The sequence below is a fragment of the Hordeum vulgare genome, chromosome 7H (genome assembly GCF_904849725.1).
Source record: "Hordeum vulgare subsp. vulgare chromosome 7H, MorexV3_pseudomolecules_assembly, whole genome shotgun sequence".
Taxonomy (NCBI): domain Eukaryota; kingdom Viridiplantae; phylum Streptophyta; class Magnoliopsida; order Poales; family Poaceae; genus Hordeum; species Hordeum vulgare.
In genome coordinates, this window is record NC_058524.1 from 286,346,744 (window position 1) to 286,490,922 (window position 144,179).

General features: G+C 46.7%; 2 protein-coding genes across 8 annotated transcripts; both read right to left on the reverse strand.

The window, feature by feature from the left end:
* Positions 1-48,691: 48,691 nt before the first annotated feature.
* On the reverse strand, positions 48,692-111,791 carry LOC123412438. Of its 7 annotated transcripts, none has more exons than XR_006613511.1 (13): positions 111,649-111,791; positions 111,469-111,555; positions 111,247-111,380; positions 87,302-87,360; positions 87,164-87,218; positions 86,833-86,880; positions 70,882-70,918; positions 67,863-67,906; positions 67,712-67,783; positions 67,572-67,619; positions 67,366-67,485; positions 67,010-67,140; positions 48,692-49,064 (listed from the first exon to the last, which is right to left on the reverse strand). XR_006613511.1 is itself a non-coding variant. In XM_045105386.1 (12 exons), exons 1-12 carry the CDS (start codon positions 111,695-111,697, stop codon positions 67,060-67,062), a joined length of 834 nt encoding a protein of 277 aa, XP_044961321.1. In that variant the 5' UTR covers positions 111,698-111,790; the 3' UTR covers positions 66,646-67,059. The 7 variants fall into 7 exon arrangements, 1 of the variants encoding a protein (XP_044961321.1); XR_006613515.1 differs by lacking the exon at positions 48,692-49,064 and adding an exon at positions 55,212-55,610; XR_006613514.1 differs by lacking the exon at positions 48,692-49,064 and adding an exon at positions 57,625-57,989.
* Positions 58,005-61,081, reverse strand: LOC123412439. The gene is made up of 2 exons (XM_045105387.1): positions 60,296-61,081; positions 58,005-60,220 (listed from the first exon to the last, which is right to left on the reverse strand). The coding sequence occupies exon 2, from the start codon at positions 59,084-59,086 to the stop codon at positions 58,610-58,612; it is 477 nt and encodes a 158-aa protein (XP_044961322.1). The 5' UTR covers positions 59,087-60,220; positions 60,296-61,081; the 3' UTR covers positions 58,005-58,609.
* Positions 111,792-144,179: the final 32,388 nt, after the last annotated feature.

Sequence of the window (144,179 nt, forward strand, 5' to 3'; positions counted from 1 at the left end):
ATGGAAAGAACTACCAAGAGTAAGCTGCTTAAGTTTTATAAGGTGCTATGGGAACACCATACTCAGGAAGAAGCTACATGGGAGAGAGAAGATTTCTTGAGATCCGCATATCCATACTTGTTCCCTGAGAAACCGAATCTCGAGGACAAGATTCATCCTAAGGGGGGTAGAACACCCTGATTTTTCAAACTTTTTCTTTTTAAAATATTTTTGAAGATCACTTGCAATTTGGTGGATTTTCAAATTCTCACAGCAAGTTGGATTGTGAAGTCTCAGATTTCTTGTCTCCAACAACCCAAAACCTTTTGCTTCTCACTAAAACCTTTCTGAGATTTATTTGCAATATTTTATTCCATCAAATAATTCTCTTTTTCTATTTTGGGAATTATAGCATCACAATGGGTTGTCAAGCAACCTATAGCTTGGATGAGCTTTAAGAACCAAAAAATTTACAACATCTTCTCAATACTATATGATTTCAAAATATTCAAAAATATTTCTTTGTCCAATGGAGAATTGTGGCCAGAATAATTATTTCTTTTCTGACCAGAATTGTCCATTTGTAAAGCAACCCCATGATTCCTGTTTTGGAAAATTCCCAAAAATTTCCTATAGCTGCTAGGGATCATATATGGTTCCAATATGTAAAAACATCCCATGGTCCATTACAAATTTTGAGCAAAAACACTCTACTAAGTTTCTGCTGTAACTGAACCCTTGTGAAGGAAGTGCTAGCTAGGAGTGCACAATGGAGCTACAAATGTTTGGGCATGTGTGCACTACCAAATGACACTTCCCCACCAAATCTCACTGGTAGAAAAGCTTGCAATTGAGTGCTAGGAGCTCATTTGTGTTCTGGACCAGAAGGATGGATTTCAAAGGAACTATATTCATTTGATCTTCAAACCTTGCCAATCTTTGCCAGTTTAGAGTCTTTTCTATGCTGATCCTCCTAGACATCTTATCTTGCTCCAACCCCAATCCAGTTGAGCTCTAAAACCAACCAAAGACTGTAGACAGAAACTGTTGTTGATGTTCCTAGTCGCAGGAGAGAGTGTATGATCAGGCAAGCAGTGGATGGTGACTAAAGGGACGCTGGTCGACGCAATGGACAAGGTCTCCAGGCCTACGTGGCAGCGGGTAGCCACAACCCTGGTGATCATGGTACTTGCATGCCACAGAGCTCGCTCTGCGCAACTCCAGTGATAGTCGAGCCGTCATTCGCTGCCCCATCCTTGTCCTGAGCACCGACGAGGTCCCTGGTAGCCGCGAGGCACCTCCCGAAGCTTGTGGGTCGCCGGAGAGGGCCGTCGCCGCTCCTAGCCAAGCTCCGCCACGGGTAGCACAGTGCGCTTCAGCCACTGTGATCGTCCGCAAGCCATTAATGGCTCCGGACCCGTCCAGTCGCTCCCCTGACCTCCTCCATCACCTCACCTCCACGTCACGACAGCCAGCTCGCCGTCCTTGCTCCAGTGGCATGCCCGAGCCTCTCCACTTCGGGAGAGCTCGGCAGCGCTCGTCGCTGGCCTATATAAGGTGCTGCCCGAACCCCTCCTAGCCATCACCCCTCTCCTCCACCCCTGGATTATCCCTAGAGACCCCCAGCAAGAGCCGGGAGCTCGTCTCCCTCAGCTCCGGCGAAAGGCTCCGCCACCAAATCGCCTCTGTCGCTAGCCACCTCCACCCTTCCCCAGTCAAATCCGAGGCCTCCATCGAGTTCCATTAGTCTCTCTGGTGCTCCTCGAGCCTTCGGTGAGTCAAACCTCTGCCGGAACCATCGCCGTCGACGACCACCGTAGCTCCACCCGCTGGAGAAGAAGGGCTGACGTCGTCCGTCCACCTCCGAAGGAGCTACGGGTATAGGGAGGACCGCCGTCGAGAGCCCGATCCATTCCCGTCATCTCCCAGCCCCGCCCCCGTCTCTATCGCCAGTGAGCCACCTTCCTCTGTTCCACCTCCTCTCTCCGTGTTCCAAAAAGGGCAGGCCCCACCCGTCAGTGTCTGAGGCCCGCGGCCGAAGCGGTAAGTGGAGGCGCCCCTCCACTTTACGCCTTCGACGTGGCCCCTCCCAGGAATTTGTTTTCTTTTATTAATTCCAGATTTAAATAGAAACTTTGACCATTTAAATATTTTTATTTACAAGTCGAAATCACTTGATTCTTTTTGCATTGAGTTGGTATTGAATTTCTTTACAATCTGGTAAATTTTGGTATTTTTCCCACACTCATAGAATTTCTAGTTAATAAAAAAGTATTTAATGATTTTCCTTTTCTTTTGCTATTTCAAACACATTTTCAAAGGGAAACTTTGGAGACCAGGAGTGTTTGAACAACCCCACTGATCAAGGCAAGCCATCATATCCATGTGATGTAGTTTTGCATACCGTCACTCACCTCTTCATGCATTATACTTGCTTAACTTGTTAAGAAATAATCATTTAATAAACAATCATATAGAAATATGTGCTTATGGTTATAAATCACTATGGTTACTATGGCATAGTGGATGATCATGAGTCACCTGACCTGGCATAATCGTACAACCACCTCCTGCCAGTATGGGAAGGCCGTGACTTGGGTTTTCCGCGTGATCTCTCACCGATATCCCCAAAGAGGGAGGGTTATGCACGCGTGCTACCTTGGCCCGGTGGGCGGTGATAACCCTTTGAGCCCAGTTAAGTTGAGTTGGGCCCGTCCCCGGTTGGGACAGTTTTGTTTGGCCACGATGGTGGCAGGTGTCAAGAGGACACAGGGCCACCCAAGGCAGGACTCCGGAAGGGAGTGGTTGCCGGGGATATGATGAGAGAGTCACGGGTCAGGCAAGTTTCGTTGGAGAAATGCTGGTCCACCCGAATGGGATCACGAGGTCAGTGCTCCGGAGTGTGGCTAAAGTGTGCAACCTCTGCAGAGTGTCAAACCTATTCAAATAGCCGTGTCCATGGTAATGGACAGCCCGACCAGACCTCAGTAGATGGTCAACCGTGTGAATGTTAGTAATGATGGAAGAACCCTCCAGTTGAATGGAGATGCTTGATAAGCATTCCGGTGGATGTGAGACAACCCCGGACATGAGTAAGTGGATATTATAAAGCCAAGTGGTATTATTCCTAGTTTGTTGACATGCTATTGTTTGCTGCATTGCTTGGTTATTATGATCTTGCGAGTACATTCCAAGTACTCACCTGGCGGATCATGCCAGATGCCGGAGAAGCCGAGGACGGAGGTCCTGATGATGCGTACTAGGAAGTGTCCACAACAGTGTCCCTGTGTATGGAGTTGCCGCTATGTTCCGCTACACTCTAGAAGTACTTAGTAGTTTCGAGGCCCATCTATGTCTCATAAATAATGTAGATATTGTTGTAGCACCACGGGTGCCTTTGGCCTCACTATCATTGTAAGATGTGTACCTGTCACCTTCTTCTATCAATAAAGTCAGTTCAGTTATGTTCCAAGTTGTTGAGTGTTTCCACAAGACATGATCTCTGGGTTGGAAACACTAGTAATCAGACTCGTTGAATCGGGGTGCCACATTTACCCTTGATGGCAACAACATGATGCGTGCCTCGCTACCCCTTCTGTCACTAGGTGAGGACACCGCACGGTATGAACCCAAATCCAGGCACTTCTCCCATTGCAAGAATTATAGATCAAGTTGGCCAAACGAAACCCATAACTCGAAGAGAATTACAAGGATATGAAATCATGCATATAATAAATCAGAGGAGACTCAAATAATATTCATAGATAATCTGATGATAAATCCACAATTCATCGGATCTCGACAAACACACCGCAAAAGAAAGTTACATTGGATAGATCTCCATGAAGATCATGGAGAACTTTGTATTGAAGATCCAAGAGAGAGAAGAAGCCATCTTGCTACTAGCTAAGGACCCGAAGGTCTGTGGTGAACTACTCACGCATCATCGGAGAGGCAATGGTGTTGATGAAGAAGACCTTCGTGTCTGAATCCCCCTCCAACAGGGCACCAGAACGGTCCCCAGATGGGATCTGGCGGAAACAGAAGCTTGCGGCGGCGGAAAAGTATTTCGTGGCTCTCTCTGTTGGTTTGGGGATTTTAGGGAATTTATAGGCTAAAGAGGTAGTGCAAAGGTGGCACGGGCGGCCCACGAGCCTGCTAGCCCCCCCCCCCCCCCCCCCGGCGCGCCTTGGGGGCTCATGGCCTCCTCCGTGGCCCTCTGCCTTGGTTCTCAAGTCTTCTGGATCCCTTCTGTTATGGAAAAAATCATCCCGAAGGTTTTATTCCGTTTGGACTCCGTTTAATATTTTATGTGAAAAAGGTCAAAAACATGGAAAAACATAAACTAGCAATGGGCACTCAGTTAATAGTTTAGTCCCAAAAATGATATAAAATAGCATATAAATGCATATAAAACATCCCAAGTTGAAAATATAATAGCATGGAACAATCAAAAGTTATAGATACGTTGGAGACGTATCACACCCTGACATGGTGTTACCGATGGCTCCTCCGGAGCACTTGCATTGAGCATGACCTTACCATCTATGGGGGTCACGCTGATAATATGTTGACAAGTAGACAGTAGTGCTACGCATAGTATGAGCATGTGCATAATGATGATAACACAAAGTTGATATCAGAGTTTTACGAAAAACCTAGTCCGGTGCCACTAATGCCCGAGGGCGATGATATTGAGTTGGGTGACCACTTGTTAAAGAAGTGGTGCACCGGGAATATTTTGTGTGAGTGGTTTCGAAAATGGGATTAGATTTATGATGCGTCGACCATCCCAACCTTACATGTGCGACCAGGATACCCCTTTATGGGACGGGGCTTTGTTGATTACTTTGGTCGGTACTAGCAAATAGGGTGATATGTGGTCACTCTCGTGACAAGGTCGTACCAGGTAGGTCGACTATGTCGTTTTTACGTGTTCCGGGCATGGATCATACTCTCCAGAGGTTGAGCTCGTAAGACGTACATCATGTGGGCTGGGTACCAATCGAGTGGACTCTTTGCCTAGTGTCATGAGGGGAAAGGCAATGATCGGGTACTTACCTCAGGTATGTTATATACCGCGAGTCGTGGATGACACAGAAGTTTCTTGGATCTCATGGGTACAGCGTACAACCTCTACAAAGTGTAAAACTATTCGAATAGTCGTGTCCACGGTCGAGGACAATTGGGTGGTGCTGCTTAAACTACGTCGAGTCGTTTCCGCATAAACCAAGTGTGAATGTTTTTAAAGGTGTTATCTGAGAGAGTTGATATGGTCAAGTTTGGTGACTTGGCATATCGGGTGAACCCGAAGTGTTCAACCCTTAGGAGATATGTTGATATATGTAACTTGTTCTTATGATTACCCTCTAGTTTACGATGCATATCCATACAAGAAATTGACCATGCATACTCTTAAGTAGACTTTGCTTTCCACAAAGTCTGCATATTACTTTATTATTGCACCAACTGCATTATCCATATCATGGGTTGTTTGCGAGTACATTCAAAGTACTCACTGGCTTGCCACTGGTTATGTTATTGACCAGACATGGAGGAACTGGAGTTTGGAGAAGAATTCGTCATCGGAGACGGACACACGAACAAGGATGCTTCCCAGTCAGAATGCGTGTTGGTGAAGGCAGATGGCATGGGCTCCCGTTTACTACCAAGATTTCCGCTAGTAGATGTATCGGTGTGATTGTCCTTATAGGCCCTATCCATGAGACTTGACCATGATGGTCATTTGTTGTATTAAACGGTATGTTTGTATGTAAGACTCTTAATATTCAGTATCTGTGTGTTCGGTGAGCATTGATCTCTGGGATCACTGAGCACGTTCATTCAATGATCTCGACTCGTAAGTCACGGTCCCCACAAGGTTGGTTTTTTTAGGCGGGTGGCTGTAATTTTGGCAAGGAGGAACCCTAGACAGTGAAGCGGCTGTCTCCACAAGGTGGGTCATATATAGGGATTGGACTATGGTCGGTCTGATGACGTCCGTCGGATAGCGATCCGATGGCCACGAATGGAGGGAGCGGTTGGGTGGGTCTACTGGGCTGTGAAGATGGGACTGGAAGGAATGAGGGGGAAGTTTGCGGCCCGCCACAAGATTTTCAAACACTGAAATGTCCGACGAATAAATCGGCTAGTGCCGCTATATATTTAACAGCTCGGGTATCAAATGGACTCCGATTGCGATGAAATTTGGCAGGCGGCCTATCTACACTAAAACAAGACAGCACGCCAACTTTCAACCCAATCTGAGAAAGTTTAATACACACTTTTAAAAAAATATTTAAACGATGCCGCGGGCGCGGACGTGTGTGGTTGGTCTCAACATGGTCAATGACAAGAACGAAGAGAACCTGCAACTAATAATGGATGCAAGTTTTGAAAAATGACGACAACGGAGTGTCGATACTATGCAGATGATGGGCATAATGTGATGATGAATGCAACAACCAAATAAATCACACGGCGACAACAGAATAAAATGGGAATCTTCTGGAGCGTCGGCTCCGGTCTGTTACAACTCTCCTCCACTAACAAGAGATCTCGACCCGAGATCTTAGAACGAACGGGGAGAGGAAGAAAAGGAAGAGGTAAAACTTAGTTGCTTATGTCAAGTGTCGTGTGAGCAGCCTAGTCATGATATGTTTCCCCTACTAGCTTGTCGGGAGTAATGTTAATTCGCATTGTATAATTATGTTATTTGCATATTCTCCTTTCCATGAGAATTCCTTTGGTGTTTTATGACCATGCTTTTCCCTTATGGATGTTGCTCATCGATTCGGTACTTTGGAGTGGGAACAATAATTTAGGATGAAAGGAAGTTGTAGTCAAGGTAGCGATGGAACCCCTATCCGTCGATCCGCCAGACAGGCAGGTCAACCACCAAAAGACCTACCACCTCCACCACCCCAGGCACCAAGTACTGAGCAGATCATGAGGATGTTTGAGGAAAAAAGAAATCAGGACCTCATGGAATTCTTGAGAAGCACGCAGGCTATGGTAGGCCAGAATAACCACAACGGGCCACGATCCAAGTTGTCAGATTTTCAGCGTACTAAGCCTCCCAATTTTGGCAAATCTACGGATCCAATTGAAGCCGACGACTGGTTAAGGACTATGGAGAAGAAGCTAGACATAGCCCGTTGTGAGGAAGCAGACAAGGTTCCTTTTGCCACTCACTACCTAGAAGGGCCAGCAGCCATATGGTGGGATAATACTAAGGTAACATGGCCCTGTGGAGAAGAGATTACATGGGAAAGATTCAAGGAAGCATTCCACAAATATCATATTCCTACGGGTATAATGAAGGTGAAGCAAAGAGAATTCATTGCTCTTACACAAGGAGGCATGACTATAGCCGAGTATCTGAACAAGTTTAACAATCTGGCACGATACTCGACTCATGATGTATCCACTGAGGAAAGGAAGATTGACCGCTTCCTAGGCGGTCTAAACCATGCTCTCCGTTGTTAGCTTTGTATGCTGGACTTTCCACACTTACAGACGTTGATAAGCAAAGCCTTCATAGCCGAACGAGAGCTTAAGACTGGATACGATGACCGCAAGAGGAAGTTTGAAACCAAGAAGGACAACAAGGAGCAGATTGCACAAAAGCCACGTACCTGGCAACCAAACACCACGGTCAACAAGCCCACCTGGAACAACAGTAACAACACTAATAAGACAGTGAGCCAGAACAAGGCCTTCGGCAAACAGCCAGTGCTAGAGGATTGTCGCCGCAACAACACCTATTTCACTTGCGGCCAAAGTGAACACTATGCAAAGCAGTGCCCCACCAATAGCGGCAAACCATCCTCCGACATCAAACCGCGGGTCAACACTATTGGACGCCGCCCTAACCCTAAGTTTAATCAGGGACACGTCTACCACATATCTGCCGAAGAAGCATGCGAAGCTCCAGAAGTCGTTATCGGTATGTTCTTTGTTAACAACATACCAGCAATAGTTTTATTTGATTCTGGGGCTTCCCGCTCATTTATTTCGAGGAGTTTTGCCGCCATACACCAATTTTCCCCATCGTTCTTGGATAAAATCATGGTGGTACAATCCCTGGCTCTATGCTCAAAACAAATCTCGTATACCGAGATCTGGAAATACGGATACAAGGAGCTACCTTTCTAGCTGCACTAATCGCCATCGAATCCTCGGGATTAGATGTAATACTGGGGATGGACTGGTTGACACCCCATCAAGTGTGCATAAATTGTGCCACCAGAACTGTGACGCTGGTTAACCCGACCGGTAAAACCGTCCAGTTTATCGCCAACAACATGAAGACAAGGAACGGAATGGCATAACAAGCAGATGTCACGGATATGAACTTGATTCCAGTGGTACTTGAATTTCCAGATGTGTTCCCCGAGGAACTGTCAGGAATGCCACCTGACCGGGAGTTGGAGTTCGCAATCGAATTATTTCCCGGTACTGCCCCAATTTATAAGAAATACTACCGTATGCCAGGACCGGAATTGGCAAAGCTAAAGAAGCAGGTGGACGAATTATTGCAAAAAGAATACATCCGCCCAAGCATCTCACCATGGGGATCACCAGTATTGTTTGTCAAAAAGAAGGATGGAAGTTTGCGAATGTGTATAGACTATCGTCAGCTAAATGAGGTCACTATTAAAAACAAGTACCCACTACCACGTATCGATGACCTATTCGACCAGTTGAGTGGAGCACGAGTGTTCTCCAAAATTGATCTCACGACTGGGTATCATCAGCTAAAAATCAGAAAAGAAGATATACCTAAGACAACGTTCACCACCCGATATGGCATGTATGAGTTTACAGTCATGTCATTTGGACTGACAAATGCTCCATCCTATTTCATGAGCATGATGAACAAGGTCTTCATGGATTTCCTAGACAAGTTCGTGGTAGTGTTCATCAATGATATGCTGATATATGCTAAGGATGAAGAGGATCACAAGCCTCACCTCCGTGTTGTGGAAAGACTGAGATCCCATCAACTGTATGCCAAGTTCAGTAAATGCGAGCTCTGGCTAAAGGAAGTGGGATTTTTGGGACACATCCTATCAGAACAAGGTGTGGCCGTTGACCCTGGTAAGGTAACATCAGTGCTAAACTGGAAAACACCAGTCTCGGTGACAGAAGTTCGTAGCTTCGCGGGATTGGCAGGCTACTACCGACGATTCATAAAACGCTTCTCCAAGATAGCCAAACCACTGACAGAATTGCTCAAGAAAAACCAGAGATCCGTATGGACGACAGCATGCGAAAGCAGTTTCCTGGAATTAGAAACAAGACTAACGACCGCACCTGTTTTAATCCTCCCGGATATTCACAAGAGTTTTGACATATATTGTGATGCTTCCCGACAAGGAATTGGTTGTGTGCTGATGCAGGAAGGGAAGGTTGTAGCATACGCATCCCAACAGCTACGACTGCATGAATAAAACTACCCCACTCATGACTTGGAGCTAGCAGCCGTAGTTCATGCCTTGAAACTTTGGAGACATTACCTCATTGGACAACAGTGTGAGATATATACGGACCACAAAAGTCTTAAGTATATTTTCACCCAGCCCGATCTGAATCTCGAGCAACGACGATGGCTTGAACTAGTCAAGGACTATGACCTTGGGATCAACTATCATCCGGGAAAAGCCAATGTGGTTGCAGACGCTCTTAGTCGGAAGCCAATCACGATAAATGCATTATTGGGAAGTATGCATCCGAGACTGCAAGAAGAATTCATTAGTCTCAACATGATACTATGTGGTCCAATTACCCCAGAGACCCTGGAAATTACCCCCACCCTAATGGAAGAAATCAAGAAAGCTCAAGTATCAGACAAAGGAATCAAGAAGATCAAAGAGTCACTGCCAAAAGGGAAGGACAAATCCTTCCGAGTAGATGACCAAGGCATCCTATGGTTCGAAAAACGGATATGCGTCCCCAACCAAAACAGCCTGAGACAGCAAATACTCAGAGAAGCGCATGATTCCGCATATTCTATTCATCTAGGAGGTACGAAGATGTACCAAGATCCGAGAAAGACATTTTGGTGGTCAGGGATGTGAAAGGATATAGCATATTATGTCGCCTGCTGTGATATATGCAACAAGGTTAAAGCGGGATACCAAAAGCCCACGGCGTTACTCAAGCCTTTACCGGTTCCTGATGACCCACAAGTATAGGGGATCTACCGTAGTCCTTTCGATAAGTAAGAGTGTCGAACCCAACGAGGAGCAGAAGGATCTGACAAGTGGTTTTCAGCAAGGTAATCTGTGCAAGCACTGAAATTATCGGTAACAAGTAGTTGTGTGACAAGATGATTCGCAGCAAGTAGCAAGTAACAAAAGTAACAACGGTGTAGAAAAGTGGCCCAATCCCTTTTGTAGCAAGGGACAAGCCTGGACAAAGTCTTATAGGAGGTAAAGCGCTCCCGAGGACACACATGAATTTCTGTCAAGCTAGTTTTCATCATGTTCATATGATTCGCGTTCGCTACTTTGATAGTTTGATATGTGGGCGGACCGGTGCTTGGGTACTTCCCTTACTTGGACAAGCATCCCACTTATGATTAACCCCTCTCGCAAGCATCCGCAACTACGAAAGAAGAATTAAGACAAAGTCTAACCATAGCATTAAACTAGTGGATCCAAATCAGCCTCTTACGAAGCAACGCATAAACTAGGGTTCAAGCTTCTGTCCCTCTAGCAACCCATCATCTACTTACTACTTCCCAAATCCTTCCTCTAGGCCCAAATAATGGTGAAGTGTTATGTAGTTGATGTTCACATAACACCACTAGAGGAGAAACAACATACAACACATCAAAATATCGAACGAATACCAAATTCACATCACTACTTATAGCAAGACTTATCCCATGTCCTCAGGAACAAAAGTGACTACTCACAAAGCATAATCACATTCATGACCAAAGAGGTAATGAGTAGCATCAAGGATCTGAACATATAATCTTCCACCAAGTAATCCAACTAGCATCAACTACAAAGAGTAATTAACACTACTAGCAACCTTACAAGTACCAATCGGAGTCGCGAGATGGAGATTGGTTACAAGAGATGAACTAGGGTTTGGAGATGAGATGGTGCTGATGAAGATGTTGATGGTGATGAGTCCCCTCCGATGAGAGGAGTGTTGGTGATGACGATGGCGATGATTTTCCCCTCTGGGAGGGAAGTTTCCCCGGCAGGACGACCCTGCCGGAGCTCTAGATTGGTTCTTCTTAAGTTCCGCCTCGTGGCGGCGGCGATTCCTCCCGAAAGCCTCCTCTTGATTTTTTTTCTGGAATGAAACCCTCCTTGTAGCAAAAGAGGGGGGCCACAGGGCCAGCAGGGAGACCACAAGCCCCCTAGGCGCGGCCAGGGGGTAGGCCACGCCTAGCGGGCTTGTGGCCTCCTGCTGGTTCCCCTCTTGTACTTCTTCGACACAGTATTTTTTATAAATTCCAAAATAAATCCTCGTTGATTTTCACGGCTTTTGGAGTTGCGCAGAATAGGTATCTCAAACTTGCTCCTTTTTCATGCCAGAATTCCAGCTGTCGGCATTCTCCCTCTTCATGTAAACCTTGCAAAATAAGAGACAAAAGGCATAAGTATTGTATCGTGAAGTGTAATAACAGCCCATAAAGCGATAAATATCAACATGAAAGCATGATGCAAAATGGACGTATCAAGTCCCCCAAGCTTAGACCTCGCTAGTCCTCAAGCGAAAGCCGAGATCAATAAATATGCCCACATGTTTAGAGAGAGAGAGGTGTTGACAAAACGAGATACAGACATGCAGGCATCATGATCATGAATGGAACAGCAATATCATCATATCATCTCTTATGCTAAAGTGATAATTCCTTCACAAAGTAAAGTATGGATCAACAACCTTATTGAGAATTAACAACCAATAGCCTATACTCATTGAAGCAATTGCAATTTATCATAACATCAGAAAGAGTCAAGTAAGAGCTTGTAAAGCAAATCCACATACTCAATCATCCTTTTATCTTCTACAATTGCTACAACTCACGTGGTACTCATGAGATCAAAGTTTCAGTCGGACACACAGAAAGATAGGGGCTTATAGTTTTGCCTCCCAACCATTTACCTCAAGGGTAATATCAACAATAATAATTCATGAATACTTACCTCCAAGTTGACATATGAATATAGATCTTTCCCTAGCATATGACGTTAGCCAAGAATAAGGCGAAATAAGGAATTGGTGTAGATCACCATGACTCTTTCAAGGGCAAAAAGTAAAGGTACAAGATAGGCCCATCGCAGAGGGAAGCAGAAGTTGTCATGCACTTTTGAGGTTTGGATGTGCGGCCTCTTAGTGTGAACGAACGTCACTTTATATTGCCTCTTGTGATAAAGAACTTTATTATGCAGTCCGTCGCTTTTATGTCTTCCTCATCACAAGTTCGTACAAAGCTTATTTTCCACACACTAATAGATCATACATATTAAGGGAGCAATTTTTATTGCTTGCACCGATGATAACTTACTTGAGGGATCTTATTCAATCCATAGGTAGGTATGGCGGACTCTCATGGCAAAACTGGGTTGAAGGTTTATGGATGCACAAGTAGTATCTCTACTTAGTGCGGAAGTTTTGGCTAATATGAGGTGGAAGCAATCGTCACATGCTGAAGGGATCTCTAATCATATAAACATTGTTCGGAACCAAGCAAACATAATTCATTATGTTGTATTCCTTGTCCAACATCTACTTCTAAGCATGTAATAGTTTAGTGAGTGTCCACAATCATAGATGGTGTTAAAGATGATATATTTATATGTGAACCTCTCCTTCTTTATCACTTCCTATTAATTGCAACAATGACCAAGGTCTACGTTTGTCTACCCTCAACAAGTTTCAATCAACATTCTTTTATATGTGAAGCCATTACTTCCCATAAGATCATTACATGATCTTTCATGCTTTTGTTCTTTTATCATTCTTCTCTTTCAGATCATGGCATGAGGCAAGGCCCTTAACTAAGACACTCTTTATTATAAGGTTCACGAGCTCGAATACATCGGGGGTGACACAAAGCAAAACTCAAGCCTAAAACACTAAGAAATTTATCCTACTAGAGAAAGATAAAACCAAAAAGGATCGAACTAAGAAAAGGTAAAGGCAAAAGATGTGATGGTGATACGATACCGGGGCAACCCCCCAAGCTTGGCACAAGCCAAGGGGATTGACCATACCCATGCTTAGTTGTCTTCCTTCGGAGGTGATGGTGGTGGACTTGTTTTGTCTTTTGATTCCAAGAGGGCCATCAATCTTTGATTTATACCTTGGAGCTCTGTGATATGTTTTTCCAGCAAAACAACTTCATGAGTAACATAAGTATTACGAACACGAGTTATTTCACATAACCTCAAGAGCTCGATCAAGGATGGAGGTAAAAGGTGGAGGTAAGGTTGAAGAAAATCCTCTTCCTCAGCTTCTTCCTTGTTGAGTACAGATTGCCCTTCGTCCAACGCTAGATTCTTCTCCTTACTTTTGCCCTTAGTTTCTTTAGCTAGCCTTTCCTTGGCCTCCATGACCTCCATTCTTTTCAGATCAGCATTTACTTCTTCATAGACTTGAGGGAGATCGTTTTCCCCTCCAGATTCCTGAGACGGCATCTTGCTCTAAATTTACAGCAGAAACAGGCTGGAAACAAAAACAGGGGAAATTTGCGTGATACGAGGGTCAGACCTTTCGGGAGAATATATAATGATTTTTTTCCGACCAGAAGGAGTACTTTGCAAGAAAACGGAGTCCGGGAGGCACACGAGGTGGTCACAAGCCCCCCACGCGCGGCCAGGGGGTGGCTCGCGCCTGGCAGGCTTGTCGCCTCCTCGTGCGCTTTCCGGACTGCTTTAAATTTTTCTATTTTTTCAAAAAAATCCAAAACGGAGAAAAAATCCATAAAGTGGCACTTCTCCCAATTCAAGACAAGGTTAGTGTCTTTACATCTCTGCAAGACTCGATCAAGGTTGCTGAGGCAATCATCAAAAGAAGACCCGTAAACGGAGAAGTCATCCATGAAAACCTCAACAATCTTTTCACAAAAGTCAGAGAAATAGCCATCATACATCTTTGAAAGGTGGCAGGTGCATCACATAAGCTAAAAGGCATACGTCTGTAAGAAAAGGTACCGAAAGGGCAGGTGAAAGTGGTTTTCTCCTGATCAGATTGTGCAACAGGTATTTGGGAGAACCCAGAATAACCATCTAGAAAGCAGAAGTGTGTGTGTTTAGACGGTTTTTCTAGCATTTGATCGATAAAAGGCAAAGGGTAATGATCTTTCCTAGTGGCTTTATTTAATTTTCTAAAATCGATCACCATCCTATAGCCAGTAATAATCCTCTATGGGATCAATTCATCCTTATCATTAGGGACAACGGTAATACCTCCCTTCTCAGGGACGCAATGCACCGGACTCACCCAATCACTATGAGCAACAGGATAGATAATACCTGCTTCCAGGAGCTTTAGTATTTCTTTTCTTACTACCTCTTTCATCTTAGGATGTAATCTCCATTGATGATCAGCGACTGGTTTGGAATCAGGATCGGTTTTAATTTTGTGTTGGCATAGAGTGGGACTAATGCCCTTAAGATTATCAAGAGTATATCCAATAGCAGCACGGTGCTTCCTCGGAGTTTTTAGTAACTTCTTTTCTTCATGCTCTGAGAGGCTAGCACTAATAATAACAGGATATATCTCCTTTTCATGAAGATAAGCATACTTAAGAGTATCTGGCAACTGTTTAAGCTCGAACAAAGGATCACCCTTTGGTGGGGGTGGATCTCCAAGCAGTTCAACAGGCAAATTATTCTTAAGGATAGGATATTGTTCAAAGACAACTCTATCTATCTCATCCCTTTCATCCATATGCATATAATTTTCATGCTCAAGCAAGTATTGCTCTAAGGGATCAGTAGGAGGCACATCAATAGAGGCTAGGGCAATAATTTCATCCTTACTAGGCAACTCTTTTTCATGAGGTTGTCTACCAAACTTGGAGAAATTGAACTCATGTGACACACCTTCAAAGCCAACAGAGACAGTTTGCTTCTCACAGTCAATATGAGCATTGACAGTATTGAGGAAAGGTCTGCCAAATATGATGGGACAAAAGCTATCTTGTGTGGTAGCAAGAACGAGGAAATCAGTAGGATACTTCGTTTTACCACACAAGACTTCAACATCTCTAACAATTCCCACAGGGCACATAGTATCTCTATTGGCAAGTTGAATAGTGACGTCAATAGGTTCCATCTCAACAGCTGCAATTTCGTCTTTAATATCATCATATAAGGATTGAGGTATTGCACTAACACTACCACCATGTCACATAAACCATGATAACAATGATCTCCTATCTTAACAGAAACAACAGGCGTGCCAACAACAGGCCTATGTTTGTCTCTAGCATGTGGTATAGCAATTCTAGCAGCATCTTCACAGAAGTGAATATCATGGCCATCAACATTGTCGTACATGAGATCTTTGATAATAGTAATGCTAGGTTCAACTCTAATTTGCTCAGGGGGTGTAGGCGTTCTAATGTAGCCCCTACGTATCACAGTTGAAGCTTTAGAATGATCCTTTATCCTAACAGGTGGTTTCCCAATATAAGCACTAGGAACAATAGGATGTGATGGTGATATGATACCGGGGCAACCCCCCAAGCTTGGCACAAGCCAAGGGGATTGACCATACCCATGCTTAGTTGTCTTCCTTCGGAGGTGATGGTGGTGGACTTGTTTTGTCTTTTGATTCCAAGAGGGCCATCAATCTTTGATTTATACCTTGGAGCTCTGTGATATGTTTTTCCAGCAAAACAACTTCATGAGTAAGATAAGTATTACGAACACGAGTTATTTCACATAACCTCAAGAGCTCGATCAAGGATGGAGGTAAAAGGTGGAGGTAAGGTTGAAGAAAATCCTCTTCCTCAGCTTCTTCCTTGTTGAGTACAGATTGCCCTTCGTCCAACGCTAGATTCTTCTCCTTACTTTTGCCCTTAGTTTCTTTAGCTAGCCTTTCCTTGGCCTCCATGACCTCCATTCTTTTCAGATCAGCATTTACTTCTTCATAGACTTGAGGGAGATCGTTTTCCCCTCCAGATTCCTGAGACGGCATCTTGCTCTAAATCTACAGCAGAAACAGGCTGGAAACAAAAACAGGGGAAATTTGCGTGATACGAGGGTCAAACCTTTCGGGAGAATATATAATGATTTTTTTCCGACCAGAAGGAGTACTTTGCAAGAAAACGGAGTCCGGGAGGCACACGAGGTGGTCACAAGCCCCCCACGCGCGGCCAGGGGGTGGCCCGCGCCTGGCAGGCTTGTCGCCTCCTCGTGCGCTTTCCGGACTGCTTTAAATTTTTCTATTTTTTCAAAAAAAATCCAAAACGGAGAAAAAATCCTACTGGAAAATTTTTGGAGTCGGTTTACTTACCGAATCACATACCTCTTTGTTTTCGGAGTCTAAAAAAGGCTGATAAATATCCCTTATGTACTCCTCGGGAGTTATGGTATTGATAATATTGCTTTCAACATTTATGGGAGTACCTGAGATATAATGCTTGATTCTGTGCCCATTTACCACTCTCGGAAAATTACCTTCCGTGTTGTTGATCTTGATGGCACCGGAACGATATACTTCCTCAACAATGTAAGGACCTTCCCATTTAGAGAGAAGCTTGCCTGCAAAAAATCTTAAACGAGAATTATATAGCAAGACATAATCACCTACATTGAACTCACGTTTCTATATCCTTTTATCATGCCACCTCTTAACCTTTTCTTTGAACAACTTGGCATTCTCATATGCCTGAGTTCTCCATTCATCAAGTGAGCTAATATCAAATAACCTCTTCTCACCAGCAAGTTTGAAATCAAAATTGAGCTCTTTGATTGCCCAATAAGCCTTATGCTCTACCTCAAGAGGTAAATGATATGCTTTGCTGTAAACCATTTTGTACGGAGACATGCCCATGGGATTCTTATAGGCAGTTCTATAAGCCCACAGTGCATCATCGAGCTTCTTAGACCAATTCTTTCCAGACCTATTGACAGTCTTTTGCAGAATTAGTTTAATCTCTCTATTACTTAGCTCTACTTGACCACTGGACTGAGGGTGACAGGGAGATGCAATTCTATGGTTGACATCATACTTGTCAAGCGTTTTACGGAAAGCACCATGAATGAAATGTGAACCACCATCGGTCATTAGATATCTAGGGACTCCAAATCTGGGGGAAATAACTTATTTAAGCATCCTGATAGAAGTGTTGTGATCAACACTACTAGTTGGGATAGCTTCTACCCACTTAGTAACGTAATCAACAGCAACTAGGATATGAGTATACCCGTTGGATTTTGGCAAAGGTCCCATATAATCAAAACCCCAAACATCAAATGGTTCAATGACAAGTGAATAATTCATAGGCATTCATATAAGGATTGAGGTATTGCACTAACACTACCACCATGTCACATAAACCATGATAACAATGATCTCCTATCTTAACAGAAACAACAGGCGTGCCAACAACAGGCCTATGTTTGTCTCTAGCATGTGGTTTAGCAATTCTAGCAGCATCTTCACAGAAGTGAATATCATGGCCATCAACATTGTCGTACATGAGATCTTTGATAATAGCAATGCTAGGTTCAACTCTAATTTGCTCAAGGGGTGTAGGTGTTCTAATGTAGCCCCTACGTATCACAGTTGAAGCTTTAGAATGATCCTTTATCCTAACACGTGGTTTCTCAATATAAGCACTAGGAACAATAGGATCATTATAGGCAGTGACTTTATCTTCAACTGGATTGGGTTTAACTACATTGACTTCTAAGGGAGGATGATATTTAAATCACTTCTCTTTTGGGAGATCGATATGAGCAGCAAATAATTCACACAATGAAGCTACTATCTGAGAGTCAAGTCCATATTTAGCGCTAAAATCACAAAAAGTATTTGTTTCGACAAAGGATTTAACGCAATCAAACTTGAAATTCATACCTGACTCCTTACCTTCATCAAGCTCCCAATCTTCAGAGTTGCATTTAATTCTTTCCAATAAATTCCATTTGAAGTCAATATCTCTCTTCATAAAAGAATCAATACAAGAAGTGTCCAGCATGGTGCGATCATCATGAGAAAGCCGAGCATAGAAGTTCTGAATGATAATTTCACTCGAGAGCTCATGGTTGGGGCATGAATATATCATTGATTTAAGGCTCCCCCAAGCTTGAGAGGTGCTTTCTCTGTCACGAGGCCAAAAATTATAAATATAATTCCGATCACGATGTACTATATGCATAGGATAAAACTTTTGATGAAATTCCAATATCAACCGGTTGTAGTTCCTTGATCCAGTATCATCACATAGCCTATACCATGTCAATACTTTATCCCTCAAAGATAAGGGAAAGACCTTCTTCTTGACCTCATCCTCGGGCAAACCTGCAAGCTTAAATAAACCACAAACTTCATCTACATAGTTTAGATGCAAGTCTGGATGTGATGTTTCATCTCCTGTAAAAGGATTAGCCAACAGTTTCTCAAGCATACCTGAAGGAAATTCATAGCAAATATTTTCAGTAGGTGCGGCAGGTTGAGGAGCAACTCCTTGTGCTTCCGTTCGAGGTGAAGATACCACGAAAAAGCTCCTCAAAGGATTAGTTTCCATACTGACAAGTGACAATAAATTTCGGCACAATATATAAATGTTTCCTTACCAATTTCCACTTACCAAAGGCGCTTCACTCCCCGGCAACGGCGCCAGAAAAGAGTCTTGATGACCCATAAGTATAGGAGATCTATCGTAGTCCTTTCAATAAGTAAGAGTGTCGAACCCAACGAGGAGAAGAAGGATCTGACAAGTGGTTTTCAGCAAGGTAATCTCTGCAAGCTCTGAAATTATTGGCAACAAGTAGTTGTGTGACAAGATGATTTGCAGCAAGTAGCAACTAACAAAAGTAACAACGGTGCAGCAAAGTGGCCCAATCCCTTTTGTAGCAAGGGACAAGCCTAGACAAAGTCTTATAGGAGGTAAAGCGGTCCCGAGGACACACGGGAATTTCTGTCAAGCTAGTTTTCATCATAGTCATATGATTCGCGTTCGCTACTTTGATAGTTTGATATGTGGGTGGACCGGTGCTTGGGTACTACCCTTACTTGGACAAGCATCCCACTTTTGATTAACCCCTCTCGCAAGCATCCACAACTACGAAAGAAGAATTAAGACAAAGTCTAACCATAGCATTAAACTAGTGGATCCAAATCAGCCCCTTACGAAGCAACGCATAAACTAGGCTTTAAGCTTCTGTTACTCTAGCAACCCATCATCTACTTACTACTTCCCAATGCCTACCTCTAGGCCCAAATAATGGTGAAGTGTTATGTAGTCTACATTCACATAACACCACTAGAGGAGAAACAACATACAACACATCAAAATATCGAACGAATACCAAATTCACATGACTACTTATAGCCAGACTTATCCCATGTCCTCAGGAACAAAAGTGACTACTCACAAAGCATAATCATATTCATGACCAGAGAGGTAATGAGTAGCATCAAGGACCTGAACATATAATCTTCCACCAAGTAATCCAACTAGCATCAACTACAAAGAGTAATTAACACTACTAGCAACCTTACAAGTACCAATCGGAGTCGCGAGATGGAGATTGGTTACAAGAGATGAACTAGGGTTTGGAGATGAGATGGTGCTGATGAAGATGTTGATGGTGATGAGTCCCCTCCGACGAGAGGAGTGTTGGTGATGACGATGGCGACGATTTCCCCCTCTAGGAGGGAAGTTTCCCCGGTAGGACGACCCTGCCGGAGCTCTAGATTGGTTCTGCTCAAGTTCCGCCTCGTGGCGGCGGCGATTCCTCCCGAAAGCCTCCTCTTGATATTTTTTCTGGAACGGAACCCTCCTTATAGAAAAAGAGGGGGGCCAGAGGGCCAGCAGGGAGCCCACAAGCCCCCTAGGCGCGGCCAGGGGGGTAGGCCGCGCCTAGCAGGCTTGTGGCCTCCTGCTGGCTCCCCTCTGGTACTTCTTCGGCCGAGTATTTTTTATAAATTCCAAAATAAATCGTTGATTTTCACGGCTTTTGGAGTTGCGCGGAATAGGTATCTCAAACTTGCTCCTTTTTCAGGCTAGAATCCCAGCTGCCGGCATTCTCCATCTTCATGTAAACCTTGCAAAATAAGAGATAAATGGCATAAGTATTGTACCGTGAAGTGTAATAACAGCCCATAAAGCGATAAATATCAACATGAAAGCATGATGCAAAATGGACTTATCAGTTCCCCAATGGAAGTGGGACGACATATGCATGGACTTCATTGTGAGACTACCCAAGTCAACAAGAGGCAATGATGCTATCTGGGTCATTATGGATATGCTCACGAAAGTAGCCCACTTTATCCTAGTAAAGACTACTTTCAACGCCAACCAACTGCCACAGTTATACATGTCCCGGATAGTAAGCCTACATGGAGTACCCAAGTCGATCACCTCAGACAGAGGCTCTCTATTCACCTCAGCATTCTGGCTATGACTACACCAAGCCTTGGGAACCATGCTAAAACACAGCACCGCATACCACCCTCAGACGGATGGACAAACAGAAAGAGTGAATCAAATACTAGAGGACATGCTTCGGTCATGTGCCCTCACCCATGGGCCCAAATGGAAGATAGTCTACCCTATGTAGAATTTTCCTACAACAACAGTTATCACACAAGCCTGAAGATGTCACCCTTTGAGGCATTGTATGGCAGAAAGTGTCGAACCCCGTTGAATTGGTCACAAACAGGAGACAGTCACATCTTTGGAACCGATTTAATGCTGGAGGCAGAGAAACAGGTCAAGGATATTCAGGAACGCCTTCAGGCAGCAAAGTCCCATCAGAAAAGCTACTATGATCCAAAGCACCGAGAAGTGACCTTTGAACCAGCAGAATATGCCTATCTCCGAGTAACCCCCATGAAAGGAGTGAGAATGTTTCGCACACGAGAAAAGCTCGCACTGAGATATATCGGTCCCTTTCCAGTAATCGCAAGAAGAGGCAGAGTCGCCTATCAGTTAGAGCTACCACCCGAATTGTCAGATGTGCACGATGTCTTTCATATCTCACAGCTAAGAAGGTGTATTGCACCTCCAATTAAGCAGGCAGATATGAGTGAGCTAGAATTGGCTAAGGATCTGACCTGTGAGGAGAAACCAGTCAGAATTTTGGATGAGATGGAAAGAACTACCAAGAGTAAGCTGCTTAAGTTTTATAAGGTGATATGGGAACACCATACTCAGGAAGAAGCTACATGGGAGAGAGAAGATTTCTTGAGATCCGCATGTCCATACTTGTTCCCTGAGAAACCGAATCTCGAGGACAAGATTCATCCTAAGGGGAGTAGAACACCCTGATTTTTCAAACTTTTTCTTTTTAAAATATTTTTGAAGATCACTTGCAATTTGGTGGATTTTCAAATTCTCAAAGCAAGTTGGATTGTGAAGTCTCAGATTTCTTGTCTCCAACAACCCAAAACCTTTTTCTTCTCACTAAAACCTTTCTGAGATTTATTTGCAATATTTTATTCCATCAAATAATTCTCTTTTTCTATTTTGGGAATTATAGCATCACAATGGGTTGTCAAGCAACCTATAGCTTGGATGAGCTTTAAGAACCAAAAAATTTACAACATCTTCTCAATACTATATGATTTCAAAATATTCAAAAATATTTCTTTGTCCAATGGAGAATTGTGGCCAGAATAATTATTTCTTTTCTGACCAGAATTGTCCATTTGTAAAGCAACCCCATGATTCCTGTTTTGGAAAATTCCCAAAAATTTCCTATAGCTGCTAGGGATCATATATGGTTCCAATATGTAAAAACATCCCATGGTCCATTACAAATTTTGAGCAAAAACACTCTACTAAGTTTCTGCTGTAACTGAACCCTTGTGAAGGAAGTGCTAGCTAGGAGTGCACAATGGAGCTACAAATGTTTGGGCATGTGTGCACTACCAAATGACACTTCCCCACCAAATCTCACTGGTAGAAAAGCTTGCAATTGAGTGCTAGGAGCTCATTTGTGTTCTGGACCAGAAGGATGGATTTCAAAGGAACTATATTCATTTGATCTTCAAACCTTGCCAATCTTTGCCAGTTTAGAGTCTTTTCTATGCTGATCCTCCTAGACATCTTATCTTGCTCCAACCCCAATCCAGTTGAGCTCTAAAACCAACCAAAGACTGTAGACAGAAACTGTTGTTGATGTTCCTAGTCGCAGGAGAGAGTGTATGATCAGGCAAGCAGTGGATGGTGACTAAAGGGACGCTGGTCGACGCAATGGACAAGGTCTCCAGGCCTACGTGGCAGCGGGTAGCCACAACCCTGGTGATCATGGTACTTGCATGCCACAGAGCTCGCTCTGCGCAACTCCAGTGATAGTCGAGCCGTCATTCGCTGCCCCATCCTTGTCCTGAGCACCGACGAGGTCCCTGGTAGCCGCGAGGCACCTCCCGAAGCTTGTGGGTCGCCGGAGAGGGCCGTCGCCGCTCCTAGCCAAGCTCCGCCACGGGTAGCACAGTGCGCTTCAGCCACTGTGATCGTCCGCAAGCCATTAATGGCTCCGGACCCGTCCAGTCGCTCCCCTGACCTCCTCCATCACCTCACCTCCACGTCACGACAGCCAGCTCGCCGTCCTTGCTCCAGTGGCATGCCCGAGCCTCTCCACTTCGGGAGAGCTCGGCAGCGCTCGTCGCTGGCCTATATAAGGTGCTGCCCGAACCCCTCCTAGCCATCACCCCTCTCCTCCACCCCTGGATTATCCCTAGAGACCCCCAGCAAGAGCCGGGAGCTCGTCTCCCTCAGCTCCGGCGAAAGGCTCCGCCACCAAATCGCCTCTGTCGCTAGCCACCTCCACCCTTCCCCAGTCAAATCCGAGGCCTCCATCGAGTTCCATTAGTCTCTCTGGTGCTCCTCGAGCCTTCGGTGAGTCAAACCTCTGCCGGAACCATCGCCGTCGACGACCACCGTAGCTCCACCCGCTGGAGAAGAAGGGCTGACGTCGTCCGTCCACCTCCGAAGGAGCTACGGGTATAGGGAGGACCGCCGTCGAGAGCCCGATCCATTCCCGTCATCTCCCAGCCCCGCCCCCGTCTCTATCGCCAGTGAGCCACCTTCCTCTGTTCCACCTCCTCTCTCCGTGTTCCAAAAAGGGCAGGCCCCACCCGTCAGTGTCTGAGGCCCGCGGCCGAAGCGGTAAGTGGAGGCGCCCCTCCACTTTACGCCTTCGACGTGGCCCCTCCCAGGAATTTGTTTTCTTTTATTAATTCCAGATTTAAATAGAAACTTTGACCATTTAAATATTTTTATTTACAAGTCGAAATCACTTGATTCTTTTTGCATTGAGTTGGTATTGAATTTCTTTACAATCTGGTAAATTTTGGTATTTTTCCCACACTCATAGAATTTCTAGTTAATAAAAAAGTATTTAATGATTTTCCTTTTCTTTTGCTATTTCAAACACATTTTCAAAGGGAAACTTTGGAGACCAGGAGTGTTTGAACAACCCCACTGATCAAGGCAAGCCATCATATCCATGTGATGTAGTTTTGCATACCGTCACTCACCTCTTCATGCATTATACTTGCTTAACTTGTTAAGAAATAATCATTTAATAAACAATCATATAGAAATATGTGCTTATGGTTATAAATCACTATGGTTACTATGGCATAGTGGATGATCATGAGTCACCTGACCTGGCATAATCGTACAACCACCTCCTGCCAGTATGGGAAGGCCGTGACTTGGGTTTTCCGCGTGATCTCTCACCGATATCCCCAAAGAGGGAGGGTTATGCACGCGTGCTACCTTGGCCCGGTGGGCGGTGATAACCCTTTGAGCCCAGTTAAGTTGAGTTGGGCCCGTCCCCGGTTGGGACAGTTTTGTTTGGCCACGATGGTGGCAGGTGTCAAGAGGACACAGGGCCACCCAGGGCAGGACTCCGGAAGGGAGTGGTTGCCGGGGATATGATGAGAGAGTCACGGGTCAGGCAAGTTTCGTTGGAGAAATGCTGGTCCACCCGAATGGGATCACGAGGTCAGTGCTCCGGAGTGTGGCTAAAGTGTGCAACCTCTGCAGAGTGTCAAACCTATTCAAATAGCCGTGTCCATGGTAATGGACAGCCCGACCAGACCTCAGTAGATGGTCAACCGTGTGAATGTTAGTAATGATGGAAGAACCCTCCAGTTGAATGGAGATGCTTGATAAGCATTCCGGTGGATGTGAGACAACCCCGGACATGAGTAAGTGGATATTATAAAGCCAAGTGGTATTATTCCTAGTTTGTTGACATACTATTGTTTGCTGCATTGCTTGGTTATTATGATCTTGCGAGTACATTCCAAGTACTCACCTGGCGGATCATGCCAGATGCCGGAGAAGCCGAGGACGGAGGTCCTGATGATGCGTACTAGGAAGTGTCCACAACAGTGTCCCTGTGTATGGAGTTGCCGCTATGTTCCGCTACACTCTAGAAGTACTTAGTAGTTTCGAGGCCCATCTATGTCTCATAAATAATGTAGATATTGTTGTAGCACCACGGGTGCCTTTGGCCTCACTATCATTGTAAGATGTGTACCTGTCACCTTCTTCTATCAATAAAGTCAGTTCAGTTATGTTCCAAGTTGTTGAGTGTTTCCACAAGACATGATCTCTGGGTTGGAAACACTAGTAATCAGACTCGTTGAATCGGGGTGCCACATTTACCCTTGATGGCAACAACATGATGCGTGCCTCGCTACCCCTTCTGTCACTAGGTGAGGACACCGCACGGTATGAACCCAAATCCAGGCACTTCTCCCATTGCAAGAATTATAGATCAAGTTGGCCAAACGAAACCCATAACTCGAAGAGAATTACAAGGATATGAAATCATGCATATAATAAATCAGAGGAGACTCAAATAATATTCATAGATAATCTGATGATAAATCCACAATTCATCGGATCTCGACAAACACACCGCAAAAGAAAGTTACATTGGATAGATCTCCATGAAGATCATGGAGAACTTTGTATTGAAGATCCAAGAGAGAGAAGAAGCCATCTTGCTACTAGCTAAGGACCCGAAGGTCTGTGGTGAACTACTCACGCATCATCGGAGAGGCAATGGTGTTGATGAAGAAGACCTTCGTGTCTGAATCCCCCTCCAACAGGGCACCAGAACGGTCCCCAGATGGGATCTGGCGGAAACAGAAGCTTGCGGCGGCGGAAAAGTATTTCGTGGCTCTCTCTGTTGGTTTGGGGATTTTAGGGAATTTATAGGCTAAAGAGGTAGTGCAAAGGTGGCACGGGCGGCCCACGAGCCTGCTAGCCCCCCCCCCCCCCCCCGGCGCGCCTTGGGGGCTCATGGCCTCCTCCGTGGCCCTCTGCCTTGGTTCTCAAGTCTTCTGGATCCCTTCTGTTATGGAAAAAATCATCCCGAAGGTTTTATTCCGTTTGGACTCCGTTTAATATTTTATGTGAAAAAGGTCAAAAACATGGAAAAACATAAACTAGCAATGGGCACTCAGTTAATAGTTTAGTCCCAAAAATGATATAAAATAGCATATAAATGCATATAAAACATCCCAAGTTGAAAATATAATAGCATGGAACAATCAAAAGTTATAGATACATTGGAGACGTATCACACCCTGACATGGTGTTACCGATGGCTCCTCCGGAGCACTTGCATTGAGCATGACCTTACCATCTATGGGGGTCACGCTGATAATATGTTGACAAGTAGACAGTAGTGCTACGCATAGTATGAGCATGTGCATAATGATGATAACACAAAGTTGATATCAGAGTTTTACGAAAACCTAGTCCGGTGCCACTAATGCCCGAGGGCGATGATATTGAGTTGGGTGACCACTTGTTAAAGAAGTGGTGCACCGGGAATATTTTGTGTGAGTGGTTTCGAAAATGGGATTAGATTTATGATGCGTCGACCATCCCAACCTTACATGTGCGACCAGGATACCCCTTTATGGGACGGGGCTTTGTTGATTACTTTGGTCGGTACTAGCAAATAGGGTGATATGTGGTCACTCTCGTGACAAGGTCGTACCAGGTAGGTCGACTATGTCGTTTTTACGTGTTCCGGGCATGGATCATACTCTCCAGAGGTTGAGCTCGTAAGACGTACATCATGTGGGCTGGGTACCAATCGAGTGGACTCTTTGCCTAGTGTCATGAGGGGAAAGGCAATGATCGGGTACTTACCTCAGGTATGTTATATACCGCGAGTCGTGGATGACACAGAAGTTTCTTGGATCTCATGGGTACAGCGTACAACCTCTACAAAGTGTAAAACTATTCGAATAGTCGTGTCCACGGTCGAGGACAATTGGGTGGTGCTGCTTAAACTACGTCGAGTCGTTTCCGCATAAACCAAGTGTGAATGTTTTTAAAGGTGTTATCTGAGAGAGTTGATATGGTCAAGTTTGGTGACTTGGCATATCGGGTGAACCCGAAGTGTTCAACCCTTAGGAGATATGTTGATATATGTAACTTGTTCTTATGATTACCCTCTAGTTTATGATGCATATCCATACAAGAAATTGACCATGCATACTCTTAAGTAGACTTTGCTTTCCACAAAGTCTGCATATTACTTTATTATTGCACCAACTGCATTATCCATATCATGGGTTGTTTGCGAGTACATTCAAAGTACTCACTGGCTTGCCACTGGTTATGTTATTGACCAGACATGGAGGAACTGGAGTTTGGAGAAGAATTCGTCATCGGAGACGGACACACGAACAAGGATGCTTCCCAGTCAGAATGCGTGTTGGTGAAGGCAGATGGCATGGGCTCCCGTTTACTACCAAGATTTCCGCTAGTAGATGTATCGGTGTGATTGTCCTTATAGGCCCTATCCATGAGACTTGACCATGATGGTCATTTGTTGTATTAAACGGTATGTTTGTATGTAAGACTCTTAATATTCAGTATCTGTGTGTTCGGTGAGCATTGATCTCTGGGATCACTGAGCACGTTCATTCAATGATCTCGACTCGTAAGTCACGGTCCCCACAAGGTTGGTTTTTTTAGGCGGGTGGCTGTAATTTTGGCAAGGAGGAACCCTAGACAGTGAAGCGGCTGTCTCCACAAGGTGGGTCATATATAGGGATTGGACTATGGTCGGTCTGATGACGTCCGTCGGATAGCGATCCGATGGCCACGAATGGAGGGAGCGGTTGGGTGGGTCTACTGGGCTGTGAAGATGGGACTGGAAGGAATGAGGGGGAAGTTTGCGGCCCGCCACAAGATTTTCAAACACTGAAATGTCCGACGAATAAATCGGCTAGTGCCGCTATATATTTAACAGCTCGGGTATCAAATGGACTCCGATTGCGATGAAATTTGGCAGGCGGCCTATCTACACTAAAACAAGACAGCACGCCAACTTCAACCCAATCTGAGAAAGTTTAATACACACTTTTAAAAAAATATTTAAACGATGCCGCGGGCGCGGACGTGTGTGGTTGGTCTCAACATGGTCAATGACAAGAACGAAGAGAACCTGCAACTAATAATGGATGCAAGTTTTGAAAAATGACGACAACGGAGTGTCGATACTATGCAGATGATGGGCATAATGTGATGATGAATGCAACAACCAAATAAATCACACGGCGACAACAGAATAAAATGGGAATCTTCTGGAGCGTCGGCTCCGGTCTGTTACAACTCTCCTCCACTAACAAGAGATCTCGACCCGAGATCTTAGAACGAACGGGGAGAGGAAGAAAAGGAAGAGGTAAAACTTAGTTGCTTATTTGACAAACGAGTGAAACCAATGATCCTTGAAGGTTGCAAAGAGATGAAGAATGACATGAGGAACAAGCAAGAATTCAAAATAAATTTCGACAGCACTTCGGTAGGAAATAGAGGCAAAACTTGATAAAATGGATAGAACTTGAAAAGATTTCACAACACTCTGGTTGAATGGACAAGCAAGGGAAGAACATGATCTTGGGAAAACAAAATGATGGTTGAAGAGAGCAACATCACAATGCTTCCAGAAGAAACTAATAAAAACTAGATCATTTGAGGGAGAAGAAAAATGATGACTTGTACCACAAGTGAATTTGATAAGCAGCCTTACAAGAAGAATTGGACGGAGTTGTTGGAAATCAACAACAAAAAGAACAAACTTGTTGTGGACTTATGAAAACCATCTCAAATAACGAGGTGACAACCAGACACTAACAGAAACAGTGGATTGCTTGGGACCAACAAGAGATGTAGAACTTCTTTCACCAAGATGATATATTGATAACTTGGGTCAACAATAATCACCATAATAACAACAATCCTTATAAAAGGGTTTAGGTGAAATCCAATCCAAAATAGCTTCAATGAAGAAATCATGGGTTAAAAATATCTCATGATCAAAGAATCGGTGTGTTTAAATATGTCATTCTTGAAACAAATTCTCTTCAAAACTCCTCATAAAACAAGAATGATATAACACCACCTCAAAGGAAAATGCACGAAGAATTGCATTTTCAAATGCGAGAGAAACAATACTTGAGGTTCTCCAACAACAATCTTGAACAACACTTTGAAAATAAAATAAATTCTTAAAGAACCACCATCACGAACCACCAGGAATTAAATTCTTAAAGAACCACTAGGATGATAGCAAAGAATTGAAGGTTGAAAAGAATAAGATTTAAGTCCGTGCAATGATTTACATCAAGCTTCACGAAGAGATACTTGACAAGACTTGGAACTCCGGAAAAGTTAAGATAAACAATTAGATCCAACAATTTAATATCATGAACAACTCTGGAAGAGGAATTGAAAACACCTTGATGGACAAGAATAAGAATTATGTTATGCATATCCGTCATCAAATTAAATTGATGTCAAGCAACGGATTTAGCATACCACTTATTCTTCTTGAAAGATTGAAGAGATAGAGATAGAGCACAAACTTGAAGACGTCTTGAAAGAACCACCGGTGATAATTCACAAATGAATGAGGATACCAAGAATGAATGGAGATACAGGAGAAGGAAGAGATCATGATCCGCCTGGGAGAACACTTGAATGAGGCACTAGAATAATGGACACACGAATGAAGAGACAACAATCGAGAAGAATTTGAGAATGAAAGTTGAAAGCTAAGAACGATGAAATCTTCTGAAATGATGGCCTTTCGAGGATTGAGAAATAACCACAACTCTTAAATGCTTCACATAGATAAGAAAAGAATTACTCATGATCGAAAACAATTTGAGAGGATAGCATCAAGCCGAAACCATGAATCTTCAAGAGAATGGACCATGATTTAAGAGAAACACTTCTTTGGTATTCAGTGCTGAGAATGATGACGAGAAACAACGACATGAATTACTGAGACACTCTGGAAGAAATGAGTAAGGAAACGGTTGAGCCAACAATAAAAATAATTCAGATCGATCTTGGAGAAGGAATATGACTAATGGAATCCATAATTATGTCACACTTGAAAGAATTAGAGATCTCTGAAAAGATTTGAAGAGCCACGTAACATCGTGGGAAAATATGTGGGTCATGGGCCCACTCAAAGAGAACACCATTGAACTAATTGCTTAGAATGAGATATTGCACTAGTACACATGAAAGCTTGATGAGGTGAGAACCTCGAAATAATTGAAAGGATTGAATGAAACACCAATCTTCTGAGATATCTTCAGCACTCCGAATAGATTCGAGAGGGATGGAAACACAAGAGAGGCTTGGCTAAGAATTTCCTACATGGCAAAGCACTAGCGAATCAAATGGATATGATGAACATCTACAGCTTTAATTGAATCCACCGTACAAATAAACTAGAAAGAAGAAATGAAGAACTTAATACTCAGCATCTTCAGAATGAATCACCGGAAACAATATGGAAGAAAAGAGAGAATAAGAATTAATGAAAAGAAGGCCACTTGGATGATAATTAAATCATTAAAGAAAAGGGTGGGAGGGTGGGGAAAACAAAGACAACTTGGGACAGATGAGACGAACTCTGGAAAGAAATATGAGGATGGATCTTGCAAATATTGGAAAGGATTGAATTTACTTGAAGAGAACCACACCGGTTGGAAAGAATTGACATGATGACTCTCGTTGATCAAAATGATTAGCATTCTCGTAGGAATACGAGAACACTGCTTAGCACAAATATGAAATCATCACGTGACATCGAAGAAACTCAAATTACCATATTCCAGCAAAACAAAGGGTGAGGCTTACGAAACAAGCCGGAAACAAATATATGACATTGATTTCGCTCGATATTTTTATGGTAAGGCTTGCACGGGCTCGAGCGTACATTGGATTGTCCAATTAAAATGAAGCTCGAATATGCTTCCTAGGTGTAGCGAACTACAAGGCTTGACGGAGCATATGTGATGATGCATATCGAGACTTTCTCGTGTAAGAAAGACCGTGAACAAACAAATCCACTAGATGTCGAACCCCAACCTCACATCATGCATCTGTTGGAAGATAATCCTAGGTAACTACTTGAATTCCCACAAGAGAACTTCTCAAAAAAATTGGTTATGCGATCGGGTCCACGGATACAAGGAGTAAAATCCATCACTCAACTCCTAGCAATAACCCTACCCGTCCAGTCTATCATATCCGTTAACAAATAACCAGTGATCTAGGAAGCTCATCCACCTCAGACCCTCATAATCACAACGATAACAATTATGGTAGTACATCTCGACGCTCTCTCGGGTACTAGGTGACACCAAACTCCTCTCTCCAGAAAGATTATTGAAGCAATTTCGAACATCCTCTATCCTAAGATACTAAGGAAACTAAACGATACTGGGTGTGACAAGAATCCCCTGGAGCTCAACTCCCTGGGACACTTCTACCCCAAATTCACACGAGGCGTAAGAAACAAAATTTTGGTCACAACTACATCATATAGTTTCCAAAATACTTGCTGATACGTCCCATCTTGGTCACAACTACATCATATAGCATGTCACCATAGAAATTATTTGTGTTATCATTTACCTACTCGAGGACGAGCAGGAATTAAGCTTGGGGATGTTGATACGTCCCAAACGTATCTATAATTTCTGTTTGTTCCATGCTCTTTTGGGTGACATATGTGTTTTGCTACACTTTCATACCTTTTTACACATATTTGGACTAACCTGCTAACTCAGTGCACCAAGTGCAAGTTTCTGTGTGCTGGTGTCTTTTAATTGCACGGATTTAACCCCAATTTCCAAAGCCCGAAAAATCCCAAGAAAAATATATAAAAAACAGCATGACGGAATCTTCAAGAAGCACCAAGGTGGGCCAGAGAGGAGGCAGGCCTCGCCCAGGCAGCCACCAGGCGCGGGCCCCCTCCTCGCCGCGCCACCAGGTCTCCTGGGTGGCAGATCCGGCCACTGGCGCCCTCCTTTGGCCTATGTTTACTTCCCGAAGCGAAACCCTAAAGATATATCCCGCATCACGAATTTCACCACCGTTCCGCCGTCGTAGCGCTTCCGAGATCGGGAGCGCCAGGAGACCTCTTGTCGGCACCCTACCGGAGGGAGGATTGACCTTCTGGAGCTTCTCCACCACCATGGACGCTTCCCGGACGTGCCGTGGGTAGTCTTCCTTGGACCATGGGTCCATGAACAGTAGCTATGTGATGTATTCTCTCCAATCTTGTGCTTTAATGCTTAGCCCTTGTGAGCTGCCCTACATGATCAAGGCATCTGTGTAATTTACCTGTTGTTGCTATGCTGAGTTTGCTGGGATCCGATAGATTATGAGACTATGTTTAGATTGTGCTGATTTATATATTTGGTTATCCTTTTATATTTTGTTCTTGAGCAATTCATGCATGTTCTCTTTTGCTTTTTATTGCTTTGGCCAAGTAGTAGATTGTAACTCCAAGAGGGAGCGCTATGCATGATTGTGGGTTCATGCCCCATGATGTCTAGCTTGAGTGACAAAAACATGAGACTAGAGGATGTGTTGTTGCCACGAGGGAGTAAACAACGGTGCTTGTAACCACGGTTGCAAGGATTGTTTAGCTTACACAAAGTTTGTTAATGCAGTTGTCCGTTGCTTTGAGTTTACACTTTGGGTGGGGCTCGCAACTTAATACCAGCGAGATGTTCTGGATATATATCTCAAGGTGGATGATTAGTGAGTAGATGTTGATGGATAAACGATCTACTTGTCTTGGCGTACTACCCATACTTATGAGCCTCTAACTCTCTTGTAGCATGATTAGCATTGCGGTGCGTTTATAATTCTGTCAAATGCCCAGCTGTAATTTGTTTACCCAGCATAGTTGTTTACCGTCTTTTGGGAGAGAGACATCACTAGTGAACATCATGGGACTCTGGTCCATATTTCCACCATTGTTTACACCTCCACCATTTACTGCTTTTATTTCCTTTTCCGTTGCAATCACCATCGCTATTCCATCTTGTGTTTCATCCTTTGCAAACGACAAGGCCGAAGAGATTGACAACCTCTCTGAACTCCTTGGGAGCAAAGTTATTTGTTTTCTGTGCAGGTCTACGTCTTCTTCTAGCGCCAAATAAGAAAACACCTACTTGTTCATCCTTGGAGTCCTCCTGGTTCGATAAACCTTACAGCCCCCGTGTAAGGGAAATCTGGTGATGACTACATCTCAACCTTCCGACTGGGGTAACCAAAGAGGGGCGAGGAGTATAGTTCCATCAACTCGTCAGCAAGAAAATTTCTAGCGCCGTTGCCGGGGACTCCAATCTTCAAGATAGGGGAGTTGCACATTATCTTTTACCTTTGCTTTTTAGTCTTGTTAGTTTTCTTTCTAGTTTTTGCTTTAAAGTCTTATACTACAAACCAAAAAAATAGTTGATTTGTTCTTGCTTGTTGCTACTGCTATGGGTTCCACTAAGAACACCAAGTTGTGTGACTTCACTAGTCACAACAACAATGACTGTATCTGCACTCCTATTGCCGCTCCCGGCACTGAGGTGACTTCCTATGAAATTAAACCTGCTTTACTGAACCTTGTTATGAAAGATCAATTCTTGGGTGCTGGAGATGATGCTGCTTTGCACTTGAATAATTTTGTTGAGCTTTGTGATATGCAAAAGTACAAAGAAGTAGATGGTGATATTGTTAAACTTAAGCTTTTTCCTTTCTCCTTGAGAGGAGGAGCTAAAGTGTGGCTTCAATCTTTGCCTAGGAATAGCATAGATTCTTGGTATAAGTGCAAGGATGCTTTTATTGGGAAGTATTGCTAGTCTGCTAAGATTATCCAGTTGAGAAGTAACATTATGAATTTTAGGCAGCTGGATAATGAACATGTTGCCCAAGCTTGGGAACGTATGAAATCTCCTGTTAAGAATTGCCCTACACATGGTTTGACTACTTGGATGGTTATCCAGACTTTCCATGCAGGATTGAACTTTACCTCCCGGAATCTGTTGGACTCGGCCGCGGGAGGAACCTATATGTCAACTACACTTGGTGCTGCCACGAAGCTATTGCACGAGATGATGACAAATTATTCTCAATGGCACACTGAGAGAGCTCCAATAGGTAGGAAGGTAAACTCTGTTGAGGAGATCTCCTCCCTTAATGATAAGGTTGACATGATCATGTCTTTACTTACTAAGCAAGCTCCTATTAATCCTCATGATGTTCCTTTAAATTATTTGGTTTGTCAAGAAAGAGAGCAAGTTGATGTTAATTTTATATCTAGGAACAATTTTAATAATAATGCTTATAGGAGTAATTTTGGTAGCAATCATATACCGTTCCTATCCAACAACTATGGGAACAACAACATTTATCCTAGCACCCAAAAACTCCACTTCTGAATTAAAGAGCATGTTTAAGGACATTATCACTTATCAAAAAGCCTTCAACAAGAGTGTAGAAGAGAAATTAGAAAAATTATATAGTCTCTCTTTGAAGGTAGATAACATAGCTCATGATGTAGAGATGCTTAAAATTAGAACTTCCCCCTTCAGGAAAGGAAAACCACACCCATGAATGCTATCCAAGTCCAAATTAATGAGAACATTAGAATGCTATCCAAACTTAAGGATAGATGGGCTAGAGAAAAAGAAGAGGAAGATAGGATTAAGATCCTTCCTACACACACTACCCTTGCTACTATACAAGTTGTTGAGGATCTCAAAACTTTTAGCACCCATCGCATCCCTAGTCCCAATGGACCTATTAATGGTGATGCTAATACCTCAACTTTAGGACAAGAAGGTCCTTTGAACTTAGAGACTACCAAAATAATGAGCTTAGATGACATCACCACCACTTTACTTAATGGTAGTAATCTTGATTTTGATAATTGTAGTCTTTCTGAAGTTATCACTTTTTTGCAAATAATGGCTAAAGACCCCCACACTAGTACACTCAATATTGCCTTCACCGAGCATATTACCAATGCTCTTATCAAAGATAGGGAGGAGAAGCTCAATCTATAGACTTCTATTCCTAGAAAATTATAAGATGGTTGGGATCCTATGGTCAAGATTAAATTGAATAATTTCTCTTTCTTTGCTTTATGTGATGTTGGAGCTAGTGCCTCCATTATGCCCAAAAGAATGTATGATATGCTTGGTTTGAAACCTTTTGATCAATGTTCTTTCGGTGTTCATCTTGTTGATTCTTCCATAAAGAAACCTTTAGGGAGGATTGATTATGTTCTTATTGTTGTCAATGATAATTATGTTCCCGTTGATTTTCTTGTTATGGACATTGAGTGTGATCCCTCATGTCCAATTATTTTGGGACATCCTTTTCTCCGCACCGTTGGTGCTATCATTGACATGAAAGAAGGAACCATTAGATTCCAATTTCCCCTTAAAAAGGGAATGGGACACTTCCCTCGAAAGAAGATTAAGTTACCTTATGAGTCCCTTACTCGGGCAAGTTATTCTTTTGGAGTTGATAATACTTGATCTTTTTGCGTCATGCCTAGCTCAAAGGCATAAAAGAAAGCGCTTGTTGGGAGGCAACCCAATTTGTTTTTACTTTGAATTTTAGTGGTCTTGATGTTTGTTACTACTGTAGCAACATCATTGTATCTTTATTTTCAAGCTTTGTGCCAAGTTTTAGCCTCTGAATGCAAGAAAGTTCAAAAGTTGTGACATGCTGTCCAGAAACAGACTTTGTTTGCTTGACGGACAAATTAGCAAAAAATCACCAGATCATCTTTTTTATCTGAATTATTTTGAAAAATATGATCTATATAATTGACTTTTTGACGTCTGTTCTGATTTTTTTGATTTGAGTTGCAGAAGTGCCCCGAAAAAATTATTTAGTACCTGCTGGTCTGTTTTTCATAGATTCTGCCCTGTTTTGCGTTTTCATTGTTTTGCAAATCTTAATCTTTCTTTTTCTTTGCAAAAACCATTTGGCAATCTTGAGAAACAGTAGCTCTTTCTGAAAATCTTTATTTCCAGTAGAGAAAAAATTATTTTATTATGGGCACTAACCACTCTAATTAGCTTATGATGAGTTTCGTATGAAGGGAGTTTTTAAGTATGTGATGGAAGATGATAAAAAAAAGATCCAGGAGTGTCAAGCGCTCAAGCTTGGGGATGCCCCCATGCACCCCCAAGAAATATTCAAGGAGACTCAAGCGTCTAAGCTTGGGGATGCCCCCGTGCATCCCCTTCTCCATCAACAATCATCAGTTCGTCCTTCTCCAAGCTATATTTTTATCACTTCATATGTTATGTGCTATGCTTGGAGCGTCCCACTCTTTAATTTTTTAGTTTGCTTTAGTTTTGCTTGTTGTTCAAAACAAGTTGTACCCTAGCCTTCTTTGTTTGGGAGAGAAACACGCTCCACTCCACCCTAGAACACAACATAGGTTTTCATGCTTATGTTTTTGTGTGTTCTTTATCTTTTCATAGCTACTCTCATGCTTAGCTCTTAGTTTTCATACTTTATATTTTTAAGAGCTTTTATTTAGGTTGCTTTTGGAACTCTCTTGAGTTATCATGCTTATCTTGTTTAGAGAGTTGTCTTGTTGCACTGAGTTGTGTGTCTTGCATGAGTAGGTAATTGAGGTTGCTATTTAAGTATACTAGTAACTTGCAATAGTTTTGAGGTATTGATTTGAGTAATGTTTGGAAATTTGGTGTCAAGAGCTTGAGCCTATTAGTGATAGGTTTCATATTTTGGGCAATCCGTGTGTCTTTTCAAAACTAAAAAAATAAGTTCAGAACTCTAGCTACTAGATGGATTGCTAACCTCTAGAGGGGTTGGAATATATAGAGTACCCTCACGTTATCATGGGTTGAGGATGCGCAAGGATAACCAAACCCCCAAACACTCCTCCTTGGGGTACTTGTCTCTTTGTGAATCTCCTGACTAGATAGAGAGTTACCGATAATAAGTGCATGAGTTCTTCGGACTAATGCGAGTATTCGATTGTTGGCACTTCCACCATCCATATTTTTCTAGCCTCTTTGGTACCGTGCATTGCCCTTTCTAATCATGAGAGTTGGTGCATACTTCGCCGGTGCATCCAAAACCTTGGCATGATACGCTCTGTCATCATAAACCTCATTATATCCTGCCTCAAAACAGCCACGATACCAACCTATTAAGGCATTTCCATAGCCTTTCCAAGATACATTGACATGCAACATCTACCATCTCATGACTTGATCTTCATGTCATACATGTTTTTGCTTGATCGAGGACCCGCATGCTAGTTGGGCTTTGCCCTTATTATTGCTACATGACACGCTAGTATTATTGCATATCCTGCTACACTAGCAGAGGCATACATTTGCATACATCATGATAGTTTTCATTTATCTTTATGTTGAGTACTTCTTATAAAGTGTGAAGATCTTCTTTTTATTTCTTGTAAAATATAGAGTATTTCCCTTAAGTGAGGAAAAGATCCCAAAGAGGACAAATTAAAAGATCCCAAAAGAGGACACATGAAAAGATCCCAAAGAGGACAAATGAGAGATAAATAGAAAGAGCCAAAGAGGCCACAAAAATAAAAATAAAAGGAAAGAAAAAAGAAATAAAAAGAAATAAGAAGAGAGAAGGGGGAAACACTGCTATTCCTTTTGAAAGATCCACACTTGTACTCCATTGTTATATTTGTACTCCATAGAGATTATCATTCATGCATAACTATGTGGGGACCCTTACACTATAGAACTTGGCTTGTATATTCCAATGATGAGACTCCTCAAATGAGCTCTAGGTCTTCATGATCAAGCAAGTTGGATGCACCCCTAATAGTTCCATTGGAGAGCTTACCTTAGCTCATATGTGCATATGTTGCATGGCAATCCCTACTCCTCACATCATATCTATCATTTGGCTTTCTCTTGCCTATAATTGTCCTCATTGATGTGAGCCTTTCACACCTTTTTTGTATTCCTTCCCAATCATTATTCTCTTTGCCATCCTAAGTGCCAATATATCTTGCTCGCGCCCATCCATTGCATGAGTGCTCAAAATCGAAAGGCAGAGGATCATTTTGACTTGTGCATGGCTAGTGGTCTTGGGATGAGTCAAAATAAGATTCCGAAGGAATCCAAGTGTGAAGTTTTAGTAGATTGAGTTTCTCAATTAAACTATACAGTATTTTTATGCTCTAAACCCATCTCCCACTTCTTGCATGCAAACACCATTTGGAGACATTTGAGTCACGGACAGCGAGAGCTCTTGCACCTTTATGTTCTTACTTTGCTAATTTCAATACTAGATATAGACTCTTGCTTGTTATTGTATTGACTTGAATTGCATATCTTAATTGCTTTACTTTGAAGTTCTTATATGTGTGTTAGCATGTCACCATAGAAATTATTTGTGTTATCATTTACCTACTCGAGGACGAGCAGGAACTAAGCTTGGGGATGTTGATACGTCCCAAACATATCTATAATTTCTGTTTGTTCCATGCTCTTTTGGGTGACATTGTTATGTGTTTTGCTACACTTTCATACCTTTTTACACATATTTGGACTAACCTACTAACTCAGTGCAACCAATGCCAGTTGATGTCTTTTAATTGCACGGACTTTACCCCAATTTTCAGAGCCCGAAAAGTCCCAAGAAAAATATATAAAAATCAGCGTGACGGAATCTTCAGGAAGCACCAAGGTGGGCCAGAGGGGAGCCATGCCTCGCCCCGGCGGCCACCTGGCACAGGCCCCCTCCTGGCCGCGCCACCAGGTCGCCTGGGTGGCGGGTCCACCCCCTGGCACCCTCCTTTGGTCTATATTTACTTTTCGAAGCGAAAACCATACAGATATATCCCGCATCGCGAATTTTAGCACCGTTCCACCGCCGTAGCGCTTCCGATCTCGGAAGCGCGAGGAGACCTCTTCCCGGCACCCTGTCGGAGGGAGGATTGACCTCGGGGAGCTTCTCCACCACCATGGATGCTTCCAGGACGTGTCGTGAGTAGTCCTCCTTGGACCATGGGTCCATGACAAGTAGCTATGTGATGTCTTCTCTCCAATCTTGTGCTTAAATGCTTATCCCTTGTGAGCTTCCCTACATGATCAAGGCATCTATGTAATTTACCTGTTGTTGCTATGCTGAGTTTGCTGGGCTCTGATGGATTACGAGATTATGTTCAAATTGTGATGAGATGTATATTTGGTTCTCCTTTTATATTTTGTTCTTGATAAATTCATGCATGTTAACCATTGCTTTTTATTGCTTTGGCCAAGTAGTAGATTGTAACTCCAAGAGGGAGCGTTATGCATGATTGTGGGTTCATGCCCCCTAATGTCTAGCTTGAATGACAGAAACATGAGACTAGGGGATGTGTTGTTGCCACCAGGGAGAAAACAACGGTGCTTGTAACCACAGTTGGAAGGATTGTTTACGTTATGCAAAGTTTGTTAATGAAGTTGTCCGTTGCTTTGAGTTTACACTTTGGGTGAGGCTCGCAACTTAACACCAGGGAGATGTTCTGGATAGATATCTCAAGGTGGAAGATTAGTGAGTATATGCTAATGGATAAACGGCTTACTTGTCTTAGCGTACTGCCCTTACTTATGAGCATCTAACTTTCTTGTAGCATGATTAGCATTGCGGTGCGTTTATAATTCTGTCAATTGCCCAGCTATAATTTGTTTACCCAGCATAGTTGTTTATCGTCTTTTGAGAGAGAGACATCACTAGTGAACATCATGGGACTCTGGTCCATATTTCCACCATTGTTTACACCTCCACCATTTACTTCTTTTACTTCCTTTTCGGTTGCAAGCACCATCGCTATTCCTGCTTGTATTTGATTATTTGCAAACGACAAGGCCGGAGAGATTGACAACCTCTCTGAACTCGTTGGGAGCAAAGTTACTTGTTGTGTGTGCATGTCCATGTCTTCTGCTAGCGACAGAGCAGAAAACACCTACTTGTTGATCCTTGGAGTCCTCCTGGTTCGATAAACCTTACAGTCCCCGTGTAAGGGAAATCTGTTGGTAACTACATCTCAACCTTCCACTTGGGGTAACCAACAAGGGGCGAGGAGTATAGTTCCATCAACTTGTCATCACTTACGTGATCCTAAAAAAATTGAGTGAGAAGAGGGGTAGAATTACATTCCTATGTCAAGATTCCTCACTAGACCATAGAAGAGGAGTATAAAGAATCCCAGTGTATGATATATAACAAGACTCAAAGTAGTTCTTACTAGACTCAACTCGGACAAGTTCGATCAATCAAGGGGGCTCCTAGGTCGGTACTGCTGTGATACCAACTTGTAATGCCCAAGATACGATCCTATGCTCATTTTAGCTCAAGGGCCTTGACAGGGATAGAAGCGCATCTAGTCGTTTTGCAAGAATGGATATCATTACAAGTACATGTATAGAAGAGATGAGTATATGGAATTGGCTTACACTCGCCCCAACCTACAGCATGAGATCCTCAATACAACAATAAATTCCAACATCATATAGAAGAGTGATACGTCTCCATCGTATCTATAATTTTTTATTGTTCCATGCCAATATTCTACAACTTTCATATGCTTTTGGCAACTTTTTATACTATTTTTGGGACTAACATATTGATCCAGTGCCCAGTGCTAGTTCCTGTTTGTTGCATGTTTTTTGTTTCGCAGAATATCCATACCAAACGAAGTCCAAACGCAATAAAAAAACCTACGGGGATTTGTTTTTGGAATATTTATGATTTTTGGGAAGAAGAATCAACGCGAAACGATGCCCGAGGAGGTCACGAGCCCAGGAGGCGCGCCCTACCCCAGGCGCGCCTGGCAGGCTCGTGACCAACCCCTAAGGCGGTTGGGGACCTTCTTTCACCGCAAGAAAGCTAATATCCGGAAGAAAATCATGTTAAAAGGTCACCTCAATCGGAGTTACGGATCTCTGGGGATTTAAGGAACGATGAAAGGCCAGAATCGGGGAGCGCAGAAACAGAAGGACACAGAGAGAGATATCCAATCTCGGAGGGGCTCTCACCCCTCCACCGCCATGGAGACCATGGACCAGAGGGTAAACCCTTCTCCCATCTAGGGAGGAGATCAAGGAAGAATAATAAGAAGGGGGCTCTCTCCCCCTCTCTCCCGGCGGCGCCGGAACGCCGCCCGGGACATCATCGTGTGATGGCGATCTACACCAACACCTCTGTCATCTTCACCAACACCTCCATCACCTTCCCCCATATATATTCAGCGGTCCACTCTCCCGCAACCCGCTATACCCTCTACTTGAACATGGTGCTTTATGCTTCATATTATTATCCAATGATGTGTTGCCATCCTATGATGTCTGAGTAGATTTTCGTTGTCCTATCGGTGATTGATGAATTGCTATGATTGGTTTAATTTGCTTGTGGTTATGTTGCTGTCCTTTTGTGCCCATCTTATGAGAACGCGCGTGGATCACACCATAGGGTTAGTAGTATATTGATAGGACTATGTATTGGAGGGCAAGGGTGACAGAAGCTTCAACCTAGCATAGAAATTGATGCATACGGGATTGAAGGGGGACCAATATATCTTATTGCTATGGTTGGGTTTTACCTTAATGAACGTTAGTAGTTGCGGATGCTTGCTAATAGCTCCAATCATAAGTGCATAGAATTCCAAGCAAGGGATGGCATGCTAGCAGTATCCTCTCCCACATAAAACTTGCTATTGGTCTAGTAACATAGTCAATTACTTAGGGACAATTCCGCAACTCGTACCACCACTTTTCCACACTGGTTAAACTAACGTAATTGTTTCTTTATCTAAACAGCCCCTAGTTTTTATTTATGTGTTCTTTATTATCTTGCAAACCTATCCTATCACACCTCCAAAGTACTTCTAGTTTCAGACTTGTTCTAGGTAAAATGAACGTAAAGTGTGCGTAGAGTTGTATCGGTGGTCTATAGAACTTGAGGGAATATTTGTCCTACCTTTAGCTCCTCCTTGGGTTCGACACTCTTACTTATCGAGAAAGGCTACAATTGATCCCCTATAATTGTGGGTTATCAAGACCTTTTTCTGGCGCCGTTGCCAGGGAGCAATAGTGTGGGGTGAATATTCTCGTGTGTGCTTGTTTGCTTTTTCACTAAGTAGGTTTATTTGTTGTTTTAAGTTGTTCTCTATCTTTAGTTGTGTACATGGAACATGAAATACCAAAAAAATTAGGTGTACTTGCTACTCGTGGAGATGGGGAACCTCCTAAAACCCTCGATGCTCGTTATGTGGAAAATATTATGCACTTCTTTAATAATCCTGAGAAAACCCCATTCAATTATATAATGGGAGACACGTTGGATCAACGTGAATACTTTAGGGATTATCGCTTGACTCAAAAAGGGAAACTATTATGGGATCGAATTCATATGTTGAAATGGTATGCTTGGGATCTATGCTTGAGATATGATATTACTTGTTGCTCTAGGATGAAGGCTAAACACCTTCCCTTTTCTTGTAAATTTAATGCTAATGAAACCTTGTCTTCTTATGCTAATGGTATATATGATTACTATGATGTGGAACAAATAGAAGAGTTTGTTGCTTTTATGCGTGCTTATGAAATTGAAGCTATGTTAAAAAAGTGTCATGATAATGATGATGTTGTTTACCGATCTAAAAATTTGGTTATGCTTCGTCATTGTTATACTAATTATGAATATAATGCCCATATTTATCAATTTATGGATAAATTCTCCGCTGCCCAAGAAGAGACTAATATTTTGCATGAAACTATGAAAGAAGAAAATGCTGAAACTGTGAGCTCATTAGATGAAACAGATGACGAGGAGAGCGAAGAACAAAAGGAGGAAGAGCGGACTAGCTACCCGTGCCCACCTTCTAATGAGAGTAACTCTTCAACTCATACATTGTTTAATTTCCCTTTGTTCTTTCCGAAGGATGAATGCTATGTTGATTGCTATGGTCCCTTGGATTCGTTTGAAATATCCCTTTTTGATGAACTTGATGCTTGCTATGCTTGTGGCCATGATGCCAATATGAATGATGCTTATGAAGATGAACTTGCTATACTTTCTTATGTTAAACATGAAATTGTTGCTATCGCACCCACTTATGATAGTCCTATTGTCTTTTTGAACTCTCCCAACTACACTATATCGGAGAAGTTTGCTCTTATTAGGGATTACATAGATGGGTCGCCTTCTACTATTACACATGATGATTTTGACGAATATAATATGCATGTGCTTGCTGCTCCTACTTGCAATTATTATGAGAGAGGAACTACATCTCCACCTCTTTATGTTTCAAATACGATAAAATTGCAAGAAACTGCTTATGCTATGTATTGGCCTTTACTTGATGTGCATGAATTGTTATTTTATGACATGCCAATGCATAGGAAGAGAGTTAGACTTCGTCATTGCATGATATATGTTACCTTGTGCTCACTACTAAATTACAAATCATTGTTAATTAAAATTGGCTTTGATATACCTTGGGATCCGGGTGGATCCATTACTTGAGCACTTTATGCATAGCTTAATGGCTTTAAAGAAAGCGCTGCCTGGGAGACAACCCAGAAGTTTTAGAGAGTCGTTTATTTCTGTTGAGTGCTTTTATATAGTTTAAAAATAAAACATTATAGAGGGAACTTAAAACTTTTTCAAAGAGAGAAGCGATTGAAAGGTGATGCATTGCGGAAGTGAGGGTCGACCTTGAACACTTGTGTTCATGCTCATGGAAACAATGTAGAATTTTTCATGGAAGTTTCTCGCAAAAATAATTATCCCCTTGTACAATTACATTGTATTATAAAAATAATGTGCCAATTAAAGCCTTTATGATTAGTTTGGGTGATAGTTGTTTGATCATGCTGAAAAAGACAGAAACTTTGCACTCACGAAATCATTTCTTATTTCTATACAGAGAGCGCTATTGAGTTGATTCTTTTTTATGTTGATTCATATACAAATTGCCTTAATTATCATGATTGTTTAAGAATTGTTGGAGTATCAGAAGTATGGTATATGCTCAGATTACTACAGACTGTTCTGTTTTTGACAGATTCTGTTTTCTATGCATTGTTCTCTTATTTTGATGAATCTATGGGTAGTATCGGGGGGTAAGAACCATGGTGAAGTTGGATTATAGTAGATATAATGCTAATATGAATTTGGAATGAGTTCACAACAGTACTTAAAGTGGTGATTTACTTTATTATATTAATGGATCTCACGAAGGTTTTGTTGAGTTTTGTGTGATTGAAGTTTGCAAGTTTTGGGTGAGACCATGATGGATGAAGGAATAAGGAGAGGCAAGAGCCTAAGCTTGGGGATGCCCGAGGCACCCCGAGATAATTCTCAAGGAAGACTCAAGCGTCTAAGCTTGGGGATGCCCCGGAAGGCATCCCCTCTTCCGTCTACAATCTATCGATATTTTTACTCGGAGCTATATTTTTATTCGTCACATGATATGTGCAAATGCTTGGAGCGTCTTTTGTGTTTATTTTTCCTTTCTGTTTTATGCACCATGCTGGTATGAGATAGTCCTTGGTTGATTTATAGAATTCTCTTTGCACTTCACTTATATCTTTTGAGTATGGCTTTATAGAATACTTCATGTGCTTCACTTATATCATTTGAAGTTTGGATCGCCTGTTTCCCTACACATAGAAAACCGCCATTTGTAGAATTCTCTTTTGCTTCACTTATATTTGTTAGAGCGGGGCATATCTTTTGTAGACAAAATTAAACTCTCATGCTTCACTTATACCTATTTAGAGAGTTAACAGGAGTTGGTCATTCACATGGTTAGTCATAAAATCCTAGATAAAACTTGTAGATCATTGAATATGATATGTTTGATTCCTTGCAATAGTTTGGCGACATGAAGATGTGATATTAGAGTCATGCTAGTGAGTAATTGTGTATTCGTAGAAATACTTGTGTTAAGGTTTGTGATTCCCGTAGCATGCATGTATGGTGAACCGTTATGTGACGAGGTCGGAGCATGATTTATTTATTGATTGTCATCCTTTGTGTGGAGGTCGGGATCGCGCGATGGTTAACTCCTACCAACCCTTTCCCTAGGAGCATGCGTGTAGTACCTTGTTTCGATGACTAATAAACTTTTGCAATAAGTATGTTAGTTCTTCATGACTAATGTTGAGTCCATGGATTATACGCACTCTCACCCTTCCACCATTGCTAGCCTCACTAGTACCGCGCAACTTTCACCGGTGCATTACACCCACCATATACCCTTTCTCAAAACAGCCACCATACCTACCTATTATGGCATTTCCATAGCCATTCCGAGATATATTGCCATGCAACTTCCATCGTTCCGTTTATTATGACACGTACCATCATTGTCATATTGCTTTGCATGATCGTAAGATAGCTAGCATGATGTTTTCATGGCTTTTCCGTTTTTTGATGTCATTGCTACGCTAGATCATTGCACATCCCGGTACACCGCCGGATGCATTCATATAGAGTCATATTTTGTTCTAAATATCGAGTTGTAAGTAAATAAAAGTGTGATGATCATCATTATTAGAGCATTGTCCCCTGTGAGGAAGTAATAAAAGAGGCCAATGAAGCCCAAATAAAAAAAGAAGAGGCCAAACAAGCCCACCAAAAAAAGAAAAAAAATGAGAGAAAAGAGAGAAGGGACAATGCTACTATCCCTTACCGCACTTGTGCTTCAAAGTAGCACCATGATCTTCATGATAGAGAGTCTCCTATGTTGCCACTTTCATATACTAGTGGAAATTTTCATTATAGAACTTGGCTTCTATATTCCAATGATGGGCTTCCTCAAATTTCCCTAGGTCTTCGTGAGCAAGCGAGTTGGATGCACACCCACTAGTTTCTCTTTGAACTTTCATACACTTATAGCTCTTGTCCATCTGTTGCATGGCAATCCCTACTCACTCACATTGATATCTATTGATGGGCATCTCCATAGCCCGTTGATACGCCTAGTTGATGTGAGACTATCTCCTCCTTTTTGTCTTCTCCACAACCACCATATTCTATTCCACCTATAGTGTTATGTCCATGGCTCACGCTCATGTATTGCGTGAAAGTTGAAAAAAATTGTGAACACTAAAGTATGAAACAATTGCTTGGCTAAAACCGGGGTTGCGCATGATTTAAATACGTTGTGTGGGGAAGATTGAGCATAGCCAGACTATATGATTTTGTAGGGATAACTTTCTTTGGCCATGATATTTTGAGAAGACATGATTGCTTTGTCAGTATGCTTGAAATATTATTGTCTTTATGTCAAATGATAGACTATTTCTTCGAATCACTCATGTTTTAGTATTCATGCCATGATTAGATTATATGATCAAGATTATTAGGTAGCATTCCACATCAAACATTATCTATTTTATCATTTACCTACTCGAGGACGAGCAGGAATTAAGCTTGGGGATGCTGATACGTCTCCGTCATATCTATAACTTTTTATTGTTTCATGCCAATATTCTACAACTTTCATATGCTTTTGGCAACTTTTTATACTATTTTTGGGACTAACATATTGATCCAGTGCCCAGTGCCAGTTCCTGTTTGTTGCATGTTTTTTGTTTCGCAGAATATCCATACCAAACGAAGTCCAAACTCAAAAAAAACCTAAGGGGATTTTTTTTGGAATATTTATGATTTTTGGTAAGAAGAATCAACGCGAAACGATGCCCAAGGGGGTCACGAGCTCAGGAGGCACGCCCTACCACCCCCCAAGCGCACCTCGCAGGCTCGTGACCAACCCCTAAGGCGATTGGGGCCCTTCTTTCGCCGCAAGAAAGCTAATATCCGGAAGAAAATAGTGTTAAAAGGACACCTCAATCAGAGTTATGGATCTCCAGGAATTCAAGGAACGGTGAAAGGCCAGAATCGGGGAGCGCAGAAACAGAAGGACACAGAGAGAGATATCCAATCTCGGAGGGGCTCTCACCCCTCCGCCGCCATGGAGACCGTGGACCAGAGGGGAAACCCTTCTCCCATCTAGGGAGGAGGTCAAGGAAGAAGAAGAAGAAGAAGGGGGGCTCTCTCCCCCTCTCTCCCGGCGGCGCCGGAACGCCACCCGGGACATCAACGTGTGACGGTGATCTACACCAACACCTCCGTCATCTTCACCAACACCCCCATCACCTTCCCCCATCTATATTCAGCGGTCCACTCTCCCGCAACCTGCTGTACCCTCTACTTGAACATGGTGCTTTATGCTTCATATTATTATCCAATGATGTGTTGCCATCCTATGATGTCTGAGTAGATTTTCGTTGTCCTATCGGTGATTGATGAATTGCTATGATTGGTTTAATTTGCTTGTGGTTATGTTGCTGTCCTTTGGTGCCCATAATATGAGCGCGCGCGTGGATCACACCATAGGGTTAGTAGTATGTTGATAGGACTATGTATTGGAGGGCAAGGGTGACAGAAGCTTTAGCCTAGCATAGAAATTGATGCATACGGGATTGAAGGGGGCCAATATATCTTATTGCTATGGTTGGGTTTTACCTTAATGAACGTTAGTAGTTGCGGATGCTTGCTAATAGTTCCAATCATAAGTGCATAGAATCCCAAGTAAGGGATAACATGCTAGAAGTGGCCTCTCCCACATAAAACTTGCTATCGGTCTAGTAATGTAGTCAATTGCTTAGGCACAATTCCGCAACTCCTACCACCACTTTTCCACACTCGTTAAACTAACGTAATTGTTTCTTTATCGAAACAGCCCCTAGTTTTTATTTACGTGTTCTTTATTACATTGCAAACCTATCCTATCACACCTACAAAGTACTTCTAGTTTCATACTTGTTCTAGGTAAAGCGAACGTAAAGTGTGCGTAGAGTTGTATCGGTGGTCGATAGAACTTGAGCGAATATTTGTCCTACCTTTAGCTCCTCATTGGGTTCGACACTCTTACTTATCGAGAAATGCTACAATTGATCCCCTATACTTGTGGGTTATCAAAGAGCTGGGTCCGACTACGGACGTAATCAAATTATAAAGGAACAACGTCCATCCTTGCTATCCGAGGTTGCCGATGTGGAACCCATCCTATGACTGATGAAGAAGAAGAAGAAGAAGAAGAAACTCCAAATAGAACAATCATCACGCTCACGTAAAAGTATCCCTTTACCTGTACCTGCAACTATTGTTGTAGTAATCTGTGAGCCACAGGGACTCAGAAATCTCATTTCCAAAGGTATCAAGACTAGCAAAGCTTAATGGATGAGGTATGGTTAAGTGGTGAGGATGCAGCAAGCAACTAAGCATTTATTTGAGTGGCTAACTTACGAGTACAAGAATAAAAGTGCGGGTCATCTACACAAAAACAAACGTGAAGTAATAATGATCTCGAAGTGATCTTGAACACCTACTTAGGTCAAACATAACCCTACCCTGTCCTCTCTTGGATCAGAAACTCACGAGAAGAGACAGTCACAGTTACGCACACCATTGGCAAGTTTTAATTGAGTTTACTTCAAGTTTGATATGACCGGGTGTTAAATAAGTTCCCAAGTTGCCACATAACCGCGAGCATGGCTTTTTGAAAGATTTAACCCTACAGGGTTGCTCCAACTAGCCCATCACAAACTACCACAAGCTGCAACGTAAACCTCGAGCACGAAAAATATGTGATCTCCTCGGCTTCCTGGTGGAAAACTTCAACCTCGAGATAACACAAAGTATCCTCGGAATTCCTCGCCCAAGACGTTCGAGAAGGCTAAAACAAAATCCATCAAGGCCGCCCGACGTGCCGACGATCTCGATAGGAGCCACGTATCTTGTTCTCGGAGCACAATGGATGAGCTATGGTCACCACGCCAAAACAACGAGTAGCCCCGGGGAGCATTAATAAGTTGCTCTGGGTTGGACCAACACTCATGAGGAGAACTGGCCTGGGGGTTGATTAACTATCCATGGGTTAATTACTCCCTATGCGGTTCATTAGTTATTAGGCACATGTAGTGCCAATGTTGGACCTTGCTAGACGAGTTTATCCCAAAACGAAAATCAAGGGGGTCCCAATAACAACCCCAAACTTGTTAGGAGCGCTCAATTATGGAACATAACACTGGAACACAAGTAACTAGGGCGGAAATTATGGAACAAAACACCAAGCTAGAAGGACAAGCCTTCCACCTTTTACCAAGTATATAGGTGCATTAAATTAAATATCAATAATATGGTGATATTCAAAATAATCCATGTTATCACATGGAATAAGCTACACATACAACTAGCATAGCTATAAGAAGGTTGAGCAAGAGGTAACATAGCCAAACAAAGGTTTGCTAGGATGTGGAGGGGGTTAGAGGCTTTCATGACAATTTTGGGAGGCTTGACATAACAGTTGGTAGGAAGCGATACATAGCGATAGAATCGAGACAACTAGCATAGCCATGATAGTAGTGATATCTAGGGAAATGATCATCTTGCATGTGCTCCCGCTTGGAAGAAGAACGACTCCGTGAAGTAGACAAACCAACGTAGTCGACCAAATCCTCACACTTTGAAGTGGTTCGAAACTCTATCGAGAAGAAACAATCCAGAAACAAACAATCAACACACGATGAACACCACAACATATGCATGACATGATGTGCAAGAAAATATGATGCATGTTCATTTCATTATGCAAGACACTATAAAGCACAACAATCATCTTCTACACATTGAGTGAAGCTCAACATGCAACGTGTTGCATATTGATGAAACTCCATATTTGAATTACTCAGTTCACTCCCGTTTAGGTACACGGCAATGATAAATGTTGTTAAACATGACAAGAGGTGAAGCATAATTAAGCTACACTATCTACGCATTTTAAATGAGGTCGGAATCAACATATAGGATTTCCGAAGTGAGCACATATTTTAATTTCGAAATTGGTACAGATCTGCACTAATCATCTTTTACATTTATTTAACATCAAAATAAAGTGGACCATGTGATTCTACACGTCATTCTAGTCGATTTACATATATAGATCATTTAAAACGGAGCTACGGTCTAAAAGATATGACCAACACAAGATAATATGACATGGATGCAAAACGTATGCAAATGACAGCCACAAGCATGTTAAAATATAGATGCAAAAAGATATTACGAAACTAAATAACATTCTAGCCAAGTTTAAATGAGGCCAGAACAACTAATAATAATTCTGAAAAGTCCCCAGATGCAAAATAAAGTTTCGATACTATTCTTCCCATAACACAAATTTAGAGTTGTTAAACAGCAAAATAAATGCCATCATGTTTTTCTACACATTTTTCTAGTCAAGTTACATACGTGGATCATTTTAATTGAAGCTACGGTTAATTAGTTATAAAATAAATCATTATAACATGGCATCTACACAAATTAAATGCAAACAACAGGTTAAACATTTTTATCATGGATGCAACTGGGATATTGTAAAACTACACAAAATTCTAATCATTTTACATGTTCAAATCATGTTAATCTGATGCATGGTTAACTATTTATAGGCATTTTAAAAACATGCATTTTTGTGGAATTCTTAGATTCCTCGGATAATAGACAAATTCGTCGTGACACAAAAAATACAACAGGCCACACAGGTGAGCGTTGGATACTAAGTTGTGCCCATGGCGGCTAATAGAGCAAAGGGACTGGGCTAGGGGTCCTCACGTTGGGCCAAGGCCCGGTCAGTGGAGCTGGCTGGGCTGGGGCGCGACCCATGCGAGGCGCGCTCGGTCTAGCCCAGGGCAGGCCAACAGGGACGAGGCCGGCCTACGGGGCACTGCGGCATGGCCAATGCGGGAGGTCAAGGACATCATCCCCATGCTCGAACTGGCGATGAGAGGTGGCCGCCGGCGGCGGTCTCCGGGGCGGCGACGGGGCAAGGCCGGGGATAGCGACAGCGGCGGTTCCTCGGGCGACCGGATTCGGCGAGGAGGAGGCGGGGCCGGTGACCGGCGGCTGGATCCGCATGGGGCAAGGCGGCGTGCGGTTTGGGCAGCGGCGACGGGGCACCAGCTGACGGCAACTTGTCGGCGGCGGTGCAGACGAGGTGGAGGCGGTGAGGGGAACTGTCATCTCGGGCTGGAGGCGACGGGGCTCTGAGAGCGAATGACGGGAGCGGCACGGAGGCGCGAGGGAGCTCGGCTCCATGTGGGGAGGAGCGCGGGTGCGTGCGCTGCGGGCTGCGGCTGGTGTGGTCGCCCGACACGTGCGAGGATGAAATCTGAGCCCAGATTTTAGATCCGAGGGCCAGATTTGGCTGGGGCGGCTAGAGTTGCGGGATAGGGAGGAGGTGGATCTAGCATGTGGGGTTTTTGGAGGAGGGTGGGTGCAATTTTGGCAAGGGTGAACCCTAGAGAGCGAGGGGGCTCTCTTCACAAGGTGGGTTATATATAGGGATTGGACTATGGTGGGTCGGATGACGTCCGTCCAATCGTGATTCGGCGACCGCGAATGGATGGTGCGGCTAGGTGGGTCTAGTGGGTTGTATAGATGGGCTAGGAAGGGATGAGAGGGAGATTTGCGGTCTGGCACAAGATTTTTGAACACTCAAATGTCCGATGAATAAAATGGCTAGTGTCGCTAGTAAGCTGGTGCAGTTCCAAGAAAAGCGTCGTAGCAGATTCTACATGTGAGGCGGAGTACATGGCTGCCTCGGAGGCAGCTAAGGAGGGTGTTTGGATGAAGCAATTCATGACGGATCTTGGAGTTGTGCCGAGCGCACTAAATCCAATAACTCTGTTATGTGACAACACTGTGCCATTGCTTTAGCAAAGGAACCAAGGTTTCACAAGAAGACCAGACACATCAAACGACGCTTCAAGCTTATCCGTGACTACGTCGAAGGAGAGGGCGTAAATATTTGCAAAGTGCACACTGATCTGAATGTAGCAGATCCGCTGACTAAACCTCTTCCACAAGCAAAGCATGATCAACACGAGAACTGTATGGGTGTTAGATTCATTCCAATGTAAATCGCATAGCGATGTGAGACTAGATTATTGACTCTAGTGCAAGTGGGAGACTGTTGGAAATATGCCCTAGAGGCGATGTTATTATTATATTTCCTGTTTCAAGATAATCGTTTATTATCCATGCTATAATTGTATTGAATGAAAGCATAGATACATGTGTGGATATATAGACAAAACAATGTCCCTAGCAAGCCTCTAGTTGGCTAGCCAGTTGATCAAGGATGGTTAAGGTTTTCTGACCATATGCAAGTGTTGTCTCTTGTAACTGGATCACATCATTAGGAGAATCATGTGATGGACTAGACCCAAACTATGAACGTAGCATGTGATCGTGTCACTTTGTTGCTATTGTTTTCTGCGTGTCAAGTGTTCATTCCTATGACCATGAGATCATGTAACTCGCTGACATCGGAGGAATACCTTATGTGTATCAAACGTCACAACGTTACTATGTGACTATAAAGATGCTCTACAGGTATCTCCGAAGGTGTCCGTTGAGTTAGCATGGATCAAGACTGGGATTTGTCACTCCGTGTGATGGAGAGGTATCTCGGGGCCCACTCGGTAATACAACATCATATACAAGCCTTGCAAGCAATGTGACTCGAGTGTAAGTCACGGGATCTTGTATTACGGAACGAGTAAAGAGACTTGCCGGTAACGAGATTGAAATAGGTACAGGGATACCGGCGATAAAATCTAGGGCAAGTAATATACTGAAGGACAAAAGGAATGATATACGGGATTATATGAATCCTTGGCACAGAGGTTCAACCGATAAGATCTTCGTAGAATATGTAGGATCCAATATGGAAATCCAGGTCCCGCTATTGGATATTGACCAAGGAGTGTCTCGGGTCATATCTGCATAGTTCTCGAACCCGCAGGGTCTGCACACTTAAGGTTCGATGATGTTTTAGTATAGTTGTCGCGTTGTGACGTTGACTATAAAGGTGTTCTACATGTATCTCCGAAGGTGTCCGTTGAGTTAGCATAGTTCTCGAACTCGCAGGGTCTGCACACTTAAGAGAGAGAGAGCGAGAGAGAGAGGGGGAGGGAGAGGGAGAGGGAGAGGAAGAGGGAGAGAGAGAAAGAGAGAGAGAGAGAGGGAGGGAGGGAGGGAGGGGAGGGGAGAGAGGGAGAGGGAGAGAGGAAGGGGACGGGGAGGGGGAGGGAGGGAGTATTCAATTATTTTTTTGAATAATTTTCAACAATTTAAAAATGTGTTTTTGAAGAGTTTATTTTGTATATATATGTCAAACATTTTAAAGTATAAATAAAAAAAGGAAAAAAATCACGGCCTACCGCATGATTGGGCCGGCCCATCTCGGCTCCCTCTGACATGAGGCTTGCCCCGTGCTCGTTGAAAGCGAGACATAGGGGCGGTCCGGACTGCAAACCCGCATGCCGCAACCGAACCAGCCTGACATGGCCGAGGACACCGACAAGTAGGTTCTGCCATTACATCATGCGTTAGACGGAAAATGCTATTTGTCGCTCTTTGCATCAAGATGTCGGGGCTTCGTACAAGGATAAAGAGGAATCGACGCGATCTAGGCTGGACCATTACCGGCTGCAGGGATCCCGGGAACCTTCTAGACATTCCCACACGATTTTTTCCTTGAACCGGTTTTACATTTTTCATTTCCTTTTTCATTTATACTTTCCTGTTTCTTTTTTTATGTTTCTGTTTATAAAATGTTGGGTCTTTTCAAAAAATGATATGGATTTCTCAAAAAATGGTTGGGTTTTTCAAAAAGTGTTCTTCAAATTCAAAAAAATATATTAGTTTAAAAAAATGTTCTCGGTTTTCAAAAAATGTTCTTCAAATTCTGTTTCTACTTTTTTTTCAAAAAATTGTTCTGGATTTTCAATACAAAATCTGAATTTTCACACAATTATCCGGATTTTCAAAAAATGTTCTTCAAATTCGGAACATAATCCTTCCTTTCTTCAAAAAAATCTTCGGGAATTTCAAAAAATATTCTGAATTTTCAAAAAATGTTTGGGTTTTCCAAAAATTGTTCTTCAGATTCTAAAAATGTTTTTGCGTTTTAGAAAAATGTTCTAGATTTTAGAAAAATGTTCTAGAATTACAAAAAATGTTTTAAAATTTCGAAAAAACTTCTGGATTCAAAATAAATGTTCCATATTTTTAAAAATAATTCTTAAAATTTGGAAAATGCTTTTGCTAATTAGAAAAATGTTTTTCGATTTTCAAAAAATGTACTGGGTTTTCGATAAATGTTCTTCAAATTTTGTTTCTGCTTTTCTTTAAAAAAAATAATAAATGTTCGGGATTTTTAAAAAATGTACTGGTTTTTCAGAAAATGTTATTCAAATTCGGAAAGTGTTTCTGCTCTTTTTCAAAAAAAAATGTGGATTTCAAAAAATGTTCAGGATTTTCCAAAATTAATTTTCAAATTCTAAAATGGTTTTTTTCTTTTCAGAAAATTGGTCTGGTTTTTTAGAAAACGTTCTATAATTTCAAAAAATGTTCAGGATTTTTAAAATTTTCTTCAAATTCGAAAAGTGTTTATTTTATTTGAAAATGTTCTCGATTTAGAAAAATCAAAAAATGTTCTTCAAATTCTATTTCTCCTTTTCTTCCAAAAAATGTTCTTGATTTTCAAAAAAAGTTCTTGATTTTGGTAAAGTGTTCTTGATTTTCAAAAAGATATTGGGATTTTAAAAAATGTTCTCGATTATCAAAAAATGTACTGGGTTTTCAAAAAATGTTCTTAAAATTATATTTTCATCTTTTTTCAGAAAAATGTTCTGAGTTTTCAAAAAATGTTCTGTATTTTAAAAAAATGTTTGAGATTTTCAGAAAAAAAATTATATTTTCAAAATATGTACTAGGCTTTTTAAAAATGTTATTATATTTCTGCTTTTTTCAAAAAAGTGATTTTAATTTTCAAAAAATGATCGGGATTTTCAAAAAATGTATTGGGCTTTCAAAAAATTCAACGTTTATTCTTTTTGATAAAAGAGAAAAAAAGAAAAATTGAAAGAAAAACGTCCCAAAAATAAAAAAGAAATAAGCAGAAAAAAAGAAGCTACAATTGTCGTGTGCCTACTCGGCCGGCCCAGTCGGGGGTCGCCGTGTGTGTGGGAGGGACTCCCTGCTGCAGCGAGCGGCATGTAGGAGTTTTCGCATTAGGCCTTACACACAAACGTGCCGAAAAACAGCACATGACATAGGCTCGTGCATACCCGCGGTCCATCCATCATGAACTTCCAAGGCATCATCATCCTTGCAAATCAGTTGACGGGAAAAGCCCTTTTAAGGCGCTCGTGGCACCCGCACTGCGTAACTGACAAAGCAAAGGCTCTCCTCGAATGCTAAGGCTCCTAGGAGGCGGTACTCCAGCATCTTTTATATAAGGGAAACGTTTCTACCCGACGCGTCACCCGAACCGTTTGGGTCGGACGCATCGCATGCGTCCGATCCCCGCGGATCGCGCGTTCCCCTTGCGCACGCACTGCCATCGCCCCCTCGCGTACTTCCCCTGCGCAGGCACTGACGCACGCCCCTCGCACCTTCGCTGGCGCTGCTGCAAATCACCATTACCGGATGGAAGGCCATCGCCGGTGCTGGGGCCGAGTCAAGGGAGATATCATTGATGCCTCCTGCTATGGACGCATCCATGTGTATGTATATATTAAAAAAAAAGCTACAAGCGTGTGCGAAAAAGCTTCAACCGGTATTAAAAAAGCTTCAACCGTCATGAAAAAAAAGCTACGAACATTGACTGAAATTTTGCTACAAGCGTTGGCATGGCCGAGCTGCATCAATGATAAAAAAATGCTACAACCATTATACAAATTTGCTACATCCCTCATTCTGTTTTGTTGCAACCGTATTATTTTTTGCTACAAGCGTTGGCATGACGAGTTGCAACCATGATGAAAAAATGCTACAACCATTATACAAATTTGCTACATCCTTCATTCTATTTTGTTACAATTGTATTGTTTTTTGCTACGAGGAACTACAACTTCCTGCCACACCGAGGGGCGAGTACGGAGCTGCAACGACGACCGGCAGCGAGGAGGATGGCGACCGACGGCGACGGGGACGAAGAGTGTATCCTAGCGGCATGGGACTGCAGGGGAGGAGGTCCAAGTGAGGGGGTGGCCGGCGACAAGGGCGGTCGGGGTGGGCGCGCGGAAGAAGAAGGCAAAGAAGTCAACGCGGGGGGAAAAGGGGAGAGGAGAGGGGGATCAGGCGGTTGGAAATTGTTGCATCAGGCGGCTCGGGCGCGACAGGCCGAAACTGATGGGCCGGCGCGCCAGCGCCTAGCACTCCCCTTTATATAATAAGTGGTACATCATACTCATTGCTCAACGACATGAATCACAAAGCTATGTGAGAGCATCACTAGCAAATACTTATAGCCTCGTACCGCCCGCTCGCCGCCCACACGCAGCTATATAAGTCGCCCCTCCCTCGTTAGTGGGCGCACATCTCCCGCCACAACCCTTCTCTCTCTCTCGCGCGCCGTCGACGCTCCTCTTTCCCCTTTCATCGCCGATGCTCCTCTCTTTCCACCGATGACCATGGCCAAGCGCTACCCCGCGACGGAGCGGCAAACGGCTTCGGTCGCCGCCACCTGCACGTGTCCGAGGCCCGCCTCCTTTACGAGACGGGCTACCCGACGCCACCGGACATGCGGGTGTCGGGCTTGTGGAGGCTAAGCGCCGGCGGAGTCCCGGTGCCATTGCCGCCCTCTCGAGCTGACCGGCACGCAGACATCTCGCGCAACCGATCATCGCTGCTGGAGAGGTCGCGGAACCAGTCGAGTTACACCCACCGACAGCAACACCCTATGGACGACGTACTTCAAACGACACCAAACCGAACAGCTCGCCGCCACCAAGGGCGCTGAACCCCGCAGCCGCTTCAACTCCGAGGGGCGACGCCTACGGTGAGGGGTCGCTGGCCGCACGTTGGACGTCATCCTCGAGCACGTCGAGGATGACAACTCGCCGCGGTTGGAGTACCCGACGCCCCTCTCCTCCTCCCACCGCTGTGGTAGTTCATGGACGCCGAGGCGCATGGTTACATTGTCCTCCTCCTCGTCCGGCTCCCGCTCCCGCTCCTCCGGGTCGCCGGCGCTCCTCCCCGTCAAGCCGAAGCCGCGAGAGACGCCGCTCGGGCGGCGCACGCGCAGCGACGGCCTCGTCATCAATGAGGCCTCCTTCTCCCGCCTCGTCAAGCCGAAGACTGAGCCGTCATTGGAGTTTGTTCTTCATCGAGTCATTAGCATCATCAATTGGGTCACCCGCCAAATAATGTAGTTGAGTCCCTCGTTCAGTCAAATAAACTCTTGTTCATCGAGTAATGACACTTTCATTTGTGATGCATGTCAACGTGTTAAGAGTCATCAATTACCTTATAATAATTATTCCCATGTTTCTTCAAAACCACTTGAGCTCATTCATATTGATGTGTAGGGCCTGCCCTCGCCTCCTCCGGAGGTTTTAAATTTTATGTTGGCTTTGTTGATGACTTTAGCCGCTTTACATGGATTTATCTCCTTAAGAATAAATATGATGTTGAACAAGTTTTCTATAATTTTCAAGCTCATGTCGGACAACTCCTCAACACAAAAATCCAGGTCGTACAGTCTAATTTGGGAGGGGGGGGGGGGTACCATCGCTTACATAACTTTTTTCAACGTGTAGGTATTTCCCATCGTGTGTCATGTCCACACACCTCTCAACAAAATGGTATCGCTGAACAGAAGCATCGTCACTTGGTTGAAACCAGGCTTGCTCTCCTCGCACACTCCAATCTTCCTCTCCGTTATTGGGATGACATGCCTAGCCGGACCCTCAAAAATATGACACCTCTGACTCGCCTTCTTGACATCAATCACGATTATCTGTTTCGCCTTACCATTTTGAGGTGATGTGTGAGGACAAGAGAACTGGTACACAATGTCATTGGATGAGAAGAAAGAGCGAAGTGACGTGTTGATAAATTCACCGCCATTATCACATTGCATACTTTTGATAATCACGTGAAATTGGGTGTGAACAAATGTGAAGAAGCGTTGTAGAACGGTGGATGTCTCGGATTTGTTGCGTAGGGGGAATGTCCATGGGAAGTGGGTGTAGTCGTCCAAAATGACAAGATAATATTGATAGCCTGAAAAACTTACAATTGGTGACGTCCACAAGTCACAATAGATTAAATCAACAGGAGCAAATGTTTTGCTATGAGAAGAAGGGAATGGGGGGCGTGGTTGGCGCCCTAGTTGGCAAGCACTACATGGAACATGAGGAGCCTTATTACAATCACTAAGAAAGTCGTGAGAGAGTGAAGAGAGGGTGTGAGCACTAGGGTGGCCGAGGCGGCGGTGCCATAGATCCGAGGTGGTGGTGAGGAGTGCGGACGCCCGGGCCGGAGGGTTGGCAATGAAGGGGTAGAGATCGTCGGTGCTAGCGGAGATCATGAGTACTTGTCGAGTGTGAAGATCCTTCACAAGAAAACCACAGGGAAAAAATTCAACAGAACATGAGTTATCTTTTGTAAACTTTCGGACGGAGATAAGGTTGGTAATAACATTGGGAGAAACAAGAATATCGGTGAGACGAAAATCGTGAGGGGGAGAGTGGCAGAGCCAGTGGCCGTGACGGGGAGGTGTTGGCCATTGCCAACAAGTATGATAGATGGAACATGCCGTAACGAATGTCTAGACGAGGTCAAGTTACCTTGGCTGCCGGTCACATGCGAAGAGGCGCCACTGTCCAAGTACCACTCGGGGGTTAGTTGGGTGTTGATGCCGGAGTTGCTGAAGGCGGCGTTGAGCATGGCGAGGTGTTCCCATGACGGCGGAGGATATGGTGAGGGTGGCGGTGCCGGCAAGTACATGGGGTATGCATGTGCGTGGGCGCCGGGCCGGGGTCCCAAAACACCAGCTGCATTGGGAGGGACCCAGCCGAGGTGTGGCGATGGCAAGGCCATGCCATAGGGCGCGAAGTAGCCAGTGAAGGGTGAGAACGCCGGTTGGGAGGGGTGGCCTCCACGAGAGGAGTCACCGCGCCCGCGACCACGTCCACGGCCGCGATCACCATCACCGCGACCACGTCCAAAGGGCTATTGTGGAGGATGTGGAGGACACTGGGTGCGATAACCACCGCGGTCAGAGGGGGTGCGATCGATGGAGACAGTGCCAGAGCCACGGTCACCGCCAGGCAGGGCAAAGGCCGAGGCACTCTCCTCGGCGACGCGTTGCGCCTGCGATTCCTTGGCGAGGACGAGGCAGGAGAGGACGGTATTGAAGGGCAGCTCCTGGTCGCCGAAGACGACGCGAATGGTGTCGAGGCGCTTGTCAAGGCCATGGAGGAACTGGGTGGTGAGGTCGGTTTCACTGACGGCGTGGTCGATGTCAGTGAGGCACTCGGTGAGGAGCTTCATGCGGCGAGCGTACTCGGAGACGGAGAGATCGCCCTGCTTCAAGTTTCGGTACTGCCGGTTGAGAACCATGAATCGGGCGACGCGATTGGCACGGAAGAACTCGCGGATTTTCTTCCGGATGGAGTATGTGGTGGCGCCGACGACATGATCGATCATGGGATCCGCAAGAGTGGCATAGATCCAGAGGGGGCGACGTGGGCATCGAGCTCAAGGTAGGCGGCATTGGCGTTGGGAGGCGGCGGGTGTTCGATGAGGTAGAGGACATCGTAGGGGACCAAGACCATGAGAAAGAAGGATTTCCACTTATGGTAATTGTGATCGGAGGGGTTGAGAAGAAACTTGATGTGGTTGGTGATATGATCGAAGAAGATGGGGTGGCGGGGTGTGGATGGCGTCGGCGTGGATGGCGGCGGAGGTGAGATGAAAAGGGGGGTGAACTGAGATCCAGGGACGGGAGAAGAACCTTGAAAGAGGAAGGGCGGCGTAGGCGCCACGGGGGAGGCCGAGGTAGCGTGGGCGGCGTTGGACGCCTTGGAGGAGGCGGCGGCCGGCGTGGAGCCGGAGCTCAGGGCAGCGAAAGAGGAGGAGGAGGAGGCGGCATGCTCGGCCATGGGATTTCTGGAAAACTGATACCAAGTTGGAGATGATCATGAAAGATTACATGAATGGGTTAATATAGGGAGATAGTCACCGGAAATGCAATTTGGCTCTCAGGTCCAGATGCTCCTGCAATCTCGACCGCGCAGGCACCTCGTGATGCTCGCCTCTGCAAGTATTTCCTAGCGTATTCGTCTTAAATAAATGGACCCCTGGCCCACGTCCTAGACGGTGGAAATGTCCTGGCTCGTTAACACCACATCGGTACAGACGGACTTGGACGGTCTAGTACCAACAGTTTCCATCATGTGCAGGGTGGGTGTCGGGATCGTGCTCTGCCACAAGCTCGACGCCGTAGTCAGCTTTGTCTTCCCCGTCTGCCGCAGGCTTCACGTCGGCGTCGGACAGATCGAACTCCGGCGACACCACATCCCACGACACCTATACTAAGTCTTGCCCAGCTTCGTCTTCCCCGTCTGCCGCAGGCTTCGGACAGATCGAACTCCGGTGTCACCACATCCCGCAGCACCTGTACTAAGTTTTGCTCCTCCACGACGACCACTTCATGGTTTCCTTGCAGATCTGGTACGCGGACAGCGCTCGTTCTCTCCAGGCCATGGCTCATGCCACCATCAGCCGACCCCTCCCACTAATTTGCCGCAAATCGAAAATTATCATTTGTCGCAAACTTCGCTGCAAAGATGAATTGACATTGCTGCATAAGAAAGCTTCGTACAACCAATAACGTCAACCACCAGCAGAACTTACAGAAGGGCGTGTCAAGCTTCAACGCCATGATTAGAACAGCTGCGATGCATGACTCCTCCACGAAGATGGACAGCCTGCCATTGATTCTACAACTCCTCGCGCGGTTGTCTCTCGGATCAAAAAGGAAATCAAGTTTTGACCAACGGGGGAATAACCCTCACCTGTCGCCATTAGGAGGTGCGCCAGCACCGCCCGCGCCCGCTGCAACCAGTTTTTGATGTCAAAAACTATGGATCCTGGAGGCGCCGCCGCCGCCGCCCACTCACAGCTCGCTCATCTCTCCAGTCCATGTTTTCTTTTTTTCGAACCGCAGCGGAGCTGGTCTCCATCAATTATTTTTCCATCCGACACGTGGGGCAGACTAACGGTGAGAATAGTCCAATCAACAATCTGTAGGTGTCCAGGTACAGATGCGTCCCCCCATGACCGAGACGTAACGCCGCTGCCCGCGTCGCTTTCCACCGTACGTACGCACAAACGGAGGTAGAATAGTATTTCAAGTTTTATATTCGTATTTGACAACGCAATGATGACTAGTACAGATCCCAATGCATAGCTGTGTGGTGGGGATATCGGGATCAACTGGACCAAAACGCCCCTCCCGAGCGTCCTATACATGTGGCAAAGGGCCGACGTGCTCTCTCCCGTGATCCTATACACGTGGTACACAACAATTACAATAAACTTTGTCTAACAAGTAGTTCACGATGCTAATACTCCCTCCATTTCGGGTTTCAGTTTATAAGGCTTGCACGTGTATCTAGGTCGTCAATTTGATCAACTTAATAAAAGACATATATTACAAAAAATATATCATTAGAAACTTTAGATGTTCAATTTTTTAATGATATAATTTTTGTGTTAAACAATATATTTTATATAAGTTAAATTGATGACCTAGATACACGTGCACGCCTTATAAACTGTGATGGAGGGAGTATGAGAAACTGGGCAAAATTAACAAAAATGACCCCTGAGGGAAAGAACTCACGGAGTGACCCCTCGCGGGAAATATTCCACCCGCCTGACCCTTTTGTGTGGCGCCCGACACCTAGGCGCCACACTACACTGTGTGACGCCTAGCCGTTCGGCGCCACACCCCCCGACCACCTGGCAGGGAGGGCCCACCCCCCAGGCCGTGTGACGCCTAAGCCTCAGGCGTCACACATTGTAATGTGTGGCGCCGAACGCTTAGGCGCCACACATTGACTTAACTGGCCACGGGCCAGCCCCCCTCCCCACCCCCTCCCCATTCCCCTCCCTCATTCAAACAGAAACTACAACGGCGACGGCTGGCTCTCCTCGAATCCCTAATCCCCTCCCCCATCTCCTTCAGATCTGATGATTTCTTCCTTGGATTGATCCCCCAAGGTAATCTCCTCCCCCATCCCTTCCGTTTCCCATCCTTCTATCCAAGTGTATTAGGTTTTTGTTGAGTAGATTTGTTGGCCGGGAATGACAATGTCAACCGCGTTAAGTATGCCTTGATGGCGATCCGATATGACACATATTTCCCTCTCAAACGGTAATACTTTGGTTCTCAAAATATACAAGAACCATTCCCAGTTAACATTGTTCTCTGCCTCAACCAAAGCAAAAGCCAAAGGCATCAACCGGTTATTGGCATCACTTGCTATTGCAACCAACAAAGTGCCCTTGAATTGTCCGGTCAAAAACGTGCCATCGATGGAGATGACAGGACGACAGTGCTGGAAAGCCCTCACACATTGCTCAAATGCCCAAAATGCACGGCCAAATACGCGGACCCTATTTCCATTGAGAATCCTTGTTTTCTCCCCATACGGCTCGACCACATGAACCATGCCCGGGTTAGTGTGGGCAATAGCTCCCAACAACCTAGGTATGCGGTTGTATGCTTTCTCCCAATCACCATACAACATCTTGAATGCGGCTTGCTTTGCTTTCCATGCCTCATCATATTTCACCTCGTAGTGAAAGAGGGCTTTCACAAGGTCTTGTACGCTTTTTATGCTCATTGTAGGAAGAGAAGAGATGGAGTTGGAAAGCCTATAAGCGATAAACTCGGAGGTGAGTTGTCTATGGCTTTGCGACGAAAGGGCACCATCAACCCTCTTGCCTCGACACATGTGAGGCATACAACTGACAATGTTCCATCCTGGCCCTCCTTTCCATGGTCTTGCACGGACAATCCAAGGACATCCTCTATCCTCACGTGCAACCGTGTAACGCAGCTTCATGTTTGAATGAACAACTTTGTGTGGCCTATAATGCGTAACAGAATATTTATCCAACCACATCATCAGTTCAAAGAATGTTTCGAACTTTGACCCCGGCAAAATAATATTCTTCCCATGTGTGTCCCGATGAGAAGGTGGCCTAACTCCAAACAATATGCCTTCGCCTCCGTCAACCACGGCTTCATCCGCAAGGCTAAGATCCTCGAACAATGGTGTCCGGTGATCACGCTTTAATACCTTCGTGAAAGCTTCAGCCTCCTTTGTCGTGAACCATTCCTAATCAACTTCTTCATCGGGACCATCATCGTCAGACTCGGAGGCATAGACACGTGAGTACGGAATAGAATGGTCCATTGTCTCTTGCAAATTATATTTGTCCAAATCACCAAGATTGTTGTCATGAAGAACATTACCATCATTCTCATCATCATCATGCTCATCATTAGCCTATACCAATGGTTCATGTTCAATGTTGACCTCTTCGTTGGCCTCATCGACACAAGAAAGAGGTTCAATGTTGGCCTCTTCGTTGATGGGTGCAGGAATAGCTTCAACAATCGAAGAGGCAACCCGGTTCAAATCCAACAAGTTAGGAACATTTGTTTTGATGGCAAATAACTCTAGAGCCTTGTCTAGTGATTCGGCCACCGTATCCTTGTATGCAAGCCAACGTTCCTCCAAGTTGACACGCATGGTCTTCCAACGAATGTGCATTCCGAATCCCACATTATGCCTACCATCAAACTCAACTACATCACTAGGGTCCATCCAATTCAAATCCTTTCGGACTTGTTCCAACAATTCACCATAGCTAGGACACAAATCGAACACCATGTCAAGCTCATCCGGGTCCGGATCAATATTGCCTTTTAAAAAGGCATCCTTGTCCACGTGATGAACATAAACACATGTTCTTCCCATACCTAAACAACAAAACATAGAACCTTTTTTATAAGCAATTATACAATTACAATAACCCTAGCCTAACTTCCAAATAACCCTAACCCCATCATAACCCTAACACAACCAAACATCCCTAACCCTAGCCTAACCATAGCCTAACCCTAGCCTAACCCTAAAACAACCATAATGCAAACATCCAAACAACCCAAATCCTAACCCCATCATACCCCTTATCCTAACATACAAACAAATACAACAATATCATATACATCCCACATTTCATGAAAAACTAGGGTTTCCTCAAATTTGCAAAAAAAAGACCACAAAAGATTTTTCTTTGGATGAGAATGAGGGGAGAGGTGAGGATTACCTTAGTGGAGTGATTGGACAACAAATGTCCGGTCCAAACCTTCAGATTTGGTGATTTAGAAAAGGATTTGAGGGAGGGGCAATGGCTGGGAGAGTTTGCTGGGGGAGGGGAATGAGGAGGGGTGGGGAGGGGGGCTAGCCCGTGGCCAGTTAAGCCAATGTGTGGCGCCTAAGCGTTCGGCGCCGCACATTACAATGTGTGACGCCTGAGGCTTAGGCGTCACACGGCCTGGGGGGTGGGCCCTCCCTGCCAGGTGGTCGGGAGGTGTGGCGCCGAACGGCTAGGCGTCACACAGTGTAGTGTGACGTCTAGGTGTCGGGCGCCACACAAAAGGGTCAGGCGGGTGAAATATTTTCCCCGAGGGGTCACTCCGTGAGTTCTTTCCCCAGGGGGTCATTTTTGTCAATTTTGCCGAGAAACTGCAATCTGTCATTTTTGTTTCCTGAAGCTTGTCCTGCAGGTGCAGGTTCCAAGGAGCAACGTCCATCTACAATTGACGTTCTACTCCCTCCGTTCTTAAATATAAGACCTTTTAGAGATTGTACTATAAACTACATACGGATGTACTTAGACATATTTTAGAGTGTAGATTCATTCATTTTGCTCCGTATGTAGTCTCCTAGTGAAATTTCTAAAAAGTCTTATATTTTGAAACGGAGGGAGTAGAAGACACGTCCCACGTGCATGCTACAGCGCCATGCATCCAGCCGGCGTGTAGCACGTCTGATCGCACAAAATCAAGCTCCAGCTCCAGGAAATCCTTCTCAGCTTGGGCTTGACACTCCCATGAGCGCGTCAGGGCCCCGTGTTGCAGTAGCTGCACCGGCCGCTCCTCCATCGCCGCCGGCTCCTCCGATGGCCGCACCGCCGGCCTCTTTGATGCCCCCGGCCGCACCGCCGGCTCCTTCGAAAACCCCTACCATCGAGCGCATGCACAACAATGTCTGCTGCCCGAAGATCCGCACTAACGGCACTATCCGGTACAATCCGTACCGCCGCAGTTTCAATGTTGTCGTATCCGCTTCGTCTAGGCACCGACAGGCTACGTAGGGCAAAATTAATAAATTTAACCTACGGACGAAAGTATTTCACAAACTAAATCATGTTTAAAAAAATCACGCAACTAACCCTATTGTATGGCGCCCGACAATCAGGCGTCACATTACATTGTGTTGTGTCTTTGTCTTAGACGTCACATAGTGTAATATGACGACTATACCTTAGACGTCAGACTAGGTTTCGGACGCCACATAACATAGTATCGAACATCACACAGTATAGTGTGACGGCTAAAACAAAGACGTCATAAAAAAGGATTAGACGGGTGAATATTTTACAAAGAATTTATTTTGTGAAATAGTTTCGTTCTTGGATCAATTTTTTTCATTTTCCCTCAACGTACTGCAACGTGGTCACTCGTCCCACGTCCCTTCGGCACCAACATTATCAGTTGCAAGTGAATTTTCAAAGTAAAGCAACACCCTGATGGCTCTCTTGACAAATATACAAGGCTCGACTGGTTGCTCGTGGGTTTACTCAGGAATATGGTATTGATTACCTTGACACATTTATTAGCCCAGTTGTTAAACCGTACCGTCTTGTGCTCTAGCTTGCTGTTTCACAGGGACGGTGTCTGCGGCAAATTGATGTCAGCAATGCATTCTTTCATGGTGTGCTTCATGAGGATGTGTATATGCAGCAGCCACCTGGCTAAGGACACTCATTACCCTCATCATGTTTGCAAACTTCGGAAGTCTATTTACAGGTTGAAACACTCTCATAGCATGTAAATGACCACTGCAATCTGTTATTTCGGTTGCCATCAAAGACCTTGGCCGTCTTGCTTACTTCCTTGGATTGAAGCCACCTACAATTTCAGGGGAATGGTGCTCTCTCAGCAAAAATATGCTAATGACTTTCTTCATCATGCACATATGAAGAATTGCATGGAGGTTTCTGCTCCCATGTCAGACACAAACAAGTTGGCAGCACAACTTGGCACGATGACGCCTTCAGGAGTATGGTTGGAGGGTTACAGTATCTCACACTCACTCGTCCTACGGTATCTCACACTCACTCGTCCTGATATTTCATTTGTTGTAAACAAGGTGTGTTAATATCTGCCCAAGCCCACGGATATGCATTGGGAAGTGTCAAGCGCATACTAAGGTATATCAAGGATACTGTGGCGACTGGACTTCACATTCGTCGATCAAGCTCCACACTTCTGAGTGTCTTCACGGATGCTGATTGGGCCGGATGACTTGATGACAGACGCTTCACTGGCGGTTTTGTGGTCTTCTTTGGACCTAACCTAATTTCATGGAGTGCTCGAAAACAGCCCACAGTGTTACGATCTAGTACCGAAGAAGAATACAATGCCCTTGCAGCTACTTGGGTGCAATTTTTGCTTAGGAAACTGGGAGTACCCACCTCAGTGCAAATCCTGTATTTCATGCAAGGACAAAGCATATCGAGGTGAATTTCCACTTCATCGGACAAAAAGTGGCGCAAAGAGCATTGGATCGGACAAAAAGTGGCGCAAAGAGCATTGGATGTCCGTTTTGTGTCCTCCGATGATCAAGTGGCAGATGCTTTCACTAAACCTGCTACAAAGATAATGTTGGAGAAATTACGATGTAATCTCAACCTTGTGGCTGATTGAGATTGAGGGGGAATGTTAGCGACAATATCTCCTAGTATATGATATGATGTATCAGTAGTTGCCGTGTATAGAAGATCCTAGGATCACTTGTATCAATCAGAGATTCATCTGATTATTGTGTACGTGTTGTACAAGCCTATATACGTAATGTACAATGCAGCTCCTATATAAATAGATGGGAGGCCGGCTGGTGTTAACCACCGCAAAACATATCTTTATATTTCCAACTGTCTGCACCTCCAATGAGAATAGTAAGTGTGAAAAAGAAAACGAAATGTGTTGTCCGATGAAGCTCCTACAAGGAGTTTCAACTTCCTACATTATAAATCTCGCTTTCACAAACTATGGAATAGTACTTGGCTTTTCTTCTTATACTTCTTCCTTGTTGGTTTGTCATTTCATTGGTAAATGCTACGAACGCTCTCCTACAAGGAGTTTCAACTTCCTACATTATAAATCTCGCTTTCACAAACTATGGAATAGTACTTGGCTTTTCTTTCTTACTTCTTCCTTGTTGGTTTGTTATTTCATTGGTAAATGCTACGAACGCTTAATACCTTAATATGGAGTTGTCACCCTCTGGACCTGTGGTCATCTACATATGAGTTTATCTTACACCCATGGTCTCCCCGCCTAGTTTGACATTGTACTCCAGTCCGCAACAGCATTTAATAGGATCAGGAACTACCTGCAGAGAAAGATGTTCAGCTTCTTAAGATTGCACATGGCATCACTGAAAGTACCGTACTCCCTCCGATCCAAACTAATTGACACAACTTTGGTACAACTTTGTAAGCTGCGTCAATTAATTTGGATCGGATGGAGTAATGTATTTCTCCATGAGAAGAAGAAAAAGGAAATCAATTAGCTTTTAATCATGGAGCAACCAAACTGAAAAGTATCGGTAAAACACCTTCATTTTAATGATCCGTTCTTCAAGAGACTGGAAGTACTGAGCTTCTCCAGCTCTATCACCTTGTAGAGCCTTGTATTCCTCCTCCAAGGACTTTGTATCCATCTCCTGTACTGCAGCCTGCAGGCACCAGGATGAAATAACACACATTGAGAATGACTTGATAACGGAATGATGTTTACCGTTAAGAAGAACACTGAACTTACAGGGAAGCTAGCAGTTATGTTGCTCTCCTGCTCAAGGGTCTGCTTACACTGCAAAGTTAATAATTCTTTAGTTTGACTAAAACAGCAATTGCGACTTCTTGGAAGATCTAGGGCCATAAGAGTCTCTAGAATTAGAATACTTCGCTGATTTCCAAGAGGAGCCGTGATCCTTTTGCTCTGATATCCAGTTGCTTCTTTCCAGCGTCAGATTCCTGTTTATTAGTTAGTGAGCGACACATGACAGGTTGCATGTTCCTTTGCTACAGGAGGAGAATGGGAACCGTGGAATACCTTGTCTATGCTCCTTCCTAAGTTGAGCACTTCATACCTCTTCCCTGCAATAACACAACAGATCAATATTCAGGTGAAGCTATTAATTACAGTTTCACAATTTGACAAAATTCCTATTTATGTTATCCTATGTCACAGTTTCACAAGTTAAAAGTCAAGACGATATCTAGAATGGTGCAGTCCTAATAGTAAGCTAATAGTTTAATCTCAAAATTTCAAGCAAATTAACATCACTCAAACAGAAACTGGGTAATATAAACAGAGCCTGGTGAGTGCACCCATGTGGTCCACTAACTGCGTCAATCAATAGTTATTTTTACTAAAATAATTGCAGAAAACCAAGAAGCTAGTACGGACAGGGGCGGAGCTCCCAGTAGGGCGAGGCAGGTCGCCCGCCCTACCTTGATTTTATGCAAATATATTCATACATGTACGCATACATCGGCTAGTTCTACATGCGTGCACACACACGACACAAGGAGAACCCTAGCGGCTAGCCAGCGGCAACAGCCGGCAGTTGGAAATCGTTCAGCGGGAGGGACATCTTACACATCACAGTAATCGTCATACGCACTCAGCATGCGGGAGGGACAGGGCAGAACTTAGCAGCACGTCCACGTTGCTGATTGCTGGTGGCACCGGTGAAGGCAAAAAGTAATGGTGACTGTCAGAAAGGAGAAACAACTTTTGAAATCAAAGTGGAGAGCTATACATTTCTACATTTTTCTTTTTGTGAATTATGATGCAAATTTTCAGATAATGGCCTGGCAATCTCGATGGCATTAAAGCCTCATTACCTTTATGGTTTTAGGTCGAATATACTTGCTTTATCATTGTATTTGATGATTCAGCTTAGAATCATGTAAAATTATTAATGTGTACACGATATATATTTTGATATTGCACCAAATCATTTTTAGGCTTTAGCGTTCGCCCCACCTTAAATTATTTTTGTCCTCCGCCACTGAGTACGGAGCACATGAGATGGGGCCATTATGCTTCCATGAAGTTTGCTCCTGGCAGCCTGGCAGCATCCAAGATTGGAAGACTGACATTGACAGGTGGGAGCATGATTACCTCGCCCAACATTTGACAGGTGCAGCGTAGTGCAACACAGTATCATCCTCACGTACCTTCAGGGCTGCCAAGTTTGAGGAGTCCATGCACAAAGTGTTTGTAGCTACCCCTTGTGACCTAGCTCTGCCGCTCTATGTGCACACTTGGACAACAACTCAATTGCACCATGCTGACTCGCTGCCCCTGTGGCATCTACCTCCTGTGTATGACAATGACAAGACCATCACCCACTCCATCCCACGCACCTCGTCCAATCAAACCAAGTTGCCCCACGACCACCCTGTGAGGCGCCACTCTGAGAAACTGAGCCAAGCTTGTGTTATTTATCACCTATAGTATCAGAGCAACTTAGACTCCTTGGTGCATGCTTATGGTTAGCATTGCATAGTAGTCAGTTAAAAGTGATAAAAACTTTAACACAAGTCTAAGGGGCTGTTCTTAAAAAAACATGTCTAGTGATGTTGGTTAGCCCTGAAAACTAGCAATTCGCTTATAGAGCAAAAGACATGTTTCAGCCTTAACGGTAGACTAGCAAAAGAGACCATGCATTGCAACGGGTGAAAAAAAAATGCACTCCCCTAACCCAATAACCATGACTCCAGACTCCAATAGGTCCACGGCCTTTATTTCAACACATGACATCCCTTTTGAGTTGCCATTATCCTCCTTCCCACACTCACCGACGGTGGCCTCAGTGTTCACAAAAACACAACACGTTTGAATGTTGTCAATTATAAGACGTCTCTTTCGGCATAAGATGATAAATTTGTCTTTCCTGTGAGGTTTTGACGAGGCGTGCATGTGGTGTTATAGATTATTTTTTCGTCTTCCATTTTGATTTTGCTGAGGTGTTTATTTTCAATCCAGATCGGTACCAGTATGAATGAAAGAAAGATGGATCATGCGCTATTGATTAAGGTTACACCCTAAATAACATATTTGAAATGGTTAACAGATAAAATAACATCATATTCAGATTCTACACTTCTTTCTTATCAATTTCCATATATAACATGTTAAATTTGGAGTTAGGTTTAAAAAATATGGATATTTTTAAAAAGTATTTGTTATGTACGGCAGATTGATTAACCTAAATATCGGCCTGCGCATTGATTTCCAGAAACATCAGGGTTTTAAAAAAAAAACTGAATTAAAAGTGGACTGCAGGTTGATAACAGAAACATGAGGGAGTTTTCTGCAAAATAGCATGACGGACCAAGAATACCTATCTCTTCTATTAGTAGGTATAGATATTGGCGAGTGGTAAACAAGATACTGGTGCAGTGACGCATAGGCATGGTGGGGCGATGGAATGTGCAAATCGAAAGCACGAGGCACGGCTAGCTTAGGCCAGAATTATAAGAGATGGTACAGTTAGGATGTTGCAACTTTGATTATCAGGAAATGATGGCTAGTGGTGAAAGAGAGAAAAGATGGATAAGTTAAGCTACTCCCACGAGCCATGTCAAAGTGTCATGCTGGTGAAACCACCTCCTAAAGCTCCCCGGTGGGTTTTTAATAGCTTCGCAATGGTTTGGTAGCTAGTTTATAAACCTTAGCGGTAATGCAGTCGGACCCCAAACGACATGGCTGTGTCAAACTTCATGGTGTTAAGTAGACTTTTCCAACTTGCAGAATTCATCGACTCGTTGTGTAAAGCATTCGTCTTAAAGGCATGTATGTCTGTTTTTAAAACCATTAAAATGTTATGTTGGAACCTTTGTTTGCCATGTGCATGAATAGTACGAATAGGTGTGGAACACAAGTTTTTTCCTCAACTAGTGAAGATGAGCGCAGTTGGGTCTTGAGGAAAAACTAACCCCATGCCAGGGTAAGCTAATTAACATGCATACAACAAGCATGTGAATTGACTGATGTCCAAAGATGAAAAGAATAATTAAAATCCACTATTATTTGACTTTTTGTTTAGCAGAACCCTTACCTCCAAAAAAGTTTTGCTTGCTCATAGATGCTTCAACCTGCATGAGTGCATATATTACAACAATGATCGAAACAATATATTGCCTCACTTAACAAGAGCGTGAAACAACAAAGAGTGAGTGAACTAATAAAAATCTTTATGGTCCAACTGGCATAGTAGATGTTGACCATCAACTTATTCAATTCAAAGTGGCCTAATAATTTTTTCCAGAAAACGCAAAAAGCTTTTGCGTTTCATTGTATTAAAAAGAGAGGGTTTGGTACAATCCTCCTAGGAGGCAAATTACAGTGCAATTACAGGGGTATTAGTGCACATCCCAGGTCTGCGGCAATAGAACGCGGAGGCCCAAAGCTCCGGCTTTGGCCCAAAGAACAGCTTCATCCTTAATCTTGGCGATCACGGTAGTGATGGAAGGGCGCGCACCCTCGAAGACACAGTCATTGTGATGCTTCCAAATCATCCATGGGACGAGCAGTGCAGTGAACGCGAGGCCCTTATGCATGGGCTTGGGGGTGCTCTGCCTTGCATAGTGCCACCAATCATGGAGAGCGGCGTCGTTGTCTGGCAGCAAACATGGGAGGCGCAACCAAGATAGGATTGCATGCCACACCTGTCAGGCGAAGGGGCACGCGAGGAGCAGGTGTTGTATAGTCTTCGGCGCCTGGCCACAGAGCGGACATCGCTGTGCGTGCGGCAGGTTGCGGCGCTCAAGGCGGACGGCAGTCCAGCAGCGGTCAAGGTTGGCAAGCGAGTGGAAGAAGCGCACCCGTGGTGGCGCCCAACACTTCCATGTTAGCCTCCATGCTTGACAAAAAGTGGCCTAATAATTGCCAAACATTCATGTACAACTTATGCAAGAGTTGAATCACCATGAACAAACGCACCATATAAGATGATTCTCATGCTTAAATTACTTTTACTTCGGTTAGAGATAAGTGGTTGTCTCTAAGTTATTAGGGATAAAAAGTTTTTTGTTACACGGAGATACATTGAGACATGACATTTAACAACCATCACCACGACCTAACCAAAAGCACCTGAAAGAGGTTGTAATGGCACCCGAAAGGAAATGGGTTGTTAAGCACCACCCATCTACTTCGACTACTTCCACTACACCAACCGTATCCAAACCCCTTGTTGCTAAAAGTACCAAGATGGTGTGGGTACCCAAGAAGAAATGAAGATCAACATGTTAGGGAAGCTCCTCCCATGATCAAAGTCTAGATGTTTCATTCCCACTCCAATCTTTAGAAACATCACTTGGAGCATACCCTAATGGTGTGGTAAGGGACATGGTAAAATATTCTTATCCATAAGATATTTATGTCGTGTGCTACTCCCCTAGCTTCTTGGACATGCTTTGTGTGTCCCTTGGTATACTAATCTTTTAGACACAAATGGATTGCACTCAAAGTTTTCATCGTGAACATTGAAACCGTATCCAACAAGACATGTGTTTCAATCCCAAGTGTGATCAATTATTCAAGTCTTCACCGACATGAAACACAATGAGGCCGCCATCAACAATAACAATCAATCAATCAAGTGTAGGTGTGATTCCTATCCTATCCCTATGAAACAAACTAAGAGTATGGAATTGTTCAATCAAGGAATAAATACCATCAAGAGTGTGAATACATTAATATTTGGGCATATCTTCTCTTCAAGCTAAGATTAAATGACGAACTTGACATATAGGATCCAATGTCATTACTTGACTAAACGGTCCTAGGTCAGCATGTTCATATAAGGTGACAAGGTCACCGACGAACTCTCTAGCTTGTGGTGTGTGTGTTTTTGTTTCTTTTTCTTTTAGCTGTTATGCATGTATTTGTTCAAGTCCATTTGATTGTTGCTTTGGCTTGTCTTTGTCTTTGCCAATTGGAAGTGACAAGAACATATAGGATTCTCTATTCTCTATCTATGCTCATCTTACCTAAATTCTACTCCATCTATACACTTGATCATTTGTTCTGCAACCCCTGGAAAACCGTACTATGTTCCAAGAACTAGCGACCAAGTTTCCACCTTCAAAAATTCTCTGAGGTGTTTGAAACCTCCTGTGAAATCTCTATCGGAGTTATCAAATATTGATCTTTTTTTTGTGGATTTTAATCTTTCATCCCTAGAGGATGGACTTGACCGCCGCGACCAATGGTTAAGCATGGATTCAAAACTTGCTCCATGGATATCCAATGGAGACCTATTAGACAAGTGTCACACATGGCAATTGTTAGGAAAGCAACTTATCTCTATTGAAGGCCCAAGGGGGGGGGGCATATATATATTACACAAGACTTGAGGTGCAAGGAGAGTAAACATAGACTAATAGGACTCCTACACCAATACTAATACTTCCTAACACCCCCCTCAAATGCAAAGCGTATGCAATAGCATTACATTTAAAGAAGTGTAATACTAAAAAAAATGATAATCCAAATCCGCGTCTTGGGAGTGTCGTCGTAGCATGAAGAGTCTTCAAAACCTGTCGAGTCAAGCCAAAGGGGATAACGAAGAGATGGCACATCAAAGGAAGACACCGCATCACTTGAAGACACAACATAAGTACCAAGAGAAGATGGGTTGTCAAAAGAAGATGGCACATCAAAGAAAGACACCGCATCACTTGAAGACACAACATGAGTATCAAGAGAAGATGGGTTGTCAAAAGAAGATGGCACATCAAGAGAATAAAGCATTGCGCAGAAAATCATAGTCCACGACAACCGGCGGCGAAAGAAGCTCGACGGTTAAGGCGCGATGGGCGTAGATCGACAATGCAAAAGGAGTCAAGAAAATCATACAGAAAACAACAAGGACAAGTAGGCCACAAAAGTTTTGTAGAAAGGATCAGGACCGAAGAAAGGCCGACGGACAAAGGTATGGTGGACTCACATGACGTGAGAAACACAAAATATCAACGGATTCGATGGACGCAGCGTAAAACAAGGAAGCTAAAAGCTAGGAAGCATACACGACACAGAGATGCAAAATCCATCATGTATGCAGAAGACATTGTACTTTTTTTTATTGTTGTTGAAATCAAAATAGGAACAGAACAGAAGCTAGCACGCCGCCAGCCACGTACGTGACGGAAAGGCAGCAGCTAGCATGCATGAGCGAACGCAGCACCACGCAGCAAGAGGAACCACGTAGCAGCAGGTACACCGGACGAAGATCGCGAACGCAACACCACACAGCAAGAGGAACTAGGTAGCATCAGGTACACCGGACGAAGATCATCAAGCAGCAGCGACCAAACCCAGACAGACCAACACAGCAGCGAAGAACAGCCGGGTAGCATGTTATAGTGTCACCAAATTCTGAGCAGCAGGTGCCCACGCGCCACGAGCGAAGCAGCTGGGTGGCAGGCGGCCACGCAGCTTGATGGATCTCGCGAGGAGCAGTCAATGTGCATGCAACTTGGTGGGTGATGCCGTGGAGCAGCAGCGGTCAGCCAGACGAGAACGACGGCGGAAGACGAGATCGACCCAGAGAAACAAATAGGTTGAGAGGGAGACCAAAAATAATTGGATCGTAAGGACGAGTTGCGGCGTCCGGAGACCTAAACCTAGGCTCTAATACCATGTTAGGAAAGCAGCTTGTCTCTATTGAAGGCCCAAGGGACATATATATATTACACAAGACTTGAGGTGCAAGGAAAGTAAACATAGACTAATAGGACTCCTAGGCCAATACTAATACTTCCTAAGAGCAATGACACATGTTGATGTCATATAACTTGTTCTTATTTCATGTCAACCATTAAGTATTGAGAATATTGTTGTATGTGATTTATAGTCTCATGTATGCAAAACTGTTAATTTGCATTTTCTATCGTGTTACATGACCTTTTATATGTGAACATGTACATATTATTATGGTTCTTGATAACATGGATATGGATATCCGTCTATGACCCATGTATACTTTCATGTGTGGGCAATGGATGGGCTCATGGATATGGGTATGGATCTGGTTTAGTTCGATGTGACAGCCCGAGACCGACGCTCCAGAAGATTCCCCTTTATTTCCGTTTCCATCGTCTGGTTATTTTATCTTGTTGCATCATCATTTAGTTTGCATCGTCGCATCATGCATGGCATCTGCATCGTCTGTCACGTGTGGTGTTTTGAGTGTGTGCTTCGAGTGATCACCGAGTCGCAGTGCGATAGTAGCTCCCCCTCTCCCCTCTGATTTCGTTTTTGCGGTTTGCTAAAGTTTCCGTTTTAACCCTTCAAAAGATTCGTCTTCTTTTAAAAAAATATCATTTTATTAAATGTGGGGCAACCCTTGGGTGTTTATTTCTTTTTCTCCTTGTGTGTTATTTTAAAACCCTCTCATTTTCTTATCCTCTTTTAAAGGGCTTTTATTTTATTCTTTAAATAAAGAGGTTTTATTTAATTCTTCAAAGGGGTTTGATTTTTTATTCTTTTGTAAACGGGTTTTACTTTTAATCCTTCAAAGGTTTTATTTTATTTCTTTTAAAAATGCCCAACTATTTATTATAGCTGGGAGTATTTTTTTTTCAAAGGAGTCAAAAGCCTGTATTTTTATTTTATCTTTGTTAAAAGCTTTCTTTGTTTAAAAAATTTCTGATTTAAAGGTTTTTAAAAGAAAAAAATCAAAAGAGGGAGAGGCCCACTTCGGCCAAGGCCCAGCAGACCCCTGCCCTACCGCCAGGGAGAGCCAGGCTCGATCCCTCTCCCCCCCCCCGACAGCGCCGTCACCCCTCGAGCCCCTCGTCCCGTGCCTTCGCCTCCCCTCTGCTCGATCCCCTTTCTTCCTCCTCGCCTCCCAACGCCAGCAGCCCCGCCGCCGGCCCCATGCTCCCCCCGCGCGCCCGTCGCCCCCGTTGCCCTCGCCGCGCTGCGCCCTCTCGGCCTCGCCTCGGTTCGCAGCCCCCTGCACCCGCGCTGCCGCAGCTGCGCACCGCCCGCGCCATGGCCTCGAGCTGCCCCGCCGCCGGCTTCCTCCCGGTTCCCCTCGCCCCGCCATGGCTCACCACCGTTCGCCGTGCCCCCGTGCTGGCCCGTCCCCGCGTGGTCGTCGAGCCGCCCGCCCAGGTCGCCGCGCCCTGCCGGCCTCGCCTCCAGGCCGCCCCTCGCCCTCGCCTCGCCTCTCCCCGCAGGTGCTCGCCGCGCCGCCAGGAGCTGCTGCCGCCCCTATGCTGCGTTGCCTTGCTGTAGCTGCTCCTCCTGCTGGCTGCCTCTTGCTGCCGACGCTTTTGCCGTTCCTGTGTCGCCGTTGTTAGTGCTGCTGCTTAGTTGCTGGCCGTGCTTGCTAGGTAGTTGTGCCGATGTTGCCTGATGCATGTTTGCCTGCTAATGCTTGCCGTTGTTAGCTTGCGTGCATTGTGCTGTTGCTGTTTTGTACTGCTGCTCGCCCCGCCGCTGCTGCTGATTGCCTGCTGCTGCCGATGCCTGTAGCGGCTTGCTGCTAGATGTATGTGCTATAGTTGTTGCTGTGCTTGCTTGCCGCTGCTTGCTGCCTGCTTGTGCCGTGCTTAGCTTGCCTCCTGCCTGATTGCTATAGCTGCCGATGCATGTTGTTCTTGCTGCTGTAGCTTGCGTGCTAGCGTGCTGCCTGCTTGCTGCTTGGTTGTCGTAGCTTAGTTGTTGTTGCTCTTGCTGTAGGTAGCTAGCCCCTATAGCTAGTCTTAGTTGCTTTTGCTGTTAGATGCTAGGTTGCTTAGTTGCTGTTGCTGCTAGCCGATGCTAGGTGCGATAGCTTCGTGCCGTCGCCGCTTGCGTGAGGCTTGCATTTTGATACTTGTGCTGCCGCTTAGACCGTCCCCGCCGCGTGGGATGGCCAAGTTCACGGGTACCACGACGTCCTCGACGACCCCCGGACGTCTTCGGAAAACGAGTTCGACTACTGTCGCCGAGCGAACGACTACCGTCGACGAGACCGGAGTACCCCGACTTCCACTACTTCCACGACGACCACGAGGACAACTACTTCCACGACGTCCACGACGACCGTTGTTCCCTTCACCGAACCGAACCCCTCCGAATTGCACGCGTCGAAGGTATACCGATGAGATGTGTCGTGAACCGAATGCATGTTGTATGAGATGTATCATTTGTTTGCGCCTATAGTTGTTGCCCGTTGCACGTTGTCCCTCTTATGTTGTGCCTCGACACATGGGAACCCGGTAACCGGGATCACCCCATCTTTATTTAACGTTCCCGCACACGCTTCCTATACGTTGGCACGATTGCTCGTCGAGTTATCGGGATAGGTACGTTGCCGTGGCATCGTTTCCGATTTGCCGCCATGGTTCCCTCTCGCTCGCCGTGGCGACACCTGTTTCTTTCTCTTCTTGCGCGTGATGTTTGAACTAGCATGCATGTCGCATTCATGGCATGATATATTGTGTTGCATGCCTCTTGTGCCGTAGCTCCGATCTATGCTCCGCGTGTTAACCGACTAGGATGTCAGGTAGAATCACTCGCTACACCCTTGCCATGTTAACAACAATTTAATCTTGCCGGTAATTTAACGGGAGTGAACTAATAATTAAACGTGGAGTTTCGTCGATATGCAACTCGTTGCATATCGAGCTTCATTTAATGTGTAGTGTTTGCGTGAGGTGAATTGCCATGCCATCCCTTGCATTTTGATCTGATCATGCATCATATTAGGGTTTGCATCATGTCTTGCTTTTGCCGTGGTGAATATTTGTGTTGATGTTTGTTTCTGGTTTGCTCCGTCTCGATAGATTTCCGCAAGCGTGTCGGAATGTGAGGACCCGTTCGACTACGTTGGTTCACCGACTTCTCGGAGTTGTTCTTCTTCCAAGCGGGATCTCAGGCAAGATGACCATTTCCCCAGATACCATTACTATCATTGCCATGCTAGTTATTTCGCTTCTATCGATTATGTCTCGTTGCCTACCACATGTTAAATTCAGCCTCTCAACAATGCCATGATAACCTTCAACCTGTTCGACCTAGCAAACCACTGATTGGCTATGTTACCGCTTGCTTATCCATGTTGTTAGCATTGCTAGTTGCAGGTGCAGTTGCTTCCATGTGATAACATGGGTTCCTTGTCTTATCACCATATTAATTGCTATTTAATTTAATGCACTTATATACTTGGTAAAAGGTGGAAGGCTCGGCCTTTCTAGCCTGGTGTTTTGTTCCACCTTTGCCCCCTTAGTTTCGGCTACCGGTGTTATGTTCCATAAATGAGCGCTCCTAACACGATCGGGGTTGTTACGGGGACCCCCTTGATAATTCGTTTTAGATTAAAGCTGGTCTGGCAAGGCCCAACTTTGGTACTACATTTGCCTAATAACTGCATAGGGAGTAATTAACCCGAGGATAATTTAATCAACCCCCGGGCCAGTGCTCCTCATGAGTGTTGGCCCCACCTGAGCGATGTCCGGCGCCCCTCTGGTCACCCGGAGGTTTAGCGATCCCGACCTCTAGCTCATCCGTCGTTTCCTGAGAACGAGGTACGCGACTCCTATCGGGATCGTCGACACGTCGGGCGGCCTTGCTGGATTAGTTTTACCTTTGACGAAATATCTTGTGCATCGGGATTCCGGTGATGCTTTGGGTAATCTCAGAGTTGAGGTTTTCCACTAGGGAATCCGACGAGATCGCGAGCTTCGTGATTGAGGAAATCTATGCGGCTTGTGGTAATTTGTGATGGACTAGGTGGAGCACCCCTGCAGGGTTAAATCTTTTCAGAAAGCCGTGTCCGCGGTTATGTGGCAACGTGGAAGCTTTGTTTAACACTGGTTCTAGATAACTTGAAGTTAACTTAATTAAAACTTGCCAACTGTGTGCGTAACCGTGACTGTCTCTTTCGTGAGTTCCTTCTCCGATCGAGGACACGATGGGGTTATGTCTGACGTAGGTAGGTGTTCAGGATCATTCTTTTGATCATCAGTAGTTCACGTCCGCTATGCGTAGATCTTCCCCCTCGTATTTCTTGTACTCGTAAGTTAGCCACCAAATATATGCTTAGCCGCTGCTGCAACCTCACCACTTAACCTTACCTCACCCATTAAGCTTTGCTAGTCTTGATACCTTTGGAAATGAGATTGCTGAGTCCCCTGTGGCTCACAGATTACTACAACACCAGTTGCAAGTACAGGTAAAGGTTACTTGACGCGAGCGCGTTGGTTGTTCATTTGGAGTTGCTTCTTCTTCTTCTTCATCGATCTAGGATGGGTTCCAGGCCGGCAGCCTGGGATAGCAAGGATGGACGTCGTTCTTCTTTTGTCGTTTGTTTTCGTCCGTAGTCGGACCCTGCTCTTACTCTTGATGAATATGTAATGTACTGATGTGACTCTGATGTAGCTTGTGGCGAGTGTAAGCCAATTCTATATATATATCTCTTCTTTTCAGTACATGTACTTGTAACGATATCCATTCTTGCGACACAACGAGATGCGCTTCTATCCCTGACGAGGCCTTCGTGCCAAATTGAGGATAGGATCGCATCTTGGGCGTGACATTCGACCCGTCCAAACCCACTCCATTGCCATCCATAGAGCTCGACGATTTGGCAACCCAAGAGTTGGACAACAGGTGCTACCACACCGGTGTTGCAATGGAGGAGGTTGGCGGAGCTCTTGGCAAAGTTGAAGCGAAGCCTGAAGGCGCGGCCAAATAGCTAGAGGATCTCCTTTACCGCGATGACCTCGGCCGGCGATGGGTGACAAAACAGCACGACATCGACAACATATACTGAGATTGTCGGGGTGGAGCTTTGTGCTTGTAGTTGATACCAAGGGAGATGACACGACTGATCAAATGCTCGAGCACGTCTACGGCGAGGACGAAAAGTTGTGGGGACAGCAGGTCGCTTTGTCAAAGGTCGTGGCGATGCCAAATTGGCGGCCTAGGGACTCCATTGAGGAGGATTCACGTGCTCGTTGAAGATAGCAGGATTGCAAGCCTTTCCAAGAAGCGATCCCGGAGGCCATAGCAATGCAGCACCTCAAAAAGGAACGGCCATGAAATGGAATCGAAGGCCTTCGTGAGGTTGAGCTTGAGAAGGACCCTAGGGGCCTTAGGGCTGGTGGAGCAAGCATGCCCTTGACCAGGACAAAGTTATTATGGAGGTTGTGCCCTAGAATGAAAGGGTTCTGGTTCGAGCTGATGAGGCCAACCAACTCAGAGGCAAGGCGTAGCGAGATTGTTTTCGCGAACACCTTGGCGACAAGATGGATCAGACTAATAGACATGTAGTCACCAAACCCAGCAGCGTCGTTACGCTTGGGCAGCAGGGTAAGGAGCGCTTGGTCGAGGCAGCTAAATCCTCGTATGGGCATCTCGTAGAGCTTCTGGAAGACATCCACAAAGTCCTGCTTAACCGTGTGCCAGGAGGCACGAAGGAATTCGAAAGTAAAGCCATCAGAGCCCAATGCCTTGCGCGCGGGAAGCCACTTTATTGCGTTCTAAATCTCCTCCATGCTAAAGGGCACCTCGAGGTCGAGCAGGTCATCAAAAGGCACGATGAGCTCCTCGAGCTTCATCGTGAAGTCGCGATTGACAGAGGTGACCAACAGGTCATCAAAGTGTAAGAAAGTCGCTTCCTCCATGTCGGTGTGCTCGGTGAGGACGCGATCAGTGGAGGTGATGTTGTAGATCTTGTTCTTCTGTCGATGGTAGGTGCTCTGGAGGTGAAAGAAGGATGTGTTTGCATCCCCGTCCTTCAACGACGCAATCCACGCTCGTTGGCGGACGATGGTGCGGTCAAGAGAGGCAAGCCTAACACAAATTGAGAATAGTTCTCTAGAAAAGGTAGCCAAGCTTAGGGCTTCTCCTAAGTCGTGAATCAAATCAAACACATCAAGCATCCGCAGACAGGGAATTGGTGGCATCCATCCAACCAAGTGCACCAAATGTCCGCCTTTTTTTCCTATATCCGGAGCACCCAACTTAATTAAAGATAAATATAATACTTTGTACATAATTATGTTGTGTAAATATTCCAATGCAACAATAATTCAAATATAAATACTACAATCCAAACATGAAGTTCTCTAGTAAAATGGTTCAAATTTGAATTCAACTTATCCGAACACATTTTTTAGTTCTCCCCTCGAAGAGCCCACAAATGCTTAACCAGGTCATTCTGAAGCTGCTTAAGAGTTGCTCAATGGCGAACCTGTTGAAATATAGCGGGCACCCGTGGTCAACCCACATGACTCGCAACAGGCTCGCATAATCACTCACGTTCATATCCATCGTGCATGGCGCGTTCGGCTCAGACTTTTCACTTTTGGTTTGCAACTAGACACCTGCACAAGTTCATGGCTCAATTGATTCATCCATGTTTGTCGCTAGCTTATGGTGCATGTAGCACCAAGCCGAAGCAACACAAGAACCAAATTGATTAGAATAATCAACCAACTTTGTACAGGTTTTGCTCACGGCGAGAAGTGTCGACCAAAGACAATAATCTATCAACCGACTCCCTTGTGTGTATATGTACCAAGTTGCCCTCGCCGAAGAAAGTAATCAGCAAGTCAGCATTCATGTGTTGTGGTAAGGCAGAGCATCACCTCAGGCGGCACGAGCAAAGTTCAGCGTATTCAGAGCACATGCAGGCTTGCGGCGCCCATGGGTCCCGCATAAAAGCTTGGTATTCTACCGCATTGCGCATATAACTTTTCTGGGCAAGTATCAGCGACCGCGAGGAGCTCGCAACCCATCCCACTTGCATCATGAGTAATGACCGTTGATGGTATAGTTGCACGAAGGAGCTTCTCTCGCACACAATCTGGCAAACAATGGAGACCGCCACAACACGTTGATGTCAGTGTGAGACCCGAACAACCCAAAGAAAGAGTGCCAAACCCAGAGGTCTTCTAATGCAATTGCTTTAAGAATAGTGGGCTTCTTACAATGAGCCTGATCCAACGTATTGCCCTCGTAGAGCATATGGGCAATTCTTCCATCACCAATGCATGCAATCCAGAGATCCGAGCATACCTAACCACCCTTTTGCTCCCGACAGCGCTAAGTACTCCGATCCAAATACCTTGACCACCGTAGTAGCAAACATGATCATGGCTTCAAGACATTTGCTTTCGGACATCCGAAGGTACTCGCCCCACGAATCTGCCGCCATGCCATAGGCAAGCATCCTTAATGAGCCATGCACTTCTCGTAACCAGAGAATCCAATGTTTCCAACGGCGTCCTTCTTCAAGATGAAGCATTCGTCATAGACCCGGACACTATTGTAGAGGCTATTGAACACGGTTCGCCACATCTAAATCGAGAGTGGAAATAGGGCTTGAATAGCACATCCCAGACAAAGTAGTAGTCCATCGACATCATATGCCCCGTGCCCTATTCTGATTCATCACTAGATGTCCCTTGAACGATCCCTTGAAATTGAGAGCATGCTCCTCCGCACGTCAAGCATAGTCAATAACCGCAAACATCATTGTTGTTTCATCCACGTATTCGTCCTCATCTGACATGGATGTATAAATGAACTCAGCTTAGAATTACTCATCATCCGAATTCATTGTGTTTGCTTCAAAGTAAACAACACAAAGTCAATAAATTTGGCTATGGCATTTAGCCAAACACTTGTCGGGCGTGGTGTCCGCCATGGACACAAATGTGCAGGGACGGAGGGTCCCTGCCGGCGGCCGAACCAAGGATGGAACGGAGACGTAGGCATCCAAGTGGAGCGGTGAGGTCCGGCACGACCTGGGCGGTGGAGTGGGTGGTACATCGACGGCGGCGGTCTCAGACTACGAGAAAAGCGGGGCTCTGGGTGGGGTTTTTGGGGTGGGCAAGGGTGTCAGAGGGCTACAAGCTGGAGGTCTGGACGCCCGCAAAGCTCCCCCAACTTTGCTTCCAGTTTGTGGGATTTCAGACGTCCGGACCATGCCATGGACGTTTGGTGCATGGCATTGGCCTAACATGTCCAAACATTTGCGAGCGTTTTGATGCATGGTGTTGGAGATGCCCTTAGGGCTACCAGAAAGAGAACCAAGATAGTTGTTGTTGCCTGTTGATGCCCCTCAAGTAGCTCAAGCCAAAGAAGATGTAGATTTGGCAAATCTAGTGACTTGAGACTCCATTGTATGTTGTGCCTCCATAACACTTATTTGGTAGTCTAAGGACTAAGATGGTTGCTTCTTCTGTTAATGCTACTATAGGAACATGTGACCGCCCGAGACCGGTTCTCCAGATTCTTTGCGTAATATAATTATTATATCGCGGTAGTTGTTTATTCGTTGCATTTATCATGGCATCACACGCATTGCATCGGCAGTCCCTTGTCATCGTGTCGGGATTATCCGTGTGTTTTTATAAAACTTGTAGCTGTTCGTCATTACCGCTTCTCCCTAGGTCTTCATCGACCTCCTCTCAGACCTCTTTGCATCATGGATTTCGAGTCGCGCAACTACTCGTTGACTAGTCGATGAATCGCAAAAAAATTGTTGACTCAACTTAGTGTCGACTTGAGTTGCAAGTCGCGACTAGTCGCAACTACAGGCTTGACTTTTTCTGAGTCGCTACCCCAAAGCGACTCGCACGAGTCGCAACTCGAAAACCATGCTTTGTATCTGTTGACCTTTCTCAGACCCTCTTGCAACCTAGCCCGAAAACTTCCCCGAACCTGAAACGCCCGTTCCTGACCTGCAGGTCCGAATCAGACCCAAACTACACCAAACATCTTCTGTTTCTCCATTGGACTCCCCAAGCCTATAATCTCGACCGTCCGATCTAAATCAGAGGATCAAAGTTCATCCACAAAACCCCTCTATTTTTGGCCCTGCCTATAAATAGAAGTGCATTTAGACCAAATCGGGACAAAACCCAAGACCTAGCCTTCCTGTCCCATCGCCGCCGCCACTCTCTCGAGATCCCCAGCGACCCAACCTGCTTCCTCCACCCACCAATCAGTGAGCCGCCTGCCCGATCCAACCTCTTTGCTAGTCCACGCGACCGAGGAGAGCCGCAGCTCCCGCATGCCGCCGCCCAAATCCCATAGGAGGCCAAGCTCCTCACAGTTGCCATGATAAAGCCTCTAACCTCCATTATCCTAGCAAACCGTTGTATGGCTATGTTAGCGCTTGCTCAGCCCCTCTTATAGAGCTGCTAGTTGCAGGTGCAGTTTGTTCCATGTTGGGACATGAATATCATGGGATATCACTATATCATGCTTATCTAATTAATCTATCTATACACTTGGTAAAGGGTGGAAGGCTCGGCCTTTTGCTTTGTGTTTTATTCCACTCTTGTCGCCCTAGTTTCCATAATACCGGTGTTATGTTCCTTGATGGGCACTCCTAACACATGTGGGGTTTATGGGCCCCCCTTGATCTCTAGTCTTTGTGTTGAATTTTTCCGGCGACGCATCAACTTTGGTTCTAAAATTTGCCCAACATAATAATACTAATATCTAATAAATGCATAGAGAGTTGGTGCTACCGCGGATTTTAATTTCACATAATACAGGTGGGCCAGTGTTGATGGTGTTGGTCCAAATAGGGCGATGTCTGGCGCCCCCTGGAAACCGTGGATTCAGCTAACCCGATGTCTTTGCCCATCCGGTCGTGTCCTAACTACGAGATGCAGCTTCAATTAGGATTGTCAACCCGCCGGGAGGTCTTGGACTAGTTTTACCTTAGATGAAGGACTTGTGCACCGGATTCTGACGATGTTTCGGGCTATCCCCTTGTTGAGGTTTTCAACATTGCATGTGGTTAATTTTGTAATTGGACAAACTTGAGCACCCCTTAGAGAACTTCAAACTAAAACTTGCCAACTGCATGTGTAACTGTGGTCGTCTTTCCTTGTGAAGTTGGGATCAAGAAGAGAACATGGTGGTGTTATGATTGACTCGTAAGTAGGTGTTCAGGGTTACTTCTTGATCATACTAGATTGCGTCTGCTTATGCTTAGGATTTATCTCATCTTGTTCTAGTACTCGTAAGCTAGTTGATACAAATGCTTAGTGTTTGCTGCAACCTCACCACTTAACCATTCCATGCCCATTAATACCCATGGTAATGAGATTGCTTAGTCCCAAAAGGCTCACAGATTACTACATTAACAGGTGCAGGTAGAAGTATAATGATGCTTTGACGTAAGGGCGATGCATGTTTTCTATTTGGAGTTCTTCAACAATCATAGGATGGGTTCCCGGTTGGGAGCCCGGTGGACGTTGCTTTCTTTTATTTAAGGCCTTTTAGGCCGATTCGCTTCTTGTATGTACTCGAACCCTGTCTTATGGTATGATGATTGTGATGTATTGGTGGACTGTATTACTTATGCTGTAATTACCTTTATTGCGACGAGTGTAGGCCAACTTAAATGCTCATATCTCATCTCTGCTTGTATGGTATTATGTTGTGATGTCCACCTTGTTACCGACATGTGACACGTCACATGTTGGGGTGACTCCTATATGTGCTTCTATCCTTAGCAAGGGCCGCAAATCTTCGTGAGGCTAGGACCGCATATTGGGCGTTACAAAACAGGAAGAGGAAGATCATGAAGGAGTGCTGGTCTAGCAAAACGCAAAATATAAAGAACAGCTTGTTGAAGAAACTAAAGAAAGACAAAGGCTAGCAGCTATTCAAGATGCCTTGCTTCAAGGTCAACCCATAACTGCCGGTGCTCAAAAATTCATAGAGAATGTACTTGTTGAACCAAGCTCAAGTCACTCAGTTCAAGATACAATGCCTACAGAAGCTCAGGTAGAGGGATGTGGCACAAAGTGTTCCAATCACTGCCACTGCTTTAGATAGTTTGATTGCGCAAGATGCAAGTGAGACCACTGCTCAAGATGATGTACATGAGCCAAGTGCTCAAGAGCATGTGGAGGACCAAGAAATTCAAGGTGATACTCAGGGTGTTTTGTTTCTTCAAGCCCCTGTCTCTGAAGAGGTTCCTAGTTTTCAAGCCACTGCATCTGAGCCTAGTGTTCGAGATGCTCCTCAAGTTTCTATTGATGAGGAAGCAACAGCATGTGGAGAACCTAGTGTTCAAGATGCTCCTCAAGTTTCTATTGATGAAGAAGCAACAGCACCAGCTAAGGAATCTGAAGACTTGATGTCTGCTACTTTGGAGGAAATTCTTAACCAACATTCACTCTCAACTCAAACTCAGATTGGTGCCGATGAAGAGCTTGCCAGAAAACTTTCAGAAGATATGAAAGTTAGACACTTTCAGATATTTAGGACTTCAGAATGTCCTAAAACCATAAGCCCGAGCCCCCTTTGCCTCTGTTTTGGCCTCAATTTGGTTTTCTCCCGCCCGCCACTCTACTCACCCAACCGCTTTTTCTTTTACCTAGCGCTGTCACAGCATAAACACTTGCCTAGCCCCTTAGGCGTCCTCCTGCTTATTTCAGCATGAATGGCAGAAGCAAGGCGTTCGGCTACCATGCAACGCTTAGGCATGCTTACGCATAGGTTTATTAATGCCTAATTTTCCCATGGTTAGAATTGAAAGTGTTGAGGAAAGGTTGACTAAATGTATGTTGTGACAACAAATCAGCTATTAGCACAACAAATAATCAAGTCGAACATGACAGAACCAAGCATGTGGAGATAGATCACTTCATTAAGGAGAAATCTGTTGATGGTACAAAGAGGGTAAGTCATGTAAGGTTGTAAACTCGAGACGAAAAATAGCAAATTATTTAACTAAAGGTATCGGAGTTAAGGAGTGTAGTTCGCCTTGTGACAAGATGGGAATGATAGACATCTATCATGAATCTTGAGGGGTTGTGTTGGGCGTATGTGGGTGTGAGAGTCCCCCCAAGGGGTCGATGTGTGCTTGCATGTATCTATGTGTACCAAAGGAAAGGAGTGAGGACTCCAGATATTTCCCGAATATACAACACATAAACTAGAATAACAAGGACATGGATTTTTCATTTTTTTTACATGAAAATAGTAATCATGGTAAGAAAAGAAAACAAATTCACTATGAGAATTTAAGACTTACAAATGGTTCTGTTGCAACCAACTTATTCTTATCGGAATCAAGCCATCCCTACAAAGTAAAAAATGCACGAATGTTCAGTTCAGATGAAACAAATCTCAAATTTTGGTACCAAAAAAACACAAAACCAGACGACTTATAGGGCATAAATTTCAATAAAAGCGATCCAATAGGAACAATTGCATTTCGTTGCAATAATCAGCAGATATTTATATGCCATGGCAATAAAATGCACGGTTTCAAGGAAATACCATTCATAACTAGATAATTTTACTCATGAAACATATAATTACGGTCCGAAAATATCAACATAGGAACAAACTAAAATATTAACCTGATGCTCTTGTAGTTTGACACTCAAAGTTTCCATTGTCTTTGTGTAAAATAATCTGCCATTAGAAAGTAATCGATTAGTCTATCTTACAATTCAGAATTCACAGCATGATCCTTTTCAGAGGTCACACAGATGTACCTTTTGTGGCCAAGTTTTGCAAATGTACTTGTGATTTCCAGCTGGAGGAGGTCTAACGTCTATATAGGATGGCAAAAAAGTCAGAATTACAAACTTACAGGAGGTGATGTATGCCGCTGTGTTGTTTGGATTGTAATTGAAAGCATGCAAGCTGGAAAAAGCATCTAGGATGAACTATGATGTTGCAACTTGCAAGATTAACTAAACTCTTGACTATATATCTCTGGACACCACGAACAAAGGGTGGGAACTGAACATTCGTGGAAAAGGAAGACAACGCAAGAATATAACATTCCACGTAATACAAGGATGGTCAAATATTCTGATTAACAAAGGCTCTTCAAAGAACACCTTTATAAAGTAAGACATGTTTAATATACAGTTTATGTTCAGTTCAGATGAAACAAATCTTAATTTTGGTACCAAAAAAACACAAAACCAGACGACTCCTTGAGATGAAATGGGCATGGATTTCAATAAAAGCGATTCAATAGGAACAGTTGCATTTCGTTGCAATAATCAGCAGATATTTATATGTCATGGCAATGCTTTGTTACCATAGCAGTTCAACACTCATAACAAATATTAGCATATGCCAACAGACTCCTTGAGATGAAATGGAGCATGGACCGCATCGAATAAAATGTGGCAAGTATTTTTTTAAAGAACAAGAAAATTAACTTGTCAACAAATACCAAAGGGAAGTAACATCTTCAAGTATACGCTCATTTGTATTGAGATAAAGAACAGCAACAAATCCTTCCGGTCCCAAACAAGTTGGGGTAGGCTAGAGTTGAAACCCATAAGATCTTGAATCCTAGTCATGGTTCTGGCACGTGGATACCTAACTTCCACATTTTAGAACGGGATTGAACTGTGCGTAGTTATCATATTGTGTAGGGGCTTCTTTGCTTATTTCCCTCACATTTATATGTACAGTTGGCATGTCGGCCCTGTTTAATAGAAGCTCACTTCACAACATGGTATAAGAGCTAGGGTTAGGTCCTCGCCGCCGCCCTCTCTCCATCAAGCCTCTCCCCTATTTTTCCTGGCAGACCTGAGCTGATCCTGCTGTTGGTAGCCACCACCATTCTAGGCCGCTGCTATCACTCTCCTTCCCAGCCGGCGCCTCCATCGCCAAACCGCCAGCCTCCCTGGCCGCCGGCCTCCTGGTTCTTCTTCCCCACCTTGCTGCTTCCCAGGACCAAAAAATGCCCCGCACCAGACAAGAAAACTGGGTGTTTGATCCTCTGCACCCCCTTGCTGCCGATCTTCTCCTCCTGGTCTGCTGCCGCCATCAAGGCCCTGCTGAAATGGCGTCCTCCACCACCACCGGTGCTGTCCCAGTCCCCCAATGTCCTGTTAATCTTGATGCACTGAACTACAGGGACTGGGAGCGGCACATCAAGCTGCACATGAGGGGCCAGCTGGTCTGGGAGCACCTCACAGGTGCTGTGGCCTGTCCTCTGCTGCCCACTCCTTCGGCTAAGGTGGCCTTTCCTAGTGTCATCCACAACTTGTTAGACCTTTCAGCCTGAGCATTGATAGTTGTGGATGACACTAGGAGAGTTGGGACAATTTTCGTTGGTTTATTTCTCACACAATGCCATGCCAACCTGAGGGGTTGGGGATACATATTTATAGACTGCTAGCCAGCCAAGCATATGCTAAGATGCTGCTAAGATGCTAGTCCAAGATGCTATCCTAACTGCCAGTCCTTGATGGTCAATGATTCTATCCTAACAGCCACAAGGACCATGTGCTGCAGCCCCACAAAGACCATAGTACATAGACTTATCCATCATTCTCCCCCTAAGTCTTGTACGTCGTCTTGTGGGAGAGTCGAATCATCCCAATCCTGGAGCAGAGTTCGAGGAACTTGATCCTCCCAAGAGGCTTGGTGAGCAGGTCTGCGAGCTGGTCCGTGGTGTTGATGTAGCTCGCCTCGATGCTCCCTTCTTCCAAGCAGCTGCAGATGAAGTGATACCTCAATCGGATGTGCTTGCTTCGTTCATGAAAAACGGGGTTCTTTGCCAGGGCCAGGGCGGACTTGCTGTCCACTAGGAGCTGCACCGTTCTAGTGTCTTGGACGAGGAGATCACCAAGCAATCCAGCGAGCCAGAGTGCCTGAGTGCAGGCGGTGGAGGCCGCTATGTACTCGGCCTCACAGCTGGACAGGGCCACCACCTGCTGCTTGACCGATTGCCAGCTCACGAGACACTTGCCGAGGAAGAAGAGGATCCCGCTCGTGCTCTTGCTGGTGTCGATGTCGCCGGCGTGGTCGCTGTCGCTGTACCCGACGAAGTGTGCCGCCCCCGGACACCTAGGGTAGTGGAGGCCGTGGTCGAGGGTCCCTGCCACGTAGCGGACGATCCTCTTCACTGCCTGCTGGTGCTCCGACGTCGGTCGCTCCATGAACCGACTGACATAGCCGACGGAGAATGCCAAGTCCGGCCGTGTGTGGGCGAGGTAGCGAAGGCTCCCCACAAGGCGTCGGTGTTGCGTAGCGTCCACTTCCTCCGTCGTGCTGTCGCGGCTCAGTCTCAGCCTCTCCTCCATTGGAGTGAGAGCTGGGTGGCAGTCGGTGAGCCCAGCTAGCTCAACGATGCGCTTGGCGTAGGCGGACTGTCGAAGCACGATCCCGGAGTGATCCTGGTGCACCTCGATCCCTAGATAGAAGGAGAGGAGCCCCAGATCACTCATCTGGAAGGTGGCCTTCATGTCTTCCTTGAACGCCGCCACCCTCTGCATCTTTGATGCCGGTGATCACCAAGTCGTCAACATAGACGCCCACCAGCAGGGCATTTCCTCCACTGCCCCGTCGGTAGACGGCCGCCTCATGCGGGCTTTGCTCGAAGCCCATCTTTTTTAGCATGGAGTCCAGCTTGGCTTTCCACGCCCTAGGTGCCTGCCGTAGGCCATAGAGAGCCTTACGCAGGCGGAGTACCTTGCCCTCCTGGCCAGGGATCGCAAATCCCGGTGGCTGATGCACATAGACTTCCTCCTTCAAGTCGCCGTTGAGGAATGCCGACTTGACATCCATGTGATGGACACGCCAGCCCTCCTGGGCAGCTAGCGCAAGGAGAAGTCGCACGGACTCCATCCGTGCCACGGGAGCGAAAGCATCGTCGAAGTCGACTCCTTCCTGCTGCAAGAAGCCTCGGGCCACCAAGCGAGCCTTGTGCTTGATGATGGCGCCGGCTCCATCCCTCTTCAGCTTGAACACCCACTTAAGGGTGATTGCGCGGTGACCACGAGGGAGGTCAGCGAGCTCCCAGGTGCGGTTCTGCTCGACCGCATCCATCTCCAACTGCATCGCGGCGCGCCATGCCGCGTCTTTCTCGGCCTCTGCAAAAGACCGAGGTTCGCCGTCCTCACACGCGAGTTGTAGCTGCGCCTCCAGGTCGCGTGGCACCAGTCCTGGCACCGGCTGGTCGCCGAGTAGATTATCCATCGTACGATACCGTAGCGGTTCGCCGCTATGATACGCGTCGATGCGCTCCTCGTCTTGAGTGAGCGGGGAAGCGAACTTCATCGGGTTGTGCTCTGCGTGAGCTGGTGCTGATGAAGACGAGCCCGGAGTGGTGACTGTCGGGGCTGGAGTATGCGGCGTCGCCGGTTGTGGTGCCGTCGGTGTAGCAGGCACCGGAGTCGATGTAGTTTTGGGGGCTGGGGTAGACGTGCTCGGCGAAGAGGAGTTGCTTGCTCCCCCAGCTTCCTTGAAGTGGACGTACTCGACAATGAAGTCGTCATACGTCGGCGTCGAGCCGTCGTCCACCGCCTTGTCCCATTTCCACCCTCGCCCTTCGTTGAACACGACGTCTCGCGCCGTGCGCACACGCTATGTCTCTGGGTCGAGGATGCGGTAGGCCTTTGAGCCCTCCGCATAGCCGATGAAGACTCCCGGAGTACTCCTTTCGTCGAGCTTGCCGATGTGGCCGAGCTCTTTGGCGAACGCAAGGCAGCCAAAGACCCGCAAGTGAGAGACCGCCGGCTTCCGCCCATGCCAGGCCTCGTACGGCGTCCTGCCGTCGAGTGCCTTAGTAGGCGAGCGGTTGAGGATGTAGACGGCCGTTAGCACCGCCTCTCCCCAGAAAATAGCCGGCATCCCTCTCTGCTTGAGGAGAGCCCGAGCCATCCCCACAACCGTCTGGTTGCGCCGCTCGACGACGCCGTTTTGCTGCGGGCTGTACGGCGCGGAGTACTGGCGCTGGATGCCCTCATCAGCGCAGTACGACGCGAATTCAGCCGTCGTGAATTCGCCACCGTTGTCAGTGCGCAACACGCGCAGTTTGCGGCCGCTCTCCGCCTCCACAGCAACCTGCGCACGCCTAATGGCGTCCGGCGCCTCTCCCTTACTGCCGAGGACCATCACCCACATGTAGCGAGAGAGGTCGTCGACGAGCAGCAGGAAGTAGCGTCGACCTCCTGGTGTGGCTGGCGTCACCGGGCCGCACAGATCTCCGTGCACGAGCTCCAGCCTCTCCTTGGCCCGAAAACTCGCCTGCTGGGGAAAGGGGAGTCGTCTCTGCTTCGTCAGCACACAGATGTCGCAGAACTGCTCCACATGGTCGAGGCATGGCAGGCCTCGCACCATCTCCTTGGCACTTAGACGCTTCAGGGCCTCAAAATGAAGGTGCCCAAAGCACTCATGCCATTGCCACGCCTCGTCGTCCCGACGGACAGCGAGACAGACCGGTTGTGCCACCTGCACATCAAGGACGTAGAGTCGATTTTCACCTCTGGGTACCTTGGCGAGAAGGCGACGCTGGCGATCCCAGATGCGTAGGACCCCATGCTCAATCAGCACGCGTGAGCCGTTCTCATCCAGCTGTCCCAAGTTGATGATGGAGTTCCTTAGCGCGGGGATGTAGTAGACACCGGTGAGCAGCCGGTGCTCTCCCGTCTTGGTGGTGAAGATGACGGAGCCGACGCCCTTAATTTCCACAGCTGAGGCATCCCCAAACTTGACGGAGCCTCGCGCGTCGGAGTCGAGCTCGGCGAAGAATTCCCTTCGACCGGTCATGTGGTGGGTGGCGCCGGTATCGAGGCACCACCCCGCAGTCTTGTCCTTCCCGGAGCCATCGCCGAGAAGAGCGTGTGCTTTTGGCTTGTCGAGGTGGAGGGGAGCCTTTGCGACTGGTGTCGCTGAAGGTAGCTCGATGCTTGCATGCGCCATGAACAGAGCCGTCTCCTCCTCCGCCGCCTGTGCAACGTGAGCCTGGCCTTGTCGTGGTTGTCGACACTCATTGGCCCAATGGCCAAGCCGGCCACAGTTGTGGCAGCTGTTGTCCTGTGCCGGCTTGGGCTTGCCAGCGACGTCGTCCTTGGCGCCTCCGCGGGCGTCACCTTCGGCACGTCCTTGTGCCTTGCCGCCCCTTCGCGCCTTGCGCTGCTTGCCGCGCTTGCGGCCGCCCGTCGTGGAAGAAGGCTCCCCCTTCTTCTTGTCACCAAGGCTGGCATCCCACTGCTCCCGAGTTAGTTGCAGCTTCCCGCCGGTGGTGATGGGCCCCGAGGGAGGCTGTGGCTCGTCGGTGTCGACGACCTTGAGGCGGCCTATCGCCTCCACGATCGTCATCGTGGAGAGGTCCAGCAAAGACTCGATCGAGCGAGCCATCTGCTTGTACTTCTCGGGAATGCACCGGAAAAGCTTCTCGACAGCTCTCTCCTCGGTGTAGGTGGCATCGCCGAACTTCACCATCTTCTGCAGTAGAGTGTTGAGACGGAGAGCAAAGTCATCAACGTCCTCACCTGGCTTGAAAGCCAGGCTCTCCCACTCCTTACGAAGTGCCTGCAGTGTGGACTTGCGAGCACGGTCGCTGCCGATGCGTGCCGCGGCGATGGCGTCCCAAGCCCCCTTGGCAGTCCGCTTGTTGGAAAGCGAGAACTGCATCTCGGGCGGGACTGCGGCGATGAGGGCGTCCAGCGCCCGTCGATCTTCTTGGTGGTCGACGTTGCTGTCCTGGACTGCCTCCCACAGCCGCCGCACCTGGAGCCTGATCTTCATGATCGCGGCCCACTCGACGTAGTTGGTTTTAGTGAGGGTAGGCCACCCAACACTGGGACCAACATCCCTGACCACAGTCCGAACCTCGTAGAGGCCGCGGTCCAGGTCGTTGCAGCCGCCGTCGCCGTGCGCACCTCCACCTGGAGCGCGGGCGTGCTCGGCTGCCACTGCGATGTCCGCTCTTGCGCCACTTTGGCACGGTCTGCGTCGGCACCGTCGTCCGCAGGCGCGGAGCCGTTGGAGCTGCCGGAGCCGACGCGGAGTGCCTTGGCACCCGCTGTAGCCTCACGTGCTGCCTCCGTTGCTGCTGCTGCTTCTACCTCCGCCCTGGCTGCTTCTACCTCCGCTCTGGCTGCTGCCAGCTCCGCTGCAGCCAGCCTTGACACCCTTGCTGCCGCAGCAGCTGCTGCTACAGCTGCTCGCTCACGCTCCTTTGCCACGGCGCGCTCGGCCTCATGCCGGCGCCGTATGCTCGAGGTAGCCGTGTGCTGAGAGCGACCTGCAGACATGGCTCGCTGCAGGGGGGTTGTTGCGTGAAGAGGAGGCTGTTGCTGACGAGCTGCTGCTCGACAGTCCGGAGGGAGGGAGGTAACTAGGGGCAATCGGAGCAGCTGCTGCTACCGGCTCAGGCTGCTCAGCTCCCGGTGAGAGAGGTGAGCAGGAAATGCTCAGGGTACAAGATAACGAGGCTCTGATACCACTTGTTAGACCTTTCAGCCTGAGCATTGATAGTTGTGGATGACACTAGGAGAGTTGGGACAATTTTCGTTGGTTTATTTCTCACACAATGCCATGCCAACCTGAGGGGTTGGGGATACATATTTATAGACTGCTAGCCAGCCAAGCATATGCTAAGATGCTAGTCTAAGATACTGCTAAGATGCTAGTCCAAGATGCTATCCTAACTGCCAGTCCTTGATGGTCAAGACCTCAGGTCTGCGAGGATCCATGCCCATTTCATCTCAAGGAGTCGTCAAGCCTCTTGGGAGGATCAAGTTCCTCGAACTCTGCTCCAGGATTGGGATGATTCGACTCTCCCACAAGACGACGTACAAGACTTAGGGGAAGAATGATGGATAAGTCTATGTACTATGGTCTTTGTGGGGCTACAGCACACAGTCCTTTGTGGGGCTGCAACACATGGTCCTTGTGATAGAATCCTTGACCATCAAGGACTGGCAGTTAGGATAGCATCTTAGACTAGCATCTTAGCAGCATCTTAGGCTAGCATCTTAGCATATGCTTGGCTGGCTAGCAGCCTATAAATATGTATCCCCAACCCCTCAGGTTGGCATGGCATTGTGTGAGAAATAAACCAACGAAAATTGTCCCAACTCTCCTAGTGTCATCCACAACTATCAATGCTCAGGCTGAAAGGTCTAACACTGCAAACAACAAACTTAGGTCTGTCGGCCCACCATAGAATGGCTCAGACTCCCTGAAAGTGACATCCATACTGATAAATAGGCATTTCTCAAAGGGATACCAACATTTGTACCCCTGCTGACTCGAAGCATAGCCCAGAAAAATGTACTTCACTGCTTGCGGGCTGCGGATCTAGCTTCACGGCCATTGTCAGTCCCGATCACCAGCACCTGCACCTTAAACTGGTTCTTTACCAAGGCATGGAAATCCTGAAAACGGCCGAACACCTCATCCTTATGACCCATCAAATAAATCCAAGACATACGAGTATAGCAGTCAATAAAGGTAAGAAAGTACTTCATTCCATTCACTGACACAACTAGGCTCTTCCATACATCCGAATGAATGAGCATAAAAGGAGATATGCTCCTAAGCCCCTTACTCACATATGTAGCTCTTGTGTGTTTTTGCATATTCGCAAGCATCACATGTCAGCTTGCCCTTGCCTATTCCACAAATAACATCCGGAAATATTCTACTCATTTTAACAAACGGAGATGTCCCATCCTACAGTGATGGATCATCGCCTGCTTCTCCTTGTCCTCCATGGTCACAGCACAAATCAAGTCTGGATGCACCCCCTGGTCCATATACCAGAGCCCCCTACGTCGGGTGCCAGTCCCAACCGTCTGCCTCGTCTGTCAATCCTTAATCTCGCAACCGAATTTATCAAGGATCACACGACAGTCTATTTGATCAATGAGAGCATTGAAAGAGACCAAATTGACAGGAACAGCTAGCACATGTAAAACTGAGGATAGGGAGATGGTCGGAGTGCATTTTACTGTACCAACTCCAATGACGGGCTGTTTTGTGCCATCGGCAGTTTGTATAGTGCCCGTGTGAGGAGGATGCTTATTGTAAGATTCGAACATGTAGGATTTGCCCGCAACATGCCTAGATCCTCCAGAGTCTTGAACCCATTCTAGAGCATTCTATTAGCAGCAAGAGATGCCTTTTCCGGACTATCTTCATCAGTCGAGGTCCATTGAGCACAATCTCCATAGCGATTCAAGCCTGCAGTTTGGAACCGTGATATGAAAGCATGAAGTTCCTCCAACTCAGCCCTCAACTTAACGGTCTGAGCATCCTTCTCACGTGTCGCCCCCTCTGTTGTTTCCTTGCCAGCCTGGATTTCCTCCACCTTCCTCTTGAGGCTTTCCAATTCCTCCCTGGGCCTCTCAACCTCTGCTACAGTCATGTTGTATTCCTTCTCTGACCCTGCACTGTCCTTCTCTACACTGTCCTCACCACTCTTCTCTGGCTCCACATCACCCCTTCTCATGTCGTCATTCCCTAGAGACTCCTTGACAACATGGTGAGCACCAGCCGCAGCTATCGTATCACCCATATGCTCCAGAACAACAGTATTCTTGGCAGTGCTAGCAACAACATCGGCCCCTGCAAAGCGCGCTTTGATGGCCACAAAACGGCACCCCCTGCCGGCCTCCTGCTCCATCAGGAAGGGCCTCTCCCTGAGCATCAGGCTCTCCTCCTCAAATCCTTCTCCTCAACAATCAGCAGCAACAACTGCAAGTAGCAGCCACACCGCTGAGCACTGCTGAGCACCTACAGATCAGCCAACAGTGCCTGCAACGCCAACCCTCCTTCACCGCTGAGCAGCAGCTCCCAACACACAGCACCTCGTCCACCTACAGCAGCAGCAGCACAGCACACTGTCCTCTAGACACAACAGCCTCCGGCGACAGCAGCAGTAACACCTCCAGATCAAAATCTGCAGCAACAACAACCTAACCAGCGGAATCAGCAGCTACAGCCTCCTCTGCATCCGCTTCTCCACCAGCAGCACCACAGCACACGCACCAGCAAGCAGCAGCCGCAGCTCCTCTGCCTGCTCCCCCTGTTGTGCAGCTCGCGGGCAGCTTGCAGCCGCGTGCTCCCCTCCAGCAGCTCGTCCTTGCCAGGCAGCCGCCCCCTCCAGTACTCTACTGGCCTCCCGCATGCAGACCCATGCAGCTCGCGCCGCCTCCTTGTCTGCCTCGCTCGCACGCAGCCGCTGGCGCAGCTCCCCTGCAGCTGCGAGAGGCCAGCCACCACACAGCCACAAGAGGGGGAGAGAAGGGGATAAGGGGAAGAGGGTGAGGAGCCCTCGCCAAGGTGAGCCCCCTCCGGCTCCTAGGCCTGCTGGCGACGTTGCACTCCCGTCAGGCCCTGTCGTCGTCGTTGTCGCCTAGCTCTGATACCATGTTGAGATTGAGAGGGAGAGCAGTACCTCGCATGAGTTGGTCTACCGTGTGTATGGCGGCTCTAGCTAGGAACCAGATGGCTTGGAGCCTCCTTCTAGGTCAATCCCTTTACATGGTCTTGGGCCCTAAGAGATAAGTGGATGGGTTGGGCCCATACCGGTTCAACAAAGTGTATATGTGGATTGCCTAGCCCTTTCCATCAGTTCAGACTTTTGGTTGCGTTGGCTAGTGCATGAAGCTTAACATGGTATCGGAACCCAAGGTCTTGAGTTCAAGTCCTAGCTTTCGTAGTTTATCTAAAAAAAATTGATGTTGCCCCCCTTTGTCCACGCATAGGCCTCTTGAGCCATACCTCTGAGTTTGTCCACGTGTTCGACTTTCCGCGTCACACGTGAGAGGGGATGTTGAAGTGTATATGTGGATTGCCTAGCCCTTTCCATCAGTTCGGACTTTCAAATACATCTACGTGGATCTTGCTACTGGAGCATCTTTTCGTATGACTCATGATTCATCCTTTGTCTTCTATTCGTCCTCTTGATTCTGTTGTTCATGTTCTTACTACTTATGGTGCCTCCCTCCCGATTAATGGCCGAGGCATTCTTAACACTTCGTCCTTTAGCGTTCCTGATGTTGCTCATGTTCCTCGACTTACCATGCAACTCATGTCCGGTGGTCAGATTGTTGACTTTGGTCGTCGAGTCATTCTCGACTTTGACTCTTGCTCTGTTCTAGACCGCCATACTAGTGTTCTCCTTGGTGCTGGCCCCTGCCACCATGACTCCCAAGGACTTTGGGAGCTTGACTGGCTTCACCTTCCCTCCGCTGCCACTGTCGCCAGTCTTAGCCCCTCTGTTGCCTTGTCTACCAGTTCTTTTCAGCAATGTCATCATCGCTTTGATCACTTGTGTGGCTCTCGTCACTCATCCTTAGTTCGACGTGGTCTTCTTGGATCCGTCTCCACGGTGTGTCTTTAGACTGTCAAGGTCGTCGACTTGGTAAGCAGGTCCAGTTAGTTTCTCCTCGTAGTGACAATGTATCTCAGCGTCCTTTCGACCTTGCTCACTCTGATGTTTGGGGTCTGGCTCCCTTTGCCTCAAAAGAGGGTCATCGCTACTACATTATCTTTATAGATGATTTCTCTCGCCACATCTAGATATATTTTATGTCTTCTCATAATGAGGTTTATCTATCTATAAGTGTTTTGTTGCCATGGTTCACACTCAGTTTTCTATGCCTATTCGTGTGTTTCGTGCTGACTCTGTTGCAGAGTATATCTCCAAGATGTTGTGTGGAGTTCTTGTTGACCAGGGTACTCTTGCTCAGTTTTCTTGTCCTGGTGTTCATGCTTAGAATGGCGTGGCTGAGCACAAGCATCGTGACCTTCTTGAGACGGTTCGTGCGATGATGATCGCCACCTCTCTTCCGCCCCACTTTTGGGCTGAGGTTGTCTCCACTTTCACCTATCTCATCAACCTTCAACAGTCCACTACTCTGTAGGGTGGCATTCCTTTCGAGCGTCTCTTTGATCGTTCTCCCGATTATTTGGCACTTCCTTTGTTTGTTTGTGTTTGCTATGTTCTTCTTGTCCCTCGTGAACGCACCAAATTGTCCGCTCAGTCAGTTCAGTGTGTCTTCTTAGGTTATGACGATGAGCGTAAGGGCTATCGTTGTTGGGATCATGTCGGTCGTCAGATGCGTATTATGCGTATTTCTCGACATGTGACTTTTGATGAGTCTTGTCCCTTCTGCCCACGCCCATCTTCCTCGACCTTTTCAGTAGAGGATATACCTTTCCTCACTTTTCCTGACACACCTATCACTCTCGTTGAGCCCTTGCCCGTCCGTCCTACTGCCCCCGCTTCTCTGACTGTTGCAGATTCGACGCCACCATCTCACATGGTTTCCTCACCTCGCTTGTCACCGGATCATGCACCTTCAGCCCCGGTGTCTTCTCCGTCACCTTCGCCTATCTCAATGAATCCTCCTCATATTCTTCCATCTTCTCATTATTATACTTGTCGTCCACATAATGTGGATGCGTCTACGGATGTGCCATCTTCCTCGTCTCTACCTACTTATGGCTTGTTGTTCTTGAGCCAACCTCTTATCGTCAAGATGTTGTTCATCCCGAATGGCAGTTTGCGATGGCAGAGGAGCTTGCAGCTCTTGAGCACACCAACACATGGGATCTTGTTTCTCTTCCTCCTGGTGTTCGTCCCATCACTTGTAAGTGGGTCTACAAGGTTAAGACTCGCTCTGATGGTTCTCGTGAGCGTTACAAAGCTCGCCTTGGACTCGTGGCGTTTAACAGGAACATGGTCATGATTATGATGACACATTTGCTCATGTGGACCATGTGACCACTGCTTCACACGCTTCTTGGTGTGGCCTATGTTCGCCACTGGTCTGTCTCTCAGTTTGATGTTAAGAATACCTTTCTTAATGGTGAGCTACGTGAGGAGGTTTACATCAGCCCCCACCTGGATATTTTGTTCCAGGTGGTATGGTATGCCGTCTTCATCGCTCTCTCTATGGCCTTAATCAAGCTCCTCGTGCATGGTTTGAGTGTTTTGCCTCTGTGGTGACCGTCGCTTGTTTTTCAGCGAGTTCTCATGATCCAGCTCTGTTTTGTCCACCTTTTTGCTCGTGGTCGGACTCTTCTTCTTCTTTACGTTGATGACATGATTATCGCTGGCGACAACCATCAGTATATTGCCTTTGTGAAGGCTCGTCTTAGTGAGCAGTTTCTTATGTCTGATATTGGCCCTCTTCGCTACTTTCTTGGGATAGAGGTCTCTTCTACCTCTGATGGCTTTTCTATTTCCCAGGAAAAGTATATCCAGGATCTTCTTGCTCGTGTTGCTCTTATTGATGAGCACACTGCTGACTCCCATGGTGCTCAATGTTCACCTCCGTGATACTGATGGTGACCCCTTGCTTGATCCGACGCGTTATCGTCTCTTGTTGGGAGTCTTGTCTATCTAGCTGTCACTCATCCGGATATCTCCTATCCGGTCCATATTCTGAGTCAGTTTGTCTTTGCTCCCACTTCAGTTCACAATAGTCACCTCCTTCGTGTTCTTTGATATCTTCGGGGCACGATCTCTCACCGCATGTTCTTTTCTCGCTCCGGTTCCTCACAGCTTCAAGCCTATTCGGATGCTACGTGCGCTAGTGATCCCTCGGATTGTCGTTCACTTTCTGCTTACTGTTTCTCTTGGTGGTTCTCTCATTGCCTGCAAGCAGAAGAGGCAGACTGCAGTTTCCCATTCGAGTGCGGAGGTTGAGATGCGAGCTATGGCTCTTTTGACGACAAAGGTGACTTGGTTACGGTGGTTACTTCAGGACTTTGGTGTTCCTCAGGACTTTGGTGTTCCTGCCACTATACGTCTCTGCTACTGTCTGACAGTATAGGTGCTATTAGCATTGTGCGCGACCATGTGAAGCATGAGCACACCAAGCATATTGGTGTTGATGTTTTCTATGTGCGCGTTGGTGTGCAGGATCAGATTATTGTTCTTCAGTATGTGCCTTCCGAGTTACGATTGGCGGATATCTTTACGAAGGGCCAGACTAGAGCGTAGCATGGCTTTTATCCCAACTTAGTGTTGTTGTTTATCCACCATGAGTTTGAGGGGGTGTTAGAGTTATATTCTAGCCTATATATTTTCCTTATTGTATGAGGGGTTTCATGCATATTTACGACTTGTACATGTGTGTGTGTGTGTGTTGGTCATTGGCCTTCAAGGAATACAAGTTGCATATTTCCTAACAACTTCTACTTATAACTAGAACAGTCTAGAAAACATTACTTAAGATTCACCATTCTACTCGTAAGAAATACTATAGTAGAAGTATATATAAGTAGCAAATAGATTTGACATGTGTTTTTTTCCTCTATTGTTCCTCAACATTCTCCCCTAGTTGTTTGGAACTCGACCTCAAGTTATCTTCATAGAGCGCTTCTTCTCGATGGTATACACTCAAGTCGCAACATTGAACGCGTTGGATATTCCCATCTCGCTTGGAAGATCTATCCCATAAACATTATCATTTATCTTCCTCATAATCCTCATAGCAGAGAAGGGCACATACCTTTGTTATCTAAGCTTCTCTAAGCTTCTCTGTAATACCTAAAGGTAGTCTTTCCTTTCAAAGGTAGACCATCACCTTATCACCAACTTGGAATGATTTCAGACTCCTTTTGCAATCAGCAAGTTATTTATATTTTTTATTTTGTGCTTCCAAAACACCATGAATTTCTTCAAATAGCTCGGTCTAATTATCAACAAAGGGCGATGCTGATTTTGAGTTTTCCCTTGATGGTAGCTTCACCAGGTACATCACATGTGTTGGAACTTTAGCATAGACAATGAAAGGACTCCTTCATGTGGATCTATGCATGGAGTTACTGTAGGATTGCCCAAAAATGTGTTCACCACTTCCATTTGTCCATCTGTTTCTGGATGGAGCAATGCTAGAAAATATTAATGCAGTGTTGAATTGCTTCCACAAAGTGAGCCAAAGTGCAGCAAGAAACTCGCTAGCACGGTCTGACGATGGACCTTGGAACTCCATGAAGTCTGACCACTTCTCGAAAGAATAGATTTGGCACATGATGAGCATCTGTTGTCTTGCGGCATGGCATGAAATGAGCAATTTTAGAGAATCTGTCCACGACCACAAACACAGCATCACTCCCTCGTTCTTGTTCTTGGCAAAACCAAGACAGGGTCCATAGAGATATCCTCCCATGGAGCAACGGGAACAAGCAAAGGCATGTATAACCCTGTGTTTTGGAGCTAGCCCTTGTAGGTTTACATATGTGGCACCGCTAAACAAACTTTCCAACATCTCTCTTTAGTTGTGGCCAAAAGTAACGAGCTTCTAGGTTAGCGATAGTCTTGTCCCGTCCAACATGGCCACTAAGATCACTTCAATGGAGTTCTCTAATTAGTTTCTCATGTAGAACATCTTGGGATGCACAAACGATTATTTTCTAAGAGATAGCCATCTTGCACCAAATAGTCATCGACATGCACATACAACTCCTTTATTTGATACATGTCTGGAAGTTCAGCCTCAAAAGAAGTCAAGAGACATGCATGATGACTCAAAGCATCGGCTACTCGATTGGTTGCTCGAGATTTATGCACAATGATATAGTTAAACCTCTCCAAATATGTTGCCCATTTTGGTAGCATAAGATCAACATGCTTTTGATTTCTAAAATGCTTCAAGGATTGATGGTTAATATAAACGATGAACTCTTTAGGCAGCAAATATAATTCCCAAGTTTTTAAAGCTCTGGAAAAGGCATACAATTCTTGCTAATAAGTAATTCATTTCTGCCTTGCTTGCTTTTAACTTACTGAAGAAATGCCTACTCCACTTGCATCACACTCCACTTGAGATCAACCAACCTCAATGCCTACTCCTTTCTTGAGATAAACTGGTAGAGGCTAGGGTTCTACCAGGTCTCGGACGTAGGTTGTAGGGGTGGAAGTGCGGGCTGCGAGGTTGGGGACGCCGGCGCCGGCGGTTGGGCGCCGTCGCGGCATGAGAGAGAGAGAGAGAGGCGGCTAGGGTTTGGGGCTCTCGTCTCCTGAGGGAGACGACAACAGAATATACTGTTTATTGTCTGATTAATATCGAAGGGGTACATGTGTTTATAAAGGAGGACAGCCTCCACTAAACCCTAGATAACTTAGGACTCTAACTTGGACTCTAATATAACTTGGACTCTAATGTAACTTGGACTTCTAAGATAGGTAAGATAACTTGGGCTAAGCCCGTAATTAACCCTGCCCATTGGGCCTCCTCCGTCGGTACGTTGTACCGGTCATAACATCTCTCCCCGCCTTCTCAAACAGCTCGTCCTCGAGCTGAACATCTGGAAACTGCTGGCGGAAATCGTCGAGCTTCTCCCAAGTCGCTTCCTCCTCTGGCAGGCCGGTCCATTGTACCAAGACATGCCAGACGCCGCGACGCTGCTGCGCCTGTAGCACCTTCGCCACCTGTACGGAAGCTGGAAGGAGGCGGCCATCCGAAGTAGGAGGAAGGGCCGGTGTCGCTGCAGGAGGGTCCCCGCGGTAGGCCTTCAGTAAGCCGACATGGAAGACGTCGTGGAGGCGAGAACCAGCTGGCAGCTCCAAGCGGTATGCGAGTGTGCCGACACGCTCCAGCACACGAAAGGGACCGGCGTAGCGAGGTCCCAATTTGCGCTTGGAGCGCGGGTCCAGAGACTGTGTGGTCCTGTGGAGGAGGCGCAGCCACACCCAATCGCCCACCGCGAACTCCGCCTCGCGATGATGAGCATCGTAGTACTTCCGAGCCAGCTGTTGTGCTTGGAGAAGACACTGGCGTGCCTCAGCCAGAATGTCGTCGCGGGTGCGGAGTAAGTCGCCCGCCGTCTCGGACCGAGCCGTCCCAGGCTCGTAAGGGAGCATCGCCGGAGGTGGGCGCCCGTAGACCACCTCGAAAGGCGTGGTGCGCAGGGCGGAGTGATAGGAGGTGTTGTAGCAGTACTCCGCCCACGCCAACCAGTCCACCCAAGCTCGTGGACGATCACCAGTAACACAGCGCAGGTACATGGCGATCACCTTGTTGACCACCTCGGATTGGCCGTCTGTCTGAGGGTGGAACGCCGTGCTCATGCGGAGCTTCACGCCCGCCAGTCGAAAGAGATCCCGCCAGACATGTCCCGTGAACACGGGATCACGATCGCTGACGATGGACGACGGAAAACCGTGGAGGCGGACGATGCCGTCGAAGAAGGCCCGCGCCACGGAGGCGGCTGTATATGGATGACCCAGGGCGATGAAGTGCGCGTACTTGGAGAAGCGGTCAACCACCGTGAGGATGACGGATTTGCCGCCCACCTTGGGAAGGCCCTCGATGAAGTCCATGGAAATATCCGCCCACACCTGGGAGGGTACGTCCAGCGGCTGCAGTAGACCCGCGGGTCGTAGTGTCTCCGTCTTGTTCCGCTGGCACGTCACGCACGACCGCACCCAGTCGCGGACCATCGCGCCATCACCGGGGATGTAAAAATCAGCACGGAGACGATGGAGAGTCTTCTGCACGCCCTCATGCCCTGCAGAGTGTGCCAAGGTCAGGACCTGGTGGCGCAGGTCGCCATGGTCGGGCACGAAGATGCGGCGGCCATGTAGGAGTAGCCCCTCGTCCAAGCGCCAGGGCGCGTCCAGCTCGCCGGCGTCAAGGCGCTGGCGCAGGCCCTGGGCGTCCACGGCCGTCGAAGTTGCCCGGCGAATGTCGTTGATGAAGGCGAAAGATGGCCCGGAGCGAATGCACATGATAGTGCCAGCCATGGCGACGTCGTCCGCGACATCCTCAGTGTCGCGGCGGGACAAGGCGTCGGCGACCGTGTTGAGACGGCCGGGGCGGTACTCAACAGTGAAGTCGAAGCCAAAGAGCTTGTTGATCCACTGGTGTTGCGGAACTATGGAGAGGCGCTGGTCCAGCAAGAACTTGAGGCTGTAGTGGTCCGTGCGCACACGGAATGACCGGCCCCAAAGATAAGGCCGCCAGTGGCGCACCGCCTGAACCAGCCCAATAAGCTCGCGCTCGTAGGCCGCGAGCTTGTGATGGCGAGCGGCGAAGGGGCGGCTAAAGAAGGCGAGCGGTCCCTCGCCCTGGTGAAGGACGGCGCCGAAGCCGATGCCAGAGGCGTCGCAGTCCACGATGAACGGCATATCAAAGTCCGGCATCTGGAGGACGGGTCCCGTCGTGAGCGCCTGCTGGAGAGCCTCGAATGCGTAGTCGCCTCCTCGTCCCAGGAGAAGGCGTCGCGTCGAAGGAGACGCGTCAGTGGCGCGGCGATGAGGCCGAAGTCCCGGATGTACTTCCGGTAGTAGCCGGCGAGGCCCAAGAAGCCGCGGAGCGCCCGCGGTGACCGCGGGATCGGCCACGCGGCGACGGCGGCGACCTTGTCCGCGTCCATCGCTACCCCGTCCGCCGAGATGACGTGCCCCAGGTACGCGACGGAGGTCGTGCCGAACGAGCACTTCAAGCGCTTGAGGTGAAGATGATGCGCTCGAAGCTCGTTGAAGATGATGGCCACATGTTGTAGATGCTCCGCCCAAGATGCACTGTAGATGAGAATGTCATCAAAGAAAACAAGCACAAAGCGGCGCAAGTATGGGCTGAGCACGTCGTTCATCAGGGCCTGGAAGGTCGCCGGCGCGTTGGAGAGGCCGAACGGCATCACCAGGAACTCGAAGTGGCCATGGTGAGTGCGGAACGCCGTCTTCTCGATGTCGTCAGGGTGCATGCGCACCTGATGGTAGCCCGAGCGAAGGTCGAGCTTGGTGAAGAAGCGCGCTCCGTGTAGCTCGTCCAAGAGCTCATCCACGACGGGGATGGGGAACTTGTCCTTGGACGTCAGGGCGTTGAGGGCGCGGTAATCGATGCAGAAGCGCCATGTGTCGTCGGACTTGCGCACAAGGAGCACCGGGGCGGAGAACAACGATGTCGAAATCCGGATGATGCCCTGCGCGAGCATGACCGCCACCTGACGCTCGAGCTCGTCTTTCTGCAGCTGAGGGTACCGGTACGGACGCACGGCTACAGGTGCCGTGTCCGGCAGCAGGTGGATGCGGTGGTCACAGCGCCGCACGGGAGGGAGGCCCTGTGGCTCGTCGAAGATGTCGCTGTGCTGCTGCAGGAGGTCGGCCAGGAGGGGATGCGCCTCGTCCAGTGCGGACGCCATCAACTGAAGCTGTGGAGTCACGGCGCCGGAGCCGCCGATGCCTGTCCACTGAACACGACGGCCGCCCTCGCGCCAGAAGATGAGGGACAGCACATCGAGGTCCCAAAGGATAGGGCCGAGAGTGGACAGGAAGTCGATGCCGAGGATGAAGTCGTAGCAGCCCAGGTCGATGCCGACGCAGTCGATGGAGAACGGCTCGTCGCCGATGAGGACGGGAACCTGCCGCGCCACCCCCTGGCAAGCAAGGCGGTCCCCGTTGGCGACGGTGACGCTGAACTTCTCCGAGCCCGCCGGTTGGAATGCGAGGCGGCGCATGGCGTCCCCGGACAGGAAGTTGTGCGTCGAACCCGTGTCCACGAGCGCGGTTAGACGCTCCCCGTTGATCGTCACCGGAAGCAGCATCGTCTTTGCCGTCTTGATGCCAGCCATGGCATGAAGGGAGACGACGAAGGCGGTCGCGTCGACCGGCCCGTAGGTCGTGACGCCGGCCTCGGAGAGTGTGGTGGCGTCAAGCTCCGCGGTGAGGGCCTCCACCTCCGCGTCGTCGACGGTCTCCAAGTAGAACAGGCGGGCGCATGTATGACCCGGCGCATACGGCTCGTCGCAGTTGAAGCACAGGCCCTTGCGGCGCCGCTCGAGCTGCTCGGCCGACGTCAAGCGCCGGAAGGTGCGTGTCGGCGCGGGGGCAGCCGCCGTAGCGGCCGGCAAGGCGGGGCGTGTCGGGGTGGCGGCCGCCGGGGCGGGGCGGGTCGGGGAACGCGTGCCGCGGCCCGAGAACGCCTGCTGCAGGGCGTTGGCGCGCTGCTCGTACGCGCGTGCGTAATACATGGCCGTCTACAGGTCCTGGGGGTCGTGCATCTCGACGTCGATGCGGATGTGGTCGGGAAGGCCGCCGACGAAGAGCTCGGCGCGTTGGCGAGCCGTGACGTCAGGCGCATGGCAGGCCAACGTCTGGAAGCGGTCGGCGAAGTCCTGCACCGAGGTGGTGAAGGGAAGGCGACCGAGCTCGGCCAAGCGGCTCCCACGTATGGGGGGGGGGGGCGAACCGGAGGAGACATGGGTCGCGAAAGCGCTCCCATGAAGGCATCCCGCCCTCGTCCTGCTCGAGGGCGTAGTACCAAGTCTGGGCGGCGCCACGGAGGTGGTAGGAGGCGATCCACGTGCGGTCGGACGCCATGGTCCGCTGCCCCCTGAAAAACTGGTCGCACTGATTGAGCCAGTTCAGGGGGTCGACGGTGCCGTCGTAGGTGGCGAACTCCAGCTTGGTGAAGCGGGGTGGCTGCTGCACGTGTGGCGAGGCCGCGTAGGTGCCCTCGTGACGGCCCAGCGCGGCGGAAGGAGAGTGTTGCGGCACCACGGAGCTCCCGGCGTACGGATCAGTGTACCCGCCGAACCCCCCGAAGGTGGGGGCGGGTGGCTGCAACACCGTCGGCTGTAGTGGCGTCGTCGTGTAGGTCGGCGTGTCCATCCACGTCGGTAGCGGGGACGGCGACGGCGGCCACCGGACCTGGGTGATCGGCAGGCCCTGGGGCACGACAGTCGCCGGGGGCGGTGGCGCGAAGGGCGCCGCCGGCGGAGGCGATGGTGGCGGGGTTGCGTACGGAGCCTGGAGGAGAGTCCGGAGGTTCGAGACCGCCAGGTTGAGGTCGCGGATCGCCGAGGACATCTCCGCCGGGGAGAGGACGGGAGCGGGTTCGGCCGCCAGAGCCGCGGGACCGGAGGCGGCCGGGCCTGAGGTGGCCGGCGGCGGTGAGTGGTGCGGCGGCGGCTGCTGCTGTGAGGTGGCGGGGAAGGCGGTGGTGGCGGCGGCGGTGGTGGTGGGAAGGTTCGACAAACTCATCGAACCCAAGCTACCTGATACCAAATTGGTAGAGGCTAGGGTTCTACCAGGTCTCTGACGTAGGTTGTAGGGGTGGAAGTGCGGGCTGCGAGGTTGGGGACGCCGGCGCCGGCGGTTGGGCGCCGTCGCGGCGTGAGAGAGAGAGAGAGAGAGGCGGCTAGGGTTTGGGGCTCTCGTCTCCTGAGGGAGACGACAACAGAATATACTGTTTATTGTCTGATTAATATCGAAGGGGTACATGTGTTTATAAAGGAGGACAGACTCCACTAAACCCTAGATAACTTGGACTCTAACTTGGACTCTAATATAACTTGGACTCTAATATAATTGGACTTCTAAGATAGGTAAGATAACTTGGGCTAAGCCCGTAATTAACCCTGCCCACTGGGCCTCCTCCGTTGGTACGTTGTACCGGTCATAACATAAACCAACCTCAATGCCTACTCCACTTGCATCACACTCGCAACTCAAAAGTCTTGTTGAAATCAAGTAGCACCAAGACAGGAGCTTGTGAGAGTTTTTGCTTGATCTCATTGAAACTAGCTTCAGTCGCTTATGTCCATTGGAACTTCCCTTTCTTCAAACACTCAGTAATTGGTACCATGGTAGTGCTAAGATTCTTCACAAATCGCCTACAAAAAGTTGCAAGGCCATGAAAACTTCCAACCTGGGAAATGGTCTTTGGAGTTGACCATTCTCGGATTACTTCAACCTTAGAATCATCAACACGTATGTCGTCGTATGTTATGACTAATCCTAGGAAAAGAAGTTGTGTAGGGAAACACATTTCTTCAAGTTGACGTGGAGCTCATTTTCCTTTAGCACATAATTAATATTGCACATTGTCATAAGTCTCCCTTTGTTGCATCTTCCATGTTGACCATCCAATTGATATGTGTTGCATGCCAGACACAACAATGCTTTGCTTATTGATATTGAGAATGCCCCATGGCTTTCTCATATATTGTTGGATATTTTGACACTCTATGTGTGCTCCCAGAAATGAACGGAATTTTTGCAGCACCTTCCATGCACCATATGCATGATGAACATTTGCTATGCCTTATGCCCTGCATACACCATATATCACTTGCCCATATTTTGTGCTAATGGTGATGTGCAAGAGAAGAGACGCATCATGCTGGATGATGCATTTGTGTACCATGCACAAACATTCTTTGCTTTGCTTTGTGCATGTGTAGGCTTGGAGTTCATGGTGAGCGCCCATTATCGCACGACGCACGGTGACACCATCTCTTTCCCATGGTGATGAGGATTTTGATCCGAGGACAGATCTTCTCCAGGGGGAGATGGTGCGGCACACCGTGTCATCACCATGGACTTGGTCCCATTGCCGAGGGACACGCACACCGCATATACTAAGGTGAATTCTATCCTTTGTGCGTATTTACTTGGTTCTCCCTTGGATGGTATACCGACTTACCCTCCCTTGTGCATGTATAGGTTTGAGCTGAGCTTTACATGTATCGGAGCATCTCCAACAGCCGCATAAAAATTTCGCTCCCAACAAAATTTTAGAGCTTCACTGTAGCACTTCTAATGCGCGGGGACCAAAGTATCATCAACAGCCGTACAAAAACGCGTGCCCAAAAAATACGCAGTGCAAATTGTGAAGCGCGCGCAATCCGGCACCCAAAATATGCTGCGCATGCCCAAAAAATTTTAGCGCGCGCACAATTTTACAGCATCTGTTGGAGCTGTCCGGCGCCCAAAAAACGAATATTTTAGCGCGCGGAGCAGTTTTTGGGCGGCTGTTGGAGATGCTCTCAAGGGGGAGTGCACGCACAAGAGTACGGCAATACCATCCAAGAGGGAGGCATGGAAGCAGCAACGGAAGAAGACGGAGCAATGGAAGATGGAAAAAGTTGCGCTACAGGAATGTCTGATCAGGCGAACCAGACTGTCCAGTCATCCCGAACAGACTGTCCAATCCCCGTTGGAGCCATGCCTGAAGACCCCTGGACTGACCAGACTATCCGATAGTGTGGCCTGCAAGTTGAATTTGGGCAAAGATGTACATTTCCCCTCTTGCCCCTCACTTACCTCTTCATGCCTTGGACCTAGATATACCTCCTGCCTTCTTTTCTAGGGTTAGCAAAGCATTTAGATAAACTTGAGAGAGGTTTGCTCATCTACCCCTCCATCCAAATCTCTCAAGACCCATCTCTCCTAGATATTTGGATGAACTACCGTAGTTATCTTTACTTTCCTTTGTTATTGTTGAACGCTTGAGATCCATCACTTTGGCTCGTGATTTGTGGGATACTTGGTGTGGATCTTGTCCAATTAGTGTTTTTCCCATGTGTTTTTCGTGTTCTTCATGATTTCACCTAAATCCAGCTCCAACCGTGAAGATCAGGCCACCTACAAGGCTTGCCCCGTATCAAGTAACCTACAAGTTGTTGCTACCATCCAAATCCCACCTCCATGATATGTTCCACGTCAGCCAGCTGAAGCCCATCCATGGTAATGCCCCTTACACGCCTCCCCAGCTTCTGGAGATACATGATGGCAAGGTGGCTCCATCTCCACTCAAGGTGCTCAAGGCTCGTCTTAATCATGGCATGCAACAATTGTTGGTGCAATGGACATGTTGTGCTGCAACTGAAGCTTCCTGTGAACATCTTACTGAATTTCAGCAGAAGAATCCAACCTTTTGGCTCGAGGATGAGTTGCTCATGGAGGGGAGTGATGTCATGTGGATCAGCACTATGTCTGCAGGTGCAAGCCCAAGCAAGACTCCATGGCCATCACGTGATAGGAGTACAGGATTAGGTATGTTCAAGTCTTAGGAAGTTTGATTTGAGTATGATAGGGTTTTTTGTCCCATAGAAGGTTTCCCCTATTGTGTTCAGGTCTAAGTCGGTTTAAAGAGCCCTTAGTTTCCAAGTCGTGTAATTGCAGGATATATAATGCCCGGGAGTATTGAGAGAAACAAGCAAGAAACATAAATAGAAAAGGTAGAGATTCTCCTATCTCCCCTTGGCATCACGGACCCGACCTCCCACCAGCCACCACTATCCCTTCGGGAACTTAGGCTCTGACAGCTGAATAACAACACCTGGATTACATTTGAGTATTTGACAACCCAGCGGACTGGCGCTGGAGGGGGGGAAATCAACATTAGGTTATGAAAAGCAAGAAATGTATCCCAGATGGGTAAAATTTTAACCCTTGGAACAGATTTTGGAAGAGCCAACCTCCACAAAAAGAACATTACATTTCAGAACTACCGTTTTAAGACAAAATATAACTGTCCAATTGCATCGCTTCTAGTCTGCCCTTTTGTTGGCGATTGCAAGGGAGACGCACTCACAACGCACCTCCTTAACACACGCTTCCAAAACAGGGACCAGCAATATCCACGAATCTCACAAAGTTCCTACTAATGCACACAAGGATGGCAGGATATGAACCCTAGTGGGTGGAGTCCTGCCCTCCCATCTTCACCACCACAGCAAGAGGTGATTCTCCGTTGGCATTTTTTAACGATCATGATCATCCCACTTCCTTCTATTCACAACAGCTGACACTGTTTTCCAACTTCTACCAAAGCATGACTATTCACTCGCAAAATGCCATTCAACATAGCATTTCACGTCCTCCAACATGCCACAACAAAGGAGTGCCATCAAATTCATTAAGGCTTACGTGCACATATTTCCAGGATAGCAAACTCCGCAAGAGCTAGAACGAACAATCCCAGATCCTCACCTGCTTCAGCGTGGCACACACGACCTCCAGTGAGGCGATCCTACCCTGCTTCTCGGCCATCTCCACACAGACATGCGCCCTCGCCTTGGCAAGGTGCTCGGCCTCGTCGCTCACCTGTTTCGCCTGCGCCCTCACTGCACAAACATAAACACCGACAGCATCAACCAAGACGGCAAAGTTAGCATCGCGAATTGAGTGACACGAAACAAGACATATTTGGACCTAAGGCGATGTCGCTGTCGTGAGCATTTATGGCCGTGCGCTGCCTCTGCTCCTCCGCTGACCGCTTAGCTGCCTCCTCTTCCAGATCTGCAGCCCAACGACGCAACCATCGACAGCCAAGGCGGCTGGAGAGTCAGAGCTGAGCCGGGGGGTGGGGGGGTGGGGGGGGGCGCGACGGACCGTTCATGTAGCAGCGGAGGGTCCTCATGTTTGCCAGGTACTCCTCCATGGCTGCCGGAGTGGAGCGGAGGTGTCGACCTCCTTTGAGATACAGAAAGGGGTGTCGAGTGGGGAAGACAAACTAGTGTAGTGAGGCGTCGAGGGTTTAAAGAGCAACTTCAACCCTTAAAATAAGAAAAACATTTATACCAAACATAAAGGTGCAACCATTCCATTCCAACGATAGAACCATGACATTCTGTGACACTTCGTTTCCAACCAAACGCACCCTTTAAAGCATCTACATCCGGATCTCCTAAACGTCCGAAATATATGTCGTCCGGTAAGAGCATCTCCAGCCGTTTGGCCCCGAGCGCATCCAACGGATGCCTTTTGGCGTTTGCACTCGCGCCCTCGGGCCGAGCGAGTTTCCACCCGCGTCCTCAGGTTTCGGCCCACAGATGCCAACAAATTCAAACTTGTATTTTCCGCTACCAAAAAAACGTCACTAGTTCGACCATCATCATGCCACAAATCGATGATTAGCATGCCACAGTTCGGCGATCAAACACATCCATTAGTTCGACGATCAAAAAGAAGAAATCATAGACATGGAACGAATCAAACAATCGGCTCCTCTGCCGCGGGACTAGCCCAGGTCGACGTGCGCATGGGCGTAGTCGGTCTTAGGTTCAATGTCGATGTGGTTTCTGTGCTTGGGCTGGGCGTCGTCGTTTGTAACACCCTAAAAAATAAATCCGGTTTTTATTAGTTAAAATTCTTGCAGAGAATTTAATTTTTATTTCTCTTGACCTTGTGTTGATTTCAGAAGCATTTATTTTTCCTAAATTATTTAATTTTTCCTCAAGTATAAGTTTTTCTAAAGTATTGTGTTCTTGAGTGTTATAACACACCACACACACCCGCCGACGGTCGTTACTCCTTGCGGGATCTAGACTGGCCCCACGTATCAATACTAGTCTTTTCTGCGCACTTTGTCCTCACTCATGCGCACCCGGGATCAACTTCCCGATCGGTCATCCATCCTAGAACTACTCCAAGCCGAGCACGCTTAACATGGGAGTTATGTTCGATTGGGCTTCCGGAAAAGAAGGAATTCCTTATTAATATGAGTAGTATATCATTCCTAATAAGTTAGGCTATCACATACACCGCCACTCAGAGGAACCGACATCCTCGTCGGGCCACAGGAGCGTCCCTCTTGGCACAAACGGATGTGCATCCAGTCCAGTACATGTGCCATGTCGTGTGCCACGACGGGTCACGAACGTCATGAACAACATGACCGCACACCTATCCGCAAACATCTGTGTAACCGCGAGGGTCAGCTCTGATACCAACTTATAACGCCCCAGACACACCCGTCGGTGGTCGTTACTCCTGGCAGGATCTAGACTGGCCCCACATATCAATACTAGTCTTTTCTGCGCACCTTATCCTCACTCATGCGCACCCGGGATCAACTTTACGGTCAGTCACCCATCCTAAAACTACTCCAAGCCGAGCACGCTTAACATGGGGGTTCTGTTCGAATGGGCTTCCGGAAAAGAAGGAATTCCTTATTGATATGAGTAGTCTATCATTCCTAATAAGCCAGGTTATCACAAGTGTCTACTCAAGACCATTTCATTTTAGTTTGATATGATCAAAGGAAGCATTTTTTAATTATTTGACAAACTTTATTCCTTTTATAATGACATTTTCATCTCTTTAAGAGCCTCATTTGCACTGCAACCATTTGGTATCTTCTTTTAAAAAAATCACAAAAATTTGTAGAGGTCATGTAGTGTCCCTCGATCACTTTTAACCAAAAACCCAACTATGTTTTTTGGAAAAGTTAAGCAAAACATTCCCTTTTCTATTCTGGTCCAGTTTGATGTTTCGAACTACAATCATGTTTTATTTTGCCCCAATTCCATTGAGATTTTTATAGATTATTTTATACCCTATCAAACCCTTAAGTCTAGGAGATCAACACCATTTGGATATTTTAAGCCCCTGCTTTAACCTCCTGAAGTTGTTGTCAAGAAATGATTTTCTCAAATTAATGCACTAGCTAGTTTTTGTTTTGGCCAATCTAACCTTGCCATCTTTACCATCATCTAAAGAGATCTTGCTCTCGAAATTTTGGTGACCATGAAAGCTAGCTAGATGCCCTTGGCATTCTGTCGAGCACCTTGTGTGTCTGGCCAAAATTGGCATGAACATGGGATTGCATTGTGAACTTGTTCCACTTGTCAAACATCCATGTCCATTAGACCCCTAGCAACCACCCCAAGGGCCCTGTGAATTTTCAGCCTCATCCTAGCCCTATGGCATGCGCTCGCATTCGGTCGAACGTGTGTCGTGCATGCCCAAAGCGCGCCCAGAGCGCGCTTATTGCAGCCGCACGCCCGAGCCGCCGCATCCCACCTACCCCACAACCTGACCCTTGGTCACTCATAGAGCCATGCCCCCGACCGCTCCTAGTCCGCAGAAGCCGCCCGACCTGGCGTCGCGCAGCACCGCCGTCAGAAGCTCTTGGCGGCATGCCTTCGGCCGCAACTCACCTCTGCCATGGACGACGATGCCCGAGCCACCCCCGCCCGCCAGCTGCCCCCTTGAGCAGTCCAACCTCATCCGCTCGCTTGCCGACGCCGCTAGACGTCGCCATGTTTCCCTGCGGCAACTGATGGGGATATGTACCTAGGGTAGGGTCACATGCCTGACCTAAGTGTCCTACCTAAGGGCACCTCATTATTAGCTGGGGGGTCATAAAGAAGATTCCGACTGGATGGCCACGACACCTAGAAAGTCTCTCGGTACAAAGTCACTCGAAATATTTTTCCCTCCACTCGACAACCAACTTTCACTTAGAAGGTTCCAGTCGACACAAAAGACCAGAAGCCACCTCCATGGAGGCCAACGATCATATGCTCAGCTAATGGTCATGAATAGCATTAATTACATACATACGTTATCAGTAACGTACATCTTTAAACCATAGTGATCGAGCCCTTAGATGTTGAGGCCTTGATGAGGGGTAGCGCACTCTATATAAGCCACCCCTCCCCTCTGGCACAAGGGTCCGCACCCCCTGTAACACACATTCCACACTACAAGAGCTCCAGACCACTGAGACATAGGGATATTACCTCTAAGAGAGGGGCTTGAAGTCATACATCTTGTGTACAAGCTTGCGTAGCTAGGACTCTACCCTCTCCATTCCTACCCTACACCTCTACTGCCAGGTTTATTCCCATGACAGTTGGTGCCCACGTGGGGCGGGCATCCAAGCGACTTCTGGCAAGTTTGCGATTTTCACTCTCCGTCATGTCTTCGGGCTGCGATTCGTTCATGGGTGGCGAGATCCGTTTTGGTGCCCTCATCTTCGTCGCCGATGACTCGGCATGGCTTCAGGAAGCGCCACTCGACATCGAGGCGCTCCCGATCCGTGGAGCGACGCACTTCCGTGAAAGCTCCTTCGACAACCGTTGACTCCGCCGTCGGCCGTTCACTCCGTTGTTTGTCATCGCAAGCGACCTGGTCGCTCACGACTCCAGCGATGGGTGAAGCACGCTGGCTCGCCAGGCATAATCTCCATCGTCTCCTCAGGTCGCTGCCATCGAGCCTGCTATACCCCTTCGGGACCCGATCCACTCGGCATCAGATCAGTCTGGTGTTCCTTCCGAGTGCGAGAGCTGCAATCCAGCAGGGGAGGTTCTCATGGCGGGTTTTGTGGAGAGCCCACCTGGGTTTGGTCGCGGCGAACATGAGGCCGGCGAACCGTCGACTCAACACAGCCGTTGTCGTCCACCAACTTCCAGTCGGTGTCAGCGACCACTCTTCTCAAGTGGTCGACAAGACAACATTGAGGTATATCGTACTCCGGTACTTAACGTTGCAGCCGCGGGTAAGATAGCAGATTCTATTCAACCGTCAGATTTAGAGGCTGGTAGAGGCTTAGAGCAGATTCACACTTTTCTTCAAACAACGCAGCAACAAAATTCAGCTGCATCGCAGTCGCTCAATAGGTTACACAGCAATTCACCAAGAGTAGATACATTCCGTTCAATTTTCAGTCCAGGGTCGCCCCAACGTCGCAGAGACGGGGTTTGCCGAGAGAATCAGCACAGAGACCAGGGCGGAACCATTTCCCTCCTCGTTATCACCATGATGACTGCCATCGAGTGCATTCTCCTCCGCAGAGCAGCACGTATGTGTACCAACACTACGATGACCTGCGCCCGTTCGGTGATGAGCGGAATACAGGATTTGATGCGAGAAATGTACTCGTGCAGAGAAGGATCGACCGGGGCAGAGCTCATAGAGATGGTTTCTACAGAGATCATCCGAGTGGAAGTGGTACTGCAGTTTCTGGTCCCGAGTGTTTCAGCAGAGCAATCCGCTCTACCAATATTCCTCCCAACTTCAGGTTGGCAGCTGGAATCAGCAAGTTCACACGAGAATCCAAGCCTGAAACATGGCTTGATGACTACCGAGTGGTTGTGCAGATTGGCAGAGGCAATGACGGCGTCGCCATGAAGCACTTGCCCCTGATGTTGGATGGTTCGTCCAGGGCGTGGCTGAATTAGTTGGCCCCTTCCAGCATCTACTACTGGGAGGATCTCGCCCGAGTGTTTATCAAGACATTCGAAGGCACATGAAAGCGTCCAACCGGTCTGTCCGAGCTACAACTTTGTGTGCAGAAGTCAAACGAGTCATTGAGAGATTACATTCAGCGGTGGACCACCCTTCATCACATTGTGGAGAGTGTTTCTGAGCACCAGGCAGTCTGTGCTTTCAGGGCTGGCGTCAGATACAGAGAGCTATACTTGAAGTTTGGCAGAACAGGCGACATGTCCATGAGTAAGATGATGGAGATCGCTGTCCGGTATGCCAACGGCGAAGAAGAAGACCGCATCTGCAGCGGTAAAGGGAAAGCAGTTGACAACGACGCCGACGACAATTCCAATCGGAAGCAGAAGCGCAAAGGTGATGGTTCCACTCAAGCAGAGGCGGCGCAAGGAAAATTCAACGGAAAGTCCAAAGGACAATTCCCCCCCCCTCCAAGAAGTCCAAGGGTCAGTGGGACGCTCTGGATCAGTCGTGTGTATTCCACACGAAGAAAGACGAAGAGGGCAATTTGATATTGCCAAAGCACACCACTCGTCAGTGTCGATTGTTGATCCAAGAGTTTAAAGAGGGTTAGTCGAGTGGAAAATATCATGAAAAGGAAAACGACGAAGAAAAAGATGATTTCCCCAAAGTCCAAGCAACGCTGATCATTTTTGCCGACGTAGAGAGCAAAAGTCGACTGAAGGTCATCAACAAAGAATTCAACATGGCAATGCTCTCCACCCCCACATACCTGGAGTGATCGCAGACCCCCATAACATTTGATCAGTCGAATCATCCAGCTCTTGTCCCTACTCCAGGTCGACAGACTCTGGTGGTCGATCGAGTTGTGGAGGGTGTTCGGCTTCGTAAAGTCCTGATGGATGGAGGAAGTGTACTGAATATCCTCTATGCAGAAACTCTCAAGGGAATGGGCATTCCGATGTCCCTACTCGGCGAGAGCACCATGTCATTTCACGGAGTCATCCCAGGAAAGAAGGCCAAGTCACTCGGCCAGATTGCATTGGATGTCGTTTTTGGCTCCGATAAGAACTTTCGCAAAGAGAAGCTGACGTTCGAGGTGGTGGACTTCCAGAGTGCATATCATGCCATTTTGGGTCGTCCTGCTTATGCACGTTTCATGGCCCGACCATGTTACGTGTATCTGAAGATGAAGATGTCAGGACCCAAAGGAGACATCACTATCTCGAGCAATCGGCAGAGAGCTGAAGAGTGTTTGCGGCAATGCTCAAAAATTGTAGATCAACAGATGGCTGTGGTCGAACTAGAAGAGTATCGGAAGAACGCCAACCTTGCTGAACTGATGTGTTCCAAGAAGCCTGCTTCTGAGTTCGCTTTTCAGTCGACAGGCGAGGTCAAACCAGTACACATCCACCCGGCGGATCCCAATGTTGCTCCGACATCATATCCACAACACTCGACATCAAATAGGAAGCCAAGCTCATCCAGTTCCTCCGTGAGAACTGGGACATCTTTGCATGGAAGCCTGCTAACATGCCGGGTGTACCCAGGGAGCTGGCTGAGCACCACTTGAGAGTGGATCTGAAGGCAATGCCCGTCAAGGAGTGTTTGCGACGGTCTGAAGTGGACAAGAGGAAAGCAATCGGCGAAGAGGTGGCGTGACTCTTGAAAGCCAAATTCATTCGCGAGGTCTACCACTCTGAGTGGCTCGCGAATGTCCTCATGGTTCCCAAGAAGGACAAATCCCTTTGCATATGTATCGAGTTCAAGAACATTAATAAGGTCTGCTCGAAAGACCACTTCCCGCTCCCCCGCATTGATCAAATTGTTGACTCAACTGCGGGGTGTGAGCGTTTATCTTTTCTTGATGCTTACTCTGGTTACCATCAGATCCGTCTGTTTGGTCCAGACGAAATAAAAAATGGCCTTCATCACCCCTTTCGGTTGTTTCTCTTATATCACCATGCCTTTCGGTGTGAAGAATGCCGGTGCAAATTTCATGTGTATGATCTAGAAGTGCCTTCTCGACCAGATCAGTCGGAACACTGAAGCATGCATGGATGATATTGTGGTCAAGTCACGCAAAGGTTTCGACCTGCTGACTGACCTAGTAGAAACATTCGCTAATTTGAGGAAGTATGACATCAAGCTAAATCCAGCTAAGTGCACTTTCGGCGTTCTTGGCAGCAAGTTACTCGGTTTCCTCGTTTCCGAATGAGAGATCGACGTTAACCCCGATAAGATCGGCGCCATCATCCGGATGCAAAGCCATGTGCGGGTGCACGATGTACAGAAGCTCACAGGCTGTCTGGCAGCATTGAGTCGGTTCATCTCTTGTCTTGCTGAGAAGGCATTGCCTTTATACCAACTGATGAAAAAATCAGATGTGTTCGAGTGGAATGATGAAACAGAAGCATCATTTGTAGAGCTCAAAGCCCTGCTTTCCACCCAGCCAGTGTTTGCTGCTCCGCACAGCAAAGAACCGCTACTCTTATACATCGCAGCCACCAATCTGGTCGTCGACACGGTTCTGACTATCGAGAGAGAAGAAGAAGGCAAAGCCTACAAGGTCCAGCGCCCAATTTATTACGTCTCTGAATTTTTGACACCTTCGAAGCAAAGGTATCCCCATTACGAGAAGCTTCTATATGGAATATACTTGTCAGCAAAGAAGGTGGCACATTACTTTCAAGATCACTCTATATCAGTCGTTAGTGATGCCCCACTATGAGAGATTCTTCACAATCAAGACGCAACAGGTCGAGTGGCTAAATGGGCCATGGAGCTGCTATATTTGGACATCAAATTTGAGATAAAGAAAGCCATCAAGTGTTAGGCCCTTGCTGATTTTATGGCCGAGTGGGTAGAACAACAGCAACCAGCTGAGATTCACTCGGCACACTGGACTATGTTCTTCGATGGCTCCAAAATGTTGAATTGGTCCGGTGTTGGTGTGGTGTTGGTGTCTCCAAAAGGCGACAAGCTTAATTATGTCCTCCAGATTCATTTTGATTCCTCCAACAATGAGGCAGAGTATGAAGCTCTCCTCTATGGGTTGCGTATGGCCATTTCACTAGGCGTCCGACGCCTGATGGTATACAGCGACTCGGATTTGGTGGTCAATCAGGTGATGAAGGAATGGGATGTCAGGAACCCTGCCATGACTGGATACTGCAATGCGGTAAGGAAACTGGAAAAGAAGTCTGAAGGTTTGGAGCTCCACCATGTTCCCCGACTGAAAAACCAAGCAGCTGATGAATTGGTTAAGATTGGATCCACTCGGAAACCTATTTCGAGCAATGTGTTCCTGGAGCATTTGCATATTCCTTCGGTGCAAGAGGATCCCTTTATTGAAGAGCCCCCACAACCAGTGAGCACCTCCAATCTGACTGAGACTGACGTCCCAGGAGTGGTTGACCTAGTTATGGAAATCTTGGTAATCACGCCCGAGTGGATAGTACCATACATCACATACATCCTCAGAAGAGAGCTCCCTGAAGATGAAGCCGAAGCCAATCAGATTGTCCGAAGATTGAAAGCTTTTACTATGATGGGTGATCAGCTGTATAGAGAAAGTGTTATCGGCGTAGCTCAGCGGTGCATCTCCCTAGAGGAAGGCCAACTGATCCTGGAAGAAATCCACTTGGGGACCTATGGTCATCATGCGTCCTCTCGTACCATTGTTGCCAAAGCATACCGAGTTGGGTTGTTCTGGCCGCGTGCCCATGAAATGGCCAAATATATGGTTGATCGTTGCGAAGGTTGCCAATTCTATTCCAATCTGTCCCACAAGCCTACGTCTGCCTTAAAGACCATTCCACTCGTATGACCATTTGATGTTTGGGGTCTGGATATGGTTGTCCCTTTCCGAACAGGTCAGAGTGGATTTACACATTTGCTTGTTGCAGTCGACAAGTTTACCAAATGGATTGAAGCCAAACCAATAAAGAAGCTAGACTCACGTACCGCCATCAAATTCATGAGAGACATAACATTTCGGTACAGAGTTCCCCACAGTATCATAACAGATAATGGCTCCAACTCTGATTCAGAAGAGTTCAGACGTTTTTGCTCTGCTCAAGGCACTCAGGTGGATTATGCGTCCGTCACACAGCCCCAAACCAATGGACAAGCCGAGCGAGCAAACGGCCTTATCCTTCAAGGACTGAAACCGCGACTCATGCGGTACCTGGAACATGCAGCTGGAGCCTGGGAAACTGAACTGCCGTCTGTCTTATGGGGCTTGAGAACAACTCCTAACCGGCCGACTAGACGCACACCCTTCTTCCTGGTGTATGGTGTTGAGGCTGTCCTGCCGAGTCATATCCTTCACAACTCCCCTCGTGTGGATTTGTACTCAGAAGCTGAAGCTGAACAGGCGCGGCATGATGGAGTGGATATCTTGGAGGAAGAGCGCGAGATGGACATGATTTGGTCGACTGCATATCAACAGGATCTTCGTCGCTTCCACACGAGGCATGTGAGGAGTCGGGCGTTCCACAAAGGCATCTGGTGCTCCGAGTGGATCAGCAAAGACCTCACAAGTTAGCCCCTACGTGGGAAGGACCATTCGTCATCACCAAGGTGTTGAACAACGGAGCGTATCATCTCTACAACCTCAAAACGAGGGCCGACGAACCCCGAGCTTGGAATGCAGATCTCCTTCGACGTTTTTATGCTTGACGACCGGTCGAAGTGATGTACTAAGAGTGTTTACTGAACAATGTTGCTGGTCAAAGTCATAACTTCTTCAATTTGTGTCGATTCCGATCGAGGAGCTTCTCACCCAAATCATACTTTGAGTGAAGAGAAATCCTCACACTCGGGGGCTTAGCTGCGAACGTGATTCGCCTAAGTTTAAAAACCCTTCCGAGCGAATAACAAACTATTCACTCGGACGCTTAGCTGCGAACCAGTTTTTGCCTAAGTACAAAACGTACTTTGAGTGAAAATCAATCCTCACACTCGGGGGCTTAGCTGCGAACATGATTCTGTCACGCCCAAGATGCGACCCTATCCTCAATTTGGCACGAAGGCCTCGTCAGGTATAGAAGCGCATCTTGTCGTGTTGCAAGAATGGATATCGTTACAAGTACATGTACTAAAAAGAAGAGATATATATACAGAGTTGGCTTACACTCGCCACAAGCTACATCAGAGTCACTTCAGTACATTACATAATCATCAAGAGTAAGAGCAGGGCCCGACTACGGACGAAAAAACAAACGAGAAAAATGAAACGACGTCCATCCTTGCTATCCCATCCCAGGCTGCCGACCTGGATCCCATCCTAGATCGATGATGAAGAAGAAGAAGAAGCAACTCCAAATGAACAATCAACGCGCTCGCGTCAAGTAACCTTTACCTGTACCTGCAACTGGTGTTGTAGTAATTTGTGAGCCACAGGGGACTCAACAATCTCATTTCCAAAGGTATCAAGACTAGCAAAGCTTAATGGGTGAGGCATGGTTAAGTGGTGAGGTTGCAGCAGCGACTAAGCATATATTTGGTGGCTAACTTACGAATACCAGAAATAAGAGGGGGAATATCTATGCATAACGGACGTGAACTACTGATGATCAAATTAATGATCCTGAACACCTACCTACGTCAGAAATAACCCCACCGTGTCCTCGATCGGAGAAGGAACTCACGAAAGAGACAGTCCCGGTTACGCACACAGTTGGCATATTTTAATTAAGTTAACTTGAAGTTATCTAGAACTAGCGTTAAACAAAGTATCCACATTTCCACATAACCGCGGGCACGGCTTTCCGAAAGATTTAACCCTGCAGGGGTGCTCCAACTAGTCCATCACAAATTACCACAAGCCGCATAGAAATCCTCAATCACGAAGCTCGCGATCTCGTCGGATTCCCTAGTGAAAAACCTCAACTCTGGGATTACCCAAAGCATCACCGGAATCCCGATGCACAAGATATTCTGTCAAAGGTAAAACTAATCCAGCAAGGCCGCCCGACGTGTCGACGATCCCGATAGGATTCGTGTACCTCGTTCTCAGGACACGACGGATGAGCTAGACGTCGGGATCGCTAAACCTTCGGGTGACCAGAGGGGCGCCGGACATCGCTCAAGTGGGGCCAACACTCATGAGGAGCACTGGCCCGGGGGTTGATTAAATTATCCTCGGGGTCCGAAAAATCCCTATGCAATTTTATTAGGTGTTTAAGCAAATGTAGTACCAAAGTTGGGCCTTGCCAGACCAGCTTTAATCTAAAACGAATTATCAAGGGGGTCCCCATAACAACCCCGATCGTGTTAGGAGCGCTCATTTATGGAACATAATACCGGTAGCCGAAACTAAGGGGGGCAAAGGTGGAACAAAACACCAGGCTAGAAAGGTCGAGCCTTCCACCTTTTACCAAGTATATAGGTGCATTAAAATTAAATAGCATTAAATAGGGTGATATAACAAGGAACCCATGTTTTCACATGGAAGCAACTGCACCTGCAACTAGCAACGCTAACACAGGGTTAAGCAGGCGGTAACATAGCCAATCAGTGGTTTGCTAGGTCGAACAGGTTGAAGGTTTTCATGGCATTGTTGAGAGGCTGAAATTTAACATGTGGTAGGCAACGAGACATAAACGATAGAAGCGGTAAACTAGCATGGCAATGATAGTAATGCTATATGGGGAAATGATCATCTTGCCTGAGATCCCGCTTGGAAGAAGAACAACTCGGTGAAGCAGGCGAACCAACGTAGTCGAACGGGTCCTCACATTCCGACACACTTGCGGAACTCTATCGAGACGGAGCAAACCGGAAACAAACATCAACACAAATATTCACCACACGATGCACAACATGATGCACAACCTACTATGATGCATGATCAGGTCAACATGCAAGGGATGGCATGGCAAAACACCTCACGCAAACACTACACATTAAATGAAGCTCGATATGCAACGGGTTGCATATCGACGAAACTCCACGATTAATTATTTAATTCACTCCTGATTATTTACACGACAATATTAAATGTTTTTTTAACATGGCAAGGGGTGAAACGACGATTCCACTTGGCATCCTAGACGGCTAACACACGGGACTTAGTACGGAGCTACGGCGCAAGAGACCCGCAACACAATATTTATATGCCATGAATGCCTCATGCATGCAAGTTCAACACATCACGACAAGGAGGGAAATAAGCATGTATCGCCACGGCGAGCGAGAGGAAACCATGGCGGCAAATCGGAAACGATGCCACGACAACGTTCCTATCCCGATAAGTCAAGGGGGTATCCCGGTTACCGGGTTCCCATGTGTCGAGGGCACGACGAAAAGGAAGACAACGTGCACAGGCAAACAAACGGTGCATACATACGGTGCATACCTGCATTCAACTTGTACAACACATACATTCGTACATCACTAGTACACGGTACACGACATGTCCCATCGGTATACCTTCGACGCGTGCATATCGGAGCGGATCGGTTTGTTAAAGGAGATCAACGATCGTCGTGGTCATCATGGAAGTAGTCGTACACGCGCCGGTAGTTGAAGTAGTGGTACACGGTCTTCGGCGACGGTTACGGTCTTCACCTCAGTAGTCGAACACGGGTCTTCGGCGACGTCGAGGAAGACGAACTCGTTTCCGGGGTCGTCGAGGATGTCATGGTACTCGCGATCTTGTCGACGACCCACGGCGGCTGGGAGGGTGCTTGCGAACTTTGGCGACGGAAAGCAGCGACACCACAGCAACACCGGCGACAGCAACTATCATCGGCACACTTCGGCAAGCAGGCAAGGTGGCAGCAACACCTCGGCAAGCCACGGCAGCAACATAACGGAAGCGGCAGCAGCTACTAGCCTAGCAGCAAACGGCAAGAGTAGCAAAGCAATACAGCGGCTAAGCAACTACATACAGCAGCACAGCTAGCTAGTAGGAGCAAAAACTACCTAGCAACAACTAACAAGCAAGCAAGGCAGCAGCAAGCGCTAAGCAGCAAGCAACAACATCGTCAGGCAACAACAAAGCGGCACAACAACATCGGCCTAGCAGGCAAACAGCAGGAGCAAAGCAACTAGCCTAGCAACTACATCAAACTGGCATCTACAGCCATCAACCTAGCAACAATAGCTAGCTACAGCAAACATCTATAGCAGCCTAACAACAGCTACAGGCAGCAGCAAGCATCCATGCATCGGCATGAGGAGGGCAGCAGCAAGCAACAGCTACAGCAGCTAGCATAGCAACTAGCAGGAGCAGGAACAGCAGCACCAGCAGGCAAGCTTCGGCAAAAGCAGCACAACAATACAGGGGCCTCGGGCCGGCCAGGAGTTGGAGGCGGCGCTGGTGGAGGGGCTCGGCCAGGGCGACGAGCAGGAGATGCGGGCACGGCGACCTGGAGGCGAGGGACGAGGCCATGGCGACGAGCTGTAGGACGGCACGCAGCGCAGGGAGGCAGTGCAGCCGGCGTGGGGAGGCGGCGAGGCGAGCGTGGCGCACTGGCGTGGCGACGCAGCTCGGGAGGCGCGCATGGCGGGGCGGCGCACCGGCGACGGGGGCCAGCTCGGGCAGGGGAGCGGCGCAGGAGGCGATGCCGAGGCCAGCGCGAGGGGCGGTTCCACGTCGGGGGAGCGCTGTCGGCAGGCCAGGCGGTGACGGGGCGCAGGGAGCCGACGGTTGCAGTGCAGAGGGAGGAGCACAGCCCCGGCAGGGGAGGGAGGTCGACCACGGCGAGAGGAACAGGAGGAAGGAGGCGCACGGGAGCCGAGGATGACGGCGTTGCGGGATTCGAGCGAGGAGCTCTCTCCTGGCGCTAGGTTACACGGGACTTGGGCCTTGGCAGGCTCAAAGGCTGGGCTGGGCTCCTCTCTCCCTCCTTTTATTTTGGTTTTTTTCTCCTTTTTTTAAACAAAAACAGAAAACAACCGCAAAAGAAAAAAAGGTTTTAATAAAAATAAAAATAAAATGCCTTTTGACTCCTTAAAAACATACCCCACTATAAAAATAGATTGGGCATTTTTTTAAACGAATAAAAATAACCTTTTGAAGAATTAAAAAAACCTTTTACAAAAGATAAAATAAAACCCCTTTTTATCTAAAGAAAAATAAAGGCTCTGTTAAAGAAGAAAAGAAAATGATACTCTGTTTTGAAAAAATAAAGGAAACCCAAGGGGTTGCCCCCACATTTAACAAAGGATTTTTAAAAGAAGACGAACTTGTTTTAAAAGGGGTTAAAACCAAAACCTCAACGCAACCACGAAATAAAATAAGAGGGGAGAGAAGGGGAGAGAAGGTTTTAGGTCCTCGGTGCAACAGGGTTTGATGCGGCTGTGTTGCACCCACTCTCATCACACCAATGAACAATGCCACACTCACAAAGCACTCACAAGCAACATCGACAAATAACACAGTTGGCATGATGCCATGCATGATGTGATGATGCAACTACATGACGGTGCAACGAATAAAACTAAACACACGACGGAAACGGAAATAAAAGGGGGAATCTGCTGGGACGTCGGTCTCGGGCTGTCACAACTCTCCTACACTACAAGAGGATCTCGCCCCGAGATCCAAGAATGAAAGGGGGAGAGGATGAGAAAGAACAAGAGGTAAAAACTCACTCGCTTCTTTGACAAACGAGTGAAACCAACGAACCTTGAAGGTTGCAACGAGATGAGGAATGATATGAGAAAGAGGCAAGAATTCACGGAAAAATTCGGCAGCACTTCGGTAGGAAAATGGGACAAATTTTTTGATAAGATGGTAGAAATAGACAATATACATAACAAACAACTAAATAGAGCAAGGGAACACCATGATCTTGATAGAACAACATAATAGACCTCAAAAGAGCAACGTCACAAAGCCTCCGGAACAAAAGAATAGGAACTAGCTCATACGGAAGAAGAGAATGAAGAGAGAATGACTACTAGTAACTCCAATGAACTTGGCAAGCATTCTTGCAAGAACAATTGGACGAAGTTGTTGGAAAAACAACCACGAAAAGAACAAGACAGTAGTGGGCTTATGGAAATCATCACAACATTTATGAGGTGACAACCAACCACTAAAATAAACAAGGGTTGATTGGGAGAAACAAGATATGAACAATTCTTACACCAAGAGGATACATCGAGAACTTGGATTAAAGACAAGCACCATGATAGCACAATCCATAGGAAAAGCTTTAGGTGAAATCCAAACCAAGATAGCTCAATGAAGAAATCATGGGTTGAAAATATCTCATGATCATAGAATCGGTGGAATTAATTATCTCATTCTTGAAAGGAAAACTCTTCGAGGCTCCTACACTAACAAGAATGCTATAATACCACCTCAAAGGATAAAGGAAGAACAAATGCACTTGGAAATGCAAGATAAGAAAACTTGAGGTTCTCCAATTGAAGCATGAAGAACACTTTGAGAATGAATTGGTATCACGATGAACCACCATGAAGGACCTCCGTATACAAATGAATGATGCAAAGATGAAAACGTAGAAAAGAATAAGATTATGACGTTGCCAAAATTTAGATGAAGCCTCACAAAGAGATACTTGATAAAACTTGGAACTCCGGAAAAGAAAAGATAAGAACACTTGAGAAAAGAATTGATATCATTAGCCACTCTGGAAGAAGAATTGAAATCATTTGATGAAACAAGAATAAGAATTATGTTAAGCTAATCCTTCATCAAGTTAAATTGACGACAATCAACGGATTTAGCATACAACCTATTTCTCTTGAAAGAGTCTTGAAGAGACAGAGAGATAAATAAAGCACAAAATAGAAGAAATGTTGCAAGAAACACCGGTAAGAATTCACAATTGAATGGGAACACCACGAATTAATAGAGTTACCTGAGAATGAAGAGATCATGAGCCACATGAGAGAAAACTAGAACAAGGCACCGGATAAACGAGAGACGAACGAAGACACAACAATTGAGAAGAATTGAGGATGAAAGCTGAAAGCTGAGAACGAAGAATCTTCTGAAATGATTGCCTTCGGAGGATCGAGAATAAAAACAACCTAGAAAAGCACCAGATAGCAAGAAAAAGGGATTACTCATGATTGGAACAATTAAGATGACGATACCAAGCTGAAATGATAGATCTTGTAAATAAAGAACCAAGAATGAGAAAAACACTCCTTCGGATTGCAAGTTGAGAATGATGACGAGAACAACACCAAGAATAACTGAGACACTCCGGAATAAAGAATAATGAAAGGTTGAGACAAATATGAGATTTAATTCAAATAGGCCTTGGAGAAGGGATATGACTGATGAAATTCATACTTACGTCATAGTTGAAATAAATAGAGAACTCCGGGAAAAGATTAAAAGAGCTAGGAAAGATCCTGGGAAAGAACCTGTGGGTTATGGGCCCACTCAAAAGAACCACCGTTGAAAAGATTTCTTAGAAGAGAGATATTGCATCGGTATGAAGAGAACTAGATGAGGTTAGCACCTCAAAATAATTGAAAGAATTGATAACAAGAAACTACTGGGATATCTTCAACGCTCCGAAAAGAATAGAGATAAATGCCAACAGAAGACTAGATAAGAATTTCCAACACAGGAAAGAATTACAAGGACGAAAGGAATATGATGAACACAGACAACTGAATTAAATTCACGGGTAAGGATGACAAGAGTGAATAAATATGAACACGAAGCTCGTGAGAATCTTCACAAGAATCACCGGGTAAGAGAGAAAAGAACACACAGCGGAAGCACAATGAAAAGAAAACTCTTGGATGAAAATTGAATCACTAAGAAAAAGGGCGGGAGGGTGGGGAAAAACAAAGACAACTTGGGCTAGATGAGACAACTCCGGAAAGAATTCAGAGAATGATCTTGCAAAATAGGAGAGGATGGAATTCACTTGAAGAGAAACACACCGGTTGGAAAAGAATTAACATGATGAATCCGGTTGACAAGAAGTGACATGACAATTGAACGAACAAAAGAATTTGCATTCTCACATAAAAATCTGAGAACACCTCTTAGGAAAGATCTGAAATCACCACTTGACATCGAAGCAACTCAAAATACCACATTCCAGCAAAATAAAGGGTGAGGCTTATGAAACAAGCCAGAACAAACTCATGAGAAAGATTTCGTCCGATATTTTCGTGGACAGGATCGCACGGGCTCGATTTTACAGTAGCCATCAAGTGCAAGGCAGTGCACCCGACATACGAAGCGTCCCCAAGTCGTAGCAAGCTACAAAGACTCTTTAAGACACAACGTGTAGCGCTGTAAGTCGACCGTGAACAAGCGAATCCACTAGATGTCGAACCCCAACCTAACATCATGCATTTGTTGGAAGATTGTCCTATAAGCAACTACTTGAATTCCCACCTATGAATTCCCGAAATTTCTGGTCATGCAATCTGGTACACGGATACAAGGAGTAATATCACACAACTCCTATACTAACCTGTCACCTGTATCACATCCGCCAACACACAACCAGAATCTCGGACCTTCATCTACAACAGACCCTCGTGATCACAACGACACAAAGTATGGCAGTACTCCCGAACAATCTGCACCAGTACTGGGGACATCGGGGTTATCTCGCCACTACTAGTATTGAAGCAATTACGAACATCCTTCGTACTGAGATACTAAGAAATCTGAATTATAACGATGTGCTCAAGAATCCCCTCGAGCTCAACTCCCCTAAGACTTAGAGCAGATAGGAGGCACCAAGGCAGAACTCCGTCACATCGGCATCATATAGATTCCAAAAATATCCGCATGATCCTAAATTTTTTTTGAGTGAGAAGAGGAGTAGAATTAAATTATTACGTCAAGATTCCTCACCAGAGCATAGAAGAGGAGAAAAAAGAATCCTACTCTCCGATATATAACTAGACTCGAATTAGTTTTTCACTAGACTCGACTCGGCCAAGTTCGATCAATCAAGGGGGCTCCTAGGTCGGTCCTGGCTCTGATACCAACTTGTCACGCCCAAGATGCGACCCTATCCTCAATTTGGCATGAATGCCTCGTCAGGGATAGAAGCGCATCTCGTTGTGTCGCAAGAATGGATATCGTTACAAGTACATGTACTGAAAAGAAGAGATATATAGACAGAGTTGGCTTACACTCGCCACAAGCTACATCAGAGTCACTTCAGTACATTACATAATCATCAAGAGTAAGAGCAGGGTCTAACTACGGACGAAAAAACAAACAAGAAAAATGAAACGACGTCCATCCTTGCTATCCCAGGCTGCCGGTCTGGAACCCATCCTAGATCGATGAAGAAGAAGAAGAAGAAGCAACTCCAAATGAACAATCAACGCGCTCGCGTCAAGTAACCTTTACCTGTACCTGCAACTGGTGTTGTAGTAATCTGTGAGCCACACGGGACTCAGCAATCTCATTTCCAAAGGTATCAAGACTAGCAAAGCTTAATGGGTGAGGCATGGTTAAGTGGTGAGGTTGCACCAACGACTAAGCATATATTTGGTGGCTAACTTACGAATACCAGAAATAAGAGGGGGAAGATCTATGCATAACGAACGTGAACTACTGATGATCAAATTAATTATCCTGAACACCTACCTACGTCAGACATAACCCCACCGTGTCCTCGATCGAAGAAGGAACTCACGAAAGAGACAGTCACGGTTACGCACACAGTTGGCATATTTTAATTAAGTTAACTTCAAGTTATCTAGAACCAGTGTTAAACAAAGTATCCACGTTGCCACATAACCGCGGGCACGGCTTTCCGAAAGATTTAACCCTGCAGGGGTGCTCCAACTAGTCCATCACAAATTACCACAAGCCGCGTAGAAATCCTCAATCACGAAGCTCGCGATCTCGTCGGATTCCCTAGTGGAAAAACCTCAACTCTGAGATTACCCAAAGCATCACCGGAATCCCGATGCATAAGATATTCCGTCAAAGGTAAAACTAATCCAGCAAGGCCGCCCGACGTGTCGACGATCCCGATAGGAGTCGCGTACCTCGTTCTCAGGACACGACGGATGAGCTAGACGTCGGGATCGCTAAACCTCCGGGTGACCAGAGGGGCGCTGGACATCACTCAGGTGGGGCCAACACTCATGAGGAGCACTCGCCCGGGGGTTGATTAAATTATCCTCGAGGTCCGGAAAGTCCCGATGCAATTTTATTAGGTGTTTAGGAAAATGTAGTACCAAAGTTGGGCCTTGCCAGACCAGCTTTAATCTAAAACGAATTATCAAGGGGGTCCCCATAACAACCCCGATCGTGTTAGGAGCGCTCATTTATGGAACATAATACCGGTAGCTGAAACTAAGGGGGGCAAAGCTGGAACAAAACACCAGGCTAGAAAGGCCGAGCCTTCCACCTTTTACCAAGTATATAGGTGCATTAAAATTAAATAACATTAAATAGGGTGATATAACAAGGAACCCATGTTTTCACATGGAAGCAACTGCACCTGCAACTAGCAACGCTAACACAGGGTTAAGCAAGCGGTAACATAGCCAATCAGTGGTTTGCTAGGTCGAACAGGTTGAAGGTTTTCATGGCATTGTTGAGAGGCTGAAATTTAACATGTGGTAGGCAACGAGACATAAACGATAGAAGCGGTAAACTAGCATGGCAATGATAGTAATGGTATCTGGGGAAATGATCATCTTGCTTGAGATCCCACTTGGAAGAAGAACAACTCGGTGAAGCAGGCGAACCAACGTAGTCGAACGGGTCCTCACATTCCGACACGCTTGCGGAACTCTATCGAGACGGAGCAAACCGGAAACAAACATCAACACAAATATTCACCACACGATGCACAACATGATGCACAACCTACTATGATGTATGATGAGGTCAACATGCAAGGGATGGCATGGAAAAACACCTCACGCAAACACTACACATTAAATGAAGCTCGATATGCAACGGGTTGCATATCGACGAAACTCCACGATTAATTATTTAATTCACTCCTGATTATTTACACGGCAATATGAAATGTTTTTTAACATGGCAAGGGGTGAAACGACGATTCCACGTGGCATCCTAGACGGCTAACACACGGGACTTAGTATGGAGCTACGGCGCAAGAGACCCGCAACACAATATTTATATGCCATGAATGCCTCATCATGCAAGTTCAACACATCATGACAAGGAGGGAAATAAGCATGTATCGCCACGGCGAGCGAGAGGAAGCCATGGCGGCAAATCAGAAACGATGCCACGACAACGTTCCTATCCCGATAACTCAACGGGGTATCGTGCCAACGTATAGGAAGCGTGTGCGGGAACGCTAAATAAAGATGGGGTGATCCCGGTTACCGGGTTCCCATGTGTCGAGGGCACGACTAAAAGGAAGACAACATGCACGGGCAAACAAACGGTGCATACATACGGTGCATACATGCATTCAACCTGTACAACACATACATTCATACATCACTAGTACACGGTAGACGACATGTCCCATCGGTATACCTTCGACGCATGCATATCGGAGCGGATCGGTTCGTTAAAGGAGATCAACGATCATCGTGGTCGTCGTGGTCGTCGTGGAAGTAGTCGTACACGCGCCGGTAGTTGAAGTAGTGGTACACGGTCTTCGGCGACGGTTACGGTCTTCACCTCAGTAGTCGAACACGGGTCTTCGGCGACGTCGAGGAAGATGAACTCGTTTCCGGGGTCGTCGAGGACGTCGTGGTACTCGCGATCTTGTCGACGACCCACGGCGGCGGGGAGGGTGCTTGCGAACTTCGACTACGGAAAGCAGCGACACCACAACAACACCGGCGACAGCAACTATCATCGGCACACTTCGGCAAGCACGCAAGCTGGCAGCAACACCTCGGCAAGCCACGGCAGCAACATAACGGCAGCGGCATCAACTACTAGCCTAGCAGCAAACGGCAAGAGCAGCAAAGCAATATGGCGGCTAAGCAACTACATACAGCAACACAGCTAGCTAGCAGGAGCAAAAACTACCTAGCAGCAACTAGCAAGCAAGCAAGGCAGCGGCAAGCGCTAAGCAACAAGCAACAGCATCGTCAGGCAACAGCAAAGCGGCACAACAACATCGGCCTAGCAGGCAAACAGCAGGAGCAAAGCAACTAGCCTAGAAACTACATCAAACTGGCATCTACAGCCATCGACCTAGCAACAATAGCTAGCTACAGCAAACATCTACAACAACCTAACAACAGCTACAGGCAGCAGCAAGCATCCATGCATCGGCATGAGGAGGGCAGCACCAAGCAACAGCTACATCAGCTAGCATAGCAACTAGCAGGCAGCAGGAACAACAGCACTAGCAGGCAAGCATCGGCTAGCTACCAACAACTAGCAAAGCATCAGACAGCAACATGAGCAACAACAAAAGCAACGGCAACAAGCATGCATGCAACGGCACCAGCCTGGCAGTCAACAGCTTCGGCAAAAGCAGCACAACAATACAGGGGCCTCGGGTCGGTCAGGAGTTGGAGGCGGCGCTGGTGGAGGGGCTCGGCCAGGGCGACGAGCAGGAGATGCGGGCACGGCGACCTGGAGGCGAGGGACGAGGCCATGGCGACGAGCTGCAGGACGGCACGCAGCGCAGGGAGGCGATGCAGCCGGCGTGGGGAGGCGGCGAGGCGAGCGCGACGCACTGGCGTGGCGGCGCAGCTCGGGGAGGCGCGCATGGCAGGGCGGCGCACCGGCGACGGGGGCCAGCTCGGGCAGGGGAGCGGCGCAGGAGGTGAGGCCGAGGCCAGCGCGAGGGGCGGTTCTACGTCGGGGGTGCGCTGCCGGCAGGCCAGGCGGCGACAGGGCGCAGGGAGCCGACGGCTGAAGTGCAGAGGGAGGAGCACGGCGCCGGCAGGGGAGGGAGGTCGGCCACGGCGAGAGGAACAGGAGGAAGGAGGCGCACGGGAGCCGAGGATGACGACGCTGCGGGATTCGAGCGAGGAGCTCTCTCCTGGCGCTAGGTTACACGGGACTTGGGCCTTGGTAGGCTCAAAGGCTGGGCTGGGCTCCTCTCTCCCTCCTTCTTTTATTTTGGTTTTTTGTCTCCTTTTTTAAACAAAAACAAAAAACAACCGCAAAAGAAAAAAAAGGTTTTAATAAAAATAAAAATAAAATGCCTTTTGACTCCTTAAAAACATACCCCGACTATAAAAATAGATTGGGCATTTTTTTAAAACGAATAAAAATAACCTTTTGAAGAATAAAAAAAACCTTTTACAAAAGATAAAATAAAACCCCTTTTTATCTAAAGAAAAATAAAGGCTCTGTTAAAGAAGAAAAGAAAATGATACTCTGTTTTGAAAAAATAAAGGAAACCCAAGGGGTTGCCCCCACATTTAACAAAGGATTTTTAAAAGAAGACGAACTTGTTTTAAAAGGGGTTAAAACCGAAACCTCAACGCAACCACGAAATAAAATAAGAGGGGAGAGAAGGGGAGAGAAGGTTTTAGGTCCTCGGTGCAACAGGGTTTGATGCGGCTCTGTTGCACCCACTCTCATCAGACCAATGAACAACGCCACACTCACAAAGCACTCACAAGCAACACCGACAAATAACACAGTTGACATGATGCCATGCATGATGCGATGATGCAACTACATGACGATGCAATGAATAAAACTAAACACACGACAGAAACGGAAATAAAAGGGGGAATCTACTGGGACGTCGGTCTCGGGCTGTCACAGATTTGCCTAAGTAAAAAAACCTTCCGAGTGAATAACAAACTGTTCACTCGGACGCTTAGTTGCGAACAAGTTTTCGCCTAAGTACAAAACATACTCCGAGTGAAGAGAATCCTCACACTCGGGCGCTTAGCTATGAACATGATTCGCCTAATTTAAAAAAAGCTTCCGAGTGAATAACAAACTATTCACTCGGATGCTTAGCTGTGAACCATTTTTTGCCTAAGTACAAAACGTACTCCGAGTGAAGAGCAATCCTCACACCAGGGGGCTTAGCTGTGAACATGATTCGCCTAAGTTAAAAAACCCTTCTGAGTGAATGACAAACTATTCACTCTGACGCTTAGCTGCGAACCAGTTTTCGCCTAAGTACAAAACATACTCCGAGTGAAGAGCAATCCTCACACTCGTGGGCTTAGCTGCAAACATGATTCGCCTAAGTCAAAAAACCGTTCCGAGTGAATAACAAACTATTCACTCGGACATTTAGGTGCAAACTAGTTTTCGCCTAAGTACAAAATGTACTCCTAGTGAAGAGCAATCCTCACACTCGGGGGCTTAGATGCGAACACGATTCGCCTAAGTACAAATATACTCCGAGTGAAAGGCAATCATTACACCTGGGGGTTTAGCACGAGTAAATCACCTATGTTAAAACTTTTCCGAATGAATAGCAACCTATTCACTTGAGAGATTCAGAAATCAAGAAAATATCAAAAGCAGATAAATTCAAAGGAATTCAACACGGATCAAAGTCATCCATGCGGACAAAAAGTACTCGGGTTCCACAACCGAACGAAGTTTTAATGATACATAAAACACTCGGCATACCGAGGTGAATTAAAGTTTTGGTAGTAACCGTAGTTTCCTTTCAAGGCTCCCCAGGACTTGCTGGCTCGACAAAGGTATAGAGATCAATTCCATCACCATTGCGAGTCGCATCACTGATGAAGGTCTCCATGAAGTTTTCAAACTGGAATTTCTTCGTGTTCGCCACCTGAAGCGCCTTCAACTTGTCTTCTCTGGCATCCTTACAATGAACCCTAAGGAGTGAGAGGGTGACATTAGCTCTGCACCATGCAGCAGACTTCTTCCATGCTTGGACCCTGTCGGGAATCTGACCCAGGCGACTAATCACAGCCTCCATATCAATCTGTAAGGTGTTTTCAGGCCACAATTCCTTGCCAGTTCTCCCCATAGCAGCTCATAGTTGAGCGATATACCCCTGAACCTTCAGGAGGTGAGAGTTGAGGCGGAACATATCTACGGCCATGGCATCAGGAACAAGCGTCTTGATGGGATCCAGATGCGGCTCCACCTCGAAGGTCTCCTTCTCAAAGTCTGGGCAGAATTCTGTGTGAGAAGAAAAATGAATAATTAGTCACAATTCATTCGACGAAGTTCGTAAATATTCACTTGGTGAAGGGAATGTACCAATGAAGGTCGCAAGCATCTTCGTCACGAAGTCCTTCACAAACTTTTCCACGGCGTTTCCCCTCTTCGCCATGGAATCAAGCTTTTTTCCCCACTCCAGTCTTTCTTTCTTCAATTTCGCATTTTCATCTACCAACTTACTAAAGTTCGTGAGCCTCTTCTCATCAGCTTCGGACTTTTCCCTAAGTTCTGCAAGGACTTTGTCCTTGTCTTCAAGCGTCTTATTCAAAGCATCATAATCCAGTTGCAGCTGGTTCTTTTCTGATTCCACCCTGGTGTACTTAGACCCAAGCTCACAAGCCTTCTGAAAAACATCAAGGGAATAATTCAGTCGATGCTACTATTCTTGTACTTCCAAGTGGAAAAATACAGTTCAGTCGACGTTTGTATTTTTCTACTTCCGAGTGGAGAAATACAGTTCATTCGACCAACTAGCGGCCCGCCGCACCCAGCCAAGTTCTTAAGACTAATGCCCCCAGTGGGTGCACTTAGCGTGCCCCCGCTGGACATGGAACCACTCGACCAGGCATGTCCTGACCGAGTAACAAAAAAGAAATAGTGAGTGTTTTCCAATTAGACCCCTGCCGAGGCAAGCACTTGATACGTCTCCATCGTATCTACTTCTCCAAACTCTTTTGACCTTGTTTTGGACTCTAATTTGCATGATTTAAATGGAACTAACCTAGAGTAACGCTGTTTTCAGCACAATTGCCTTGGTGTTATTTTTGTGCAAAAATCAAAGTTCTCCAAACGTCCTGAAAATTTACGGGGAGCAGTTTTGGAAAATATCAAAAATATCTGCGCCAAGTTCCACCTCAGGGGGTGGGCCAGTGGGCCACAAGCCCCTGCTCCGCCACCACCCCCTGGTGGCGGTGGGCAGGCTTGTGGGGCCCACACGCACCTGCCGCCCCCAACTCCAGCTCTATAAGTTGCCTTTCGTCCTAGAAAAAAATAAAAAGAGAAGTTTTCGTCGCGTTTTCGATACGGAGGCGCCGCCACCACCTGTTCTTCATCTGGAGGACAGATCTGGAGTCCGTCTTGGGCTCCGGAGAGGGGAAATCGTCGCCATCGTCATCATCAACCTTCTTCCCTCTCCAATTCCATGAAGCTCTTCGTCGTTCGTGAGTAATCTATTCGTAGGCTCGCTGGGCGGTGATGAGTAGGATGAGATCTATCATGTAATCGAGTTAGTTTTGATGGGGATTGATCCCTAGTATCCACTATGTTCTGAGATTGATGTTGCTACTACTTTGCCATGCTTAATGCTTGTCACTAGGGCCCGAGTGCCATGATTTCATATCTGAAATTATTATGTTGTCACCAATATATGTGTGTTTTAGATCCGATCTTGCAAGTTGTAGTTACCTACTATGTGTTATGATCCGGCAACCCCGGAGTGACAATAACCGGAACCACTCGCGGTGATGACCATAGTTTGAGGAGTTCATGTGTTCACCAAGTGCTAATGCGTTGGTCCGGTTCTTTATTAAAAGGAGAACCTTAATATCTCGTAGTATCCTTTTGGACCCCACTGTCACGGGAGGGATGGACAATAGATGTCATGCAAGTTCTTTTCCCTAAGCACGTATGACGACACATGGAATGCATGCCTACATCACATTGACGAACGAGAGCTAGCCACTTATCTCTCCGTGTTATAGCTGTTGCATGATGAATATCATCCAAACAAATCACCGACCCATTGCCTACGAGTTTGTCCTACTGCTGTTACTTGTCTTGCTCTGCTGCTGCTGCTACTACTGTTGCTACTGCTGTTACTTGTCTTGCTGTGCTGCTGCTGCTACTACTGTTCCTACTACTGTCGCTTGCTACTGTTGCTACTTGCTACTATTGCCACTACTGCTGTTCCTTGCCACTCATATTGATCGTTACACTGCCGTTACTCGCTACTTTGCTGTTACTACTATGCTTGCAGATACTAATCTTTCAGGTGTGGTTGAATCTGACAAATTCAGCTCCTAATACTCGAGAGTATTCTCTCACCTCCTGACGGGCTTATCAACAAATTGGGTCAAATACTCTACCCTCGAAAACTGTTGCGAACCCACGCGCTGGTGGGCCATCAATAACATTCTTCTAGTCTCATTACTGGGGAGTGCTTTCAGCATTCTTCTGGTGCCATTGCAGGAGAAGGTTTGTTGTCATAAGCATTCGTCTAGCTAACGCCAGAGATTACAGGATCAACATTTTTCTGGCGCCGTTGCTGAGGAGGTATTGCTATATTCTCTGAGTCACTTGGGATTTATATCTGCTGATCACTATGAAGAATCTGAAGGATCCGAAGACCAAAGTCTTGCCCTCAACTACGAGGGGAGGTAAGGAATTGCCATCTAGATCTACACTTGATTCACCTTCAGTTATGAGTAAGTTTGCGACATCACCTCCTGCTAGAAATCTTGATACTATGCCTGATACTGCTAGAGATGCTATGCTTGATACCATGCCTGATACTGCTAGAGATGCTATGCTTGATACTATGCCTGATACTGCTAGAGATGCTATTTTGCCTGATGATGCTATGCTTGATACTGCTAGTGATACTCCTTTGCCTCATGTTCCACTAGGAGTGTTCCTTGATGCTCATATTGCTAGAGTTACTGCCAATGCTCGTGATGCTTCTGAAACTGCCGATACTATTGAGATAGAACCTGCTTTTGCTCCTGTTAGATCTAGCTCTCCTAGATATGAATTGCCTGTTATACCTGAGGGTTACGTTATGGAGGGAGAGATAGCTGAGGATTTTCTCGCGTGTAAGGATGCCTATGACGCTGAGAAATTACTTCTCAAGTGGAAGGAAAAATCTCGGGAAGCTAGGATGAGAAATGACCCGAAGTTTGCCACTTCGCCTATCTTTGTCACCCATAAGGATTATGAATTCTCTGTCGACCCTGAGATAATCTCTCTAGTCGAATCTGATCCTTTTCACGGTTATGAGTCTGAGACGGTCATAGCCCATCTTGCCAAACTATCCGAAATAGCCAACCTTTTCACTAATGATGAGAAGATCCGCCACTACTATATCCTTAAGATGTTTCCTTTATCTCTAAAGGATGACGCTAAAGGCTGGTTCACCTCTCTTGCTCCTGGATGTGTGCGTAGTCCCCAGGAGATGGTCTATTACTTCTGTGAGAAATATTTCCCTGCCCATAAGAAGAAAGGTGCCTTGCAGGAAATATACAACTTTGCTCAACTCCAAGAAGAGAGTCTTCCACAAGCTTGGGGGAGGCTCGTCCAGCTACAGAATGCTTTGCCTGATCACCCTCTTAAGAAGAACGAGATACTTGATATCCTCTATAACGGACTTACCGATGCCTCTAGAGACCACCTAGATAGTTGTGCCGGTTGTGTTTTTAGGGAACGAACTGTAGAACAAGCTGAGACCCTACCGAATAACCTCTTGATCAACGATAATGCTTGGACTATTCCCGAACCACCTCCTAAGCCAACTCCTAAGAAAAGTGGTATTCTATTCCTCAGTCCCGAAGATATGCAAGAAGCCAAGAAATCTATGCAAGAGAAAGGCATTAGATCTGAAGATGTCAAAAATCTACCACCTATCGAAGAGATCCATGGTCTCGATAACCCGATACAGGTAGTGGAAGTGAATTCTCTGTGTAGGTTTAATGAGAGGGATATTCCTTTTGATAAACCTGCCACCCTATGCTTTGATGAATTTTACAACTTTGTTGCCAAACAACAGAGTTTCAATGATTATGTTAGCAGACATTTGGAACAAAGTACTTGTATGCTTAGCCATTTAAGTGCTTGCATAGACAGAAATGTCAACGATCTGAAGCTTCTGAGTAAACATGCTTCTATGATTACTACTCAGGTAGAACAAGTACTTAAAGCTCAGAATGACTTGCTCAATGAACTAAATGACAACTCTGTCAGAGACATTACTAGAGGAGGCAAAATGACTCAGGAACCTTTGTATCCTGAAGGTCATCCTAAGAGAATTGATCAAGATTCTCAAGGAATCAATGCTGATACACCTAGGCATCCTAAGGAGAAGAAGAAGGATGATAGAAACCTGCACGCCAGTTCACCAAATACTGTCACACCTAAAGAACCTAATGATATTTCTGCGTCTGATGCAGAAACACAATCAGGTGATGAACATGAACCTGGTGACAATATGGACAGTGATGTTCATAATAATGCTCAACCTAGCCATGATGAGGATGTGGAGATTGAACCTACGGTTAATCCTGATTATCCACAACCTAAGAAGTACGACAAGAATGACTTCACTGCTAGGAAGCATGGTAAAGAAAGAGAGCCATGGGTTCAGAGACCTATGCCCTTTCCTCCTAAGCCATCCAAGAAAAAGGATGATGAGGATTTTGAGCGCTTTGTTGAGATGATAAGACCCGTCTTTCTGCAGACGCGGTTAACTGATATGCTCAAGATGTCTCTGTATGCCAAGTACATTAAAGATATCGTGACTAATAAACGGAAGATACCAGATCTTGAGATCTCCACCATGCTTGCCAATTACACTTTCAAAGGTGGAACTCCTACGAAACTTGCTGATCTCGGAGTGCCCACTATACCTTGCTCCATTAAAGGAAACTACGTAAGAACTGCCTTATGTGACCTTGGAGCTGGTGTTAGTGTTATGCCACTCTCTCTTTATCGTAGACTTGAGTTGGATAAGTTGACACCCACTGAAATTTCTCTGCAAATGGCCGACAAATCAACTGCTTTCCCTATCGGCGTTTGCGAGGATGTGCCTGTTGTGGTTGCTAATACCACTATCTTAACAGACTTTGTTATCTTGGATATTCCCGAGGACGATGCCATGGCTATCATCCTCGGAAGACCCTTTTTAAACACTGCAGGGGCTGTTATAGATTCCAACAAAGGCAATGTCACTTTCCATGTCAATTGTAATGAGCACACACTGCACTTTCCGAAGAAACGATATCCAGTACATTGCATCAATGCTATCGAAAAGACTTCATCGATTCTCATTGGGAGCTTTGAATGCCCTATTCCTCGTGTCAAGATGAAGTATGTGTCGTGGGTATAAGCCCGACAGTAGATGTGTAGGGTACGAAAAGGATGGGCAGAGTCCCAGCTACGGCGAGGTTGTATGAGTTCAGGCCCCTCTACGGTGGAGGTAATAGCCCTACGTCTCAGTGCTCTGGGAGCTTGTTGTCGAGCGTAATATGGAATACAATGATTTGCTAACCCCTGCACCAGAGGGGGAGGGTGGCTTATATAGAGTGCGCTGCCCTCCACAACGGTTCCGGTACAGGGGTGGAGTAGTGGCGATTGAATGCGTACGTTACCGGTAATGTACGTCCTAAATGCTAATAAATGCACAGGGAAACGTATGACCATTTCCCTCCAGGGGGGTTACGATGTTCCGAGTGGCAGCCAGTCAGTTAGTTGGATGTTCTCCGAATGCTAGTCTCCGACTGGATGGTCGAAGACCTGTTGCCGACTGGACGATGGGGACTCCTTAATTCAGTCAGAACTGACTAAGGGCCTTGTCCCTTATGAGGGGTAGTCCTTGGGTAGGACTTATAGGGCAGGCCTATGACCCTACCCTAGGACTATAACCCCATCATTAGTCCCCGAATGGATTGGGGTTGGAACGACGAAGCGATGCTTGAAGTCCGGATCCGACTGGAACAGATGCGACTTTGGCGTTGTCTGCCTCGATCCATTTTATCTTCTCTGACCAACGATCCGAGTGGAAATCTTTGTGGAAAAAACTGTCAGAAACCTAGTGCTTCCAGGGTATCTCTTGACGTGACCAGTCAACTGACAGCGGCGGATTTTCCAGGATCCTCAAATTTCGGTTTCCGCGCGCTCAGCGGGGATGACGCCAGCGCGCTCGAGTAGCGCCTGACGCCTCGATTCTCGCGCCTTCAACTTCTCCACTGATATCGCCGCGGTCGGTAGGGGGATAAGGTTTCAGGGCCACCTGCCAGCGACCCAGTCGGAACCTTACTTAAATCCCAGCGGCAAGGGTTTTTCGTTACGCCCGCTGGATCTTTTGCCTTTGCTTCATCCTCCTCGCCGTCTCCAGCGCACCTAATCTTGCCTTTGCTTCGTCCTCCTCGCCGCCTCCAGTGCACCTAACTTCTCCACTCCTCCTTCTCCTCCGCGGATTCACAACTTCCGCCATGACCAAGGGTCAGACCAGCAAGATGGAGGCGAGGAAGAAGAAGGGGAAGGCGGCGGGTCCTGCTCAGCGGCGGCAGTGGCCGTTGCCGGCGGGGTGGATCCAAGGCGACTTCCTCCCCTCCACGGTGACGGAGGGGGATCTGCTGCAGCTGGTGGAGGACGGGATGATCGTGCACAAGTCTTGGAGGCTGCCGGCGGAGAATGAGGTCGAGCCGGCACCCCGGGAGGGGGAGCGCGTCCTGCTGCTCAGCCATGTCTATCGAGGTTTCTCTCTGCCCCCGCATCCTTTCTTCAAGGGCATTATGAACCACTTCGGGGCACAGCTTCAGCACTTTCACCCGAATGCTATTGCCCATCTCTCTGCTTTCATAGTTATGTGCGAGTGCTTCATCGGCTACCCTCCCCATTGGGGGTTGTTCAAACACATATTCTCTGCTAGATCTCAAACTATCAAACGGCTCAGCCAGTCGGATGATAAAACACATCTTCTCCAACTCTGCGGAGGCTTAGGTTTCCAGAAAAAGAGTCGGAGTAGTTATCCTGCTCTTCAGCTGAGTGAGTCGGTTAGGAACTGGCAGTCGACGTGGTTCTACTGCCAAGACGTTGCCTGCCCGAATGCCTCGACAGGGTTGCCTCCTTTTAGCTTAGATCGTCCCGCTCCACCTAAGCAGCTCGCGCTCACAAAGGCGGAGAAGATCGACATCCAGCCCCTGGTCGACGCACTCGTAGACATCGTCAGAAGGGGGGGTCACCGGCATGGATTTGCTGGAGACTTTCCTTGGTCGGCGCATACAACCACTGCAGGCTCGCGACCACGCCATGTGGCACTACGTGGGGCCCGAAGACTCCACTCGGACCAACGTCTTGAGCGTGACCGAGGAGAAGGTGGTGTCGTGGGTGCTCCAGATCACAGGCGCCTGCGAGAACCCAGAGGGTCTCGACGAGTGAGGGTTTTCAGCGCGGACAATCCTCCTCCGAAGTAGGTGAATACCATTTGTCGAGTGCACGTATCTGTTTTAGTTTTATCGCTTTCTTGAATCTCTGCCCGTCGTTTGATGTCGCCGACTGTTTTTCACGCAGAAGTGGACCAACTGGTTTTCTCCTGTCTCGAACGGGAACCCGGACGAGGAGGAGGAAGAAGGCAGCCAGGAGGGCTGTGTGGAGAGCGGCGAGTATGTCTCCGACAGTGGGGAGATGGAGGAGGAGTCTGGTGAAGAAGAGGAGGATGACGAAGAGCAGGACTTGCCGCCTCCGCTGCCAGAGCACCGGACCAAGCGCCAACATGAACCTGCGGTTCCTTCGGCCCCTCCGGCATCCTCGAGTGCCCCGCCTGCTGCTCCTGTGGTTCCGAGTGCTGGGAGCACCAAGAGGGCCAGGGACGCTGCTATCGAGCCCGTGGGTCAGCCTTCCAAGGAGGCCAAACCGAGTGGGTCTAAACCTCAGAAGGCTTTGCCGCGGATAAGGGTCGTCATTCCTGTCACCTCGACGTAAGTGCTATGTTCCTTCAACTTCTTATGATATTCGGTTGAACTCCTGTTTGAAGGTCGAATGAATTTCACTCGACAGGGTTGCCACCTTTGCCACCTCTCCGGCGCGCCAGGAGGATGATCCCATGGACGCGGACAACGTCGTCTCGTCCGAGCCAGGTGCGTTGTAGTGACTCCGAGAGTGTTATACTATCGCGACGAGAATTCTATCTTAAGTCTTGCCTCTTTCTTTTTCTGAGATCTCGTGCCGTTCGGTCTATCAGGGGCGATTTGCGTGGACGAGGGCGACCAGGGGAGACCTGAGCAAGCCGCGGAGCCTGTTCTCGAGGCTGCCCCTCCAGTCACTGCTCTCGCCGTAGACGTGCTGCCGTCCGAGGCGATGCCGCCGACTGAAACGATGCTGGTGGTTGATGAACCTACTGGAGCGGGTCTTGGGATGCCCCAGGAACTTCCAACGATGCCAGGCTCGTCGAATGTCGAGTTCAACATCCAGCGTCTCCCGGAGGAGCAAGTGGGAGCGGCCAAGGGGGCCATGGTGCAGGCGGAGCTGATGGCGGGAGAAGCCAAGAGGGCATACGACTCCATCGCATCCCTGTACCAGCGGAGTTTGGAGCTGCGGGAAGATATCCGAGTAAGTGGGCTAGTAAGTATTTACTTTTCTCTTGTAACCCACTGTGTGTTCTCGGATATCGGATGATGTTTGCAATGGGTTCACTCTGAGTGAACCCAGTGGGTGTAGTCCCCGAGACTTCTATCAAGTGCTTGCACCGACAGTTGTCTTTATACATATTGTTTTTGCCTTGGTTAGATCTTGAAATAGTATGGTCGACCGCAAACAGCTGTGGCAGTCGGGGTGCACTTACTGTAAGAGTCCCCGAGAGTAATTTTACTCAGGTCGGGTAGTATTAGCCTCGTAGGCGTGGGTGGTAACATGTATCTCAATAGGGCGGGCCTGCTTGAGTTGCATGCCAGTGGGGTCACTCTCAGTGAACCCACTGGGTGTAGTCCCCGAGACCGCTGTCGACTGCTTGCGTCGGCAGGGGTCTGAAGAACTTAGACTTTTATTGTTGAATTATCTGATTGTCTCTTGGTGCTGGCTGGCAGAAAACTTGTGAAATGGGGACAACATACGAGACTCTGAGGACGGAGAAGATTCAGTTTGCTGGTGAGCGGGATGCGGCACTGCTTGCAATGGATGGTATGAAGGTGGTTCT

Bases quoted from the DNA above. Each gene is read 5' to 3' on its own strand.
- LOC123412439 (XM_045105387.1), bottom strand. From the start codon at position 59,086: ATGATCGATCATGTCGTCGGCGCCACCACATACTCCATCCGGAAGAAA.
- LOC123412438 (XM_045105386.1), bottom strand. From the start codon at position 111,697: ATGGAGGAGTACCTGGCAAACATGAGGACCCTCCGCTGCTACATGAAC. The intron at 86,881-87,163 runs GTTAATATTTTA...TTTACTTTGTAG, and splicing joins TCAAACTACAAGAGCATCAG to GGATGGCTTGATTCCGATAA. The intron at 67,620-67,711 runs GTATTCTAATTC...TTAACTTTGCAG, and splicing joins TCCTCTTGGAAATCAGCGAA to TGTAAGCAGACCCTTGAGCA.